General features: G+C 34.1%; 1 long non-coding RNA gene across 1 annotated transcript; it reads left to right on the top strand.

The window, feature by feature from the left end:
• Window positions 1-22,575: 22,575 nt before the first annotated feature.
• On the top strand, window positions 22,576-142,080 carry LOC131997362 (uncharacterized). Its single transcript, XR_009398217.1, has 4 exons — window positions 22,576-23,401; window positions 61,081-61,114; window positions 118,027-118,061; window positions 142,054-142,080. It is a non-coding gene; the product is annotated as an uncharacterized LOC131997362 (long non-coding RNA).
• The last annotated feature ends 2,099 nt before the right edge of the window (window positions 142,081-144,179 follow it).

The following is a 144,179-nucleotide window of genomic DNA, read 5'->3' as shown; positions in this document are numbered from 1 at the left end:
TAAAAGCTAATAAAAAAAGAACCTCCTTCTGAATTTTAGACCGATGGATTTCGTTAATGGACCACTATGGTCTGTTTTCATCTTCTTAATGTATGTAAGCGTTCCTTCACTGGATTGATATATCAAAGAGTGCGGTCACACTGGGATATCCTAAGCTGTGCATGTATTCGATCACTAGGGGGCACGTTAAGAGCTTTTAACTATATTCTTAAGTTCACTTTATATATCAAACTGGAGTAGGATTAACAATTTCCACTCAACTTTTGAGTAGTGCCACTATTTAGTGTACACATCTCGAAATGGTTTAGACAAAAAATAAAAGCATATTGCTTATAAAATTTTGCAAATATTTATAAAAAGTTAAAAAAAATAATAAACCACTACATTGAAGGAATACCAAAACGAAAAAAACTTTTTTTTCGCAAGTGAAATTGTTGTTATAAACCACATGGAAAAGTATATTAAAAAAATATTTGTGATACAACCTTACAACCTAAAGAATTTGATATATTTATTTTACCGATCTCCCTTCATTTGAAACATTTATAAGGCCTCTTAATTTTAAAATACAAAGGGTTATAAGAGAAGAACCACTTTTTGTCTACACCTATCGCCCTTTTGAAAATGTTATTATATGAAAACACAAATTTTACAAAAATCAAAACTAAATTGCAGAAATATTCTCAACAAGGCTAACACAAATTTAAAACAAACAAATATTTTCATATTATTAGAAAACTTTTTTTTTTCAAAAAATAAAATCAAGACACAAGAAAACCAAACATAAAATAACTGCCATGCAAAAATTATGAAATAGTCAAAAGCAAAACAACAACATCATACAAAATAGTGTAAAATATACCACAAGAAAACTTAAAGCCAGCAACTATAAATGAACAAAATTAAAAATGGAAAAAAAAACTTTTGTTGAGGCCCGTCCTTTTTTTCATTAAAACAAAAAAAAGAAAACCTTACAAAACAAAATATCCAATAAAAAAAAAACCAACAAACTACTATACTTATAAAAACCACAAGCAATATAAATACCTATAATATAAAACCAATAAACATACCTGCATATATATAGTACATATAGTTTAATTGTTAAGTTTACATTTAAATTTTAGTTAAATGATTAAGTCTTTAGAAGAAAAATACCATTTCAATTCAAATAGGCCACCTTAACCGAAACCGAAGCAAACAAACAAACAAACTAACAATAGTATTAATATCAAAGAAAACCAAAACCCCTCCCCTTTAAAAGAAAAAGACAATCGAAGTTTGAAGCGTTTTGCAGAAATCTCTATTATGTTTCAAATACAACTTAGTTAAGTTTAGTCAAAATCTAGTCCTGTTAAAATAGGTTGACACACTCAGAAGTGTTTAAGTTCAATTTATGCATACTAAATTTCACTAACTCACACTTAGGCATCATCACTACACCACCAAGCATATTTATTAGATAATTTCTTTATATGATATTTAGTTTAATTGTGATAATTAATAATAATAATGGTATATTAATATTAATTTATGATAGTTCAAACAAAAATTAGCAAGTAATTTCATTTTCTCACTAAGTAGCAAAAATTGTGTTTCCTAACAACCATTTTTCATTATTTTAGCCAAAATTGTGAAAATAAAGTTTGAAGAAGGAAAATAAATAAATTTTGTAAAATGCAAAAGTAAAGGTTTCAATATAATTAAGCAGTTTTAAGAAAACATTTTAGTTTTGATAATTCAAAATTCGGTTTTGTTTTCTATATGGACAGTGTAGAATGGGTGAGGATGATGACGCAAGAATTTAATTTCTTTAAAAGTTTGTTTACACTTTAATACCCAGCAAATCCTAATAAATATCCATATCAATCTCTGAAGACATTTCCACGATGTTAACTTCAAATAACTTTAAAGGCAAATATATCCATATTGCAATTCTTCCAGAAAGCATTAAGTATAAATTTGATGTCAAACATAAGAGGCCTCATTCTGGCTTATTGACCAATTCACTGCGTTAATACACAACTGTAATTCATTATATATGTATTTATTGTTGGTAAAACTCTAGGGGAATTGATAGATTGATAGATATTAATTACTCTAGAGTTTTTACAACAACAGATTTTATTTCGAATAACTTTAAATGCAAATATATCCATATTACATTTTTTCCGGAATGCATTAAATTGTAAACTTTTCTCGAAGACAAGAGTCCAGAAGGGGTTCTTGATTTTTGACCGATTAATTTTGACTATGATACATTTTATTATCTTTAAAATGTATGTCAGTGTTCGTCCACTGTTTTGATATGGGAAAACATTGCAACATGGTGAGACACCTAAAGCTGCAGTAAAACCCACATTAATGTAGCCCTCTAGGTACATCTGCAGCAATTTTTTTAACTATGATGACATCAAGGCTAGCCAGATTATTTACCAGCCATTCTATTTTTAACTCTCCAGTTCGTTTATAATACTGGGATAATATCACAATATTCGAATCAACTTCAGAGTTATGCCACTGTTTAAATAATCCAAAATGGTTTTTATGAAAAACCATATTGCTTAAAATCTTTGCAAATATTAAAAAAAAAATCGATTACGTAACAAAATTTGTGCTGTTGTAAAGAAATTTTTTAAATGATAAAATTGTTCAGATGTTTATATTCAAGTTATTTGTTCAATTCTGTGTTGTTTTGTTCGAGTTAATAATTCGCTATGTCCCATCCAGACAATTGACTATAAATTTTGATTGCACATTACTAACCTTCGCTTTCAATTGTGTGACCTACTGTCATACCTGGCCTACTAAGCCTCTCAAAAGTAATGCAACCCCCTCCGTCACTTTGCCTTAAATTTAGATGTTATAATCGTTGAAGGTCACCGTAGCGTTGTTGTCCAATGAGACGTTTGTCGGAAAATTTTCATCGTATTCCACCCTCAAATACCCTTCAGTGGAGTTTAATTATGGCATGGTCAGCATACATGCCCGTTTGGAGCATTTTGAGCGCGTGGGTCTCGCCTAGTACCATGATCATAATTTTTCGCTTACCCATTTTAAATCTGAAGCGCTTTCGTGAATAAGGGGTAGGGACCTGCCCCTTTAGATATGAAATACTGAAGTTTCCTACTAAAAAATATTGAACAGGCAATTTTGTGGTTCAATCTATATCTTGTAGATTTTCTCTCATTTTTTTCTGTCAGCTCTTTCTTTAACTTTGTCTTCCTCTCTCTCTTTCTCTCTTACTCTCTGCCCATTTATCTATTTTCGTAATCGCTTTCTCTCTGTCGCCCATCGCCCGAAGTCATTGACCACACTGAAGAACAAATTGCCACTTATCTAAGGTCATCGATCCAAAGAAACATTTGCTTCTTGTTTTTCAGATTCTATTTCCCTTTCCTGTACTGCAGTATTGCAATCTTCTCTATTCTAAAAGAGCCTTTCTTTATTCTCTCTCTTCTCTCAGGTAGTTCAAATTCCCTATACCCTCTTAAACCCTAAAAACTGTCTGGTATTTCTCTTTACCAAAGTTTTGGAGGCAAAATTATCAATTAATATTTTTTCCTCCTTGAACCAACCAGAGCTAAAATATTCGTGTGTTCCTTTTCACTTATTTGACCAATACTGCTTACTGCTGAACAACGCCTTTTATAGAGAAGTTTTTCCAGCTGCAGACAAATTTAACAAACCCAGTTGAAAACATTTTTCCTTACTTCGAACATTTTCGGCACAGATTCAACCAAGTTTTTCAACCAGATTTCAAGAGGCCATAATTTTAAAATCTCATCCCAACTACACTGTACATAGCTTTTGGCAATCCATATTTACTTTTTTCCTATATTTAAAAAAAAAATATTTTTTTTAGAATTTGATTAAACAACCTAAGCAATGAAACATGGTATTACATAATTGACAAATTAAATAAAATAAAATAATTCAATATGAGCGATATAATTCTTAGTATAAACTAATTAATGCCCCTTAAGTTGAATTGTATAAAGGAAAATATAAATAAAATGTAAATATATGTACATTGCAAATGCATATGTAATTATAACGCAGCATTAAGAGAAAGAGAGTCAAACAAATGTTTTGGGATATATTAGAAGGAATTTCCAAAAAAAATATTTTCGAAAGTTTAACGGTTATTAAAATATACAACTCCAATACTATGGGTTGATAAGCATGATCAATGTCATAACTTACTCTAGGGGATGAGCTCCAGGGTAGCCGGATCAAAAGTTTGTTTATAAATTTTTAATTTAAAATTTATCACATTCCTATAGGAGTTGAAATATTTGGTTAGAAAAAACCCATGTGGACATATATTAATAACTTGTTTAAAATTAAATTTTAGTTCTGAAGTTTCCTAGAAACATTTTAACGTTGGCCATATTCTGCTAAATATTCGCTATGGAGTGAAAGTGAAATTTTTGCATTTTATATATGTTAATTATTGTCTTTTCACTGTATAACTTAAAATGATTATATCTGCTTGAGTACACCACTTTTTTCGGCAGATTGCAGAATTACATTATGAATCTGAAAATCGTTTCAAGAAATATTTTAAAATTGTTCACAAATATACATAAAATGCTAAAAAAAATAATTCAATACATACTAGAAATTGGACTGGAAACATTTTTACATTGACCTAAATCTTGCTGAATATTCATTATGGGGCGATAAAAAGTTTAGTTTATGAGCTTCACGTCCGTTAATTATTGTTTTGTCAACAATTTAACTTAAAATTATCATATCTTCCTCATTGTTTGCCACATTACAGGATTCGACGAATAAGTTTAAGTCAAGCAATCAGCCGACATACAATTTTTTTTAATTTTGGCAGTACTTGACAATGAGGATGTCAACTTATTCTCTTTTTACATTCATTCTTTGACTTCGATTTCTGCTATTTCATGACATTTTCAATCGGCCCTATCCACTTTAAGTTTTGCAAGTGACCTAACCTTCTATTAAAACCTTAAAAAGGTTTATTTGACCATTCTATAATGGAAAACGGTCTATAACCAATTCAAAGCTACATTAGTTTTGTGAATACCGGTATAAATCTAGAGCGAAAAAAAGTTTTAATCTCAATTAACAATTCTAAATGGTACTATAAACTTTCAACATTGAACACATCTTGCTAAATATTTGCTACGGAGCGATAGGAAGCTAAACTATTGAAATTTTCATACGTTAATAATTATCTTTCACCAAATAACTTAAAATGGTGATACCTCCCGGAATATTTCGCATTTTCAGCAAAAGTTCAAGGATTTGAAAATTTTTCCAATATACCTTTGAACATCGAGCACATCTTGGAAAATATATGTGTGAAAAAAGAAGTACAAATTTCCGATACACACCTTATTGATTCACAATTTTATGAGAAATATTAGCTTAAAAATGCAAATCAACTTTATGTTGCAATAATATTTTTATATAAACTTATGCTGCAACTATAAGTCATTTCAATTTAAAATTAATGGAAAAGAAGTCCTAATAAAATTTTTAAGATATTTGTACGTTTGCGGGCAAAATTCTCGAATGAACTGCATTTTAAATAAGGCTCCCAGATATGTAAAACAGTGAAATGAAACAGAAGTTTGAGTTTTATTGAGGAAGGCAGCAGCTTACCAGTTCCGATGTTTAGGCACAAGTAAGTTCAAAATACAAAGCATCAGGCGGGCATGCTGATTTAGTATATACAACAATTTATTTATTTGAATTCAGCAAAGAAAATGACAACATGTTAACTTCGATTGAGTAAAAGCTTTCTCTATGTGACAGAGAAAGGGTTTAAGGTGACCGCTTTGTTAGATTAATAGTACCTACGAATTAATTTCATAAAATATTTCAACTAATTCACATATTAGTTTCTAAAGTTCAATCATGTGCGGAACGGAGTTCAACAATATTCATGAATTATGTTTTATTAACAATATTTTTGATTGTTTTTCTTCAGAGACCTTCAAAGTTATTTAAATGTATTTTTATAATTACGAAATCTGAACCAATTTCTCTGTAGCACAATTTTATAATTCAAAATATTTGATATAATTTTTCTTGTAGCCCAACTATTTGTTTGACCATCTGTCTCTTGCTATCTAAACTTAATAATTAGCATTAAGTGAATGATTCAAAATAAAAACTCATAAACCCAAAATTGCATATAAAACAATTAATTTGCATTTAATTTATCAAAAAAATTAACAAAAAAAAACTGGCAAAAACTATTTAAAAAAAACCAACAATTTTTCACAAGAAAGCCTTAAAACTTATTAAAAAACTGATAAATTTAACAAGAATAAAATTAAAAATAAATAAATTTAGTGCAATTATAAAAACGAATTGTTATGAGTAAAAGAAAAACAAAAACACACAGCTAACAAAAAAACCAAAAAAAAACACAAAAAACATTTAGGAATTGTTAAATTAAAATAAAATTAAACTTAGTATAAAACAGAAACACTAAAAACAATACGAAACAAAAAAAAAAAAAAACACCCTTAAAAGAAAAACCAAAAAATTGTAAATATATACGACTAAAATAATATAAATTAAGAACAAATAAAACACGCCTACAATTGCTTAAAAAGCGCGTATAAATAACAAAAAATAAATAAAACCAAGTTAACTGTCTTTTAACTAAAATATGCAAAATTCGAAAAAACAACAACAAAATATTAAATAATAAAAGCTTTTATATGCTATGGTAATTACAACAAAAACCAAACAAACCAACAAACTTTTAACTGGAAATCAAGGAGAAAATAATACACAATAATATACACACAAATAATCTAAAGCTTAACTATAGATTTAATAAAACTAAATTAATCAACAAACAGAAACTAAGCTCTACAAAACAAGCCCATACTCACTCGAGAGTTCTGAGGACTAAAATCATTTTCTCTTATGATATTCAAACAAAAATTTTAGAAATTATTTTAAAGTTAGCAAAAACAAGAAAGCGCATAAATTCAAATGGTTTTAGCCCCTGGAAATCCACAGAACCCTAAAACTCATACAACTCAAGTTTAAAAACTAAAAACAGATATACAACAACATAATGCAATAACAATGGCGACAACAAAAAGAACCAAATCATCTTACACAAAAAAAAACCAAGTTTTAAACAAATATTTTACAATAAAACCAAGAACACATCAACTATGGTTACAACAAACTAACAACAAAGCTGTCTACAAATACTACATACCAAACAAAAAAATAACCATAAACACTAGTTTTTGAGTACACCTTCATTTAAGATTCAGAAAAATTAAAAAAAAAAAAAATAATAATAAAAAAAAATTTTAATATACATAGCAGTTTTTATTCCTTCAGGGAAAGAACTCTAGAAAAAAATATTTTAAACACATATACCCGCAAAAACAAATAAACCCTAAATCTATTGAACCCTCAAACCCAAACCACTGTAATTATCACTTTTAATCTGCCACAAATGCCCCGCCTATTTTATTCTTATCTCCTCGCCTCGAAAAACGCTTACTCCACCCATTTTCCACCCTCACTCCACCGATTCTCCCACTAAAAAGGCATATTGATTCATTATAGGCAACTCTAGGCATAAACAAACTTCATTTTACCACAACAAAATCACTCAAATGTATTGCAATAACAAAATATTACAAAACCAAGTAAAAAAACCAAAAATAAAGAACAACAACAAAATTTATGCTAAACAAAATCATAGTAACAAAATACATATTGTAAATTATTAAAAACAACCGAAAAAAAACAACAAAACTACACTTTATGAGTAACATTAATTAAATTATTGAAAAGAGAAATGATGAAGAGAAAAATGAGGAAAATATGAAATAAAAAAAACTGTTTTCTAAATATAAAAAAAAATGCCAGAGTTTTATTTAAGGAAATGGTAATAGGGAACGTAATACCCAATTTAAAATCCAGATGAACATTTCCCGAATCTTAGAAACACACTGCTATAGGTTCTACTAAAGATGTATACAAATAAACTTATTTGAAGGGCATTACGGAATGACATATTCATATTCTACTCCCAAATACCTTTCATTTGAGTACCGCATTCTTTCATCTTGTCTACGTGTCCGTGTGGGAGGTCGTTTTTGAAGTGCGACAGCCCACCTGAGACTTGCCCTCAAATATTGTTGTAAGTTTTATATTCTACTCCAAAATATTCTTCATTTAAGTTCAATGTTTCGGATTGGGTGCTACAAATCATCAACACGACGCTACACATCATCAACACGACAATTACAAAGCAGACACAGAGGGATGCGCGAGCAACTACAGACTGTTGGTACAAGGAGTGAATAAAGTCCAATAAGAAAAACTACAAAACGGTAGCAAAGCAGACAACGACTGTTGAAGACGATCGCATAACTATACTGTAGTTGTTGTATATCATGTCTTGAAAATGCATTTCATTGAAATACGAAATATCGATGCATAAACAATAAAGAAAAGACAAAAACAAAAAAGGGCCTCGAGCTTGAATTAAAAACAACAATATTACCAAATTTTTTATACCCTACACCACTACTGTGGTACAGGGTATTATAACTTAGTGAATTAGTTTGTAACACCCAAAAGGAAGAGAGATAGACCCATTGATAAGTATACCGATCGACTCAGAATTACTTTCTGATTCGATTTAGCTATGTCCATCTGTCTGTCCATGTTAATTTGTGTACAAACTACAGGTCGCAATTTTCGTCCGATCGTCTTCAAGTTTGGTATGGGCATCAGAGATGGCCTGTCAGAAACAGTGACGTATATGACATACATTTCCGACGTATATTACATACGTCGTAAACCTAGCCAAAAAACTAGGTTTCTGACAGAAAAAAAAAAATTCGAACGAAAATATGTCGAATTTTTGATCTGATTAACTAAAAATTTTAGCATAAGTATTAACACTCCATGTACCGTTTCACTTGACACTTCCTCAGATGTCATGCATTTTTAACATATGTCGTTTACAACAGCTTTCCAAAAGCAAATTAAAACGGGAGAAGCAAATAATTTTGCAAAAGGATACAAAATAATTGCAATTTCTAAATATAATTGATGAAAACTAATAATTTATTGATTTTTTGCTTCACAAAAAAATCCTTAAACGTCACTTTATAAATTGACTTGAAATTTGCGTATATTTCCAATTTATTGTGTGAAAAATGCAAATGCAAAAATTAAAAAAAAACTTAATATTTCTTTTATTGCGAAATTTTTTTACATATAAACTCTTCTATATACAACAAATAAGTGACAATAATATTTGTTAAAAATCAAACTTTTACACTGAGTTATTAAGGTTTATGACGTTTGCGACTTTTTCTACGTTTTATACAAGTATACGACGTTTTCGACTTTTACAACTTTTTGACAGTCGGAAACCTAAAAAATCGTCTTACGGACCATCTCTGATGGGCATGTATTTCGGCCTAGAGACGAAGCCTATGAAATTGGAAAAAAATCGGTTCAGATTTGGATATAGCTCACATATATATGTTAGTCCGATTTGCAGTAATACTGCAATAAAATGGTCATTTATTAACTCATTCTCTCTCTCTCTATATATATATATATATATATATATATATATATATATATATGTATATATATATATAAAACCTTTTTAATAGAGAAAGTGTTTCGATAGCCTCAAATGATTATTCGTATACCGGACCAATAATTATTCTCTTGTACCTCTCCTGTTAGAGAAAAAGGGTGAAAATATAAGCATTTGGAGCAGTGATGGACAAACCTACTTACACAATTGCACATTACTGTGTTCGTACACAAGAAACTAATCCCAAAAGTCCATAGGCTTTCAAATAAATGCAATTGTGAGCTCGTGACTGGTATGGACACATTCTAACTCACATTTTTTTCTTTTTTTTACTGACCAAAGAGCAATCAGTGTGTTTGGCAGCTCGGTCGAGAGCGGATGCGCGTAAACTCGAAAAATTATAATTTTTTAGTAAGGCCTTAGGAACGAAAATGCTGGTATATTCAATGACAAAAATCATTAAAAAAAATGGACAAATGGCTGCTGGGTACAAGCAAACATATAGAGAATTTCTAAGGCACATACATTGTTTGGTAATAATTACGCTAAAAAAAAAAGTATCCATCCCAAAATTGGTATTTAAATGTGCCTATAGCAGTGGCGGGCAAATACACACACACACTATTCCACATATTTGTGCCCATGGGCTTCTAAATATTACGCTCACTTGCCCTCGTGCGCAACTCAGGTCTATAGGAATACTGCAGATCATAATACAAGACTATAATAGAGTTGTGCCAAAATTGAAGACTTTCAATATAATTGTGTAAGTCGAAATAAACCCAAATAAACTCTGAAAAAGTTTGAATAACTAAATGATATCTGTTTATCATTGGTAAAAAATTGATTATAATTGTCATAAATTCTTGCAAGAATTTCTCGCAAAAAAAAAACCTGAACTTTTGCCGAAAAACAAAGTCTAATTTTTTTCACAAAAGTAGTACTTGGCGGAAATTTCCTTTATGTGAAACGAATTATTTTTTTGCGTCTAGGTGAAGCAAAATGTAAGGAGTTTAATGTAGTTTTTTGAAAAATGTTGTTCAAGGAATTTTTGAGCAAAAAGTTTACACAAGATATACTAGACTGTTTTTAGTTTTGCCAAAAAATCATGACCCGTAATATAAAGATTGAGTTTCTCAAATTTAATTCAATCTTTGAGAGCAAACATTTAAATTAGCATACAAAGTAATATAATATTCGTCTGTATCTTATTTGTAAGCGTAATTATAGTGAAATGTGTGAGTTCTAGGCAAAAATAAACCAAACCCAAAATAATATAACCGTATATTCAAGTAGGAGAAGACTATCGGGGCGAAGAGGTTAGCATGTCCGCCCATGACACCGAACGCCGGGTTCAAATCCCGGCGTGAACATCAAAAAAATTTCAGCGATGGTTATTCCCTTACTTAAACCGGCCACATTTGTAGGGTATCCTGGTATCGGACTCGGCATAATAAAGGAGATCCCTTATCATTGAGCATAAACTTTAATCGGACTGCAATTATTGATATGAGAGAAGTATCACCTGTTGCTTAATGAAATGTTCATGGGAAATTTAGTATTAGCATTTAAGTAGGAGCCAAATGTCCAATTGCAATATTAAAATAGAATGAAAACGTGCTTTGGTTAGCTACGACCAACGGACAAAAACTAAGAAAATTACTAAGAAAGTACACGAAATTTCCGAATATTCGATGCCATATTAAAATTTTTTAAAATTAGATTTTCTGTTATTCTATTATGCTCCAAGCATTCAAATCAAACAGAAAAATGGGAGAAACTGGAAGTTAAAACGAAATTTATTAATGAAATTTAAGAAGCATGTTCATGAAGAGTCGTTTTTTATAATAATGCCCTTATCCCAACTACTGTTAAATTATTTTCAAGTAAGGAAATTTCGCTATAATGGTTTTAACTTTTATTTCCTTGAGTTTTAACACAATTGTTACGCAGTTGTTGCCAACCTTAAAAAATAATAAACAACTTTTTAAAGAGAAATACTTAAAAGGACGCAAAGTCTTGCAGATGCCAGCTGTGGCTGTACTTAATTGTCGCAATTTTTATACAAAAATTACTAAAGAGTGATTTAGCTTTTATCTGTTTGGCAATACTGGTTTAAACAAATCACGATCACTTCGTGTTTTATTTCACTGCCAAACATCTTCAGTTTGGTCTATAATTTAACCATGAATAGTCTTACAAACGAACAACGCTTGCAAACTATTGAATGTTATTATCAAAATGCATGCTCGGTTAAGAAAGATTATCGCGCGCTTCTTCTATTTTACGACGAAGCTCATTTTTGGCACAATAGGTACGTTAATAAGCAGAATTGGGGTGAAGATTAGCCAGAAGCATTGCAAGAGCTACCAATGCATTCAGAAAAAGTCACAGTTTGGTGCGGTTTATGGACTGGTGGCATCATTGGACCGTACTTCCTTAAAAGATGATGCGAATCGTAACGTAACTGTGCATGGTGAGCGCTAACGTGAGATTATATTCAACCTTTTTTTGCCCAAAATGCAAGAGCTTGAATTGCATGATATGTAGTTTAAACAAGACGGTGCCACATGCCACACAGCGCGCGTAACGATGGAGTTATAGAGAGGCGAGTTCGGTTAACATTTTAGTTCGTGTTCGAGACCGGTCAATTGGCCGCCTAGATCGTGCGATTTAACGCCTTTATACTATTTTTTGTGGGGCTATTTTAAAGCTCATGACTATGCAGACAAACCTGCTTCAATTGAAGCATTGGAAGACAACCGGCCAAAATGTTGGAAAAAGTATGCCGAAATGTTGGAAAAGTATGCAGAAATGTCGGAAAAAGTATGCCGAAATTAGACTAAACGGATGGACCATTTGAGGTGCACTCACGGTCAACATTTGCATGAAATAATCTTCAAACATTAAATTATATGGACCGTACCGATACAAATAAAGATTTCATGAATTTTATGTGTTATTTTAACTTTCCTATAGCTTTTAAAAATCACCTATTAGCAACATAGGTGAAACTCAATTAATACCTCTTAGAAGGCAAGTGATTACAAATTAACCACTAGACAGCTCTGGATTCAAAACTCCTTTTTTCAGTTTTCAATAAAAACAATTAAGAATACGAAGTTTTCTTACATAAATACTTGTATGAAACACAAGAACCAAAGGAAAAAATATATCTGTATCAGTAATTATCTGCTAAATAAAATCTAAGCATTTTAGATATGTATATAATTATGGTCAAACATGGTTCAACTGATATGAACCATCAATTAGCTGATTTTATTTTGCACGCCTGAAAATTAAACATTGCTAAAAAACCCTTATTTATATAAAAATAGGGATCTCAAACCCCGATTTGATGTATGGCTTTTCAAGCTTATAGTGCGTCAATAAAAGTGATTATAAAACTTTGTATGTGGTTATAAACTCATAATGCAATAATCGAACTTTAGGAATATTTTCATCGATATGAAAAAAGAGTTGCTATTGTTTTGCACGACACTGTATATTTTAAAGGATTCTAAATTTTACTAACCTGTATTGCCAATTTCTTTCTTTACTTGATTTTATTCAAACACTTATGCTCCAATTAAATCAAAGTTGCGTTATCTATCATTATCGAATGCCTTAGATGTATTTTGTTGTTAATAATGTCACATTCAATTTTTATATTAAAACAACTCCGCTCTGTTCGTGTATTCCCAAAAGGCACAACAAGCGTTAATACTTAAAATCTCCGCCACTCAATGTTTCAACGTCAAAAACGCAGTTCAATTGTTTTTGTTATTGCTGATAAAACACACGCACCGCACCACTTTCCGATAACACCACATTTTCGATAGCCAATAACAAGACGAATTGCTCTGCCGGCAGAGCTTGCAACGTACAAACATTCATATATACACGCAAACGATAACGTTGCAATTTAAGACACATGATTTTTTTCCGTCCTGGAGCGAATATTCCGTTAAGTGCTTGTTTATTCTGATTTTCTAACATGTCACTTCACTTTTTTATGTTTTTTAAGTGTACCCCTAGCATTTTGATTTAACTAACAACATATTACAACTTATTACAAACAACATTTAAATCCGACACGAACGCATCACACTTGTGGCATTGCATTTTTTATGACCGGCACACATAAAGGCGTAAAACCAACAATAGCTTGTAAAACATAAAACCGTAACACTTATGCGCGAAAACTTCTCATAAAAAGACGATGAGAAATAGTTTTTTAGCACGTTAAATATTCCGATAGTATTTAATATTTTACACATTTGTTTTTAATAACTTCTATCATTTGTTTTTTCCTTTTTGTTTTTGCCTACTTCCAAAATTTTAACTCCGCACGCACCGACTACTCAAAGAAAACTAATGAAATTTACCTGCCAAAAGCAAATTCTTGTACTACATACAGCCACAAGGTTATTGTTGTAGTAACAGAATGCAAAAACAATGCACACAACTCTTCTTTAAGCAAATAGCAAAGATTAAAAGAGAAAATATAATGGTGTTAGTTATGTTGAAATAACGAGGAGATTAAGAGAACATTTTAGCTTTTCCTAATGGCAGAGGGGTAAGAGATCAGGCTGTGAGAGAGTAGTTTCGAGAGAAAATCATATTTATCTAACCCGTTTTTATTTTGCGAAAAAACAAAAAACAACTATGTTTCTCAGTTAAAATATACCTAAAAGGATTATCTAAATGTGTTAAAATATACAGTTTTTAAAGAAGAGGAGATAATTGATCAGGAAAAATTATTGTTATAAGTACATATTTTATGCATACGTGTTTTAAGTTTAGGCGGGGTAAAATAATTTGATTTGGGATAGGTTTTTCTAATTTTTTCAAATCCCAATCTCACAAAGCGCTCTTATTATGAAAAAAAATTTACTAAATGGATATAAGTGGAATGTAATTTCTCTCAAATTTAGTCAGGAAATGACAAGCTTATATGTTTTTTTTTAAATTATTTTAATTTTCTTTAAAGCAAGCAGATCGGCTTATAAAATTAAAAAAAAACAAATTTGCAGCAAAAAAAAAAAGAAATTAAATAAATATACACATATTGAAAGCTAAGACTGCCTAAACCCTATATGCTTGCACAAAGAGGATTAAAATAAGAGAGCAATTTTTGTGCTCTCAAAACAAACTTTACAGCAAATAATAACAAGCTAATGGGTGTCGTTTAATCATTTTAATTTTCTTCAAAGCAAGCAGCTCTGCCGACAAAATTAAAAAAATCAAATTTACGTATTGAAAGTTAAGACTGTAGGTGCATCTATTTGCGTGCATAGAGCCATAGTTTCCTGGACGGGAAAGGAAATAATTGACATTTAGAAAAGCAAACGGCGCGAACAACATGACATTTAGGGCAGAATTCTGCTTGCGGCATGTTCTTAATAATAATACAACTGTCATTTATCTATATTCACAAGCGCCACCAACCAGCCTATATGCGAACTTCAAATTCTTTATCTATATATAATCTATCTGTGAATGTTATTATGAGGCAAACAACTGGTTCGCTATGATTAATTTCCAAAATTTTAAACGGATTAAGAAATTCAAACAAATAACCCTTACCAATTTTTGTAACTAAATGAATGAATTTGAAACAGGGAATAGGTATAGGGGTTCCAGCAATATGGAAGCCGAGAGTAAGAGAAGCTTTTGACATATATTTTGCGTGCCCCATGCCCAACGGTTATATAGTCAGATCATGGCAATATAGAGCTTAATGTATAATATGAATCTGGCATTAAAATGTGTTTCCAACAGCCTTGAAGGCAGTTCATCACCAAAAATTTCCAAAAGTTTTTACCCAGCGCACAGTGTTGCCAAATCGAAAAAATCTTATAAATAATTCTAGAACTTTTGGATAGAGATATGCAGATGAAACTTTACATAGTCAGTGTTGAATTGTTTTCCAACTCTATCTTTCAATAAAGGAAAAATCAAGCGAACGGCCTATAAATGACTGTTTGGCGAGCAAAATTTGACTAACTCGAGGTGACCAACTTTCAAGCCACTGGACTCACTAGGATCCCAAGTTTTGCATACTTATAGGAAACAACATTGATTATGTGAAGTATCCTGCCATGTTAAAACTTCTCTACCAAATGGTGTCGCTATGCGTTCGGACTCGGCCTTCGTTGATATGATATTTCTCTCTTCTGTTCTTTTATGGTATATTCTTGGGAAAATGTATACACATATGCATATGTATATTAAATAACAATATTGGGTAATGAATGCGTCTGTTATGAACCCAATACTTTAAATCGGGGGATCGATATATATGGCAGCTACATATATCAAATATAGACCAATTTTACCTACATTAAATTTAATCGAAAATATATTATATTTATGAGTACAATATATATTATTTATGAGTACAAATATTAATTCGGGAGATTTGTTTTATGGGGGCTAAATACATATATGGTCCGATCTGAACCATACTCGGCTCGGCACAGATATTGAAGGTCTTACACAACTCACTTTGCCAAATTTAATGGTGGTGGGTATAATATGAAAATATTTCTATATATGAAGAAAAAAAGTTGGCTGAAAATTTAAGATTTTTCCTTATTCATAGGATTTTAAAAATTAAGACGAGTTAAAGGACCAACACTTTAAAATAAAAATAGTATTTTTAAATTGAATTCCTTATTTACTAACGGACACGACTATCCGTTTCAAAATTCGATCGCTGGTTGATTCTTATCTAACTTCACAGAAGACTGTCGAATTATTATTTTTGAAAAATTGTTTTTTTAAACTTATCAACTTAACCTTAAAAAAAAACTAAAAATTTAAGAATGCTCCTGTTTGTAAAGCTATTTTGCGTCTTTAACTAAGGTACACTGATGTCTTGTCTCAAAGCCAAGTTCCTAACTTCCAACGATATATGACCATCATTTAAGATTTTAGGTTTAAAAACAAGACGCAAATTTAAGGATCTATTAAACTTCCATTTAAATATTCTTAATATCAAAGAAAATATGTTTACCAAAGCAAATGTCTCATTAAAAGGTGGGCAAATTTATCATCTTTGAATTAAGTTTGCTTATTTTTTGCTCAAATCTTTAAAATGAGGACAATTATTGTTAGGTTTAAGAGTTATAAAATAAAATTACTGTTAATTGCGGTATGGAACTGTAATGAATTACAGCCATTAATAAAAAAAAAAATGTACATACCTTTTTTTCCATTTGCATTTTGAGTCTCAATCTTCTGTGCACCACTGTAATATTTAAGTTTCACCAGGAACAGGCATCATCAAAATCAGCAAAAACGTTTATCGATATTACTAATAGCACCAAATCTCTGAACAAAATCATTCTCACTAACATTTTTGTTTTTATGCATAACATTCATAGGTCATCGTCGAAAAATCAATTCATGCCACCAAGTTTGATTAAATATCCAATAACCAAATCTCTTAATTCCTTGCACATGCAAGCACCGTTATTTACATTAATAACCATTGACTTAACACTGTTATTGTTGTTGTGCTTTGTGTCCACTTTTACTGTATGAGGAACTTTCGGAGCAATTATGAAATGTTTTTGCATTTTAAGCACACACACGGCGAAAAAAAACTACGGTAGTCTATTATCGAACAGAACGTGAGCTGCTCTGCCGGCAGAGCTCTCGAATTAACCAATCACAATCTTTTAAAAGAATATTGGGGGGTTTTGCGAAAGAGTTTAACATCATTATCTGTTTAAATTCTCCCACACTTAGCCTTTCTTGCATATGTAACATTAATATTTTTTATTTGGAAAAATTTATTCATACCATGAGCTTCATAAAATCTTCAAAAAACTAATTTTGTAGGCTCCTAATGCCTTGCTCTTGCTTGCACAGTCTTTACTATAGTTTAACACTGTTATTGTTGTTGCTGTATTATGCGTTGACTTCAAACCGAAATAGCTACGAATTGTTTTTGCATTTCAATCACACACACGACGAAAGAGAGCCGCTATAGTCCAATACCGTATACAACGCGCACTGCTCTGCCGGCAGAGCTCCCGTAATAACCGAAGACAATTTTTAAAGGAATATCGAGTTTAATTCACATTGTTCTGACAATATTAAACTAAATTCACTTCCATTTTTCCAATGCTTCAATTTTATAACAGTAAACACACTTTGTATTCTTACACTTCTATTTGCTAATCGTATGTTATTCCAAGTTGATGCGGTCTTTGACCAACTATGCACACACACGCGCACCCATACAGAATCAAATACGGCATTTAGCTCAGCACTGAGGAGCTACTTCGATTATTCCGTTACAAGTTAACGAGGAAGATTTAAAATATTTTTAGGTTTGCACTGTTTTGGCATTTTATTTGTTAATATTTTACAATAAAAAGGCGTTTGCATTGTTATTTTACCGTTTTTTCTACGATTTCACAGCTTCCCGTTCTTAACGCACCGATCGCCCACGAATGACTAACCAATGTTAGGCAATTGATGAGTATGGTGTGTGCAAATGCAACAACAAACAAATTATTAGCATAGGACTGTGTGAACAGGAGAGTAACTCAAAGAGTAATAAGAAAGGGTGTAAGTAAAATACTCTTGAGTGGTTGGGGAGGGGGAACGGGGGCAAAGAGCTTAACATTCCTTAAGAGGTTCATTGACCAAAGAAAAGATTTCTCATTGTTTTTGAAGACTTTGGGGTTTGTGGTGAAGTATGTATGTAACTCTTTAATATGCATCTCTCCCCTCACCACCTCCCTCAACTGAAATGTTAGTGGGTAATAATAGGTGCATTTTCTGAAAGATAACCAAATTTACATTTATTTGGCTAAGGGAGAATGATTAAAAAAATTAAAATGAACCCAAATGTCTATAAATTGGGTGCTGGTAGGAGCAAAGCCGTCTTTTATTTCAAAGTAGTCGAAGAAGAATAATTTCAAAATCTTTTAAATGTCTTTAGTTTTAATTTATGATTTTCTTTGACAAAATTAATGTTTTATATAGATAATTTTTTTTTAGTTTAGAGTTCAATTTTATTTTTTTGTACATTTGGTAAATGTGTTTTTTTTATTAAATTTAAAATAACTAATTTAGCCTTCTGGTCCCTCAGAGAGGCTAGCATACTCCTTGCAGAGGGACTAGCATACTCCTTGCAATCATAAGCTTGGCTGGCTGTTCTAGTTAAGTCGGGAAGAGTGATTGAAAAAAAGGCTTCGATTATTAAAGCCATGATTAACTTTAGAAGGAAATAAATTAGAAAGAAAACTAAAAATAATCTTTGTCCTAACAGGCAAAAAAATATAATATTTATTTTTCACACTAATAATCGAATTTTTAATTTTTTCCAGTCCAAATTTGGTCTTTCGTGGGGCAAATGGCACGTTTCCCCCGTACGGGAACACTAAATAGACTATATTGTTATTTTAAACTTCTTTGTTTGTCAATTTAGATATGGCATTCAAACTTGTCATAGGGTGTAGGTTCTCAAGGCCAACACAATGACTGCGTTAAGGTTTGGTTTTGAGTGTCGCGTTGCAAAAATGCAACTCTGTACACAAATTCCATAAAAGCAAGGCGGAAATTTTAATAAATGTTCAACTTTGATGGTTGAATGCGAGCGTCATTCTGTGTTGCCACATGTGAAGTAGTGTTTTGGGTCGACAAAGTAAAAATTTGTTTAACTTTTGCGAGTGGCTTTTTGAACACTTGTTTGCAGAGGTGCATTTTTCAACGCGACGCTCCTCAACGCGCTGATAATGTTTAGGCCTTTCTGCGTTTCAGTGTGCGTTGATTCGATTTTATAAATGAATGAAAAACAAGTAAAAGCGTGCTTAGTCCTTATACAAACTAAATTTACTTGTAGGATGTAATTTTTTTCTACATACAAAACTTCTATCAAAATTAAAGCTTCTAGTAACCGAGCAAGGATAATCGAGAGACCGGTATATATGGAAGAAATATCTGGTTATAGACTGATTTGAACCGTACTAGGCACAGTTGTTGGAAGTCGTTACAAAACACTGAATCACTGAATGAACAACCAAATCGGGCAAAAATTGCGGGTTGTAAGGGCTGAAGAATTCAAATCGGGAGATCGGTTTATATGGGAGCTATATCAGGTTAAAGACCGATTTAAACTGTACTTGGCACAGTTGTTGGAAGTCACAACAGAACTTAATGTGCAAAATTGGACAAATATTGCGGGTTGTTATTCTATATATGTACGTACATTACGTCATAGTTTCCTTCACGGGAAAAGAAATAATGGATATTTAGAAAAGGCAAACGACGCAAACAGCATGCAATTGAGATCAGAATTGTGCTTGGGGCATGAGACCTATTAACCTTATTTATCTATGTTCACAAGCGCCACCAACCAGTCTTGGTGCGAACTTCAAATTCTTTATCTATACTTGTAGAATTTATCTATGACAAACTGCATTGGTAACACATGCCATACATGTGGCAACTCAGATTGTGATTGATAATAAATTAAAGCATATTTTTAGGATCATACAATCAAATATACTCCATAGACGCAAACAGTATCCCATTGAGAGCAGAATTCTGCTTCGGTCATGAGAGTTATGCACCTCATTTATCTATATTCACAAGTGCCACCAACCAGTCTTGGTGCGAACTTCAAACTCTTTATCTATACTTGTATAATTTATCAATGACAAGCTGCATTGGTAGCACATTTCCATACATTTGGCAACTCAGTTTGAGATTGATAAAAAAATAAAAGCATACTTTTAGGATAACACCATTAAATACACTCTCTAGAATGTGGTGACTGTAGTGAAATTGAAACTCGATTTTGCACAAGTGAATATGACAAGTTTAGACCTAAGCGCATATTCACATATTCTAAAATTCACATATTCAAATAAATGGTTATCGAAGAAGAAGAGAGAAATGTGAAGAAGGCAAAAATAAGTATGCACCATGGCATAGGTACACTCAAAAAAAAGCGACCCCATAGTTCAGTAAAAAATAACTTTTTTTTTAATAAAATTGAATTTCAGGTCAAAACAGCGAAATCATAAAAACTTTTGGTTAGTTTAACGATAATTTGATCTCATTCATTTTTCTTCATTCTGTACATATGTTAAGCAATCGCGTATGACAGTTTTAGCTCATGATATTAATTGTTGGAATAAAGAGTTTAAAATTTTTCCTTTAAATAAATTATAATATACAAATATTTTACAAAATATGTTTTTCTAAAGGGTGATATTTTAGCCATTATCTTTTTGGCATCATTTGTTTCGTGTTTGTTTCACTGTCAAACATCTTCAGTTTGATCAATGATTTAACCATGAATCGTCGACAAACGAACAACGCTTGCAAATTATTGAATTTTATTATCAAAATGCGTGCTCCGATAAGAGAGTTCATCGCGCTCATTTTTCATTCCAGTTCGAAGCTCATTTTTGGTTCAATGGGTACGTAAATAAGCAGAAATGTCGATTTTGAAGTTAAGAGCAGCCAGAAGCATAGCAAGTAGAGGTGTGCGCGAGAGTGTTTTTCACTGACGCACGCTCACGAGCCATACAAATTATTCACGCGCAACTTTTTATGTTCACGCACGACTTTGAGAAAAATCACGAAAAATGTAATCATGGTTGACAAGAAAAATAGGCGAAAAAGTAGTAATCCGCAAAAAAAAAAATATATATATATAAATATATATAAATATATATATATATATATATATAAATATATATATATATATATATATATATATATATATATATATATATATATATATTTATTTATATATATATATATATATATATATATATATATATATATATATATAAATTATTTTTGTTTTACTGGTGTTTTGTTATAGCTTACAACAAATGTGCTAAAAATAGTTTAAATCGGTCTATAACGAGATATAGCTGTCATATAAACCGATCTGGAGTCTTGACTTCTTGAGCCTTTAAAGGGCGCAATACAATATTTAATTTCTTAGTTTAAGGCATCACTTTATTTGTATATTGACATACAAATATATCATGCTTAATATGTTGTTTGCTATTAAGTACTTATTCGATTTAGATAAGTTCGCTGCTTCTCACTTTATCAATTTGTGCAGCAAATACTTCGTATTCAAGTATGAATTCCTCCTGTACCATGTCAATGAACTGAGAAATACGTATAATCATTAAGTTTGTTCGCATCAGTGCTGCCAGGTCTTTTTCGTGTAAAATCGTCAAAATTGGGGAAAAAATCGTCAAATTTTTGTTGAAAAAACGCCATCAATTCGTCACACCAAAAATTTCCAAATAGAAACAAAAACAAATCCTACATTGATTTCAGCTGGACAAGTAAATCCAATAACAAAATGAAATAACCAAAAAAGTAGCGCGAAAACAGAAGTATATCATTTTTTGTTTTACTTTAATTATTTTACTTTTATAGCTTTTAGATATTATTTTGTTATTAATGTATTTTATTTTGCATTATTTAATTTCATTATGTGTTTTTTTTTTAACTTATTTTGGTTTGTTATATTTCGTTTCGCTTTATGTTATATTGTTTTTTTTTTATTCTATTTTAATATATATGTTTTATTTTATTTATTTTTTCAAAATATTTGTGTTTATTTATTGTGTCCTCATATCGTTTTTTATATTATTTTATTGTTTTTTTAGGTAATTTTTTATTGGTTGTAATATATTTTTTATTGGGTGTAATATACACCAACTCATATTTTCATGCCACTCCAAGCCATTGTGCACAACATACTCAAGAAATCATATGCTCACAACGCACCTTTCATCTTGCCTGCAGTTTGTTGGTGTAAATAATCAACATGCTTTGCTTCAAGATGGAGAGAATGCTCTTGATCAGAGAGTAAATTGAGTGAGAGCAAGAGTAAACAGAACAACCATCTTCCGCCGTCAAGGAACACAACGACGGCACTGAAAATCAGTTTACAATATACAAGCGCAGTGTTAGCACGTTGGAAATTGGCGCGGCGGATATTAGTTGTTGTTGTTTTACGTAAAAATCCAGTCATACGCATTGTGGAAAGGAAGATGGCATTTTGCAATAAAATAAATAAACTATAAGGAAGTGCTTAAAATACTACATGCAAATAAACTAGCAAAGCGGTAGTGCAAGTGATTGATTCTTGGGAAAAAATAGTGAAGAATTGATATAGGTGTTAAACGAAAGCAGAAATAGAATTAGAAAATAAAATATAAACCGAATGCTATTTGAAATCTTTTAAAAGTTAACTAAGTTCAAATTTTTGAAGATTTCCGTGGGTGTCTGTTTTATAAAAAAGTTTAAACAAATTGTTTTCATACAATTAATTAAAACATTAAAATGTTTTAAAACTAAATTTGTGTTAAAAACGTGATCGACCGTCTTGCTTCTGTCAATCTCTTGTGTTTCTGGCATTTGGCTTGTTTTTGTTTTTGATTTGTTTTTATTATTCTTGTTTGTTTCTTGTTCGATCATTCGTCGCCGTCTAAACGGTTGTTGTTCATATTCGACGATTTTATTTACATATTTGTTTATTTATATTACGGAATTTGTTTATAATAAAAATTCCCCAACATCAGCAAGTGAGGAGAAAAAAAATACATAGGAAAAAAAAAACTCGCGCTCCCCCTTGTGCGTATGCTCACATCAATTCTCACTTGCCATAGTTAGCAAGCTAGCGGGCGCGCGCATTGCTTGTGCCATTCAGTGAATATTGAATAGATTTTATGAATGAATAAAGAATAACTGTGGCGGTGACGACAAACAACAACGAACGAGCGACCGGCTAGCAGAAATATTGTTTTGGTATGTAAATTTTACGTTTTTTGTTTTCTTATTATTATGATATTGTTATTATTTTGTTGTACGCTTTGGCTCCAAACAGTTATTTATTAAATGAACTTTTAAAGAAAGACCTGGTAAAAGCAGCAACGAAATGTCAAATCACAACATCTGTTAATGCGACATCTTGTTGGAAGGGAGAAAGAACATAGAACGAAAACATCTGATGAGAGAGTTAAAGAGGAAGAGAGAGAAAGAGAGTATGGGTTATGTAGAAGAAAGAGTTAAGAATTTTGTGAAAGATCTGTTGAGAGGGAGAACAACTGTAATCTGTTGGGAAGAAATTACATGGGAAAGGCAACGTGTTGTTATAAAAGAAAGAAGGCAGCAAAAGACTTAATAATTAATAGCCTTCTTATACTTAACACCTTAGGGTGGGGAGTACCTATACTAGGAGATAATATAAAGAGAAAAATTACAATTCCTGATTAAAATGCTGTGAACGTGTAAAGGATTAATACAAACCTTAAATTAAATAATCAAACAGGTTTTATACTAACTTTTAGAAGCACCGGAGTTCCGGTTTCATAAAAATTTTATCTCAATAGAACATCCAAAATGTTCTAGTGTAATGGTTTTTTGCCAATATTTTTTTGCCGCAAAAAATTATTTTCTCAACTTTTTTTTTTTGTATTGACTTGTAAACATAACAAGCATTGTTTAAAAAATAATACCACAACTAGGCTATTACTTGAATACCAACTAGTAGTACTACCAGCTTAAGTAAAGTTATTCAATACAGCTGGTGCTGGTTTACACGCTTCTTTAACTCAATGGATTTATATGGATTTAGTCTACGTGTTGTTTCCGCTTCAAGTAGTCTCGGAATCTCAGAATTGTTGTGACAAGCCAGTCCTCTTACATAATCCTCAGCAATTTGCTGTATTTTTTCTCGTACCGTATTTTCAACCGATCGTCTTGAAATTTGATACAGGTATGTTTTTCGGCCTTGAGACGAAGCCTATTAAAATTGGTAAAAACAAGTAAAAAGGCGTTAAGTTCGGCCGGGCCGAACTTTGGATACCCACCACCTTGGGTATATATGTAAACCTCCTTTCATCAAAATTCGGTGAAAATTTCATACCTTAAGTCCCATATCAGTTATATCAAATACTAATAAGTACACTAGCAATAGACACGGATGTCGAAAAGCCTAACATAAGACACCTTGTCAAATTTCAGTGAAATCGGATTATAAATGCGCCTTTTATGGGGCCAAGACTTTAAATCGAGATATCGGTCTACATGGCAGCTATATCCAAATCTGGACCGATTTGGGCAAAGTTGCATAAAAGTTTCGAAGAGCCTAACACAAAGCACTGTCCCAAATTTCGGACAATAAATGACTCTTTTATGGGCCCAAAACCTTAGATCGAGAGATCGGTCTATATGACAGCTATATTGAAATCTGGAACGATCTGGGCCAAATTGAAGAAGGACGTCGAAGAGCTTAACCAAACTCACTGTCTCAAATTTCAGCGACATCGGACAATAAATGCGTTTTTATGGCCCCAAAACCTAAAATCTTGATATCGGTCTATATGGCAGCTATATCCAACTCTGGACCGATACGATATTGCAGAAGTATGTCAAGGGGCTTCACTTAACTCACTGTCCTAAATTTCGGCGACATCGGATAATAAATGAGCATTTTATGGGCCCAAAACAATAAATCAAGAAATCGGTCTATATGGCAGCTTTATCAAAATCTGAACCGATCTGGATCAAATTGAAGAAACATGTCGAAGGGCCTAACACAACTCACTGTCCCAAATTTCAGCAAAATCGGACAGTAAATGTGGCTTTTATGGACCTAACACTATAAATCGGAGGATCGGTCTATATGGCAGCTATATCCAAATCTGGACCGATCTGAGCCAAATTAACGAAGGATGTGGATGGGCCTAACACAATTCACTGTCCAGAATTTCATCAAAATCGGATAATAAATGTGGCTTTTGTGGGCCTAAGACCCTAAACCGGAGGATCGGTCTATATGGCAGCTATATCCAAATCTGAACCGATCTGGACCAAATTAAAGAAACATGTCAAAGGGCCTAAGACAACTCACTGTCCCAAATTTCAGCGAAATCGGACCATAAATGTGGCTTTTATGGGCCTTAGACCCTAAATCGGAGGATCGGTCTATATGGCAGCTATATCCAAATCTAGACCGATCTGAGCCAAATTGACAAAGGATGTCGAAGGGCCTAACACAACTCACTGTCCCAAATTTCAACAAAATCGGATAATAAATGTGGCTTTTATGGGCCTAAGACCCTAAATCGGCGGATCGGTCTATATGGGGGCTATATCAAGATATAGTCCGATATAGCCCATCTTCGAACTTAACCTGCTTATGGACAAAAAAAGAATCTGTGCAAAATTTCAGCTCAATATCTCTATTTTTAAAGACTGTAGCGTGATTTCAACAGACAGACGGACAGACGGACGGACATGGCTAGATGGTCTTAGATTTTTACGCTGATCAAGAATATATATACTTTATAGGGTCGGAAATGGATATTTCGATGTGTTGCAAACGGAATAACAAAATGAATATACCCCCATCCTTCGGTGGTGGGTATAAAAACTGTTCAAATATGTTCATCCGATTTGCAGTAATAGTGTAATAAAATAGTCATTTGTAAGCAGATTCTCTCGAATTTAGCACAAAGGATTTTCTTATGACTCTCGACGTTACTGGTGAATTTAATAGAAATCGGTTCAGATTTGGCTATAGCTGTAATGCATATTTTCGTCCGATTTTCACTCCTTGAGCCACTACAAGCGCATTTATTAACCAATCTTTGCAAAATTTTCCACAACGTATTCATCTACGTTTACCACAATATCTAAGAAGTTTGCTCAAAATCGGGTCCGATTTAAATATAGCTCCCATACAGTTCTCATTTGTTAACGGATTCTCTCGAAATTTGGCACGAAGGGTTTTCTTATGAATCTTAGTATTACTGGTGATTTCTAATTTTATTCCCTGTGGCATTCTGAATTTACCTTACAGCGGTCGAAACTCGAAGATTTGAATGAGTAACAGCAATTTTGTCTAGCGAGTTTTTTGAAATTTTTAATGGGCTTTACACAAAAAATGCTAAAAAATCAAAATTCTAATTTCCTGAAAAGTTTGTTTTTAATTTCATTTCCTGTTACATTCTGAATTCAGGGATGTCTTACAGCGGTCGAAACTCGAGGATTTGAGTGAGTTGCAGCAATTTTGTCTCTAGCGAGTTTAGATTTAGATATAGCTGCCATACAGGTATATAGCACGATTTTCACTTCTAGAGCCATTTTAAGCGCATTTAAAGGACAATGTAGCCAACATTTTGCACAACACTATTCTCGACAACTACCACTCTATCTAAGAAATTTGCTTGAAATCAGTTCAGATTTATATATAGCTCCCATATATATGTTCGTCAGATTTTGAGATATATCGCAATAAAGTGCTCATTTGTCCACCGATTCTCTCGAAATTTGGCACGAAGTGTTTCTTTATGACTCTTAGTATTACGCGTGAATTTCATAGAAATCGGTTTAGATTTAGATATAGCTGCCTTATATCGCCCGATTTTCACTTTTAGAACCTCTGCAAGCTAATTTATTGACCATTCTTAACAAAATTTTTTATAATGCTTTCCTCGACAACTACCACAACATCTCGAAAGCTTGCTCGAAATAGGTTCATATTTAGATATAGCTCCCATATATATCTAAATCTGATAAAACCGAATAGCAGTATTAACAAGTAAAAGCGTGCTATGTTCGGCCCGGCCGAATCTTGGAATCCCACTACCATGGATTATGCTAAAAATGTATACAAAATAAATTTAGTTGAAGTGCATAATATTCTACATACCAAACTTCTGTCAAACCAGCTAAACCTTCTAGGAACCAAACAAGGATGATCGAGATCGGTTAACATGGGAGCTATATCAGGTAATAGATTGATTTTTACCGTATTTGACACAGTTGTTGGAAGTCATAACGGAACACCACATTCAAAATTTCAGCCAAATCAGACAAAAATTGCTGCTTGTAAGGGTTCAAGAAGTCAAATCGGAAGATCGAATGAAATGGAAGCTATATCAGGTTATAGACCGATTCGAACCGCACTTAATACAAATGTTGGAAGTCGTAACAGAAAACCGCATTAAAAATTTCAGCCAAATCGGACAAAAATTGCGGCTTCCACCCATACAGTCGACTGCTGTTTACTTTCATACTCATACGCGTAAATCAACGATTCATAACCTGTCACGATATCACAGACGTGTTTCGAAGCACCGCGATTGTATTTTTGGAGCAATACTTTCGACCAATCGACGCGAGCATTTTTTTTTTTTAAGATTGACAAATTGTGTGGGATTCAAAGCGAACAAATTCTTTTGACGATAAAATGTTTATGCAATATTGGATATATGCTGGTCCCACTAATGCCTAAGGTTGTCTCAATCTCACCATAGGTCACATGATGATCTTACAATATCAGTTGGCGCACAGCATCAATGGTTTTTGAAACGACAACTGATTTTAAACGACATTCACGAAATTCGTCTTGAAGTGAACTACGACCTCGGTTAAATTCACCATACCATCGATAAACACTGGTCCTTGATGGAGCTTCATAGCCAAAAATTGAATTAAGTTCGTCGATGCATTGTTGTTGAGTTAATCTACGTCGAAAGATGTAAAAAATAATCGCACGAAAATGTTCACGATTAGATTCCATTTTTTGGGCGAGATGAATCTTTTCTTTTTTACTGTAAAAAATGCAAATAGCGCTCGTATGTCAAAACGTTCTGAGTACGTATAACCTCAAAAATTGCAACCGTTACGATAGACCTGTCAGTAGGCTGATTGTAACACATGGGTTGTCCAATCCCGAAATATAAAAGGCAACCCTCGTACTATTTTTGTGGTAAAATACTGTCAAGATGTCTTCTATGGAAACATTTTTCCCCTTTATTTCCATAGAAATTTGATCAAAATTTTATTTCTTCAAAAAGTTATATCAAAATGTTTCTTCTTAAATTTTAAGTTTTTTTCTGCCTGTTAAGATCACAAAATTAGTTTTTAATTTTCTCTGACTTTAAGGGCGAATATGATTTTCCACGGAACAATGTTTTCAAAATTTCATTTCTTTAGGCAAATTTTTATCTTATTTAGTGCTCTTTTGTGTATGTGTGTGTTCAAACTTCCCTTTCAGATTTGAAATTTTTTTCAAACAAATAGAAATTACATCATTTATTATCCGAACATATGTAGGCAATGATATGCCCCTTGAAAAACATTAATTGTTGTTTAATAAAATTTAAAAATTTAGTCACGTCTCTATTAAATAATTCATATGAGTAAATTTGAATTTAAACACCTTCTCTGATTTAATCAAAAACATTTTTTCTTGAATGCCAATTAAATACACCAAGTGAATCGAATGGATTGGAAAAACAGACAGCTTAAAACATATGTACGAGTATGTAAGACCCTTTCCCTTCTTCTGCATAAATAAATGATAACTGTGGGAATTTAAGGAAAATGAAAGGAATTGTTAAAATTCAAATATTAATTGAATAATATATGTCATTAGGTCAGTGCGGTACAATTTGGGTTATAACGGTCAAATTACTAACAACGAAATCCCGAATGGTATAATTGTTTAAAAGGAAAATATATCAGGTACTAGGGATGGATCTTAATTCGGATGGCAAGTTTTTCCCAATGAAAAACAACAAAATTTCAATGAAAGGATCCTGCCCCCATACCACCATTTTCGAAAACGCCAGATCTCGGAGATGGGTGCGAAGTTATGCATGTTTCCGTATTTTTGTCTTCAACTACCTTGGGGGGACGCCCTATCTCAAAACCCACCCGAACGGACATGTTTACCGACTGTGACAATATGGGTATCAAATGAAAGGTCTTTAAGAGTAGAGTACGTACTTGGCATTGAAATGTCACCCTTAGTAGTGGGGGGCGTCTTCCACCCCCCAAAAACACCACTCAACAGGACACTTTTACCTCTTTGGGCAATATGGGTATTAAATGAAAGGCATTAAAAAGTAGAGTAAATATCAGACATAAAATTGTATTCCTTGGTGTCTGAGGGGCTCCCCACTCCCAAAAACTTTCCATTGCACCGATTTAAGCGAAATTTTGCATGCCACCGTATTTTTGTGGTCAACTTACCTGGGGGGACGCCCCATCTCAAAACCCACCCGAACGGTCATGTTTACCGACTGGGACAATATGGGTATCAAATGAAAGGTCTTTAAGAATAGAGTACGTACTTGGCATTGAAATGCCACCGTTAGTGGGGGGCATCCCCCACCCCCAAAAACATCACCCAATAGGACAGTTTTACCTCTTTGGTCAATATGGTTATCAAATGAGAGGAGGGGGGTTTCCCACCCCCCAAAAACACCACCCAACGGGACACTTTTACCGCTTTGGACAATATGAGTATCAAATGAAAGGTTTTAATACCTAGTAGAGTTCATATCTAACATAAAAATGTATTCCTTGGTGTTTGAGGGACTCCCCACTACCCAAAACTCTCCATTAGGACATATTTACCTATTGGGACAGTAATAAGAAAACCAAGATGTCATGTAGAATGATCGAGACTATATTGTATTCAAATGAAAGGAGAGCAATAGCTCTCCCCCATTCTAACCAATAAGGGGCTCAAATAATAGGTATTTGATGTTAGAATGGGAATTTGATATCCAATTTTGAGGCCAAGTGTTTGGGGGTAGTCTCACCCCATAAAACTCCATCTATACCAATTGTACTTGCGGCTCAAATAAAAGGAATTTAACAGTGGAGCACGATGCTGATATTTTTTCAGAGTTAAGTGTGTGGGTGGCCGTCCCACCCAACATACCCCTCAAACTGGACATATTTGTGGATTATGGCAAAAGGAGGCTCAAATCTGATATCTTATGATTTTATGGGCATGTGTTTCATCGACGACTCATCTCATAAACTCCCCCTGAACCACACACATATATCAATATGTAACTCAAATTTGGTTTTTGGGAGTAGAGTTTGAACCTGATATACATTTCAGGGCAAAGGGTTTGGCTACTCCAATCCACCACCAAAAACCAAGAGAATGAATGATATCTAACATCCAAATTTTAATGGGCGGACCCTCGCCTTACCTTTTTCTATGAACGCCATATCTTGGAGATGGGTAGGGCGATTTACGCGAAATGTATTTTGTTTATAATAATTAAAAAACTGAAATTTGGTATACTTATATAAGGTGGGAAGTCTAAGGCGGCTGCCCCACCTCCAAAGCCAGCCAAATAGAAATTTAAACCAATAATGACAATATTATGCTCAAATGAAAGGTATTGGAGACAAGACGACGAATCTGATTCATGGGGGCCCACCTTACCCCCAAAAAACCCCCATACTGGACATATTTACTCGCTATAGCAATATAAGTCTCAAATAAAAGAGCACCAGTATTATATTCACATTCCACACCCCAAAAACAAGATTTTTTTTTTTGGGGTTGAGATAAAATAAGAAAGTGAAAGAAAGCGCAGCGGAGCGGGCCATGTCCAGCTAGTTTTCATGTATAATTTATATATTGTCAATTTGTTTGTATATGTATAGTACTTTGTATTATCAGTGTCTCTGTGACCAAGTTTTAAGGGCAGAATAACAACTTCTTACTCCTTGCTTCACTTTTCAAGCCTTTGATTCTGCTTAAAGATTTTTTGGAAGAATTTCTCATTTTCTGTAAACAAATGAAACCTTCTCTGCTAGAATTTTCGTTCTGTATTACTTAATAACCTATTCAACCTCCCGCTAATCTCTTCCTTAGCATCATAATCCTCTTCAAGATCAGTAATCTTATTTTTTTTTTATTAAAAAAAACTTCTTGTTTACCATTTCCAAACTATTGATCATCACTTGATAAGCTAATGAATTTTTCACGATTTGAGCTACTTTCTCCTCATCATATTATAAAATTCAAATTATCTTTTTGTATAGCAAATTGTTGCTTGCGAACAATTTTTCACAAAGTTTCTTTCTTTTTCATCTTTCATGCTGCACTATAAAAATCTAGATAATTTGGTTTATTTGGATGCAGCTCATGGTGGCAACTATCAATGGAGTATCTGTTGTAAAGTAAAGCATGTTATTGCACTTTATCACCCTCACGTTGGCCCACTATGAAATTACCAATTCTTTTACCAGTAAAATAATTTCATTTTATTATTACCTTTAGTTTTGTGTAGCCATGGAGTCCATCAATCCTCTGCAAACTTTCTGTGATATATTTTTTAAAGGCAAAAAGAAAAAAGTTTTTCACCTTCCTAGCCAGCATCCATGTTGAGATGGCTCTTCTGGCCCCATTTGGAATTCAGAAAATTGTATGCAAATAATGGTAACACTGCACTTTGGCATGTTAAGTTGCAGCGTACAAGAGTAGTGAGTGCATTGCTAGCCATTGCCCCTCAGTTGCAAGCGAACAAAACTGGGTGAAGTTTAATGGAATGCATTGCCAAAGTTGCTTCTGCTGATCCATTGTAAATGAAGTCATGACGTCGTTTATTAATACCACCCTAGCTAGCTGCAGACGTTTTCTAACAGACAAATGATGAAAGTACTGTTGCCGCCCGACTGCTGCTGCTGCAGCTTCTGTTGATGCCTGCATAATGGAAATCATGTGAAAATTGTTTTTCATTGCCCAAGTTTCGGTCTGCTTTTCTGAGTTTGCCAGCAATTTACAATTCATAGCTTTTTCACCCGTTGCCATTCAAATGGGGCTTTGCAACATCAAATGACTGGCTGGCTGTTGGGCTATCTAACTGGCAGCATAGCATCTCTAATGCGTATTTCAAGCGCTTTTCTAGGAAAATGTGTTAAAATATTTATTCTAGATTTGAGACAGACAGATAACAGAGTTTGCAAATCTTTGACACAAAAAAATCAAGGGTAATGGAAAATATAGGGGAAAATTAATGCCCTCAATAGAGAGGGAAAGAAAATACAAAAACGTTTAGAGACGTTTTTCATTTTTCAGTTGAGTATACTGCTTTAGAAGTCAAAAGGTGAATAAAACGCTGTGATTTTGTGAAAATTTTGTGAAAATTTTATAAAATTAGTCAAACGTAACGTAGCATTAACGCAACGTTAACGCAAAGTAACGTAAACGACGTGACTAAAGTACGCATTTCCTCTAAAAGCAATAATTTTATTTTGCTTATTATTTTATTACGGAGGCCATCGTAGCGCAGAGTGTAACATGTCCGCCTATGACGCTGAACGCCTGGGTTCGAATCCGGGGGAGATCATCAGAAAAAAATTTTGAGCGGTGGTTTTCCCCTCCTAATACTGGCAACATTTGTGAGGCACTATGCCATGTAAGGCACTATGCCAAAGAGGTGTCGCACTGCGGCACGCCGTTTGGACTAGGCTATAAAAAGAAGGCCCCTTATCATTGAGCTTAAACGTGAATCGGAATGCACTCATTGCTTTGTGAGAAGTTTGCCTGTTCCTTAGTGCAATTTTCATGGGCAAAATTTGCATTTGTATGCTTATTTCGAACTTGATCGCTGAGAAACTAATGATGCAAAATGCAACAGACATGCAAATGAGAATGGATCAATACAAATGAAAACATTTGTATTTTCAAAATTTGTACCATTAAATTTTTCGAGAATAATTTCCAAAAATTTATTTTTTTTTTTGATTTTTTTTTTTTTTTAGGAGAAATTTCAACAAAATATAATTTTAGTTGGAAATTTTGTCATTTTTATAGGAAATTTAGTCAAATTTTCAATTTATAGAAAATTTTGTCAAGATTTTGGTTCTTTTGCAAAATTTATCAAAATTTAATTTTTACAGGAAACTATGTCACAAATTCATTTTTATATTAAATTTTGTCAAATTTAATTTTTAAAAATTGATTTGTATGTAAGATTTTGTCAAAATATAATTTTTTAGGAAATTTTGTCAATTTTAATTTTTATAGTCAAAATTTTATTTTTATTGGAAGTTTTGTCAAAATTTCTTTTTTATGGGAAATTTCGTCAAAATTTCATTTTAAGGGAAGGGAAATTTCTTTGTCAAAGTTTAATTTTAATAAGAAACTAGCTGTCATTAGCTCCATGCGAAAAATAAGTTTCTTACTTACTACCATATGTATCTCCCCACTACAATTTGTTTATCTTTTACCAAATTCCTTTTGTTGAACCCCATATAGCAATGATTGACAAATATTCAAATTTTGGGAGGTGTTTTGAGGGATATGCAACCATACCATATTCATAATCTAATTCCGAAAACCTTTTATTTGAGTCCCACATTGTCATGGTGGTCTAATATGCCCACTTGGGACGATTTTGGTTTTGGGGCGGCCCCCTTGATAATTACACCCAATTTGTAATTTTCAATAATCATATTCCTATTCTATTCTCGAATACCTTTCACTGAAGTCCCATATGGTCCCGATCGGTCCACTTTAGATTTTGGTCCAGGGACGACTCCTTAGATTCTTGGATCCAATTTTTAATATCATATTCATACTCTACTCTCAAATACCTTTCATTGGAGTCCTATTTTGTTCCGATCGGTCTCCTTTTATTTTGCGTGGTACTCTTGGGGCTACGCCCTAATTACTTGGATCCAATTTTTGACACAATATTTGTATTCTACTCCCGAAAAATTTTCATTTGAGTGCCATATTGTCCCGATCGGTCCACATTGATTTTTGGTGGTATTGTTGGGGTGGTTTTGGGCTTCGGACGGCTCGCTAGGTACTTGGACCCAATTTTAAATATCACATTCATACTCTGCTCCCAAATATATTTTATTTAAATCCCATATTGTCCCGATCGGTCCACTATACTACTTTTGGGGTGGTTCTTGTTACTTGGATCCAATTTTTAATACCATATTCGTATTTAACTCCCAAATACCTTTCATTTGAGTCCCATATTGTCCAAATCGGTAAATATGTCCTGCTGGGGGGATTTTGTGTAGTGGGGAGGCCTCCAGGCACCAAGGAATACATTTTTATGTCAGATTTGTACTCTACTTTTAAATAACTTTCATTTGGAATCCATATTGCCCAGAGCGATAAAAGTGTCCTGTTGGGTGGTGTTTTGGGGATGGGGCGCCCACCAGCACTTTGCCCTGAAAATAGGTATCAAATTCGTTCTCTACTCCCAAATAACGTTGATTTGAGCTCCATATTGTCATAGTCGGAAGTGAAGTTCAGTTCTTGGGGTTTGAGGGCACGCCCTAAAGTTCCCCCAAACCCATGGCTCCATAATTGGATATTAAATTCGTTTTCTACTCTCAAATACCTTTCATTTGAGTCCCATATTGTCATAGTGGGTTAATTAGCCTAGTTGAAGTATTTTTAGAAGGAAAAGTGACATCAAGACTTAAACGCAAATATTAATGTAGTATTGCTAATCTACTCCCAAAAAACTTTCATTTGAGTCCCGTGTAGCCATGATCGACTAATATGCCCATTTGCTGGTATCTGAGGGTGGGGCGACCTCCATTACTTGGACCTATTATTTTATGCTATACTATTATTTTATGCTATATTTGTAATCTTCTTAAGAATACCTCTCGTTCTTCCCTGAAATTTTGTCAAAATTTCAATGCCATAGGACTGATTTTTTAAATTTTGATTTTTATAGCAGGTTTTGTCGAATATTTCATTTTGCAGAAAATTTTGTCAAAATTTGGTTTTTGTAGGAGCTTTGATCAATAATGTTATAAGATATTTGATTTTGATATCAAATTGTATCGACATTCTATTTTTATAGGAACTTTTGTGAAACTTATTTTTTATAAAAAATTTTCTCAAATTGCAATTTTCGTAAAAATTTTGTAACTGAAGAAAATTTTGCTAGGTGTGGAACATTTTTCAAAATTGCAGGAAATTTTTCAAATTTTCATTTTTATATTAAATTTCTTCAAAATTTAATTTTTAGGGAAGTTTTGTCAAAATTTTAAAAAAATTTTAATTTTTGACGTAAATTTTCTCAAAATTTTATTTTTGTTGCTGGAGAAAACTGTAAAATTCTCTTGTGTAGGAACATTTTTCAAAATTTAATTTTTATCAGAATCAAATTTTTATGGGATATTTTGCCAAAATCAAATTTTTATGAGATATTTTGTCAATTTTTCTTTTGGTAAAAAAATTTGGACAGCATTTTTTTGTTATACGCAATTAGGTTGTTATGTTATAGGATTTCTTTTTTGAATAATGCTGCTCATTATCTTGTAGACTATGATTATTAAATATTTCATAAAATAAATTAAACTCCACTTGAATTTCATAATACTGAACTGCTCCTTTTTTTGGTTACTTGCAACAAATGCACAATCACTTCAACATCATTATTCAGCTGTTGTCTTGCAACGACCTCCACAGAGAATCAACAACACCAGCACCAACATCATTGACCAAGCCAAGAAAGATGTTTTGCCCACAATCGAACAGGCCCAGTAGAAAAAAAAACAAACAAACAACAACCTGACAATTAAGGAAAATATCAGTTCGGCCACCAACTGTGTGGAAGGGGAGGGAATGGGAGTAGGAGCACAAGTTAACAACATTTCGTTGCGCCACAAACCCGATAACTTCTTCCAATTCCTCTTCTCGCTATATTTGTTTTTGGAATTGTTTGTAAAGACAAGAGATTTGGAGCTGAAGCTGGACTTCTTCGTCTTCTCCACCATGGTCCATGGCTGAACAAAAATGAGGCTTAGAAACCACAATGACAGCTTTAGGCGGCTGGTCAGCCTGCATAGCTTGGGCCAATCGGCCAGAATATTTCTGCTTTGGCCTAAAACAAAAACCAGGACTCGGTGGACAACATTTTTGCGTTGATCTAACCAAAAATGGTTAAGTCAGTGCAAAACCAGTGGCAGTGGCCAGAATGCCTGACTGCCTGTATGCCTGCCCACCTTGCCACTATTGTGATCACTTTGCTCTCGTGCTTGTTTGTATAGACGATAGTCGTTGTTATGGTGGGGGGCTTACAAAAAAGGCTACCGCCATCGATGATGATTGTTGGGTTTTTGATACCGTTATGTCTCGATTTGATTGAAAATTCAATAAACCGAAGAACAATGATGGCGTAGAAGAAAAGGAATTCCAAAAAAGTGGAGGATGACAATCATCAAAAGCGTAAAATGAATGAGAACAATAGGCTGTCGTTTTGTAGATCGATAACTTAAAACTTTAGACAAACAACAAAAAAAAAACAAAAAACCGAAATATTTTAAAAAATTAAATAAAATAATTTTCTCTTGAAATAAAATAGTTCCCAGAAATTTCAAAACATGTTTGAAGAATTATTTGTTTCTGAATTGTCTATAGAATTTTTTTTAAATTTTCTTTTTAAAGAACATTTTGAAATTTTTCTATAGAAAGATTATTGTAGAAATTTTTTTATAGAAAGAAAATTCTGAAAAATGTTTTATAAAATGGAAGTTTGAGGATATTTTCTATAGAAAGAAAATTTTGGAAAATTTTCAAAATTTTTGAAATTTTTTCTTTAGAAAGAAAATTTTGGAATATTTTCTAGATTTTGCGATTTTTTTATAGAAAGAAAATTTTGGAAAATTTTCTGTAAAACAAAAAAAATTGGAAACTTTTATAAAGAAAAAAATGTTGAAAATTTTCTTTGTTTAGAAAATTTTCCAAAATTTTTTTCTAGATTTTTTCTATAGAGCAAACGTTTTGAAAATTTTTTATAAAAAGAAAACGTTAAAAAAAAATTTTATAGAAATAATATTTTGCAATATTTTCTACGGAAAGAAAATTTTTGAAATTTTTTTTTGGAACAAATTTTGAAAACCTTCTATATAAAGAAAATTGTGGAATATTTTCTACAGAAAGAAAATTTTTGAAAAATTTCTATAGAAAGAAAATTTTCGAAAATTTTCTATAAAAATATAATTTTCGAAAATTTTCTATAGAAAGAAAATTTTGGAAATTTTTCTATAGAAAGAAAATTTTGGAAATTTCGGAAAATTTTCTAAAGAAAGCAAATTTTCTATAGAACAAAATTTTGAAAAATTTTCTATAGAGAGAAAATTTTGGAAAGTTCTCTATAGAAACAAAATTTTGGAAATTTTTCTATGGAAAGAAAATTTTGAAAAATTTTCTATAGAAGAATAATTTTGTGAAATTTTCTATTGAAAGAAAATTTTGGAAAATTTTCTGTAGAAGCAAAATTTTGAAAAAAAATTTTCCCAAAAAAAATAAAATTTTGAAAAAAATTTTAAAAAGAAAGAAAATTTTGGGATGTTTTTTTAAAAAAAGAGAAAATTTTGAAAAATTTTCGATAGAAAGAAAATTTTTCAATAGAGAGAAAATTTTTAGAAAGTGTTCTTCAGAAAGAAAATTTGAGAGTTTTTTTTTTCAAATTATGACAAAACTTTTAAGTAACGGAACGTTAAGAGAAATTTATTATTGATAAAATTTTCTGTAGGAGTTTTTGTGATTAGGTTAGGTTAGATTATGTTCAAAAGAGGGTGCAGATATTTATCCGCCCCTTGCCACTATGGACATACACCTAAACCAGTAATAGGCTTGTTGTGAGCTCTAAATACTTAAAAAAGTGCTACTTACAACATCCTTAATTCCATACCACTTTCCTAATTTGGTTTTTTCTGGTATCATGTTGGTACCGGTGTTGGTTTAGCCGTGAAAGCCCAAATGCCCTACACACTTGCCGCACCGATTTCGCATAAGTGAGCTGGTAGTCCTATGTGTCCCTTATGATACCAAAAGCTATACCGACCTTCTTCTTACTTCCTTTCAGTAATAGCTTCGTCCTCTCAACGTCAGGATCACCCCATAAGGCTTTCGCCGTCCTACCGGCTATTTCGCTGCACCTGCCCTTAAATCGGATTGCGTCGACCCGAAAGGCTTCGGGTTAACTATGTTTATCGACGGCAGTTTTCTGGCCTTCACTGCCAAATCGTCTGTTATTTCATTCCCCCTTATTCCGTTAAGGACCGGCACCGAAACGATGCGGATTGTGCCATCCTCAGAGAAGGCTTTAATATCATTCTTACACTGCAAGACTATACGTGACCTTACCATTTTACTGTCCTTAAAGATGTTCACACTCGACGTCCTCGCGTTAACACCACTCCACCTCAAGCATTTCGTGATCGCCCATATCTCCGCCTGCAGGACTGTACTATTGTCAGATAGTCTAAAACAGATCTAAGTTCCTGGATTCTCAATATAGACCCCCAGGCCCACTCTGTCCTCTGTCATGATCTTCCAGTCGGTAATACTAGGGTTTTTGTAATTAAATTTTATGGCTTATTTTCTAATGTGCATTGCCTTTCTGTATTCCTTGCATTTGAAACCATCAAATTAACAAATTTTAGCACTTGTATAATTTTTATCTTAATTTTCTTACATCCATTATCTGGTCTGCTTGTTTCTCCTTTTGTTTTCCCTGTGTTATTTTTTTATTTATTTCAAGTTGAGCATATAATTTTTCTTTTTGTGGCCGTGTCTTTCGCTCCACTGAACATTTTATCAAATTATCATAGCATTTACAACTATAACACTTGGTGGTCCCACTTAACACTTCGCCACATAGTTCTTAAGTCTGGCCACCATTACATGTGGTGTCCAAGTAAAAGATGAATGAATACATGAATGAATGAAGAGTGGTATATAGAGGTGGTGGGTTGAAATGAACAAATGTCTTGGCCAAGACAATAGGACTTCCGTAGTTCTTCATAATAGGGTTGATATAGACCATCATAAACACCATGAAAGACAAAGATCAAAACGAAAAAGAAGCAAAAGGAAAACAAAAGTAGAGCTTAATAGACCATTTGATCAAAAACTAAATATTTATTTAGATATTGTCTGTCTGTCTGGCTGTCTATAGGCCTCCACCTTCCATGGATCTCTCCCGTTGGCCACACTTTTGATTTTTTCTTACTTTTTTGCCTCATTTTTGAAGACATGAAATGCTGCTGCAATTCCATTGAGTTACCGATACCAATGGCTTGGTGGTAGTCATAATTAAAGACCCACGTTATATCCCAACAACTTTAAGAAATCTTTTCAGACATTTCTTTCTACAGTCAGTCAGTCTTATGATAAAGCTCGTTTTCTTGTTCAACTACATAAACTTCAATTTTGAGTGTTTTTGTTTTTGGGTTTTAAATCTTTTTTCACAAAAAAGCGTTAATGAACACGCAAGTTTTGAAATTATACGAATGTGGCCAACGGCCACTGGACTAAAGGAGATCAACAATAAAAACAACTTGAGAAGAAAAAGCCGAAATTACAGGCAATGGCTATGGAGAAGATAGGAGGGGCGGTAAAACAGACAGGCGGACGGACGGACAGTACACCATAAAATAACTGAAAAGCCTAGAAATAAAGCAAATGAAATCAAATCAAATGATAATGATACCGGCATTAATCACACAATTGCCAAACTAAGAAAATGGAGTGAATGTCTCAACAGCACAATAGTTAGAGTTGTAGTTAACAAACCTACATCACCTACTTCAAAAGCTATACAAGTTGTTTTTCTTTAAAACTTCTCATAATACCTAATCTCTATCTTTCAGTTTTCTTTTTTTAAGAATAAACGTTTAACTTTTCTTTTGATAACCGTGTTTATATATATTTTTTTTATTTATTCTAAGATTTTTCTTTGTTTTCTTTGCTGGCAATTGACATTTATTTGTTAATTTAAACAAATAAAATTGTAAATAAGAATTTTAAAAGCAACCGCTTTACCTTGCTTCAACTTCTTCTCTGGGTTATCAATATTTACCACAACAACTGTTATCAGGATTAAGAGAAAACAATTGAGTGAGGCATAGTTGGGCAATTGGGCAAGATGAAATCTTAATAAGAGGTGGATGACCTTATAATTTATAATAACCAAATGTTGTTGACGCGTAAATATGTTCTCTCATTCTTTTGAAAAAAATGTTTAAATTTTTTATCTTGTTTTTAAAGTGAGATATATTTTGTCAATTTGGAATGAGGGAGTCTTCATAAGAGCTAGATGACCTCATAATTAAAAAAAAATTATTGTAAAATATTTTTCTTTAAAATTTCTTCAAATTTTTTTAAATTTTAAAATTTTTTTTATGCATAACAATTTTTTAAACATTTTCCAATTTTTTAATTTTGAAGGCTTTTTAATTTGTTTTTCAAGAGTTCTGTTTTTAAATCTTAATTTATTTAAAAAAAATTTAATTTTTTTTATATATTATTTTTCAACCCAAGGAAAACCAAACACAAAAAAATTTAAATAATACAATACAAATGAAAAATATACTTTTTTTAATTTTTTTTTTAATAATTTTATTTTTTTTTTTTGATTTTCTTTTCAAAGATTTTTTTTTTAATTTTTTTAATATTTTCTTTAATACTTCATTTTTTTTTTGTTTTAAACATTTTTTTTTTGTAAAAATTGTTCAAAAAATTTTTGTTCCATTGTATTAAAATAATATTTTTTTTCAATACTGTAAACAAAAAAAAATTGGAGCAAATTATGTAAAACAAAAAATATTTGAGAACATGCATTTAAAAAAAAAATATTTATAAAAATGTTAAAAAAAATAAATAAAAAAAATTATTAAAAAAATACTTAAAAAACATAAAAAACTAAATATAAAAATATTAAATAAAAAATCATGTTTAACAAAATTAAATTTTAAATAAATTTTTTTTATTAATTAAAACAACAACAAACAATTTTTAAATATATTTTATAATTATTAAATTTACCAAAAAATAATAAAAACAATTTTTTTTTTAATTTTTTTGGAAAATGTGTTGCTGTTTCAAAAAAATACCACAAATAAATGCTAAAAACAATATATTTAAATTGAAAAAAGCTAAAAAATCATATTTAAAGAAAATATTAAAATCAAATTATTGAAAAAAAATTAAATTTGCCTGTTTGCACGTTTTTATTTTGATCTCTAAAATCTTTTCGTGATTTTTTAAATATATTCCAGTTCGAGATCATATTCAATGATTTCTATTCAAAGAATAGCATAGTAAAGAACTTATAAAGGATGAGCAAGTGTGTGTTATTATTCAAAAAAAAACTTTGACTGGCTTGGTGCATCATGATTTCTGATACGCCATGTATCCTCATCAACACCTTTGTCAAATCGATGAAGGTATCTACATACCAAACAACTATTAAGTGCGGTGTGACAAAGGTGTTGATGAAGATACATAGAGTATCAGAAATCGCGATCCATCATACCAGCCAAAGTGTTTGGACAACAGTACACACATGCCTAGGTTAAGTTGAGTGGGTTTCCCACCAAAGGTGAGTTCACTCGGAGGCCAGTCTGGCCCATTGTGGTATCATAGAAAGAAAGGGAAGAGAAAGAAGATGTGAGACCTCGGACTAGAGGTTATACACGAATAAAAACACAGACGGGAAGAACGGGGAACCCGAGCGGATCGAGAAGAAACGCCCATCCTTGCGTGGTCAAGCACGTATAAACCTACGTCGGAGCATATGGCACCCTCCCTCGGAACCATCCCGTTCCTTCAACAAATCTCAGGAGATCTACCACAGGTATGTTCGCAAGTTCAGCCAGATAACAGAAGAAACGGCTCCGCAGAAAGGAGAGCCTACGTCCCTGCAGGCCCGCACATGAACACAGCAAGTGCTCAAGAGTCTTCTCTTCATTCTCATCGAGGCAACTACTACAGAAGTCATTGTGCGGTATTCCTAGATGCGCCTTCATGCGGCCTATGTCACAGTGTCCGGTTATGACCCCTGTCATAGACCTCTTATCGAAAGCCAGCAACTCTCTCTTCCTCCTTCGGTCGATGATCGGCTATAGGGCCTTTGCTGTCAGGCATACCTCGCCACCGATGCCGCCCTGGCCATCCCCTCTACTTTGTTCAGTAGCTCGAAAAATGGCACGTAGGCAAAACCGGGGACTGGTTCCCCCGTCGCAGACGAACCCCTCCTGGCGCGCTCGTCCGTCCTCTCATTCCCTGGAATTCCCTCATGCCCAGGAACCCATGTCAGCGTCACATCGTGGGCTCGGTATCCAGGGACTCCAAACAATCAGCCACGCATTTTATCCTCACCATCCTCGACCCTAAAGCCTTGAGCAGCGCCATACTGCGCACATAAATTCTAAGTTTCGAGGTAGGTTAATCGCTTACCAGAAGGTAAGGCCCCTGCAATGGCACAGACCTCTGACTGCAAGACCGTACACTGCCAGTCTCAGAGACATACTGATATTAAGTGCATCAGAGTAGACCCCAAACCAGTCCCTGGCTCCATCATGTAGCCATCGGTGTAGATCGTGGTCTCATCCTCCTCAAGTACAGCATCGCTCTCCATTCATCCCTCTCAGGAAATCGAATCGCGAATGGCATAACTCCAGTCGGAAATGGTGCCAGGTAGTCGGAGATCCTTCTCAGTCTACCCTCCGCATCACACATGCCTTACTTTTATAAGTTCTTTACTATGATATCCATTGAATAGAAAGCATTGAATATTATAGGCTCTTCGATATTCGTGTTCAATATGGTTCAGATCGGTCTATATTTGGATATAGCTGTCCTTAGACCCATAAAAGGTGAATTTTTTTTACCCATGAACTTGGCATAATAATTTGTGTTAGACCCTTACATAGACTTCCTGAATATGGTGGAGATTGGATTATATTTAGACATAGCTGCTATGAGTTCATAAATGACAAAAGTTGGTTAATATATATACCAAAGGTGGTGGGTATCCAAAGTTCGGCCCGGCCAAACTTAATGCCTTTTTATTTGTTTTGTTTTCTTTCATTTCCCTGTGCCCTCTTATAATATTCCTGCTCTAAAAAATACATTAAAAATCCTGGAGTTTTAAGTAACTTCGGCAATGATTATACAGTTTTTTTTTGTTGCTACATTTCCTCACCGAATCATCATACTTAAATAACACATTTTATGTTGTTGTGTTTATAGAGTTGTTGCCTTGGTTGTTGTTGCTATTGTTTTATGGCAAGTTGCACTAGTTTTATATGTGCAACCATTAATGGTAATAAAAAACACATGTTCTCTTCTAGTTGATATTCTTCTCTTTCTTAGCACCAAGAAAATACATACAAAAATACATACTCACTCACATGCATCCCAGGCTATACTACAAATCCCTAGATTACAAGCGACCCTTTTTCTTACCTGCTAACAACAGCAAAAAGAGAAAGACCAAGCGCAAGATGGACTGTCCATCTACACACTGAATGATGAAGTCAAAGATGTTGTAAGAGGTCTAAGATTACCTTACCTGTGGAAATGCAGCAAACCAGAAGATGAGACAGGAATTTGGTATTTTCACAGCAGCAGCAATAATAACAACAACAATAAAACACCCAATCTCATTATGCATAGACAGACTTGTATGGTGAAGCACCAGAAGTTGAAAGAATTTGAAATGTTTTTATTTCAAACAGTCAAAAGGAAATGAAACTGCCTTTGACTGTTATTACACTTCAAGGTAGGGGAAAGACCGACAAACGGACAGACAAATCTATGAATGATATGTGTGTTTATGGTTGAATGTACTGCCGGCCGGCTGAGCAACCTAACAGCAGGAGTGGTTTATCTGGTTTTTGTTTTTAATACCCTACAATACTACAGTGAGGAAGGGCAAATAACTTAATGGTATTTTTGATGACACCTTTAAGAAATGAAAATAAATGAAATCAATATTTCTCTTAAGACATAATTTCAGGGAAATTTTCTCTGAAGACAAAATTTTCAAACAAACCTAATTTTTTAGGACAACATTTCTACGAAATTTTCTTTCAAGACAAAATTTCCGCGAAATTTTCTCTAAAGACAAAATTTCCACGAAATTTTCTTTAAAGACTTAATTTCTGCGAAATTTTCTCTAAAGACTAAATTTTCGCAAAATTTTCTCTAAAGACAAAATTTCTACGAAATTTTCTTTAAAGACAAATTTTCCACGAAATTTTCGCTACAAACTAAATTTCCGCGAAATTTTCTCTAAAGACAAAATTTCCGCGAAATTTTCTCTAAAGACAAAATTTCCACGAAATTTTCTCTAAAGACAAAATTTCCATGAAATTTTTCTAAAGACAAAATTTCCACGAAATTTTCTCTAAAGACAAAATTTCCGCAAAATTTTCTCTAAGGACAAAATTTCCTCTAAATACAAAATTTCCACAAAATTTTCTCTAAAGACAAAATATTCACAAAATTTTCTCTAAAGACAAAATTTCCACAAAATTTTCTCTAAAGACAAAATTTCCACAAAATTTTCTCTAAAGACAAAATTTCCACAAAATTTTCTGTAAAGACAAAATGTCCACAAAATTTTCTCTAAAGACAAAATTTCCACAAAAATTTCTCTAAAGACAAAATTTCCACAACATTTTCTCTAGATACAAAATTTCCACAAAATTTTCTCTAAAGACAAAATGTCCACGTAATTTTCTCTGAAAAAAAGTTCTACGAAATTTCTCTTAAGATAAAATTTTTGTACAATTTTTCTTAAAAACGAAATTTCCAAAAAATTATGTATAAAGCAAACATTTTAGTGTAATTTTCCCTAAAGACAAAAGTTCAGCAAAATGTTCCCCACAAATTTGTATGAAATTTTCCTTAAAGACAAAATTTTCATGGAATTTTCTCTAACGACAATATTTCCACAAATGTTTCTCTAAGTACAGCACTTCAATGAATTTGTTCTCTTAAGACAAAATATCAATGAAATTTTCTTAAAATTTTCAATATTCGTAACTTGTATATAGAGTAGGGCATTTAAAGATCGCTTTGTCCCAATATTGTTTTGTTTTTTTCATTTTTGTTCTTTTTTATTTGTTCTTAGCCAATACGAATGCCTCTGATGCTGTGATGTTGCATCGTCTCGGGCTGCCATTGTCATATTTGTTGTTGGGGAACGAAAAGGTTCCCTTAAAATGAGTGGACAAAAATGACAATTGTCCAAAAAAACAGAAAAATGGAAAACTGTCGACAAAAAACAACTCACATAACCACCCGTGGAAAAAAGGTCGTTAGTGATGACATACCAGCAACACCATTGTCCTGTGTTTCGAAACCTCTGCTAGAACTAACTACCTGTGAAAAATATTGAATAAGGCATAGTTTTTGTTCAAAAGGAAATATTTCAAATATTTTTTGCTTTCAAAGAAAACGAAAGGTCATTTTCTTTTGTCGTTACTCATTTTCTTTTATTTTAAGAGAGAGAGAGCGAGAGCAAGTATTTCTGATGAATCATTTGTAGGGCTTATGAGTAGCAGCAGTTTTTTTCCATAAAAGGCCAAGGTCTTGAGACAAGTCAAAATAGGCGTAAAATGTCGTTTAACTACAAATTTGTCGTCATGCTGGACATATAAGTAATTAAGAAATTTTTCTTCGAAAATCCAGGATTATAATAAGTGCTTGAAGAGGATAACAACAAAAAAAGAAAACAATTGAAAAATGAAAAACATGAAAAGTAAACAGAAGTTGGTGGAAACATCTCATGAGAAAAATGTGAAATGTCATCAATATTTCGTTTCTATCAGAAACTTTATTGAAATTACTTTTCAATGGACATTGTTGTTGGTATGTTAGGCAATTTCTATAAGAATTCTTTATTATACGAACTTTTGTTAAAATATCTAAGGAAATAAAGTAAACATTTTTTGTTGGCTATAGAAAATATTGTTATAATATTATGGCTGTAGAAAACTTCACAACGACAAAATTTTTTTGCTACTAAAATTTGGTCAACATTTCGTTTTTATAGAAGTGTTTGACAAATTAGTCAAAATCTATCGAGAGTTTGTTTCCATAGAAAGTTTTTTCTGTTTATGTAAACGTGTGTAACTTAAAATGCTTGTAACTCCCTAAAATGTTTTGTATTATTTTGAAAAAGGACATTTGCTCAAAAATTTAATTTTGTAAATTCTAGCAGAATATCTTCGCTATAAATGTTGCCCAGATTTCATTGTCACGAGAAATTTCTTTGCTACAGGAAATCTTGTCAAAAAATTTTGGCGAATGGAAACTTTGTCAAAACTTCATTGCAAGATTCGGGAGCATGGAAAAAAGTTTCACAGACGTTTGTTACTCTGCAGAAGACCCAGCACACAAGGATTAGCATTTTTGTGTGCTTACTGTAGGTACTACCATGAAGCGCAATTAGGTCTTGCCTTTAATTCAACTCTAGTTTTAAGCTTATTCCTCGGAATACAAACATGAGCTCTTGTATGGAAGCAAGCAAGGAAGTCTTTTCGTACGACATTTAAAGAACGACAAAATATGTAACGATGGCAATATGGCAATATTAACAAGTACAAAGTATTATGTTCAGTCGGATATATATATCAACCAACTTTTATCATAATCCGCTTAAAAAATGCATCATTTATGTACCCATACTAGCTATATCCAAGTACAGACTGATCTTGACCATACTCAGTACGAGTTTCGAGGGCCTAATACAACTCAATGTGCTAAATTTCAGATAATTGGATAATATCTTCGCATTTTATGGGTTCCAGAACTTAAATCGGGATATCGGTATTCATAACAGCTATAACCAAATATAGATCGATGTGGACCATATTGAACGCGGATGTCCAAGAGCCCACCCGATAATCGGGTTAAGTTCATGGGCCCATGAACTTAAATCGTGAGTTCGGTAAATATGGCAGCTATATCCAAAAGCAGACCGACCTCGATCATACTCAGTACGAATTTCGAGAGCCTAACACAGCTCATTGTGCTAAATTTCTGTTAAATCCGATAAAATATGAGCCTTTTAAGGGCCCAAGACTTCAAAAGGTCTATATCCAAATATAGACCGATGTGGGCCATATTGAACACGGATGTCGAAGAGGTCATGAACTTAAATCAGGATCTTGACCATACTCATTACGAATGTCGAGGGCCTAACACAACTAATTGTACTTAATTTCAGCGAAATTGGATAATAAATGCAATTTATATGGGGCCAAGACTTCAAATCCGCAAATCACTCGCCACGTTGCAGCATAAAAATAAGAAAAATCAATGTATATAATGTTTGGTGAGACTTTGAATACTCTTTAAACTAGAAGAAGCGTAAATTCAATTTCTGTGAACATATTTTCAATATATTTGTAATAAATAATTCACGTGTAAGTAAGCGAGTTAAATTGTTTAACGAAATGTTTATAATATACCAATGTGGATTAATTTAACCCTCAACAAGGTGATCGATTGTCTAACGAATGAGAATGGACCTATAACATACAGCCCAAGAGTGTATTCTTCAATTGAGTGTAACTCTAAAAAGAATATGGTATCAAGCTATGAAAATAAGGAATAAATGACATATCAACCCGTTGGGATGGTGATAAGAGACTCCGATCCAAGCTTCGAAAGTTCCAGAACGTAGAATTTTCCGTGGTCGGGTAGGAAATCCCATTCGCTGAGACGCGACAATTACTATTCCGAAATCTATCGATGGGTGGAAGAAGCTTTCCCCATGGAATTTCCAGCTCCGATTGTCGCAGTAGAGCCCTATGGAGAGGTTTGTCGTCAACAAAATTAAAATATTTTTAATTTTTCAAGTTTTTTCCTGTTAGGGCGAAGATGATTAAATTTTACAATTATTGTTTGTTCTTCTTTCGAGATTAGATCAATGATCACAGATGCAAATGGAAAAGGAAAGCCAAAGATAGCAACACACACCAACCACTTGATTTGAATCGTAATTTGAATCGTACTAATAGCGAAAACGCATCTATGATACAATTACCACATTAACCAAGCTCGACAACACTGCTTATTAGCTATACTTTTCCCAATGCATGTATTTGTGTGTAATGACAAACATTCATTCTGTGACAAATTACACATCTTCCGTACTACACATGATTTTGCGCATCTGTTCGAAGTTGTATTGATGGCTTCGAACGCTAACATAACGGCAATGTTTTTCCGTGTGCATAGGTTCGAATCCTGACCGGGCTCTGCCGAACTCCCGGACTTTGGAACAGCTTTCCTAATTGGCAAAGCATTAAAATTCTTCTCGAAGATGTTTGCTCAATTTTGTCTCCATAGTTTTTGCAACTCTGTCTGATGATTACAATACTAATAATTGAGTAATTATCGTCAATACGATAAATTGCCTGAGTAAACTTCTTACACCGGTATTCACAAAACTTAATGTAGATTCGAAATAAATTTATTTGAATGATTTCTTTTATAGAATTGTCAAATAATCCTATTTTAAGGCTTTATTAAGTTTGGGAAGACGGCTGTTAATGTTTAACAGAAAACTCTTCTTCACAATTGATCTTAAGCGCACAACTTCAACCGATGCGGGACTTTTCTACGGCTCATCCGCGATCAAAAAGCTCTTCCAGAAGATTTGCGAAAGATTATTTGGTAATCCAAAATAATTGCTGGGATTTTAAACATTCAGTGGCTGTTTGCAAAAGGATTGTGGACTTTTGGACGATGTATTTTGATTTTAGCTTATTGTTCGGAGCAGTCAAAGTTTATCACCCTCCGTTACTGAGTTTTGAAAAAGGAAAAAAATAAGAGGTTTCTTATCACTTTTAACTTAAAGTGCTTGTAACTCGTTAATATATCTGAAACGATTGGGATAATATCTAATTCAAAGGTGGACAGTTTCTGAAAATTTATGAAGAGTCATATCCATAGAGTAAGTTACCTTCAACCTCGCCATTTGCTTTCAATTTAATGGTAGACTTTCAAAGGGAAGAAACTATAAGTCAAAATTCTTTTCTACTTCGCAATCTCCAAACCTTTCTAAGCATTTATTATTTATGATATAACATCAATAGATTTGTTATTAAGTTTGGATGTTATTCCAAACTTAATAACAAATCCATTGATTCTATATCATATCAAACTAAAACTGAAATACTTAACATTTAAAATATTTTTCTTACTAAATTGTTTCCTTCCATATTTGGTCCATTGCAATTAAGCTGTAAACCTTTTAAAAGCTTTTTAATTGTTATTGCTTAATTTTTTTACTGTAGCATTTCTATCAAAAGTGCTCTTTGTCCACAATGGTAACACAAATTTCTCACACATTCTTTGAAATCCGCTCCACATTTGCATTCATTAAATTCCCATTTGTGGTCTCTGGCACTTTGGTCTCGATTGAACCCAATTATAATTCACTCGCCAGGCCATGGATATTAAAAGAAGTAGTTTGAATGTTCAAAAAGATACATAAAAAACTCCTCCAAATACTATAAAGTCACGTTTTTCGTTTATTTTTATCTGCTTCACATCAAAGTGTTTGGCCATTTTTGGGGAGTATTGAGTACCCCAAACAAGATGAAATTCGCATTTTATTTGTAAAACGCCTTTCTTAACAGGTCTCTTGAAATTTCCATATCATTTTTTTCGAAATAGTTTTTATCGACAAAAAAGTGAGTGTGGGTAAAGCCTGGGCTAAATACCACCCGTTGTTGTTAAGCATTTCATGTAAAGTTTGCTTGCTGGCTGCTTGGCTAATTTTGATGGTGTAGGCTAAGACTCAAAAAAATGGCAAAAAGAATACAAAAAGTTTACATTTTGTTAACTCTTTTCGAAGATTGTTTGACGATTATCATCTACCGCCACTTAAACGCTACACATATGGTTTCGTGGTCCATGCTCTGGCTGGAAGCGTAGTTGACTGCTCCGTTTCATTCATGTCTTAGCAAAAAGCCAGCAAAGTTAACTACCATGCCATACGGTCCGTCTTTGTATTTATCCGTTGGCAATTCATTGGTCTTGGGTTATGAGGAGTTAAGTGTTATGAGCCAAGCGGCAGACGAGTGGGTCGAAGAATCCGCCGTCGTAGTTATATGGTTTAATGTTACGTTTTTCTAACGTTTTCGGTTTTCTTAACTGCAGAGTAAGTTGTGATTTTTTGTTTCAACCAAGACCTGATGGCCCATGGCTGGTTATTTTGTGCGGTGCGCTTTTTACTGCCTCTATCTCTCTCAAAGGCGGTTTTGTTTCTTTGTGACGGCATGCCTACCAACAAAATCCATCTGTAGAAGCAGCAGAAAACTAAGATTTATGATTTGACTATTTGCTTAATAACACGTTATGGAGCGTTAATAAATGATGAATTTAAATAATTACGAAGAATTTTCTCCGTCTTGTTTGTTAATGCCGTTCGCTCCAACGTATTTTGTATTAATTGTGGTATTAATTGTATTTCCGTTAAGCGAAATGGCATTGCCTTGCCATCGTTGTTTGGCTGACTGGCCTAGGGGAAAATACATAGGAAAGGCGAAAAACAGCTTAAAGTTCGTGTCAAGGTAATTAAAAATTCTAAGCGAAATTCCCAAGAAAGAAATGTTGAAAAATAGAAAAACCATCAGCAATGCCAACAGAGATTTACAACAGCCCAGTTGCGAAAAATAGGTGGGAATAGTTTGATGTAAGCAAGTTAACTTAAAATGTTCTCATTAATCAGTATTTCTAAGGCAATGACAAATTATTACAAGCTTGTCATTACAAGCTGTGGAAGAGTGAAAGAATGTTTCAAGCTCGAGAAGCTTGATGACAGGTAAGATAGTTTGGGTTACCAGACGCTACGAGGTGGCACTAAAAGTGTTTTGGTACAATCACCAGAAGTTTGATGCTGCCTTGAATACCTTAATACAACCAAGAGTGGTTTGATACAACCAAAAATAGTTTATATCAACCAGAAAAGATCGCAAAGTCTTCCAGTGTGTTTCAGATATGTTGAAGTTGTTGCTAATAATAAGAAACGTACAAGGTGTTACAAGCATTTTAAGTTAGAAAGGAAAAGCAGCGCCACATACAAATTATTTCGCAGGGATTACAAACACTTAGTGGTGAATTTTCCAAAAAATTATAGACTTTTGGCCGATAGTGCTGATCGGTCGAAAATTCATCACTGCTTTTGGTTGTGTTTTAACAAATGTAAAATGTTTGTAACTCTCTAAGGCGCTGCTTTTCGTTTCTAACTTAAAATGCTTGTAACATCTTGCACATTTCTTATTATTAGCAAGCACATGAAATATATCTGAAAAATATTGGGGATTCGATTCGAGCCGAAATAGTTAAAAGAGTGTTGTGATACCAAAGGTAGTTTCATACAACCAAAAGTAGTTTGAAACAACCAAAAATTGTTTGAATAGACAAAAGAAGTTTGATAAAACCAAAAGTAGTTTGATACAACCAAAAGTAGTGTGATACAACTAAAAGCAGTTTGTTGCAACAAAATGTAGTTTGAATCTACCAGAAATGGTCTGACGGACTATACTTGGCACGCCTACTGGGTGGTACCCAGTCGGGTAGTAACTGCGACTTCTACAGTCCCAATAATTTAGTTATTAGAAGATGGGTTTATATGGCAGCTATATCAGGTTACGAACCGATTAAGACCATACTTGGTGCAGTTGTTGGTTATTAAAACAAAACACATTGTGCAAAATTATACAGGCTCAAGAAGTCAGGATCCGAGATCGGCTTCTATGGCAGCTTTTCCAGATTATGAACCGACTTAGGCCATTGTCAACACAGTTATTGAAAGTCAAAAGAAACTATCTCATTCTAAGTTTCAACCAAATCAGATAAGAAATTTGCCATCTAGAAGCTCAAGAATTCTTGAAGTAAGAACCGAGATCGGTTTAATGGCAGCTATATCAGGTTATGAACCTAATCAAGTAGTCAAAAGCCGAGATCGGTTTATATGGCCGCTATATCAGGTTATGAATTGATTTGGACTTTTCTTGACTTAGCTACTGGAATGCAGCACAGAACACCTCATACGAATTTCGGGTAAATCGGATAAAAACTTGTTTATATGACAGCTATATCAGGTTATGAACCGAAAGGTCGCTCTTTATGGGGCCTGTATCAAGATAGAGTCCCATATAGCCCATCTTCGAACTTTAACTGCCGATGCACTAAAAAAAGAATCTGTGCATAGTTTCAGCTCAATATATTTTTTAAAGACTGTAGAGTTTGGAGGTCACCGTAGCGCAGAGGTTAGCCCATCTATGGCTCTGAGCACCTGGGTTCCAATCCTGGCGACAATATTAGAAAAAAAATGTCAACGGTGATTATTCCCTCCTTATGCTGACAACATTTATAAGATACTGTGCCATGCATAGAAACCTTGTAAAAACCTCTCCCCAAAAAAGTGTCGCACCACGGCACGCTATTCAGAGTCGGCTTTAAAAAGGAGGGCCCTTGTCATTGAGGTTCAACTTGAAACAGATATGTGAAAAGTTTGTCCTTTTCCCTTATAGGAATGTTAATGGTCAAATTTGCATTTGCAGAATGAATTCTGCAGATGGACGGACGGATTATAGTTTCAGTTTTATTTCTATGTTATGATGTATTTCTTATGCTATGAATAAAACAAAAAATAACTTATGGGAGTTGTTGTTTTTGCACATTTAAATACCTAATTTGGGATGTATTTTTCTTTATCGCATAAATATAAGCCAACAATGTATGTGTCTTTGAAATTCTTGTTGTGTTTGCTTGTACCTGGTAACCATTTCTATTTTGCTCTAATGATTTTTGTTATTGGACATACCAGATCATACCATTTTTACTTTCAGGGCTGCTCAACATACAGACTGCTCTTTGCTCAGTCCAAAAAATAAGCATACATTTTGTGTGAGAAAATGTGTCTAGGTGTGAGGACCACACAATTGTAATTATGTGCAAGTCAATGGGCTTGCTTGGGATTTTTTTAAGTACGTGATAGAACCAAAAGTGTTACGGTGCAACCAAAAGGGGTTTGATGCAACCGAATATAGTTTGATACAACCAAAGGTAGTTTGACGGCAACAAAAGTAGTTTGATGCAATAGGCTGATGAGAGCTGATAGTTTGAAATATTACCAATTCACCATTTTGTCCGTAAAAATTACTCAAAGAGGAGGTTGAATATACCCTGAGGTGGTAAAATTGCAATTTTATCATAATCTATATCTCCCATCTCCTCTGTCACATCCCAAAAAATTCACTCTCATAGATAAAGCTCATATATCTACAATTTCCTATGCTTGTCTTTCATTACTCTCAAACCATTAAAATCTCACCGAAAATATAATTAACATCGCCCAGTGCATGACTTGGTTGGTAATTATCAACGATTTCTCATTTTCCAAACTAAATCCAACTTGTCTCCAATTTCCTGTGTGAAAAGCAATGCAGAATGCAGGTCGGGGAAGCGGCTACTTCAGATATATTTTTATATAATGGATGGCTGATTTAACGACAGGCCATACCGCCAGCTAGAGCTGCTTGACTATGTGTTTGGCTGGGTAATTGTAATGGCCCTCTTTCGCATAGCAGGCACTTATGTATGCATCGTAGATCGTGTAATTAACTGTAATGTGTGAGGATTAAAACTATTTGCCAATTACATACGCATTTTGCTACGTCTGAATGCCGATTCAATTTGTTTTGCTATTTTCCCGGTTGTAGTTTAATTTTTTGGTTTTTGTTCTCGCTTACATTGGCTGAATATATATTTGTTTTTAATTAAGTAGACCAGAATAAATGGAGATGAACAGGTGAAACTACATCCATGCATGCAAGCAAGTGCAACTAAAATATGCAAATAGGAATGGAATGTGTTTAGAAGAAGGAGAAATCAAAAAGAAAAGACGAACGTATACGAAACTAGAAAAAATTGCAAACGGCTGCTTTAATGGACTTTGAAAAATATTCTTTTAAGGCTGTCGGATTAGTTGGTGCTCTTGGATATGTTCAATGAAAATAGAAGAGACCACACAAAGTAAAAGCTATGGAGAAATCTTGAAACTGTTTAGTGGGTATATATAAAACTGCCGTTTTTTTTGCGGAAAAGGAGAAGAAGCCGTAGGCACAAAGGTGTTGGAAAGAGGAGGCATCGCTATGGCAGCAATGTCCTAAATGTGCTAAATACCAAAAGAAGTGGGGCCAAAGAGTTATTCTAGGAGTTATTAAAGAGCTTGCAAACTTTTGAGACTACCAATTTTTTTTATTAACGTTCAACTGGTAGTATTATCGGATTGACAGAAAGTCGGTTCCCATGTCGTTTCTAGCTAAGGAAATATGCGACAAGTAAACTTCTTTTATGAAAAACTTTGGACTTTGTTCACGATGAAAGTACATGTGTTTTGCGATAAATGCTTGCAATAATTTGTGACATAAAGTTTTTTTACCCGACAATACCTCTCTTGGTTGTTGTTTTCGCACATTGAAATACTTACTTTGGAATGGATATTTCTTTACCCAGTAAATATTACCAAACAAAGTATGTGTCTAAAAAATTCTTGCTATATTTCCTCGTATCTGGCAGTCATTTGTCCGTTGCTTTCATGATTTTTTCATTTGGCATACCAGCATTTTTATCCACACCAACATAGGATGGGGGTATGCTAATCTAATCGTTACATTTGTAACACCTCCAAATATTGATCTGCGACCCCATTAAGTATATATATTCGGGATCATTTCGGCATTCTGAGGCGATCTAGCCATGTCCGCCCATCTGTCGAAATCACGATAGTGGTCGAACGCGTAAAGATATCCGCTTGAAATTTTGTACACATACTTTTAATTGGTAAATGCCATTGAAGATTGCAAATGGGTTATATCGGGTCAGATTTGGACATAGTCCCCATATAAACCGATCCCCCGATTTAAATTCTTGAGCCTCAATTTTCATCCAATTTGGCTGAACTTTGAAACAAGGACTTGTGTTATGACTTTCAACATCCAAGCCCAGTATGATCCTAGTCGGTCTAAAGACTGATATAGCCCCCATAGAAACCGATCCCTCGATTTGACTTCTTGAGCCACTAGGAGACTCAATTTTCCTCCGATGTGTCTGAAATTTGGAACAAAGACTTGTGTAATGACTTCCAATATCCATGTCAAGTACGATCCTAGTCGGTCAATAAATTGTTATAGCCCCCATATAAACCGATCCCCGGATTTGACTTCTTGATCCCTTAGAAGCCTCAATTTCCTTCCGATTTTGCTGAAATTTGGAATAAAGATTTGTGTTTTGACTTTCAACTTCTATGTCCAGTACGATCTTAGTCGGCCATAAACTTATATAGCCCCCATATAAACCGAACCCCGGTCTCATCATCTATCTCGCGGAAAGAGTCCAGCAACTTTGTAGCCATGGCCCTACGTATCTCGGTTAATATTCTCTCTAAGTGCTTTCCACCGGTCTTTCTTACTATTCTGTATGACGTTTCGAAGCTTTTTCTTTGGCTCTTTATAGTCTTCGTGTTTCGATGCTGCTTAAGCTCTTCTGTTAGTTCTTTTATATTTTTCTCAATATTTAAGACAGTTTCGCCTTATTGTGTCGATTTTCTCGTTCCACCAGTAGACAGCTGTTTTCTTTCTTCCTGGAGAATTGATTTTCGGCATGGTCTTGTTGCTGGTTTTGGTTATGTCTACAGAGGTCTTCAGCTTATTCAAATTCCACTTACGGGTGCTCTTTTGTGCCCTGCGTTCAGTGATATACTGGTGGTTGTGTGCTGTAAGACTCTCCAGTTTATGATTCTCTTAAAGTTTTATACATTGGTCTGTTGCTTAAATTTAGTTTAATCAAACTTCTACTGATTTGATCAAACTTCTTCTGGTTTGATCCAACTTCTTTTGGTTTGATCAAACTTTCTCCTATGGTTGAACAGTTTGCTTTCCGTTTTATCAAACTTTGATCTCATACAGTCTGATCAAACCGGGCACAAACGAAGCAGAATTTCTAGTGTTTTTTTTTGTATTGCCAGAAAGGAAATCAAACTTTGATCTTATATAGCTTTAACTTGCTTTAACTTTTTTCTATGTAGATCAAACTTCTTCTAGTTTGATCAAACTTTGTTTAGCTTTATCACACTTCTATTTGTTTGATCTTACTTTCTCCTATAGTTTTATTAGACTGCTTTCTCTTTGATATTTAAACATCTTTAATTTTCGTCAAACTTCTTCAAGTTAATTAAATTTAATCTAGATTGATAACACATCTTTTAGTTTGATTACACTTCTTCTAGTTTGATCAAACTTCTTTTAGTATGATCGAACTTTCTCCTATGGATTGTTCATACTTCTTCTAGTTTGATCGAACTTTCTCCTATGGTTTGATTATACTTCTTCTAGCTTGATCGAACTTTCTTCTGTAGTTTGATCAGACTGCTTACCTTGTTATCAAACTAATTTGATCAACCTCTTTGATTAAAGTTCTTCAAACCTTATGTATATATTTTCCAGTTTATAGCTTCTACTTGTTTTTATTGGCATCAAACCACTATTGTCTAGAGATTTCCAGTGTTGTAACTTCTAAGTCCGCCTCAAAGTTTTCCATGTTTTCTTAGAAGTTTTTTAGCAAAGCTAATTACCTCATGCCCCCTAGAATTCCATAACTCAATTATTTATTATTTCTCATTTAAAAATTCTTAATCTACGCTTAGCGTCTAGTTTGCTGAAAACCCTTGTTTTGTTTCGTTTCGTTTGGTTTTTTTCTGCATCTAGACAAGATCAAAAGATTAACATTAACCAGTTGTGGTTGGATTTGGATTTCATTCATAAAATGATTGCGGTGTACGACATGTTCATATACTCGACAATAATTGACTTCACTTTTAGCCTTGGCAAAAATGTTAATTACTGTGTGAGATGGCATAATGATGTTGTCTGTCAATAATAAATAACATTACTCTTGGCCAGGTTCACCAGCGGTCATTTGGGGCCGGCTCTTGAGCACATGGATAGAAATGACCGCAATGACCATTGGTTGGGGATTTAAAACAGATAAAAAAACAAGCAGACAGGTAAAACTTGTGAGTAGGTAAAAAATTTAAACCATTAAAACTTCAAGTGAAGTTGGCAGTAATGATTAAGGGCATAACTGGTGGCAAATGGCAATATTTTGATGGCTAATTTGTTAGATTTTCTTTTCTTGTTGTACTTAACAAAGCATCTATTATTATTTTAATATAATTTTAATTTAAGAATATGACCCTAGCCAAGCAGGAGTTGAATTGTTCTTCAAACTCTTTTTTCTTTAAGGTAAATTCTATACAAGCTATTGCTCAACATTCATATATTTCAAATTTAATTGAGTTCTCATATTGAGGGTTTGGGCTTTGCTGCGTTTTTTTTTTGTTTTGCTGGTCATCGCTGCTGTCAAATCACAGTGGGTTAGAAATTGTAAAGATGTCTTGTATGTGGTATTAACAAAAACAAAAAAAAACTACAAATGCCTTTTCATGTATTTTAATCCTCTTTCTTTTTTGTTATTTTTTCTTCTTCTTCCTCTTATTGTATAGATTACTTTGTTCCAGCATATGTTAAGACTTTAGACAAAAGTCGTTGATGAAAAGATCAAATATATGGCTGCACAGCATGTGCCAAATTTGTACAGCTCGCTCAACTGTATGAGGCTTTGTTGGTGGTTTTTAGTTTTCGGAATTATGTATTTGATTTTTGATATTTTCATCATTAATTTGTTATGATGCGGTGCTTGAGCTGGTTTCTTACAACTCACTTACTCATTCATTCAAAACAAAAAAAAAGAAGAAGGTGACTGGTAACATTATTTGAACTTGAATGTGGGCAAACGATAGCTCAAGAATACCCTGAAACAAATGAAGAGATCATTGAAGTCATCTTAATTGAAAAAAATTGTGTTGATAATTAATTAAATGCTATATCTGGTAAGGTAAGGTGATATTTTTTAAAGAAAAGTTTATACCTAAGAAGCCTCATATTGATTGGAAAATGAGAACTAAAAAGCTTTCAAAATAACTTAAACTTTTGGACCATTGTGGAGTATGGTATGGAACAAAAGAATATTCATAAAATATTTTAAAAATTGATTCCTTTAATTTATAAGCAGCTCGCTGAAGCCTAAGTTCAAGAACATAGGGGTTCTTTTCTTCTTAATCGAAATCATTGTTTAATTTTATTTCAATCATGAGCAAAACATTTATTCCAACACTTGTCGTACCTTCTTATACCATGTTGGAAGGATGATATATTTTAAGACCTTCAAATTGATCAATCGTCATCTGTGTCGTTTTGTTCTGTTTTGAAGACCTTACGTCGTTCTTCTGATTGTTTTACTGTTCATGACATTACATGATTGTCTTTGCATTCATGGATTTACTTTGCTCTGGCCTTTCATTTTGGGGGTGGAACGGGGCCTTTGACACTTGGCCCCTTATATTTATAACAGATTCATGTCTCTAGTCTTTAATACCTTTCAATTAAGACTCATATTGCACTGATGGAGGCGGGGCGCTTCCCTTAAATATTTGATCAAACCAATTGCGGTATGATGCAACCACATAGGTTTAATCAAACTGTTGTAATACTTAAAGCTGAGTAATTCTACACAACACTTTTTGTTATTTTTCTTGAGAATTTCCCCACGCAAGTTCTGAGAATTATTTTAAACTTTTGACACCAAAGCTTTAAAATATTTCCAATTTTATTTACTTATTAGCGGTCCCGCTCCGCTGCGCATTCCTAAACATTATATGGAGCAAAATTTGACTTAGAATATTTATTTTCGACAATTAAAAATGCTTTTAGTGAAATACCATGAAAATAGTATATCGCTTGACAAACAGTTTAACAATATAAGTGCTTTTATCTGAATCCTATATGATCTTTAATGGACTGTGGAGTTTGGATGTAAGGTGTACTCCATTCTTAAAATACTTTATTTCAGCCCGATATTCTCATGATGTCGGATTAAGGTGTTTTCGGCTTTCAGGCCAAAAACTTAGCCCTGAAAAAAATCAGCCTCGTGCTCCCCTTTCAAATACCATTTATTTAAACCCCATATTGCCATTGGTTTTGAGAGGAGTTAACAGGATGAGGCGACCCCCCAACACATGGCCCCAAAATTGGATAACAAATTCGTTTTCTAATCTCAAATACCTTTCATTTGAGCCACATATTGGCATGGTCGAAAAATGTTTACCCTTTGGGGGGTGTTTTGGGGAAGGGTTGATGCCTTAAATACATGATCCTACATTTGGATATCAAATTCGTATTCTACTCCCAAATACCTTTATTTGAGCCACATATTGCGATTGTCAGTAAAAAATTGCTGTTTATGGGGTATTTTGGAAAAGGGGTAGACCATCAGAAAATTGGTCCCGAAAGTGGGTATCAATTCGTGCTCCAGCCCCCAACTCCTTTCATTTAAGCTCCACATTGACATGATGGGTAAATATGCCCTATTTTGGGGGCCCTGAAAATATATCAACAACGTGCTCTATTCTCATATATTTGAAACCCATATTGCCATTGGCCTCAAAATTGAATATCAAATTCGTTTTCTAATCTCAAATACCATTCACTTAAAGCCCTTATTGAAAAAACCAGCAAATATGTCAGGTTTGGGGTATGGGCTCTAAAAACTATGAATATCGAGCTCCACAGTCTTCAAGACCCAAATTGTCTTGGCGAGCAAATACGTCCTATTTGGGGGTTGTTATGGTGGTGGGACGTCCCCTAGGCAGTTGGTCCAGAATGTTGATTTCAGATTCATGGTCTACTCCCATGTACCCTTTATTTGAGCTCCTTTTTTCCGTAGTCGGCAAACATGTCCGATTTTGGGCATTATGCGGCCACTCAGTGACTTGGTTTTAAAAGTATATATCATATTCGTATTCTATTCTAAAATACCTCTTATTTGAGCCCCGTACTGGAATGGTCAGCAAATACTTCCTATTTGGGTGGTATTATGGGGGTAGGGTGGCCCCATAGACACTTTTTCCGAACATTGTTATCAGTTTCTCGCTTTACTTCCAAAGACCTTTCATTTGAGCCCCATATTGCTATGGCCGTAAAATTGTCTTCTTTAGAGTATGTTCTCGGGGATGAGCGGCCCCCCAAACACTTGGTCCCACATCTGAATATCAGATTCATATTCTTAACTCAAATACCTTTTATTTAAGCCCCATATTGCCATGGTCAGTCAATAAGTACTGTTTGGGGAAGGGGTGGACTCCCAGAAACGTGGTCCCAAATTTGGATATCAGATTCGTATTTTACTCGCAAATACCTTGCATTTGTAAATATGTCCGATTTAGGGGTGTTTTGGGTCTTGGGGTGGTCCCCCTAGCACTTGGTCCGACAGTTGGATATCAGATACGTTTTCTTATCCTAAATACCTTTCATTTGAGTCCCATATTGTCGTGATTGGTGTATGTATATGTTTGGTAGGTTTTAGGGTGGGGCAGCCCCCCCTAGGTACCCCACCCCAAATTTATGTACCAAATTTTTATTTCTAGGGTACTATGTGGAGCACACAAAATTTCGCTTAAATCGCACCACCCAACTCCCAGATCTGACGTTTCTGAAAATACGGGTAAGGGGGAGGGTCCGCTCCCCCTTCAGATATCACAAAATGTAGTACCCTATTTTCACCACGGGATCATTATCAGTGAAAATTTAAAGAAATCGTTTCAGCCGTTTCTGAGTCTATAAGGAACACACAAACAAACAAACCTACAAACAAACACAAATTGATTTTTATAAGGTTCTTTCTAAGCCTCACTTTAATTAACTACAAATTAAATATTAATAATTTTCTTATTCTTTTGCAGATACCAGATTTCCTTGGCAAACAAAAACTCTAAGGTATGTTCCAAATTAAGCTGGGTCACAGAAACTGTGTTAATTGCTTTCAGCTTTAAAATTAATTGTCGTTTGTTTTATGTGTATTTTTAATTAATGTGACAACTTGAGACCGTCATAGCTTCCTAAGCAATTTGTCAAAGTGCTTCACATAAATCAGTTAAATTTTCCACAAATATCTTAATATTTTCTCCCTCGCCATACGAACCATGGGACCATGGCTTTTGTCAACCTTATCTGAAATCTTTGTGCTAAATTATTATTGAATTAAAGTCTTTTTAACAAAACGAGGTGACAACTAACTTAGTTGCAGAGGCGTATATAATCCCCTTCGACAAGAAAAAAAACATCCGTAAAACACAGACCTTAACAAAGCGCAACTAATTAAATGGTGATAAGACCATCTTAGCGCTGAGGCAAACTTGAAACAAACCTACAAAAAAATGTAACAAAATACAAAATGACTTGGAACTTACCTAAGGAAAAAATAACTACCTGCTTGTGTGCTTTAGGCACAAGTTGTACCAAAAAAAAGCAAGATAGGGCCAGTTAAGTATTGTAGCTCTATTTGGGTCTTAGGTTTTGCTTTTGGGGGAAAAAAGCCCAAGCTAAGACAAAAAAAAATGTTTTAAGATCATCTAACGCCCATTTAAAACACCAACTCAAGGAATTCACTGAAATTCATTCACAGGGCGGACGAGCGGTCATTCATACCTCTGTGTGGAAAAGTAACAAAAAAAAAACGCACAGGAAGTAAATAATTTGTGGCATGAAATCCAAATATTTTTGTACAAATGTTCCAGCAACAAATAAACGCAATCCTCTAAAAGAAAAAAAAACCCCTTAAACATTTTGATGGTGAAACGCATTTTGGTGTACACGCCTCAAAAAACAAGAACTCCGCACAAAAATTTCCAGCCAACTACAATAAGTAAAAAAAGGTGGCCAATCATTTAAGCCCGCAACAGCAAAATCAACAAAACCCAACTCTAAATTGAGGCAATCTGTCGAATTTTCTACTTTTGTTTTGTTGTTTTGAAAGCTGTTATCCGCTTTAAAAGGGATACCATCAATTATTTCTCACTTAATAATAGATTTCATTGGTTTGTGAAATAGCCGAGACATCAAAGTGGCCAAAAGCCCTACAACTGAATATCTCCAACTGGACAACAAACTTCTGAAGCTGCTTAATTAGCTTAGATTTGTTAAGGTGGGAAAATGTTATTAAATATTAGAGCTTAATGGCTAATAAGAATAGGTTTTTGGAAAAAATAGTTATTATTAGAAGGATCATAAGAGACTCTAGTAGAGCGAGAAACAATTGTAAGCGGAGTTAATAATGGGTTTTAGAGGAAATTGTAGGTTGTTTAACCTAAAGCAAATTATTCCTAAGAAAAAAAAAAAAAAACTTTTTTTTTTGGGAAAAATGGTTTTTTTTAAGTAGCTAAATTTTTTAAAAAGCAATGACGATATGAAAAGCATCTTTTTTCTTAAAAGAGCTATATTTATGGAAAACAAGAAAAAACGTACTAAGTTCGGCCGGGCCGAATCTTATATACCCTCCCCCATAGATGGCATTTGCGGAGTTCTTTTCCCGATATCTCTTTTTAGGCAAACAAAGAATAAAAGAAAATAATTGCTATAATATTGGAGCTATATTAAGTTATGGTCCGATTCGGACCATAATTGAATTGAATGTTGGAGACCATAGTCGAAGTCATTGTGTAAAATTTCAGCCAATTCGAGTAACAATTGCGCCCTTTAGGGGCTCAAGCAATAAAATAGAGAGATCAGTTTATAAGGGAGCTGTATCAGGCTATAGATCGATTCGGGCCATATTTGACATATATGTTGAAGGTCATGTTGCACAAAATTTTAGCCAAATTGGATAATAATTACGCCCTCTGGAGGCTCAAGAGGTCAAGATCCCAGATCGGTTTAAATAGCAGCTATATCAGGTTATGGATCGATTTGAACCATATTTGGCACAGTTGTTAGAAGTCATAAGAAAACACGTCATGCAAAAATTCAGCCAAATCGGATAAGAATTGCGCCCTCTAGTGGCTCAAGAAGTCAAGACCCCGAATTGGTTTATAAGTCAGCTATATTAGGTTATGGACCGATTTAAATCATACTTAGCACAGTTGTTGAAAGTCCTAACCTAATACGTCGTGCAAAGTCAAATCGGATAAGAGTTGTGGCCTCTAGCGGCTCAAGTAGTCAAGATCCCAGATCGGTTTTTATGCAGTTATATTAAAACGTGGACCGGTATGGCCCATTTGCAATCCCAAAAGAAGTATTTGTGCAAAATTTCAAGCGACTAGCCCTACTCCTTCGAAAGTTAGCGTGCTTTCGACGGACGGATGGACGGACGGACAGACAGATGGACGGACGGACAGACAGATAGACGGACGGACAGACAGATGGACGGACGGACGAACAGACAGATGGACGGACGGACATGGCTAGATCGATTTAAAATGTCATGACGATCAAGAATATTTATACTTTATGGGGTCTTAGACGAATATTTCGAGGAATTACAAACAGTGGCTAGCTTTACTCCTTCGAAAGTTAGCGTACTTTCGACAGACAGATGGACGGACGGACATGGCTAGATCGATTTTAAATGTCTTGACGATCTAGAATATATATACTTTATGGGGTCTTAGACGAATATTTCGTGGAGTTACAAAAAGAATGACGAAATTAGTACACCACCATGCTATGTTGGAGTCGGCGGGACCGACTATATAATACCCTACACCACCAAGTCTACGTACTACTTGTAATACATAGAAATTTTATCCAAATCTAGTTAGACCTTAGTTTTGCATACCTATTGAAACCTTGTACGATTTTCTTACGATGATACGAAAATTGTGGCTTCTACAGTATTAAAAATCGAAATGCATAAAAGATATAAAAAGAGGGTTCTGCTTTGATGAAATTTTTTGCATGCAGTGCAACGTCTGATGACTTGGCAATTGCGGTTAGGGAAAAGTTTCCCAGCACTCTAAGAGATATACTTCAGGAAGCTCTACGTGCAACAGCAAAGTGGGCTACCGAAAGTGGTCTAGGTATAAATCCGTGCAAGACAGAAGTAGTTCTTTTCAGCAGGAGATACAAGTTGCCTACAGTGGAACCTGTCTCCTTGGGAAAGCGCAAAATACCTGGGTGTTTTGCAAGACAGGAAACTGAACTTCAAATCCAACTTTTGGAAAGGGCAAGAAAAGCCAACCTTGCGCTATACAACCTATTCAGACCATATTTGCCACACATGTTGGAGGTCATTGGAAAAGTTCAGCTAATTCAGGCAATAACTGCGCCCTCGGGGGGCTCAGGAAGTATAATCGGTTATCTGGGAGCTATATTCAAATAACAACCAATATGGCCCATTTGTAATCCCCAACGACCCATATCAATAAGAAGATCTGTGTAAAAATTAAAGCGGACATCTTCGTTTGTTCGAACGCTATCGTGATTTCGACAGACGGACAGACGGATATGGCTAGATCGACTCTGAATGTCGAGGTGTTTCAAACGGAATGACTAGACTAGTATCCCGCCATCCAATGGCGGTGGTTTAAAAATGTACTTTTTCATATAAAGCTATTTTTTTTTGTAATAAACATATCAGCTTTTTGTACACTACTAATATATCAAACTCTCAACCTCATTGGAATCCGCTCGCCCATAATGCCCCATAATTTTGTCCATTAACAAAGTGGCGCATGCGTAACTTGCATTCAAGTGTAACCATCATTACAACATCAGAGAGTGGAGGCCCAACATACAAAGCCATTAAAGACGCCACCATAAACCATAACAAATCGAGGGTAAGCATTTCCCTTTCGAAAATCCCAAAGTATTTTTTTTTAATTTTACAACAAACAGAACAATTTCGTAATTTTATTGAGAGAGGGGTCGCACATTAAGAAAAAAAAAAAAAAAAAAACAAAAACAGAGTCAGGAATTCAACTACTATCGAAAATCATTCAACCTTTTGACAAGTCTTAGGAGAACAGGCATCAAAGTATGTTGCTTGATTTTTGTTTTGTTTTTTGTTTTGTATGAAACACTCCCACAGTTATTCCATAATTGCTATTTTACTAAACCAATTCCAAATTTAATTGTTATTGTTCGTTTTTCGATGAATGAAAATCTAATTGAATTAAAAGGGGGCAGAAAAATTCACATGACATGTGTCTCATAACACTCCAATGACAATGACAAACAATTTAATTTAGGCGGCGCAATGACAGTGGCACAGACGCACGGACGGTAAAGAAAAAAAAAAACTAAAATGGAAACATGTTGCAGTGCCTGTAGGTTACTATTTTTCCATTTAAAAATATTTTGTAAAGTTTTTAGTTTTTTTTTTTTTAACTAATTGAAAATGTTTTTTATTGAAGACTATTTAACATATGTTCAAATTTAGCCCATTTACAAGTAGCTATTTTTAAATAATTTTTTTTTTTTTTGCCTAATGTCGTTTGTGCTTTTCTCGAAATTTGTTAATTTGTTCAGATTAAACGCTCTGTTTGTTCTGCGCTCAAGCGTTTAACTCTCTCCCCTCTGTCGCTCAACGAGCACTTGAAAATGCATTTGGTGGGTAATTGTTTAATTTATGTTTGTAACCCATTTTTTATGGGGATAAGCGGTTTTCGCAGTTCACTTCACTTGAAGTTTTATAGACTTCATCAATTGCAATGTGTAGCGAACACAGAAGAAGTAGGAAAAACTAAGGCCTAAAACACCATAAAAGAAACTTTAACGATAGGGTAAGACGTTTTAATTGTTATTTTTATAACATTTCCAATCAAGTTTAGGAAAAACAGAATATTGAAGCAAGAAGTGAATGAAAATTAAAACTTATGGGAGAGAAGGAATTGATGGGAAGTACAACTAATTAAGTTGAGAACATAGGCTTAATTCTTGAATACTACACTGAAAAAAATGCAATCGTAATTTCAAAGATTCGAAGCTAGGATTAGCAAACTTAATTTAAAGATTAATGATTTTCCAAATTTTTAAGTTGAAAAATATTCATCACCCCGTGAAGAGTATTTTTTTCATATTAAGAATTTTTTTTAAATGGTTGGTTAATAAATCCTTAGCTTTGTGTATTGTTATTAAAGACAACAAGTTAAAGCTAGACAAGTTCGGCTGAGCCGAATCTTGGGAACCCACCACCATGGATTCTGCTAAAATATGGGAGCTATATCTGGTAATTGACAGATTTGGACCGTACTCGGCATAGTTGTTGAGAGTTATAAAAGTACCTTATATGCAAAATTTTAGCCAAATCGGATAAAAATCGCGGCTTGTAAGGGCTCAAGAAGTCAAATCGGAGATCGGTTTATATGGGAACTATATCATGTTCTTGACCAATTTGAACCGTACTTGGCACACTGGTTGAGAGCCATAACAGAACACCCTATACGAAATTTTAACAATATCGGACAAAAAATGCAGCTTCCAGGGGCTCAAGAAGTCAAATCGGGAGATCGGTTTATATGGAAGCTATATCAGGTTCTTGACCGATTTGGAGTTTACATAACACAGTTGTTGGAAGCCATAACAGAAAAATATGTGCAAAATTTCAACCAAATCGGATTAAAATTGAGGCTTCCAGGGGCTCAAGAAGTCAAATCGGGAGATCGGGTTATATGGGAGCTATATCATGTACTTGACCGATTTAGACCGCATCTGTGTCGAATATGGTTCAGATCGAACATCACATCCTTAACCCATCTGCATATTTAAGTTCTTGGCCCCATTGAAGACGCATTCATCACCTGACATCGCTGAAATTTGCCACAGTGAGCTTTTTTTAAGCGCTCCTTCCTCCGTTCCAGGTATGGTTCTGATTGGACTATAAATTGGTATATACATAGTCGCCATATACACCGAACTCTCGATGTATGGTCTTGGACTCAAAGAAGCCGCATTTATTACCCGATATCGATCTCCCAATTGAAGAACTTTACCCGATTTTCCTGAAATATGGAACAGTGTATTGTATATATTGGAGTCGTATGAACCCGAAGTGTATGAGCTGTATGACGAAGTTAAACGTATCAAAATACAACGGTTGCGTTGGCTAGGTAATGTTGTCAGAATGACAGAAGAAGACGATAGTACTCGCAAATTGGGACATCCAAGAGTCCGATACAAAATCAAGTGGTGAGGGACTCTTCGAAACTTGGTTTTGGAGATTATAAATGGTGATTTTTTACTTATTATCTTTTTGGCAACACTGGTTTAAACATCTCACGCACGTTTCGTGTTTTGTTTCACTGTCAATCATCTTCAGTTTGGTCTATAATTTGACCATGAATCGTCTTACAAATGAACAACGCTTGTAGGTTCGGTGAACATTTTATTTCACGTTCGGGACCGGTTAATTGGCCGTCTACATCGTGCGATTTAACTCCTTCAGACTACATTTTGTGGTTAAAGCTCATGTCTATACAGACAAGTTCGCTTAAATTGACGCATTAGAAGACAATATTAAAGCATATATTCGTGAGATACCGGCCGCAATGTTGGAAAGAGTATGCTTTTCTTTGCTAAGCTTTCCCTCTCACATAGAATTCGCCAAGACATCAAAGGACAAGACTTGTTGTTTTCTTACTTTTCTCACTGTTAGATAGATAACAATTGTGACTTTGTTCATTTACCGAAAGACATGATGTCTTCTTATCTTGCATCCTAACGTGGTTGTCAAATTATGTCTATGTTCATTCACAGCAAGAAATGTTTTAATCTGAATTTTCTCACTGTCGTGTTTGTTATAATCATGACCAAGTTCATTCACCATGAGAAGGAAAAAATATTCTCACTTGTTTCCCTGTGGTAAAAGTTATCATTATGTGTATGTTCATTCGCCGCTAGAAATTATGTCTTTTTACATTTCTGTCCGTCGTAAAACTTACCATTATGTCTATGTTTATTTCCAACTAAACATAAAGTCTTTGTACTGTTCTTACTTTTGCGAATATTAACTTTATGTCTATGTTCGTTCACTGCAAGAAAATATGTCTACTTACTGTTCTCCGTGTTGTGGAATTTACATTATGTCTGCGTTCATTCACAACAAGGCGTGATTTCTCCTCACTGTTCTCCTTGTTGTAAACGTTACCTTCAAGTCTATGTTTATTCATCGCAAAAAATGTATATGTATACGTTCATTCACCCCAAGCATTGATGTCTTCTAACTTTTTTTCTCTATATTGTATTCCCTGTCATGGATGTCAACTTATGTATATGTTCATTCACCGCAAGAAATGATGCCCACTTAAAGTTTTCCATGTCGTCAATGTTACTTTGTGTTCATTCACCGCAAGACTTGATGCCTTCGTACTGTTCTCCCTGTATTGTTATTATGTCTATATTCATTCACCTCAAGACATGATGCTTTCAGACTATTCTTCCTATCGATGTTCAATTAACACATGCGGCGATTGAATATATGTTTGAGCATCATATACAGTTAAGTTTGCCCGTTTCTGTGTTGCAATTACTACAGCATAACATGAGAATGTATTGGAGTCACACAAATCACCCTCTATTCAATTTCACCAAAGATTTGGCCTGAAATTTCTTTGTTTATATTTTTATGTTTAGTCCCACTATTCCAAGTGTTTAGTGATTATCTATACCATATACTCTTATCAAATCTTTTCTATCCTTCGCCAGGGCATGGAGCGTATATTAGGTTTAGTTGCATTGCAATTAGGTTATATTCGTTAATATTTCGATAAGCCTCTTGAATAAATCCTTCCTTCAAATTGTTTTCATAGCCATTAAAAGGCTAAATTATCTTAACTATGTAAGTAAGGAATTGCTTCAAGAAGGCACTTATAAGTTTAAGTCAAAATGACGTAAATTTCACTCAAATTGGTTCAGCTATCATCTTATCACTAACTAATTTTGTTTATGACGCGTTATTATAAGGCTTTTAATGCCTGGTAATAATTATGTACCTGAACTGGCAGCGTGATAAGGAACTTTATTAAAGCACCTGTATCCTTTATGGAGGGCACACAATCAGGGACGTAGGATTTTATTTTGGAGGAGGAGCTGATATTAGAACTGCAGAAAAATAATAAGTACCTATACGCGCTAATATTCGAAAAATATAAATATGGCGAGAGGGGTGGTGGGCACGAGCTGACAACCACCCCCTGGCTACTTCCCTGTATGCAATGTTCGACTCTGACGTTTATTCTGTGGTCCTTGCCAGTTTAATCCAGTCGAAATCACTCCGAAGTATTGATCTGCGAACCCATAGAGTATATAAGTATATTCTTGATCGTCTTAACATTCTAAATCAATTTATACAGAAAAAAATAATAATTGGTTTCAATCACAAAATTAATTGATCCAATTAACTTTTAAATTGAAACAGCTTCAGTCACAAAAATCGGACGAAAATTGCTCCCTCTAGAGGCTCAAGAAGTCAAGACCCAAGATAGGTTTAAATGGCAGCTATATCAAACCATGGACCGATATGGCCCATTTACAATCCCAAACGAAGAAGTATAAGAAGTATTTGTGCAAAATTTCATGCGGATAGCTTTACTCCTTGGAAAGTTAGAGTGCTTTCGACAGACAGACGGACGGACGTGGCTAGATCAACATAAAATGTCATGAAATGTCAAGAATATACAGCGGTCAAAAAAAGTATTCATCATTCAATGTTTTTTTTTAATAAGTCTACAAAAGACAATTGGAATAAAAACATATTAAACTAATGATGCAGTAGTGCTTGTGTGATATATACGTACACAATTTCATTGTTTTTAAAGAAAAAAATAGTATTTATTGGAACAAAAAGGGCCATTTTACAGCTGAACACAAAAAATTAAACAAAAAAAGTATTCATCATTGCAAAAAAACAAAAAAATAAATAACATAATTTAAAAAAATTAATACTTTGTTATTCGACCACCGCGTCTTATAACTTCTTTTAAACGGTTTGACATCGATTGGACTAATTTAGCGGTTATATTTTGGTCTATATTAGTCCATTCCTCCATTATCACCTGTTGCATTTGACTCTTGCTCGAAAAATTGCGCGTTCTCAATTTGCGTTCGAGATGTTCCCAAAGATGTTCAATTGGGTTCAAGTCGGGACTTTGAGGAGGAGTTTTAATGACTTTGGGGCAGTTATACAGCATCCACATCTTGGTATTTAAAGCAGAATGTTTGGGGTCATTATCTTGATAATATTGAAAGTTATTACCAAGCCCAAGTTTTACAGCACTATCTTTTAAATTCCTCTTTAAAATGTCAATGTAATACTTATGATCCATTACTCCATTAATAATTTCAAGATTTCCCGCTCCTGAAGCCGCCATACACTCCCAAACCATTAAACCACCTCCACCATGTTTTACAGTAGCAACTGTGTTTCGTTCTTCAAGCTCTGTATTTGGTTTTCTGTACACTATGACCTTTCCATCGCACCCAAAAAGATTAAACTTGCTCTCGTCTGCAAAAATGACTATTTTCCAAAATGATTCGGGCTGTTTTACATACATTTTTGCGAAGTTTAGCCTTTTCACTCGGTTTATTTTATTTATAAAGGGCTTCTTACGTGCAGTTCTTCCTCTGTAACTATGCCTTTTGAGTGTATTTCGAATTGTTTGTGTAGTAACTTCCTTCCCTAAATATTCCATAGTGTTTTTACGAAGAATGGTCGCATTTGTCTTCGGAGTTTTCTGAACTTGCCGCACTAGCCAACGCACATCTCCAACTGAAAGTGCTTTTGGTCGACCAGATCTTGGTTTATTGTCAACAGTTTTCGTTTCTTTCCACTTTCTGATGATGGATTGTATAGTAGATCGTGGTCTATTTAATATTTCACTGATAGTTTTTTGAGTTAAACCATTCCTGTGGTGTTTTATTATCAAAACTTTTACCTCATCAGAAACCTCGTTTTGCTTACGACCCATTTTGACAAAAACTATATTTTCAATGAAATTAAATATTTGCTGTCAAGGGCAAAGCCTCCTTTACTAAATAAAACAGAAAAGGGGGATTCCCAAATAATATTTGAATTTGACTTTGATGATAGCACATCAATGATGAATACTTTTTTTGTTCTGTTTTTGGTGTTATTATATAAAATTGCATTTTTTGCGCTAATTAAATTTATTTTTTGAATTTATTTTAAAACATATTACGAAAAATAAACTATTGCATAAAACTGCATTATTTGTTTACTTTAAATTTTCTTCAATTACCCAAAATAAATGAATTTATTATCAATTTTGCTAATGATGAATACTTTTTTTGACCGCTGTATATACTTTATGGGATCTTAGACGCATATTTCGAGGTGTTACAAACAGAATGATGAAATAAGTATACCCCCATCCTATGGTAGAGGGTATAAAAAGAAATAATCGATTCAATTACAAATTTAATTGAAAGACTCAATTATTTATTTGAAAAATATAAAATTTTTAATCACATTTTTTGTTAAAAAAATTTTCAGATTCAATTAAAAAATGATTGAATCAAATAATTTCTGAATTGAAAATTTTTAATCGAAAGGCAAAAGTCGGGCGGCGCCGACTATATAATACCCTACCCTACATTTATTTACCCTATTTATCAGAGCTACATCTCAATCTGATGATGATTGGACAACAAATACGACCTGCAATTTGGTTACAAGAATACATAGCCCCCATATAAATTGATTCCCAGATTTGACTTCTTGAGATTCTAAAAGCCTAAATTTTTATCAGATTTTTTTGAAATTTTACACGAAGTGTTTTGCTATACCTTCCAACATTTGTAGTAAGTATTATTGAAATCGATGTATAACCTAGCAAAGCTCCCATATAAACTTGTCTCCTGATATAACTCCCATATAAACCTGATATAACTTGCATCTCCCGATTTGACGTCTTGACTACCTGGAACCCGCAATTAATTTAGTTGAAATTTTGCACGTTGTGTTTTATTTTAAATTTCCACATCCGTGGTAAGTATGATCCAAATAGGTCTGTAACCTGATGTAGCTGCCATATAAGGCGATTCCCCGATTATTCTTCTACGGCTCCTAGATGTTTCATTTTTGTCTGACTTGGCCAATATTTTGATCGTAAAGTACTTCAAAAATGTTCATTTGTGGAAATTTTCCATGTTCCATGGTGGTGGGTTCCCATGATTCCTCCCGGCCAAATTTAGTACGTTTTTACTTGTCGACAGCAAAACCTTTGAAAATGTCGACTTTTTTGATTCAATGCAATACGTATGTGGTGTTAATAACTCTTTTTTTGGCTCTACAAGGCTTCGGTTTTATGGTTTAATCAATTAATTGAGTCAAAACAATTGCTGTAATCAAACATCATGGTAATAAATCACCAGAATAATGGCATGCGCATTTTTGTGTGAGCATTGGTCTAGGATTTTATCAAAACCTTTATCAAATTCGTATTGGATTTAAAACAAGTATGTTGGAGACGGAAACAGCGCAATGTTGTTTATAAATGGCCTAATAATTTTTGCCTTAATGCCAACTAGTCTGCAGAGGGGAAATCCATCTGTTAAACACGGAATTTTATTCGAATTTGCAGAGCTAATGGATATTCAAACTTGGATATTTTATGATTATCTCAGCGAAGGTGGATTATTGGATTTCCTAGCCATTAATGATGGGCAGAAAGAATGTCTGGGCGAAACATCTTATCTGGTTATTACCCAAAAGGTAGAGTGGCATTTAAGGGATTTCATCAAGGCCAATATTCTGAGTGTGGTCTATATCCAAGACAATGGCAGCAATAGTGAGGTTTTAAACCTGCTCAATTTATCAATGGATCGATGGCATCAGAAATATGTGCTTTTTATTACCAATCATACTTTGGAACCCTATGAGAAATGGTTGCCCCTATTTCATTGGTGTCACTACAATGGCTACTTCAATACCATGCTGATAGATTTTGAGGCCACCATGCTGTTGGATTATGATCATTTTATAACGCATCAAGTAAAAAATACCACCTTAAAGGATTTTTTGCATTATCGCGAATATTTCTCGGACACGAATGGTTATCGCATACGCTCTACTTTGGGCAATAATCCACCTAGAGCTACATTTTGGTACGATTCCCACGGAGAATTACAAATCAGTGGCTATTTTGCCTTGGCATTGACCTACTTTGCCAAATTGTATAACATTTCCCTGGTCTTTGATATCATATCTGAATTGGATTACTATGAGGAGACTATTTGTTTGGAGTTTATAAGAGCCGGCAAAACAGATGTCTGTGCCGATGGCGTTCCCATGGGTGAAGAATTTCCCGTAACACAGCCTTCAGAGATTACCTATAGCTATCTCATAGTGCCGTACGATCAACCCTTGGATAAGTTTTATTATTTTATACGGCCATTTGACCCCGAAGTATGGGCCATGTTAGTTGGCACATTGATGTACAATATTTTGCTGCTATGCCTTATAAATTATCTGCAGGGCCGCCCTCAAGATGTGGGTTTTAATGCTTTGAACTCTTTATTGACTTTGGCCAATCTGCCCTATGAAAAGCTGAAGTTGAAGGGATGGCGTGAAAAATTCTTGCATGTTATTTTGTCTTTGACCGGTTTCATGATCACCAATTGGTATCTTTCCATACTCTCCAGCTTTCTTACTAGCCGTTTGTATTCGACCTTTATATCCGATCTGGAGGATTTGGTTACCCACAATGTTTCCATAATGATAAATGAATTTGAATGGATATTCTTGAATTTATCTGAAGAATCGCCTTATATCAAGCAACAGTTGAAGGTGGTCGACAATGCCGAGTTGATTTATAACAGACGAAATCTAATACCCACCTATGCCTATTATAGCCAATATGACAAAACCGAATATTATCTCGGCCAGCAGAGGTATATGCAACGACCCCGCATGATGGAACTCGATCTGGAAATACATCCCGTTATGGGTGGCATACCGATGAGAAATAATTTTCCCTTTGAAGATAAAATGCACACCTTCTTTTTCAATTTAATGGAGAGTGGTCTTTATCAACCCATCTATGATCATGTCTTTGCAATTGATATAAGCAAGGGTAAATTAAAATATTTTGACAGTGAAAAAAACGAAGTGGAGCCTTTGGGTTTGGAATATTTTCACTTGCCTGCTGTCTTATTGGTGTTGGGTTATGGCTTGGCTTTTTTGAGTTTTGCTATGGAAATTTTGTTAAATGCATTTACTAAGAAATATGTGTAAAATGTTGAAGTGAAAACTAAATTAGAAGTATATTTGAGAATAAAGAAATCAAGTGGCACAGAAAAGTTTACATACCCCAGTGCAAAAACACGTTTTACAAAACGAGCGAAAAAGTTTCCCGCCAAATATCTTTCGTTGCGAAAATTGTCTAGCATGTTTGCCAGTCTAACAATAAGTTAAAATTTTTGGGATGAAATCTTATCCTAACTACGTTACTGTCAGCTCACGAAAACGCTATTTATGAAAAGGTATGTAGACATATCTGTGCCATTGTATATGTGAAAATCCAAAAATACGTTTCAAAACAATATTTTATTTTTCTAATACCCTCGTACATAGTATGGGGGTATACTAATATCGTCATTTTGTTTGGAACTCCCCGAAATATTTGTCTAAGACCCCAAAAAGCATGTATATTCTTGACCGTCATTACATTTTAAGTCGATCTAGCCATGTCCGTCCGTCCGTCTGTCTGCCGAAAGCGCGCTAACTTTCGAAGGAGTAAAGCTAGCTGCTTGCAATTTGGCACAAATACTTCTTATTAGTGTAAGTCGGGTGTGATTGTAAATGGGTAATATCTGCCCAAGTTTTGATATAGCTGCCATATAAACCGGTCCATAACCGTGATTTTTCGAACATCTTCCAGCTCGAGATCATATTCATTGCTTTCTATTGGTTGCCCAAAAAGTAATTGTCGGTAATATAGTAGTAATATAGTCGGCGTTGACAAATTTTTTCAACGGCTTGTGACTCTGTAATTGCATTCTTTCTTCTGTCAGTTATCAGCTGTTACTTTTAGCTTGCTTTAGAAAAAAAGTGCGCGAAATTTTGTTTACATTTGTTTGTTTGGCGTCAATTTTAATATGGGTGCCACATGTATTGAAAGAAATTCATTTAACAAACCGAATCAACGCTTGTGATCTGCACCTTAAACGCAATGAATTCGCTAACGAATCATAACTGGAGATGAAAAATGGATTGTTTGCAACAACGTTAGTCAAAAACGATCATGGTCCAAGCATGGTGAACCAGCTCAAACCACTTCAAAGCCTGATATTCACCAAAAGAAGGTTATGCTGTCTGTTTGGTGGGATTGGAAGGGTGTGGTATTTTTTGAGCTGCTTCCAAGGAACCAAACGATTAATTCGGATGTTTACTTTCAACAATTGGACAAATTGAATACAGCCATCAAGTAGAAGCGACCAGAATTGGTCAATCGTAAAGGTGTCATATTCCACCAGGACAACGCTAGACCGCACACATCATTGGTCACTCGCCAAAAACTGAGTGAGCTTGGCTGGGAACTTTTGATGCATCCACCATATAGCCCCAATCTTGTACCATCAGACTACCATTTATTTCGATCTTTGCAGAACTCCTTAAATGGTAAAACTTTCGGCAATGATGAGGTTATAAAATCCCACTTGGTTCAGTTTTTTGCAGATAAAGGCCAGAAGTTCTATGAGCGTGGACTACTAAATTTTCCAGGAAGATGGCAAAAGGTTATCGAACAAAATGGCAATTATATATTTGATTAAAGTTCATTCTTAGTTTTATTAAAAATGCATTTACTTTCTTTTAAAAAATCCGCATTTACTTTTTAGGCAACCCAATATTTTAGAAGCAAAGAACAGCAAAGAACTTTTAAAAGTTGAGCAAGCGTGTGTTGTCATACATTTTTCATAACATTTGGGCTGGCTAGTGTAGCATGATTTCTGTTACGCCATGTAACTTCATCAGCACTTTTGTCTAATCATTAATGCTAAGAACAACAAACACAAAAACATTGCCAAACTCTTTTTGTTGTTTAATTGTATTTTTTTTTATTTTTATTTTCTTTTTCATTTTGTTTCATTTTATTTAATTTTACTTTATTTTATTTTGTTTGTTTGTTTTTTTTTTTTTTTTTTATTTTATTTTATTTTATTTTATTTTATTTTATTTTATTTTATTTTATTTTATTTTATTTTATTTTATTTTATTTTATTTTATTTTATTTTATTTTATTTTATTTTATTTTATTTTATTTTATTTTATTTTATTTTATTTTATTTTATTTTATTTTATTTTATTTTATTTTATTTTATTTTATTTTATTTTATTTTGTTTTATTTTATTTTATTTTATTTTATTTTATTTTATTTTATTTTATTATATTTTATTTTATTTTATTTTATTTTATTTTATTTTATTTTATTTTATTTTATTTTATTTTATTTTATTTTATCTCATTTCATTTTATTTTATTTTGTTTTGTTTTGTTTTATTTTATTTTATTTTATTTTATTTTATTTTATTTTATTTTATTTTATTTTATTTTATTTTATTTTATTTTATTTTATTTTATTTTATTTTATTTTATTTTATTTTATTTCATTCTTATTCACATTTTTTAATTTATTTTATTTTGTGGAGGGTAAACCACTATTAGATGGGTGTATACTAATATCATCATTCCATTTGTCCGTCCGGCCTTGTGTCTATCTATGGAAAGAACGCTAGCTTTTGAAGGAGTAAAGCTAGGTGCTTGAAATTGTGCACAAATACTTCTTATTAGGTTGGTTCGGCTCGTAAATGGGCCGTATCGGTCTATATTTAGATATAGCTCCTATATAAACCAATCTCCGGATTTTAATTCTTGAACCTCTAGAGGGCGCTATTCTCATACTTTTAACAACTGTGCTAAGTGTGGTCCAAATCGGCCCATAACCTGATAACCTTAGATCTCAACTTCTTGAGCCAGTAGAGGGCTCAATTATTATCCGATTAGGGTGAAATATTGCACGAAGTGCGCAGTTTTGACCTGCAACAACTATGTTAAGTATGATCTAAATCAGTTCGTATCCTGATATAGCTCCCATATTTTTTTTCTTGAGCCCCTACAGGGTGAAATACTTATCCGAATTGGCTGAAATTTTTCACAATGACTTCTACTATGGTCTACAACATCCAAATCAAGTATGGTTCGATTCGGTTCATAACCTGATATAGGTTCAATAGCTTAGAAATTTTTATCCATTATACATTGTTTGCCTATCAAAAGATCACGGGCAAAGATCTTGACATATTCGATCCATAGTGTAGGGCATTTCCGATTAGGCCCGGCCGAACATTATAAGCTTTTGTTTGTTTTACTTTATTTTGTTATAACCACCACCGCAGGATAGAGCGTACATTCATTTAATCATTCCGGTTGCAACACATCGAAATATCATTTTCCGATCCTACAAAGTATATATTTTTCATATTCTAAGACAATCTAATGATGTCGAGGGTTTTTCATTTTTAACTTGCCTAAATATATCACCCATTGTCACCCTTATTCCAAAAAAAAATTGTGGAAACTTGTTGCTTTGTTTACACCATTAGTCAATTATTCCTCCTTTTGTATATTCCCGTTGGCATTAGCATAAGGCGTTGCTTTTATTTGGTTTAATGCCATGTATACTAATATACTAAAGCTATTTACATAAAAGCTGAGCCATTTAAGAACATAAAAGCCAATTTAGGCAAAGAATAACTATAAACGCCAGCAAGAGAAATGTATGTCCAATTTTGATCATATAGGCAAGGCAAGGAAAAATAATTTGATTATTGCTACAGATATTGTAAGACAATTGACTTAAAGTGTTATACTCACATATCATTTGCAGTCTTTTATTTTAGCTCTATCCTGTGCGAGTCAGATTTACTGTAAACATTTTAGTGCAAACTTGTACAGGATACTAATCGATAATAACAACCGATAAATTAAATAAAATTTGAGGCAACCGTGGCGCAAAAGTTAGCATGTCCGCCTAGGCTTGAACCCCGGCGTGATCATCAGAAAAATTTTCAGCGTTGTTTATCCACTTACTAATGCTGGCTTCATTTGTGAAGTATCCTGCCATGTTAAACCCTAAAGTTCAATTGGACTGCACTCATTGAGATGAGAGAAGCATGCCCTGTTCCTTAATGGAATGCCCATGGGAAATTTAGTATTTAGTAAATAGAATAAAGCACAGCAATTGTTTAAAAAAATCTCCTTTAGCTCCATGTTAAAGTTTTTGCTAGTTTTTCTAATTTTTTACTGAATTTCCTTAATAGAAAACCTATTTTAAGGCTTCTTAAATTTTTTGAATAAGACCATTAGTATTATTTTTCTATCTGTTTTTTTTTTTCTAAATTTAAAATTTCGTATAACAGTTGATTTTGTAAAACAGTTAAATTTGTATGTCACTTAAAGTTGTATAATAGTTAATTTTGAGTAAATGTAACTTTCATATAATAGCTTGTTTTGTATAAAAACTAAACTTTTATAACAGTTAAATTTGTATAACAATCGATTTTGTGTTACAGTTAATTTAGTATAACAATTAATTTTATACAAAAGTTAAATATGTGTAACGCTCAATTGTGCATAAAAGTTAAATATGTATAACAGATAATAGTGTATAACTGTAAAATATGTGCAACATTTAATTGCATATAACTAATTAATATGTATAACAGTTATTTGTGTACAGCAATTTATCATTGTTAATTTGGTTATAATAGTGACATTTGTATAACAGTTATTTTGTACAGCAGTTGTAGATCCACCACGAAGGGTTTTAACTTGGCTGAACGGCTTTTTACGCCTTATATTACTTTAATTGGTCATTACAGAGAATTTGTTCCTCTAGCCGAATGTAGAATTTATTTTCAAGCACTAAGACCTTCTTCTCCAATATCTGATACCCAGTTTCGAGATGTCTTTCTCCACTTGCTCACTCCATCGGAGTTATGGTCATCCCCTTTTGCGTGTTGTATTATGGTTGCCTTCAAAACAGCAAATACAACAACATGTTTTTACTCCACAAACCTTTTATTTAGCAAGGCGTTCAAACTTGTTGCTTTCTTTACACTATTAAACCAAATGTTCCTCCTCTAATGCTTTGCCTATGACATTAGCGCAGTGCATTGTGTTTATTTTTAGTCATATAACTTGCCTGACAATAACACATTAACATGGTGTTTCGCACGGTTAACATGATTCAATGTTTCAACAATTTAACAAACAATATATGCGTTTCAATTAACTACATGGTAAATTAATAATAATGTTTGTTGACATGCGTATAAGGCAAGCGTAAATGTTGGGAAAAATATTTTCTCAATTTAAAAAGCATTTTATACAGCAAAGTAGGCTTAAAACTCTAGTAAGAAATTGAATACTCTATGAAAATGTTAAAAAGTTTAACACTTCTTGTCTTAATGACAAGCATTGCGAAAAAAGTCCACTGTTTTAATGCGGCATATGTGGGACAATTTTCCACACAAATGGATATTGAAACTTGGATATTTTATGATAATCAAAACCGAGGAGGTTTGTTGGATTTACTATCAACTATTTCAGACAAAGAAAGTCTTGGCATGACTCCTTTTCTGATCATTACCCAAGAGGTTGAGTGGCATCTAAGAGATTTCATAAAGGCCAATATTCTAAGTGTTGTCTATGTCAAGGACAATGCCAGCAATGATGAAATTCTTAGCATAATGAATTCTTCGATGGATGGTTGGCATCAGAAATATGTGCTCTTCATTACCAAGGATACATTGAAGCCCTATGAGAAATGGTTGCCCCTATTCCATTGGTGTCACACCAATGACTACTTCAACACCATGCTGATGGACTTTGAGGCCACTACTCTATTGGAATATGATCATTTTGTAACGCATCAAGTTTTAAAAACCACCTTAAAGGATTTTTTATATTATCGCAAGTATTTCTCCGACACTCATGGTTATCCCATACGCTCCACTTTGGGCAATAATCCACCCAGAGCTTCATTTTGGTATAATGCACAGGGAGAGTTACAATTCGGTGGATATTTTGCTTTGGGTCTGTCCTACTTTGCCCAATTGTATAATTTCTCTCTGGTCTTTGACATCATATCTGAATTGGATTATTACGACGAAAGGATTTGCTTGAAGTCTATAAGAAGCAATGAAGCAGATGTTTGTGCTGATGGCCTGCCAATGGGTTTGGGATTTATGACCACACAACCTTCAGAGATCACCTATAGCTACCTTATAGTGCCCTATGATCAGCCGTTGGATAAATTTTATTACTTCATAAGGCCATTTAATGCCGATGTATGGTTGATGTTGGCAGGAAGTTTAATCTACAATGTTGCCCTATTATGCCTTATAAATTGGCTGCAGAAAGGCTCTCAAGATGTGGGCTTTAATGCCTTGAACACTTTATTGACTATGGCCAATCTGCCTTATCGGAAACTGAAATTAAAGGGATGGCGTGAGGAATTCGTGCATATAATTTTGTCTTTGACCGGTTTCATGATTGCCAATTGGTATCTTTCCATACTTTACAGCTTTTTCACAAGTCGTTTATATTCCACCTATATATCTGAACTGAAGGATTTGGTTACCCATAATGTTACCATAATGATAGATGAATTCGAATGGCTGTTGTTGAATCTTACTGCAGAGTCGCCATATATATTGCAACAGCTGAAAGTGGTAGATAATGCCGAGTTAATTCACAATAGACGCAATCTGGTGCCCACTTATGCTTATTATAGTCAATATGATAAGAACGCATACTATATGGATCAGCAGATATATATGCAACGTCCTGTTATGAAACAACTGGATCTGGATCTACACCCTGTAATGGGAGGCATACCTATGAGATCTAATTATCCTTTTGAAGATAAGTTGCATAGTCTCTTCAATCATCTAATGGAGAGTGGTATTTATGAGGGCATTATACGTGAGGTCTTTGCTGTTGATATAAGCCGAGGTAAATTGAAATATTTTGAAAGTGAAAAGAATGAAGTGGAATCTTTGGGCTTGGAATACTTTCACTTACCTGCTGCCTTATTGGTGGTTGGTTATGGTATGGCTTCAATGTGTTTTATTGTGGAAGTTTTGATAAATAAATGTAGCAAAAAACATAAAAGATATTAAGTAATAAAAGATTAATAATGAGTTACATAAAGTTTTATATTGTTTTAGTAAATGTTGCTTGGTGTTAAGATGAAGGTGCATAATGATCTTTTACAGTTTTTTTACGAAATGTATTATGTACAAGGAGTTTGCTATTCAGATATGCATATTGTGGTAGCGAAATAAAAATAAGTTCTTCAACAAATAGAGATTTTAACTGAAAAATCTATATTTAGTTAATAAAAAGCCACATTAACCTAAATTACTAGTCTCTGCTAGATTCTAAGACCCTAGACATATGAATATAATCCTCAATAATTACCTTAATAATTTGTGTCGTCGATCCAATAGCAACTCGATAATTATTTTTCTTTTCAATGATGACCTTAAGTTTTCTCTTTTTTTTAACCACAAAAGTCCACAACTATTTTCAATTAACTCTTTTTGCTTAAAGTCTCTTCCATTTGAAGTGGTATTTGTATTAGCCCCCCCCTATTTATTTAGTTAATTGCATTATTTGCTTAACTAATTAAAGTAGATTGGGTTTAAACTAGTTAAATAGTATTTTGTTGTTGTTAATATACTCTGTGGTTTTTATGAATAGTGAAAATAAAAGAGAGAAAGATTAGATAAAATAGATAAAAGTATCATAAAATGTTGCGGTTAATTAAAGTTTAGAAAAGAAAACAAAAATGTAAAAAGAATTTAATGAAGAGGATTTATTACAGTAGCTGAAATGGAAGGAGGGCATATCAATAGCAACTAATTAAATAAAGTAATAATAATTGTAAGAAATGTAAAGATTTAGGCAGAATATTGTATTACCTTACCTTGAGATTCTCTACAGAATATAATTTGAAAGAAGATAGTCATATCACACACAGGAGGTAAGAAATCACACCAAATTTAAAGCTTTCAAAAACAATGCGGTAGATTTAATGTTTTACACCGAAAAGGATAATTCCATCCTTCATGCTTGTTATATCATAAAGGATTTTGATTTTCTTCAATAATCTACTCTACAATATGTTTGGCTGACTTAACTTATTCAACTATCTACAACGCACTTGTATTGCATATTAAAAGAAACTTCCAAATGTTACGTGAAATACCAAATTAATACACATAATAGTTTATGAATCTCTATCGAAGATTTAAAAGCAAATTCACTCTTCTACAAACATCATAAAGAGAAATATATGTCCTATTTCAATCTACTTGGTAAAAGAATGGACAACCATTTTTTTTGTGCATTCTTATAGAAAAACAAGTAAGAGCTAAGTTCGGCCGGGCCTAATCTTATATACCCTCCACCATGGATCGCATTTGTCGAGTTCTTTGCGCGATATCTCTTTTTGGGCAAACAGGGAAAAAAGGATAAGAATTGTTATGCTATTGGAGATATATCAAGTAATAGTCCGATTCGGTTCATAAATGAATTGAATGGTGAAGACCATAGTATTGTAGTAGTCATTGGGTAATATTTCAGTGCATTCGGATAAGAATTGCTCCTTTGAGGGGCTCAAGAAGCATAATCGGGAGATCGGTTCATATTGGAGCTGTATCAGGATATAGATCGATAAAGACCACATTGGACATGTATTTTGAAGGTCATTGAAGTAGCCGTTGTACAAAATTTCAGCAAAATCGGATAAGAATTGCGGCCTCTAAAGGCTTAAGAAGTCATGATCCCAGATCGGTTTATATGGCAGCTATATTAGAATATGGACCGATTTGAATCATAGTTGGCACAGTTGTTGGAAGTAATAATAAACAAGAAGTAAAGATCCAAGATCGGTTTATATGGTAGCTATATCAGTTTATAGGTCGATTTGAACCATACTTGGCACAGTTATTGGAAGTCATAACAAACAACTTTATACAAAATTTCAGCCAAATCGGATGAAAATTGCGCCCTCTAGTGGCTCAGGAAGTCTAGATCCCAGATCGGTTTATATGGCAGTTATATCAGGTTATCGACTGATTTGGACTATACTTAGCACAGTTTTTGGAAGCCATAACAAACAACTTTGTGCAAATTTTCAGCCAAATCAGATGAAAATTGCGCCCTCTAGCGGCTCAGAAAGTCAAGTTCCCAGATCGGTTTATATGGTAGCTATATCAAAACATGAACCGATATGCCCCATTTACAATCCCAACCGACCTACTCTAATAAGAAGTATTCGTGCACAATTTCAAGCGGCTAGCTTTACTCCTTCGAGAGTTATCGTGCTTTCGAAAGACGCACGGACATGGCTAGATCGACTTAAAATATCATAACGATCAAGAATATATACAGTTTATGGGGGCTTAGACGCATATTTCGAGGTGTTACAAACGGAGGGACGAAATTAGTACACCCCCATCCTATGATGGAGGGTTTAAAAAAGCTATATATTCGACAAATACGGAAATAAAATATTTCTATATGAAGCAACGATTTTTTTGCATGAAAACTTATTTTCCACATTTTAGTTTTGTATAACAGTTAATTTTCTGTAACATTTAATTTTGTATAACACTTAATTTTGCATAACAGTTAAATACGTAAAGAGTTTATTGTGTATAACAAAAATTGTATATAACAGTTAATCTATTATAAAAAAATTAAAGTGTTATACTTTGGTTGGTTTGTTCCTAGTAGACTTAAAAACGACTTAATCGATTTTCATTAAATTTTCCCAGATGCTAGAGTTTGGATCCCTGATGAAAATAGGGTAATTCATTTTGAGGTATTCGCAAGGGGTCTGGACATTCCCCCTAGACCCAATTTTCAAAAACGCTAAATCTCGCAGTTGGATGCATATTAAGCGAAATTTTGTATATGCCCTGATGTTAACCCAATAACACAAAATTGGTATAAAACTTTGGAGTCAAATAACAGTAGGGGACGCCCTACCCCTAAACCTAACCAATTGCATATGTTAACAGATTGGGGCAATATGGGTATCAAATGAAAGGTAATCGGAAGTAAAATACGAAACTTATATAGAAAGTTGGGATCAAGTCCTAGGTGGCCGCCCTACACCAAAAACCACCCCAAACGGATATGTAGGACGATAGGGACAATATGGGATGCGAAAGGTACTTGAGAGTAGAATACGAAACTTATATAAAAATTTGGGGTCCATTACCTGGCGGGTCTGCACCCCAAAATTATGCACCAAATGGACATGTACACCGAATGGGACAATATGGGACTAAAACAAAAAGTATTTAACAGGTGAATACGAAACTTATATAAAGAAATTTGGGTAAATTTCCGGGCCGATAGGGACAATATGGATCCGAAAGGTACTTGAGAGTAGAATACGAAACTTACATAAAAATTTGGGGTCTATTACCTGGCGGGTCTGCACCCCAAAATTATGCATCAAATGGACATGTACACCGAATGGGACAATATGGGACTAAAACGAAAAGTATTTAACAGGTGAATACGAAACTTATATAAAGAAATTTGAGTAAATTTCCGGGAGAATATAAATTATTTTAAAATTTAGACCATGTTTAAACGTGACCGCAAACACTTAAAGTTGTAGCGAAGCACACCGGGTAATCTAATAGTTATTTTCAGGACCAAGGCGCAATCATGACAAAATGGGACCAAAATGATTTTTTTTTTTTAAGTAAAGCGCACAACGAGGATATTACGGAATTAGGTGTATGTCCATAGTGGCATGAGGGGAATAAATATTGGCCCCTTCTCTTCAACCTACGTAACTTAAAGCTCGTATCTGATATCTACTTTGGAGGCCAAGTGTCTTGGCGGCCGACCCATCCGTAAAATGCCCTCAAACAAGACATTTTTATGAGGTTAGCTTGCCCGCCTATGACGCTGAACGCCTGGGTTCGAATCCTGGCGAGACCATCAGAAAAAATATTCAGCGGTGGTTTTCCCATCCTAATGCTGGCAACATTTGTGAGGTGCTATGCCATGTAAAACTTCTCTCCAAGGAGGTGTCGCACTGCGGCACGCCGTTCGGACTCGGCTATAAAAAGGAAGCCCCTTATCATTGAGCTTAAACTTGAACCGGACTGCACTCATTGATATGTTAGAAGTTTGCCCCCGTTCCTTAATGGAATGTTCATGGGCAAAATTTGCATTTGCATGGAAATATGGGGCTCATATTGAAAGTATTTGAGAGTAGAATACAAATCTGAAAGCCAATATAGTGGCCATGTGTATGATACCGGACTTATAACGGACATGGTGATCGAACATAACAATATGGGGTTCAAATGAAAGGTATACGGGAGTAGAATATGACTACACTACCAATACGGACATAAACCACGCCATTTGGTTTGTAGCACCTCAAAATAATGCCCCGCCACCCTAATGGAAGTCCTATAACCTTCATATTAGACACATTTTTTATAGAAATAGTTTAAGGCGACATCTAAGCCGTATACAAATTGTTAAACTCCCACTTAAACTCTTGTTGCCTTACTTTTTCCTTTTTAACCTCAGGTTTTTATTTTTCTTTTTTGAAAATCAAGTTTCACCACAATCAAAACCTTTTATTTACTCTTTTTCACCTCTTTCATCAACCCACATTCAAATGATCTTATCAATAACTATGTATGCACCTCGTTTTGAGCTTTTTTTTTTTTGAAAAAAATTTGATGTGCTAGAAAAAACTGGAAGAAAACACAAAAACAAAAATCACTAAACAAATTCTGATGTTTGGTCATCAATTCTCATTACCAGACTTGATTGGAGCGTGTTTGGCCATACCATGCCCGGTTACTAAATGGCGTCAGAGTGTCAGAGATATTACTGCCACTATCGCCACTGCCGCCAACGTTTATTGGACATTAGTTTATGCAACGCCAGTGTTGATGGTGACAACGCCACAAGTGATACAATGAACGACACACCCTCCCGGTCTTTGCTTTTGGGCCATGCAACTTGACCATTTATTTATGTTAATCGAAAATGAAACTGTTGGCAGTTGTGTTAGACCATTTTATTATAGGAAAATTTATTGGTCAAAAAATTCAAAAAAAAAAACTGTCTAAATGAATGAAAATTCCAGAGAAAAAAATAAAAAACGGCCGCAACTGTATAAAATAAATGGAAATGGATTAAAATTCATTATGTTTTGAAATGTTTTCTAAATGTTTTTCTAAACTATTTATTAGCAGGAAAAACAAATTCAATGAAGATTTATTTATTTTAACGAAATTGGCTAAAACTCATTATGGACTAAGACATTGAAATTCTTGGGGAAAATTAATTGAGATAGCATGCAATGACTGGATATTAAGCAGGGTGCTGCAGATTCATGGTATAGAAATGATAGTTGGCTTATAATACACACCCTACATAGTTTATACATTGTAAAGGGTGATTTTTTAGCTATTATATTTTCGGCAACACTGGTTTCAAAAGCTCCCGGCCGATTCGAGTTTTGTTTCATTGTCAAACATCTTCAGTTTGGTCTATAATTTAACCATGAATCGTCTTATAAACGAACCACGTTTGCATATTGTTGAATTATATTGTCAAAATGCGTGCTCTGTTAAGAAAGTTCATCGCGCTCGTCTTCCATTGAGTGACGAAGCTCATTTTTGTCTCAATGGGTATGTAAAAATGCAGAATGGTTGATTTTGGAGTGAAGATCAACCAGAAGTATTGCAGAAGCTACCAATGCATCCCGAAAAAGTCACAATTTGGTGCGGTTTATGGGCTGGTGGTATCATTGGACCGTACTTCTTCCAAAATGATGCGAATCGTAACGTAACTACCAACTTGTTTTTTGCCCAAAATGCAAGACGGTGCCACATGCCCATGGCCTTATTGAGAGACGAGTTCGGGACCGGTCGATTGGCCGCCTAGATCGTGTGATTTAACGTCTTTAGACTATTTTTTGTGGGGCTATATAAATGCCCACATATAGCGCTATCGCCTGATTTCACCTATTTTAAAGGCATTTGACGGTATTTTTCAATAAATGTTGCTGTAATTAGGCATTTTGAATTCTCAGAGAGTAATAAATATGCAAACCAAAAATTATCAAGATAGGTTTGTGTTTCGGCATAGCCCCACTATAGCGGTACCACCCGATTTGACCGATTTTGAGAGGTTTGATCATATTTTTCAACAAATGTTGCTGTAATTAGGCATTTTTGATTCTCAGAGGGTACTAAATATGCAAACCAAAAATTATTAAGATAGGTTCATGTTTTGGCATAGCCTCCCATACTACGATACTTCCCGATTTCATCTATTTTTTACGTTTTGACATATAGCGGTGTCGCCCGATTTCAACTATTTTAAAGGGATTTGACGGTATTTTTCAACAAATGTTGCTGTAATTTGACATTTTGGATTCTCAGAGAGTAATAAATATGCAAACCAAAAATTATCAAGATAGGTTCATGTTTTGGCGTAGCATCCATATAGCGGTACCGCCCGATTTGACCGATTTTGAGTGGTTTGATGATATTTTTCAACAAATGTTGCTATATTTACGTATTTTGGATTCTCAAAGGGTACTAAATATGCAAACCAAAAATTATCAATATAGGTTCATATTTTGGCATAGCTCCCTATACTGCGATTTCTTCTATTTTTTAAGGTTTTGGCCGTTTTTTCAACAAATGTCGCTGTCGTATTTTGACTTTTTAGAGGTTAAAAATGTGCAAATTAAAAATTTTCAAGATAGGTTCACCCAAATTCCAGTTCCAGAATACTTATGTTAGTCAATGTATATTAATACTATCACTGCACTTTCCACTTACTTCTCAGGTGATAATGAAAATCATTCCAAATTTTCTTCTTTTTTGTTCTTTAGAACTTTTTATTTTGACATCTTCACATTCCATTCAAATTTTCTTTATTTCCTTATTCTGTGGAAAATCATTCATGCATGACTTCATGGTGAAGATAATCTTGTTTATTATGAAATCTCATTTGGTTAATCTTGCTTCCTTTTATGAATATGAATGACAATAGGTTTGGAGTCCAATTTCCATTGAAATGAAACATTAATTTCTTTATTTCAAAGAAAAATTGTTGCATTTCTTCACATTACATTTATGATACCAAGACTCTACCTAATCAACATCATCATTGCCATCATCTTCATCATCATTGCACTCCTTCTTCCTGTATAACATTGTTCATGTGTGCGGAGGAATTATTATCATCACCATTACTATAGTTGTTGAAACCGGTAAAATTGATGTTTTTTTCTTTTTTGGCCTTAAGTAAATGACCCTTTTTCTTTTTTAATTGCCTTTTGAAATAACATCTATTTATACGTAGGTAAAAACAGATCATAACATAAAACTAAAACAAAAGCAATGCTAGCTGAATTCTTTATGCCCCATAGACAATTTGCCTACCTGAATGTTGGCTGGCTGCTCTAGTTTTCCAAACATGACTGGCATATCTAACATAACAAACGACTAAACCAGCGGAAAGGGCAAGTCACTTAAGGGAAAAATGTCTATTAAACGGTGGCTGAAAATAATGGAAATTTGTTGAAGTCTCCCTCTTTCTCGACGTCTTTTGTTTTATTTGTTCTTATTCTTTGCTGGTGAATGAATATGTTGGCATAAGTTCAATGTTGTAATGCTGATTTACCAATTGCCGAAAGATCCAGATCATAGATAGAGATCAGGTAGCCAGATGATGTCTGAGGAATTTAAATTGGGAAATCATACCTTTAATGGTTTTGGTTTCTTGTTGAGAGTTTTTGTATTGTAGTTATTCTTGGAAAAGTGACTGGAAATGAAAGGAAATACGTGGCAGTAGTGGGAGGAGAAAAAAAATCATAACCAAACACTGCTACATAAACTGGAAATAAAATTTTTTAACTCATTTAAGTCTGATCCACTATTCTCTTGTCCCGTGTCCGCAGTTAATGAGATGTTGTACGGCCTTTTTCACAAAACTTTGTGAAGCCTTAAAATTGGTTTATATGACAGTTCTATAAAGGAAATGTGTCAAATAAACTTATTTCAAATCTACATTAGGTTAGTTGAGGTTGAAAAGAGGTTGCACGAGTTCTTTGCGCAATATCTCTTTTTAAGCAAACAAAGAATAATGATTAAAAACTGTTATGCCATTGTAGCTATATCAAGTTATAGTCCGATTTGGATTATAAGGGAATTGAATGTTGAAGACCATAGTAGAAGTCATTGAATAATATTTCAGTCCATTCGGATAAGAAATGCGCCTTGTAGGGACTCCAGAAGCAAAATCGGGAGATCGGTTTATATGGGAGATGTGTCAAGCAATAGATCGATTTAGACCATATCATGGGAGAAGCCGTTGTACAAAATTTCAGCCAAATCGGATGAGAATTGCGCCCTCTAGAGGCTTAATAAGTCAAGATCCCAGATCGGTATATGGTAGCTATGTCAGGTTATGTACCAATTTGCGCCATACTTAGCACAGTTGTTGGAAGTCATAACAAAATGCTTCATGCAAAATTTCAGCCAAAACGGATGAAAATTGCGCCCCAGCGGCTTAAAAAGTCAAGACCCAAGGTCAGTTTATATGTCAGCTATACCAGGTTATTTACCGATTTCAACCACCACGATTTCAACCATACTTAGCACAGTTGTTGAAAGTGGTACCAAACCACGACGTGCAAAATTACAACCGAATCGGATGAGAATTGCGCCCTCTAGTGGCTCAAGAAATCATGACCCAAGATCGGTTTATATGGCAGCTATATCAAAACATGGACCGATTTGGCACATTTACAATCACAACCGGCTGACACTAATAAGAAGTATTTGTGCAAAATTTCAAGCGATTAGCATACGCTTTTGATCACTATCGTCATTTCGAAAGACGGACGGACGGACTAACGGAAATGGCTAGATCGACTCAGAATGTCGCGACGATCAAGAATATATACACTTCATGGGGTCTTAGATCAATGTTTCAAGGTGTTATAAACGAAATGACTAGATTAGTAAACACCCATTCTATGGTGGTGGGAAAAAAAAAATTTAATTTTTTGGTCATTAAAATATTTTTTTTTATAAAATTCTGTAAATTTTTTTCTTAGAGCTATAATTTTTTCCATATCTTCTAAAATATCATATTCCTCATCTCGTGCCACATTAAACCCATTTCCAAAATTCATTTATCTGCCACTTTATTAAGTCTCCCATGTGTCATTCTAAGGGATCATGTCAAGCTGCCCAAAGCCTTTAAATCAAATGTTAAATTAACCAAGTAATAGACATGACCAAAGCATTATAAATTCTTGTTTTTCTCTCTCGCTTTTGATGTTCTGCTCAATTTCTTGGCAAAGATTCTATAAAAATAGACGCCATACTAAACCACTCTTCCTGACACCTTGAAATGTCTTCTTCTTCTTCTTCTTCTTGTTCTTAATAAAAATACCTTTTTCTTTAAAATTGATTTTAATTTATTTCGAAATTTGGCGCCTAATTGAAATTCTTCTTCAACACACAAAATATTCCGCTTTGTTGATCAATGATCAGACATAGAGTACAAATTTCCTACCATAAGCCCAATGGCCATAGCCTTTATTTCTTTCTTCTTTGAGCAAATCATAGTGGAAACTGCCCAAGTTTCTGACTCGAATTTGTAATTAATGTCACATGTGTGTCTTGCTGGCTTGCTGTAGCTCCTGCTCCATCAAATGCAGCCTATAAAGTTTGAACGTAAATGGCATTGCTCCCCATGTCTTTAGTTTATGCCAAAACAAGAGTTTTACGAAATTGTCACCATAAATTTTGATGAGTTGAGATTTTAAATATGTTCTACTCTTCCTCATGATTTCAATAAGGGGGGAAATGGTTTGTTTTGGTTTTTTCGTTGAAAATAAAAACAAATTTATAAAAGGGTCAGAGAAGATCAGCCGTCAATTGTTTGTTTCTTTGTCGTTGTACACACAAAAAAAATTAGTTTGCTGATATTAAATTAAAATTTTTTTCGAAACAAAAGGAGAAAATGTTTGATATTTTAGCGAAAAATTATTGCTATCCCATTTTCAGAAGACTCTGCTGTTACAGGAAACTTTTTTCTAGTTTTTATTAAAAAATTTCTCTGAGGGTAGCTAGGATGTAAGGGGGGAAATGTTGTGTAAAATTAAAGATATTGAGACGAGATAGCGGAAATAAAAAATTCAAAATTTTGGGAAAATTCTATTTAAAAATGCTTCTGAAAACATTTTATCATAATTTTGTTTTTGGGAAACTTTTTAAGCCAATTTGATTTTTTTTAGAAAATTTTTTTCTATTTTTTTTACGAATGTTTGCAGAAATAGTTTTAAGTTAAAATTTTTGTGGGTGAAATTTAACGTTGCCAAAAGTATTAAAAAAATATTCTGTCAAAGTTTTATCTTTAAAGGATGAGCTATTACATTTAAAATCACATTATAACGTTTTTGTTGCGTCTCAAATCAATATTTCGATGTGTTACATACGGAATGACGAAATTAGTATTCCCCATCCTATGGTGGAGGGTATGAAAAAATATTGATGGCTGCATACTTTTAGGTGATCTAAAACACATTCTTAAACAAAAAGTTAATGGAGGAGTTGAACAGCTCTTAAAAATTAAAAAAAGTAAATAAGAGCGAGGGAATTGTTATGTACATAAAACCAACATTATTTTTTTGGAAATTGTTGCATATTTTTAGGTAACACGAAGCAAATACTTTTACAAGAATTTTAAATTAAGTTTATATTTAATGAGACTTTTTATAACAATGAGTGATATACATAATAAAGAAAACTTATGACTATAATGTTTTATCGTAATAACATAGAAAGTTAATTCAGCTTTAGCATAAATGGTTAAATGTATATGGATACATGACATTTGTATAATCGACGTCCTTGCTCCCTTGCTCCCATATATAAAAGAAAAGTCTTAATCTAAGGTTGTAACTTAAAGTTAAAATATTAAAATAAATAACTAGTACTAAAAAAAAATCAAAACAAAAATTAAAAAAGCAGTTTAAGATATAGCTACCCACGGTTATGGACCGATTTTAGACCATATTTGGCACGTATGTTTAAGGACATATAAGAAATCGTTGTAAAAATTTAAGGCACGTCGGGTAGGAATTGCGCTCCGATATATTTAATTTACCATACCAACCGACCCAGATCAATATTTCAATGTGTTACAAACTTAATGACGAAATTAGTATTCCCCGTCTTGTGGTGGAGGGTAAAAAAAATTTCTTTATTGATGGTTGCATACTTTTAGGTGATATGAAGCACATACGTCAATAAAAAGTAAAAAAGAGAGTTGAAAAAGTTCTATAAGTCTGAAAAACCATTTAAATAAGAGTGAGGGAGTAGTTGTGTACATAGAACAAAATAATGTACATAAAAAATTTTTTTTTGGAAATTGTTGCATACTTTTATGTGACATGAAGTAAATACTTAAACAAGTACAATTGAGAGTTAAAATGGTTCGAAAAAAATAAACCTTATCAAGTGAAATTTAGGAGATAGTTATTTTTGACCCAAATATTAAATTTACAAAATAATAGTAAAATTGGTTTATTGAAAATTTTTTTTATTATACATTTTTCTTCTTTAATTTTTTTAGAAATTTGGTTTTCCTTTTGCAATGAAAATTTGTTAAATATCAAAATTTCTCTCATGATTTTTTTTTTTAATTTTATAGTCTTTTTTTTCCATCTCTCCTTTTCACCTCGCCTCCCTTTGTAGGAGCAATCAATTAAGATTACCTACCCCCCTAGGGTTTTCTAAAAATATCAGCCATTACTCCTCCCATGATCTCATTTCTCTTTCATTGTGGCTCTTCTATAGGTTTATGATCTTTCGCTCTTTTTCCATTATTTTCCTGTATACCGACAAGAGAAATTATGTTAAGAAACGCATAAATTTTGCAATTAAATCCCTAATGAGACAAATTCAAACAGACACAATGGTGGGGAAAAATGCTAAAAATAAATAAAACACACGCCACATTAACGAAACAACAACGTTGACATATAATGAAAATACCTATATGTGGCAAAGGTCAAAGGTAAAAGAAGATAACAAACAAAATTAACAAAACAAAAAAAAAAAAATAAAAAAATAGATGGGGTCTTTTGGAAGTAAGTTATTCGTAGGGAAAGCTTTCTGAAAATCCATAAGAATGAAATTCCAAAGCAGTTCATTACTTTTGCTCTTATTTCAAGTATTCTCTGCCATACAATTTTCTTAACTTGTATGTCCTTGAAATTCCTAATGAGTATTTTTACTAGATAATCTTTTTGGCTTTTCAACTTATATCATTCTCTAACATGTTGTACTTTCAAACATATGTGATCTAAACCCAAGATTTACATAGTCACATACGATTTTTATGAGGGGAACCAAAGCCAAAAAGAAGTACACAGGCTGTGCGTTTGCATTAAAATCCAACATTTTCAGGGGGACCCTTAAAATAACTTTACAGCAAAGTAGTCGTCAACGAAGACGGCGACTACGACTGCCTGAGACATTTCATCAACAGTGGAAAAGTGATTTTTCTTATTTTTATCTTTTCATTTTACTATCTCCCAGCACTTCATCTTGTCTACAGCCGGGCTGTTGATGGCAAGGAGTGAGACTATGTTAAAGGCGAAGGGGTAACTATCTCATTGGCAACTCTTGCAACTTGTTGATTTGTTGGAAAACAAGGGGAAAAAGAAAACAAGCAAAACATTTACGGTGTGAATGTGAGAAAAATAGATTCTTGTTTTCTTTTGAAGATGTGAAAGAAACTTTATTTGCATTTCAATGAGAGCACATTCTTAAGAAAAACTAAAAATAGGGAGTAGAAATGATGGAGTGTCCCCCGTGTCTTAATGGAATGTTCATGGGAATATTGGTTAAGTAGTAGTAGAAATGATTCTATGAAATTAAAATACAACTTAATATAAAAATAAAAATTTATATTTTATCCAAATAAAGTTTCAATAAAATTATATTTATTATTGTTTGCATATTTTAAGGTGATATGAAGTATATACTTAACAACAAAGTTAAAACGGAGTTGAAATGGCTTTACAAAATAGAAATACAACTTAAATAGCAACAAGAAAATAGTTATTTCATACAGAATAAAAATAAACGAAATATGTTTAAAAATTGTTGCATATTTTTAGGTGATACATAGCAAATTCTTTAACAAAAAGTTCAATTGAGAGTTGAAATGGCCCTAGAGATGTAAATAAAACTATTCAACTAGACATTTAGAGATAGTTAATGCGTTAAAATCTTATATTTCAAAAATATATTTAAAAAGTTGCATACTTTTAGGGGTTACAAGGCAATTACTTTAAGAAATAGTTTAAATAGAATAAAAGTGAAAAGATGGAATTGAAAAACAAACAATTAATACGGAGAAGCTGATGTTGGTTGTAACTGTTAGATATACCGAATAAGTTAAAAACTGTTGCATATTTTTTGGCATAGTGAAGAACAGAGTTATGTTTTCCCTGCATTCATCCTGCTTCTTTTGTTAAGAAAATATTCATAATAATAAAGAAAGCTCTGAATTGAAACAGCTTAAATCCACTGTTTACAAAATTTTTATTTAGAAAGGTTTTTGTTTGCAAAAAAAAGTCACATGTTTGTGAAATTTAAATTTTTGTTTTAATCGATTTTTTTCTTGTTAGTTTTTTTAATAATTGTGACACTGGCAATTGACACCAAATCTTTCAACTCATTGACATCTTAATGTGATGTCTGCTTGATCAAAATAAAAAATACAAAATATTGTCAAAGGTTGTGGCATACTTTTAGGTAAAATAGAGTACTTTCTCAAACAAACAAAAAATATATATATATATACATATATATAAAATAAAAATATAGAGTTGGAATAGGCCACCGTAGCTCGGGGTTTAGCATGTCCGCCTATGACGCTGAACGCCTGGGTTCGAAAAGTGGCGGTCGTTTTCGCCTCCTAATGCTGGCAACTTTTGTGAGGTACTATGTCATGTAAAACTTCTCTCCAAAGAGGTGTCGCACTGCGGCACGCCGTTCGGAGTCGGCTATAAAAAGGAGGCCCCTTATCATTAAGCTTAAACTTGGATCGGACTGCACTCATTGATATGTGAGAAGTTTTCCCCTAATCCATAGTGAAATGTTCATGGGCAAAATTTGCATTTGAGAGTATAAATGATTCTTTGGTATTGAAAAACTTCTTAATATATAAATAATGATTGTCTGCTTGATATTGAAAAACTTCTTAATATATAAATAATGATGCTTGATCCAAACAAAAAAATGTGCAAACCATGTTAAAAAACTATTGCATACTTTTTGGAGATATGAACCACTTTCTTAAAAACTTAAAATAGAGAGTAGAAATGGTTCTTGGGTTCTGAAATCTTAACGTGGTAAGGTTAAGTAAGGTTGAAAAGATGGTGCGGATATTAATCTGCATATTAAGGACATACACCTAAGCCAGTAATCGGCTTTTTGTGCGTTCTAAATACAAAAAAACTAACCTCGAAAAAGAAAATCTAAGTTAGGAGTTCCGTGCTACTTACAAAACCCTTAATTGATTTCCATGCTACGCCTCTAGTTTGAACGCGAAAGCCGGGCAATAACATAGGAAATGCTCCAACGTCTCATATTAAAAACTAGGAAAAATTAGGCATACAAATAAAAAGTTCAAAAATATGTTTATAAAGTGCTGCATATTTTTAGGTGAAAAATTGAATAAAAACTCAAGTAAAAACTTTTTTCTTTTTTATGTTTAATATGGCTTTTTTTTGCACCAGTAACACCAAATCTTTCAACTCATTGACATTTTAATATGATTGTCTGATTGATGCAAATAAAAATTTACAAAACATGTTTAACAACTGTTGCATACTTTTAGGTGATATGAACCAGTTTCTTAAAAAATAAAAATGGAGAGAAGAAATGGTTCTTGCTATTGAAAAACTTAATTAAAACATGGAAGAAATAAGGCATACAAATAAAAATTTTAAAAATATGTTTATAAAATGTTGCATATTTTAGGTGAATTTTTATTTAATCAAAAATTTAAAATGGTATTGAAATATCCCCAAAAAATTGAAAAATAACTCAAATAAAAGCTATTATATAGTCATAATATATACAAAATATGTTTAAAAATTTTTGCATACTTTTTGGTGATATAAAGCAAATTTTCAAACATAGTACTAAATTCAGAGTTAAAACGGCACTAAAAGGTTAAGACAAGCCAATTAAGAACTAGGAGATAATTATTTTAACGAATGAAATATACAAAAAATATTATTAAAAAAGTATTGCATAATTCTAGATTTTACAAAGTTTTACTTTAATAAAAAGTTAAAAAGAAGCCAGCGATGGTCCTAAGAAATTACAAAAAGTTTAAATTAAGAAGTATGAGATAATTTTTGCATGTAAATTTAATATATATTTAAAATATGTACAATTTTTTTTAGGCGTTATGAAGCACAGACATTCGTTTAACTTGCAGTAAACCTTCTGCTTTTGGTAAGTTTTTTCATTAACACCAAGGACAACTCTGAATTTTAACAAAAACTCCTCTCGAATCCATTGTATTGAGAAAATAAGTTTTTTGTTGTCTTAAAAAAGAATTTTCACATAGCTCACAATAATGGCCTCACCTTTTTCTGTTTTTTTTTTTTTTTGTTTAAAATTAATTTTTTCTTGTTAAAATTTTTTTGATAAATGGTGACACTGACAGTTCGCACCAAATCTTTCAAGTTATTGACAACTTAATGAGATTGTCGTTTTTAGTTTTTTTCTCTTCAAAATTATCTCAACAATATACGAACATCAAAGTATTTATTTAATGATAACCAACATTATTTTCAATTTCAAATATTTACTTCACATAAACAAAAAACAAAAATTGTTCAATAGCCTCTGCTCCAAAAGTGAAAACACCCTAAAATCGAATGACCAAGAAAATACAGCACAACTAAAGAAAACGAACTAAACGAAACGAAACAACGAAAATCAACAAAACAATCAATAAATTCCATACAACAGAAAAAGAGTCAAAATGCCGAAACACAGAAAATGATCTTCGTCAATCATCATTAGTCGGACAAAGAGTGTAACGCCTTTTGAAAATATTTGAAAAACTTAATTACCCCAAAAAACATTACACCCCTCAACAAACCAATGAAAAGAGAATGAATGGTAAAGAAGTTGGGCAATTATAGCTACAAATGAAGATAATATTTGAATTGTTCAAATAATTGGACAATGGGAATATATTTCGAATTTCACACACATCGATTGGGGTAATACAAAACTTTGTTTTGGGGGCTCAATAACATGCATAAAGAGTAAATAGTATGTGTTGTTTTTTTTAAGATAAAGTCTAAAGGAAATAAATGGTTTTCATTTCTTGGAAATTGAAAGCTTATTTCAATGAAGAAGACTTGTCAAAACTTGGATCACATTGAATTAGAAAGGAAGCCGGAACAAACACTTTGAAATATTTGAACACCTTGTCTCAACATATTGTCTATAAAATATTTTTTCCTAAAATAATATCATACAATCGAAAATTGTCCGGCTGCAAACCATAGGGTAATATGTTTCTATTGCAAATAGATAAACGGCACGCGGCTAACGGTGTAGGCTGCAAAAAATGCTTACAATTAAATTCAAAAAATATTTGCAAAAAATTCTAATAAATAAAAATCAATTTGTGTTTGTTTATCTTTTCCTTATAGACTAAAAAACGGCTGAGCCTGTTTTGATATTTTTGATATGTGAAGGGGGGTAGACCCTCCCCCTTACCCTCTTTCTCAGAAAGCCCAGATTTCGAAGATGAATGGTGCGATTTAAGTGAAAATTTGTGTGCTCTCTCATAGTACCCTAAAAATACAAATTTGATATCCACATTTCGGATGGGGCACCAGGGAGCCCGCCCCACCCTAAAACCTACCAAATATATATTTAGACCAATCACGACAATATGGGACTCAAATGAAAGGTATTTAGAATAAAAAAAAACATATCTGATATGCAACTGTCGGATTAAATTTTAGGGAGACCACCTCAAACCCCAAACACCCCTAAATCGGACTTGAATGTGGGACTCAAATGAAAGGTATTTGCGAGTAGAATACGAATCTGATATCCAAATTCGGAACCAAGTTTCTGAGGGTCCACCCCTTCCCCAAAATACCCCCAAACAGGTCTTATTCACTGACCATGGTAATATGGGGCTTAAATAAAAGGTATTACGAGTGCAGAATACGAATCTGATACGCAAATGTGGGCCAAGTGTTTGGGGGCGGCCTGCCCCTCCCAAAAAAAGCCCCCAAAGAGGACAAATTTACGACCATAGCAATATTGGTCTCAAATGATAGGTCTTTGGGAGTAAAACACGAATTTGATATCAATATTCGGGGAAAAGTGTTTATGAGGGCAACCCATCCCCATAGCACCACCCATATATTGGGTTGCCCAAAAAGTAATTGCGGATTTTTCATATAGTTGGCGTTGACAAATTTTTTTCACAGCTTGTGACTCTGTAATTGCATTCATTCTTCTGTCAGTTATCGGCTGTTAGTTTTAGCTTGCTTTAGAAAAAAAGTGTAAAAAAGTATATTTGATTAAAGTTCATTCTAAGTTTTATTAAAAATGCATTTACTCTCTTTTAAAAAATCCGCAATTACTTTTTGGGCAACCCAATACAACGTATTTGCTGACCAGTCCAATATGGTGCTGTACTAAGAGGTACTTTAGAGTAGAACACGAATCTGATATACATTTTCTGGGTCAAGTCATCCCCAAAACACTACCCAAACCAGTCATGTTTGCCGTCTATGGAAATATGGACCTCAAATGAAAGTTATTTGGAAGTAGACCATGAATTTGATATCAGGACCAACTGCCAAGGGGACGTCCCACCCCCATAACAACCCCCAAATAGAACGTAGTTGATCACCATGACAATTTGGGTCTTAAAGGGAGTGGATCTCGATATTGATAGTTTTTAAGGCCCATACCCCAAACCGGTAGGAGGCACCCTTTTGCAGTAGGGGGTTTAAATGAAAGTTATTTGAGATTACAAAACGAATTTGATATCTAATTTTAAGGCCTATGGCAGTATGGGGTTCAAATAAATTGTATTTGAGAGTAGTGCACAATGTTGATAGTTTTTCAGAGCTAAGTGTATGGGGGACGACTCCACTCCCCAAAACACCACCAACCCGACCATATTTACCGACCTTGACAAGGTGAGGCTCAAACTGGAAGGTACTGGTGAGAAGAGTACGAACTTGATACCCACTTTCGGGACCAATTTTCTGGGGGGGTACCCCTTCCCCAAAACACCCCAAAAACAGCAATTAGTTACTGACCATCGTAATATGGGGCTCAAATAAAGGTATTTGCGAGAAGAGCACGATGCTGATATTTTTTTTCAGCCCAAATTGTTTAGGGGACAACCTCACCCCCCCCCCCCCCCCCTCAAAAAAAAAAAAAAATCCCAAAATCGGACATCATGTCAATATCGAACTAAAATAACGATTTTTAGGAATGGAGTATGTCAAACACCCAAACGAATTCATAGACCAATAAAGATCATACGGAATTCACCAATTTTCTATACAAAATTTGCTCCAACAAATTTTCTGTTTTGTTTTAGCTGTGTTTAATGATTTTTTCTCCAGTAATTATCAGCATGCCTTTAAATCTTTAAGAACCAAATTATTCCCGATTTTGTTTCTTTATTTAAATTTTTTTTTAAAATTGCCTTTGATGCAGAAGGCTTTAAATTTGAGCTCATAAATCTCGCCAATATTTTGTTATTTTGCAGGTTCATACATCCATCAATCCTCTTCATCATTCTCCAGCTGTTTTAGCTTCCAGCGAATTTATTTCCTTTTACAATTTAAAATTTGAAATCTCAAATGCTTTTTAAGATATGCTAGGCCAAAATGTTGGAGTTGCATGTATAGAATATGAGACGTTGCTTTGGTTGTTTGCTCTTTTTTTGGTATAATTTGCAACATTTCCTGTTGAAAGCACAACACATTCAGCATATATTGGAGATGTTATTATGATGAATTAATTTGTGGTGATTATAAAATATTATGACATGAAGAACGGTTTCCTTTTCTGCTTCATAACAGCAGACAAATCAAAAAATTCAAACGGACAGCAAACAGCGAAGCCATAATTCAAAGCAGAAAATAGCAGATGTTGTGATTTCAGCAGTTGGATTTTTGAAACATTTTTAAATGCACAAATGATAACCACCAAACCAAAAACAACAACCAAATAACAGCATTATGCCAATGCGGTTTTTGGACCCTCCATACAATAAAAAAAACCAAAAAAAAAAAAAATGGCACAAAACTCAACATCACCAAAACAGGGGAGAGACCCAGATTTTGCCTTAAGAACCAGCATTTAGCCACACTCATTTGAAACATTCTTATGAACATAAATTATGTGCTGCTAGCTGTGCCCGGCTCGCCAGCGATTGAGCACCTCATTGCCTTGAAAATGGCGTCTAAAGGCATTTGGTTTTTTGTTTCTGCCCGCTATATGGCTACAAAAATTGAGATTTTTAAAATGTTGCACGTTTTTGCAAGGGTACATTTATCCAGCCCCTGGAGATGGAATTGGCGTTCGAAATTTTATGACTTGGTTTTTTGGTCTTTGTAGGAAGTAGGCAATAATGCTTTATTGTTTTAAAAGCTTTACAGTTGTGGTCGATGAAAACTTCTAACGGGTAAAAAAAAACAAAACAGACAATAAATTTTCAATAAATGTGCAATTTTGCGATAAGTAATCGATTTTTATTGCCTGTAAAAAAAATTTACAAAATGGTTGCTTTATTTATTATTTGTTAAAATGTTATAAATGAATTACTTCGAAAAAAAAAATAAAACAACGATTGAAAATAAAACGTGGGAATAATATTTGATCTATAAAAGTAAGTCAATATTTAAGTCAGAGAACAGATGGCAGAAATGAAAAATCAGAAGAAATAAAATGAATTGTCTAAATGAACTGAAGCAATTTTATATTGGGTTGCCCAAAAAGTAATTGCGGATTTTTCATATAGTCGGCGTTGAAAAATGTTTTCACAGCTTGTGACTCTGTAATTGCATTCTTTCTTCTGTCAGTTAACAGCTGTTACTTTTAGCTTGCTTTAGAAAAAAAGTGTAAAAAAGTATATTTGATTAAAGTTCATTCAAAGCTTTATTAAAAATGCATTTACTTTCTTTTAAAAAATCCGCAATTACTTTTTGGGCAAACCAATATAACGAGTAAGAGCTTGCTAAGTTCGGCCTGACCGAATCTTACATACCCTCCACCATGGATCACATTTATCGAGTTCTATGTGCGGTATCTCTTTTTAGGCAAACAAAGAATCTTGAATAAGAACTTTTATGCTATTGGAGCTATATTAAGTTATAGTCCGATTCGGACCATAAATGAATGCTGAACATTATAGAAGTCATTAAGTAATATTTCAGTTCATTCGGATAAGAATTGCGCCTTTTAGGGGCAGAAGAAGCAAAATCGGGAGATAGGTTTATATGGGAGCTTTATCAAGCTATTGATCGATTCAGACCATATAAGACACGTATATTAAAGGTCATGATAGAAGCCGTTGTACAAAATTTCTACCAAATGGGATGAGAAATGCGCCCTCTAGAGGCTCAAGAAATCAAGATCCCAGATCGGTTAATATGGCAGCTATAGCAGATTATGTACCGATTTGCGTCATACTTAGCACATTTATTGGAAGCCACAACAAAACACCTCATGCAAAATTTCAGCCAAATCGGATGAGAATTGCGCGCTCTATTGGCTCAAGAAGTCAAGATCCGAGATCGGTTTATATGACAGCTATACCAGATTATAAACCGATTTGAATAATACTTAACACAGTTGTTGATATTGATACCAAAACAATACGTGCAAAATTTCGTTCAAATCGGACTAGAATTGCGCCCTATAGGGGTTCAAGAATTCAAGACCCTAGATTGGTTTATATGGAGCTATATCAGAACATGGACCGTTTTGGCCCATTTACAATACCAACCGACCTACGCTAATAAGAGGTATTTGTACAAAATTCCAAGCGGCTAGCTTTACTCCTTCGAAAGTAAGCGTGATTTCGACAGACAAACGGACGGACAGACGGAAGGACATGGCGAGATCGACTTGAAATGAAATTACGATCAAAAATTTATATACTTTATGGGGTCTCAGATGCATATGTCGAGGTGTTACAAACAGAGTGACGAAATTAGTGTACCCCCATCCTATAGTGGAGGGTATAAAAAATTAACCATAACAGGGAAAAGCTGCAAATTCCCCTTGAACATCCCATTGAGTAACAGTAGGGAGACTTCTATCATTTCAGTAAATGCTGCTCGATTCAAGTTTTAGCTACAAATATGATAACGCACAGTGGGCCAAATGGCAAAAAAATTGGAAATAAGTCTACAACTTTTTATCTGTTGATTTTAGCCATACAAAATGTTCTAGACATTTGTAGAGGAGGACATAGGCTTTCAGAAAAGTGCTGTTGTTGGTCCATATCTTTAATACAGGGTGAGCTACAGGGTGTCAAAGTTGACCACTTTTGACTTCTCCAAGCTTCTGGGGGCCATAACTTTTGATCTACTCAACCGATTTACATGATTTAGGACTCTAGAGAAAGAGCTTGACAAGATCTAAAAAACTTATGCATAAAGTACCATGCCATCGTGTACTGTTAAGGAGTTATGAATTGTTTAATTTTAAAATATGAAAATTTGGCCTTGGTTTTTTTCAGTGTTTTTTTAATAACTCCGTCAATTTTAAAGCTATAAACTTCATACTTCACACAAATTATGCCAGCATATGTGTGCATAAAATACAAAAGGAATCACGTGAATATCTTTGGCGGTTTAAAAATGGCATCGTTTTCAATATGAAAAATATTTTTTTTGTCAAAAAATTGCAAAATTTTTCAAAAAAGATACTCCCATTTCCTTTAAGTTTTCGCAAACTTTGGCCGTCAAAGCATTATCATTTCTTTCCATTTTCACAAAGTCGAGGTATTAAGAAAAGTTTTAAGTGCTAATTTGGCTAATTTCGATATCAAACAACACCGTTATCTTAAGACCAAAATGGCCAATTTTTTTACTAAACTTCAAAAGTTTCTCACTGGAAAAAAAGTTCCACGGGGATTTTTTCGCTTTTTTTTAACTTAAATGAAAGCTTAAAATGTTCCCAACATTTTAAGGTATGTCTCGCCATATCCTAGCCATAAATGAGATCGTAGCGATCAAAATACTGAAAAAAGTCAATTTTCAAGTAGTGCTATATTCATTGCTAAAAAACAAGTATTACGTCACATTTTATTGCAAAGATGTTAAATAAACTTTTATTTGGTAACACTTCTTCTACAAAACACAAAAAGAATCATGGAAATATCTCTATTCTATTCCATTTTATGGAACCGGCAATAAAAAAGTCAATTTTTCAAAAAAGTCGAATTTCCCAAATTTTGTTTTTGTTGTCCTAATTGCACATGACACACTATAGCCATATTTACGCAACATACCTTATCGTAAAGGAAATTTTCATACCTTTCCAACGATGTATAAAACATTTCTCAACTCGGATTCTATCTACTCTAAAATTCATTTACACTTCATTAAACTCTATATAAAAATGTCTATTTGTGAAATGGAACCTTATATGGGGCCTACACTAAAACATTGATAGATTTGCCCAGGGTTTACAATACAAATGTGTTAGAATAAAAAAAGGTCTCCTGCCAAAGTTTAAAAAAATTGGAATAAAAATATGTGTTTTAGAGCGAAAACACTTCGCATCGGCGTGCGTTTGTATAGTACCTACATCTATTTTTAATGTAAGCTGATGATTTTTGAATAAAAAGTAACCTAGAAATATACCTGCATATATATATATATTTGTGTTAAGATTTGATGCAGACAAATGTTACCTGTTTCGCTATGTCGAATTCCCAGGAAATCCACCGTATCAATGAATGTGAAAAAACCTACCCATAAAAAATTCATTGTCATTTTTTTTAACCAAATTCGAGTCCAGGTAAATAATTATAGAAGAGTAAGTAAAAAGAGGCACTTTGGACCCCTTTTTACGATTGCGTCTGATACCTGAAATGGGTCATTAATTGTGAATATATTGCATAAATATTTGAACAAAATCCAAATTTTCTTCATTATATTTTGTAGAGGCGTAAAGGACATTTATAAGTTATGGAAGTCATACTGAAGTATTCCACTCTTTCGAAAATTGTATGGGACATCAAAAATGATTCCAAATCATACACGGAGTCATTTAAGGAACTTGTTTACACTTTGGACCACATATATGGAATAAGGCTAAATAAAGACGCTTTAGACAAACTTGAAAAATTCTACAAATCATTTGAGAGAAGGTTGCCAGAATGTTCATTCGCAAAAATCAAGTTTTTCAAAATGTATGAGAAGTGGCTGAAATCGGATCTACTTATTGAAATTAAACCGCTGATTCCCGGCCGGCCTAGCAAAGCATACGACGAAGTTACGGAGAAAACCAAAAAGAAAAAACAAGAGGAACTATTGGCGGCACATCCGCCAAATTTAATAAAAGATACGTTCAAAACAGCATTGTTAAAAACACAACCAAAAAATGTTGGACGAATTGTCGATGTTTTACCATTAGCATCTCCGAAAAGGGTAAAGAGAATGGTAGAAAGTATTCCAACTCCAAAATCGACTACAGAATTCACGGAGGAAGATGCACTGGCCCTGATTTTGAACCTAGGCCTCTCAAGAAACAAATACTCAACAATGAGGAAGGCTCTTCGTGAAAAAGGATGGGGTTGTTTACCCTCAAAACATAAATTGTACAACACCAGGACGAAAATGGTGCCATCAAATATATACGTGGACGAATTAAAAGCAAGAGTGAAACTTGCTGATCTTGTTGAAAATACAGCTGTTAGAATTATTTCTAATTTTACTGAAGAACAGTTGAACACATGTAATAATTCCGAAGTGGTTTTGATCAGCAAATGGGGTTGTGATGGATCATCTGGATTTTCCGAATATAAGCAACAAACAGAAATAGATACCAACTTCGCATCAATTTTCATGGCATCATTAGTACCATTGAGAATGAGATTGTACAAGGACCAATCTTCATCATCGAAAGAAAATGCATTTCAAGATATATGGATAAATAGAACACCTGGGTCAAAATATTTATGTCGCCCAATTCGGTTTGAGTATACAAAGGAAGACCGGAACACAACACGATCTTTGGTGAACGAAATAAAGGAAGAAATTGCTGCATTACCCATGATTGTTATAAACCAATTGGGAAGAAATATAAAAGTTTCGTTTCAACTACAACTCACTATGATCGATGGAAAGGTGGCAAACGCATTAACTGGCGTTATGTCCAATTGGAGATGCAATATTTGTGGCAAGAAGAATGGGCAATTCGAGGACAAGTCTGATGAAAATTTAGTAAACGAAAATGCGCTCAATTTCGGTATTTCGCCCCTGCACTGCAGAATTCGATTCATGGAGTATTGTTTGCATTTATCGTATGACCTTAAATATCGGACTAGCCCTGGAAACCGCGATGTCTCTGCTAGAAACAACCAAGATCTTCACAAAATGAGGCAGGAAGAGAAGAATCGAATCCAGTTGGAGTTTAAACAAAAGGGACTTATAATAGATAAACCTCTTTACGGATACGGAAGCACAAATGATGGCAACTCGGCAAGGCGGTTTTTTGAGGACCCCGTATCGACATCTAAAATAACCGGTCTTGATGAACACTTGCTAAGACGATTCAAAGTGATTTTGGCTGTAATCAATAGCAAAAAGATGATAAATTCAACCAAATTTGAAGCTTATAGTAATGACACAAAAAACATTTTATCTGATTTATATTCGTGGAAAGCTTTAACACCGACAGTACATAAAGTCTTACATCATGGCAAGGAAATTGTGGAATACAACATACTTCCGTTAGGAGAACTTACAGAAGAAGCTCAGGAATCCCGTAATAGAGATGTTAAACAGTTCCGGCTTTTCAATACCCGAAAGAGCACCAAATTTAACCAAAATTATGATTTACTTCAATATTTATTGTTATCGTCTGATCCGGTACTATACAGCATCAGAACTAAATGGCTACCAAAAATATGTGACGATATAGATAAGGACGATCCCGATGCCATTCAAATTAAAGAGCTTTTAAATTTTGATACCTTAGATTATTTGGTAGAGAATAAAATCAAATAATACAAAACTAAAATGCTTTTTTATTTTGGGAGTAGCTAATATACATATAAACGCACGCCGATGCGAAGTGTTTTCGCTCTAAAACACATATTTTTATTCCAATTTTTTTAAACTTTGGCAGGAGACCTTTTTTTATTCTAACACATTTGTATTGTAAACCCTGGGCAAATCTATCAATGTTTTAGTGTAGGCCCCATATAAGGTTCCATTTCACAAATAGACATTTTTATATAGAGTTTAATGAAGTGTAAATGAATTTTAGAGTAGATAGAATCCGAGTTGAGAAATGTTTTATACATCGTTGGAAAGGTATGAAAATTTCCTTTACGATAAGGTATGTTGCGTAAATATGGCTATAGTGTGTCATGTGCAATTAGGACAACAAAAACAAAATTTGGGAAATTCGACTTTTTTGAAAAATTGACTTTTTTATTGCCGGTTCCATAAAATGGAATAGAATAGAGATATTTCCATGATTCTTTTTGTGTTTTGTAGAAGAAGTGTTACCAAATAAAAGTTTATTTAACATCTTTGCAATAAAATGTGACGTAATACTTGTTTTTTAGCAATGAATATAGCACTACTTGAAAATTGACTTTTTTCAGTATTTTGATCGCTACGATCTCATTTATGGCTAGGATATGGCGAGACATACCTTAAAATGTTGGGAACATTTTAAGCTTTCATTTAAGTTCAAAAAAAGCGAAAAAATCCCCGTGGAACTTTTTTTCCAGTGAGAAACTTTTGAAGTTTAGTAAAAAAATTGGCCATTTTGGTCTTAAGATAACGGTGTTGTTTGATATCGAAATTAGCCAAATTAGCACTTAAAACTTTTCTTAATACCTCGACTTTGTGAAAATGGAAAGAAATGATAATGCTTTGACGGCCAAAGTTTGCGAAAACTTAAAGGAAATGGGAGTATCTTTTTTGAAAAATTTTGCAATTTTTTGACAAAAAAAATATTTTTCATATTGAAAACGATGCCATTTTTAAACCGCCAAAGATATTCACGTGATTCCTTTTGTATTTTATGCACACATATGCTGGCATAATTTGTGTGAAGTATGAAGTTTATAGCTTTAAAATTGACGGAGTTATTAAAAAAACACTGAAAAAAACCAAGGCCAAATTTTCATATTTTAAAATTAAACAATTCATAACTCCTTAACAGTACACGATGGCATGGTACTTTATGCATAAGTTTTTTAGATCTTGTCAAGCTCTTTCTCTAGAGTCCTAAATCATGTAAATCGGTTGAGTAGATCAAAAGTTATGGCCCCCAGAAGCTTGGAGAAGTCAAAAGTGGTCAACTTTGACACCCTGTAGCTCACCCTGTATTAAAGATATGGACCAACAACAGCACTTTTCTGAAAGCCTATGTCCTCCTCTACAAATGTCTAGAACATTTTGTATGGCTAAAATCAACAGATAAAAAGTTGTAGACTTATTTCCAATTTTTTTGCCATTTGGCCCACTGTGTAACGTGCCGCTGAGCGACAGCTTTTAAGAGAGAAAGTTGAAATGGCTAAGGAGATTGAACCAAACGAAGTCATGAAACTACTATGGCTATTTTTTGTAGAGTCACGCATGATGAAGAGTCCAATTGATGCTTCTTCTTGAGAAGAGAAAAAAGAAAATCCACACCTAAAACTATATGAAAAAAAAAATTGCAGGACTGGATCTCAAGTGTACTGCAACATGAGTGGGCATACTAAACAAGTCCTCATGTTGAACATCAAGTTACGTTTATACTATTCCAATTCAAAAAAGTTTTGGTTACAAAGCTTGCTTTAAAACTAGAGTCACTGATGTTGCAGATACCCATGGTAATCCAAATGATGTGGTAACACTACTCATTGAAATTATGTCAAGTTATGCTCTCCGGGTGAATATTCACCTTCTAATTTCAAACTAAGTTAATAGCAAAAAGTTTTCAAGTAAGTTTCTGGAAGACCTAGTGGTGCTCCAGGAATTTTCGGGAATTGCTTGTATATTATCACAAGCAAGCGTTAACTTGCAAATAAACAAAGCTCCCTATCCACTCTACAGATTTCTTTTTGAAGCCTAACAGCTTTCGCGACCTATATTTGCGATGCAAACAAAGCAGTTTCAAAATTGGGACAATTATAAATGAAGCTACCCACTATAACGAACGATCAACAATTCAACAAGGCGATTATGAGACACTGAGAAAAACAATGCATAAGAAAAGCATCAAAAAATGAACAGATGGAGCGAGAGATAGTCACCTCAACAGAATTTAAGCCCTGTGGCGTCTAAAAGACCAAATCTGTAAATCGAATTTGCCGCAGCAATTGTGTGTCCTGTTGCAAAAACCAAGCAAGCGAATCGCATAGGCAAAATATAGCATAAGCAAAAGATGTCATAAGCGAACGAATCACGTCAATGAGCGTATTTTGTAAGTTAATTAGAAAAGATAAGTGCAGAGTGTATTAGAAGGTAAAGAATCGCGTAGGCGAACGAATCTCGTAAGCGTCTTGATGGCGTTAGCTATCTGATGGAGTTAGCGAAAGAATCGTACAAGCTAACGAATCGTGTATGCTCAAGAATCGTTCAAGCGATTTATTAGCTTAAGTTAACGAATCGCTTAAGCGAACGAAACCAGTTTAGAAGTGAATTTCATTGGTAAAGCGGAGAAGCTTCCAGAGTGCATTAGAAGCGAAAGAACCACATATGCGAACTTATCGTGTGAAGGATATAACGAACAAATCCCGTAAGAGACCAAATCGCGTAAGCGAATGCATAGCGCAATCGAAGGAATCGCATAAGCGAATGAATCGGATAAGCGAACTTATCACCTAAGCAAACGATGACATAAGCGAAATAACGCGTACGCCAACAGTGGCATAAACGAACTAGTCGCGTAAGCAAATAAATCGCGTTAAGGATTGAATTTCGTAAGAAAAGTGGAGAAGCAAACGTAAGCGAATGGATCGCTAAAGCGAACGAATATCTCAAACGATCGAATCTCCTCAAAAAACAAATCACCTAAGCGAATGAATCACGTAAGCGAATAAATCACATAAGCGAACGAATCACGTTTGCGAACAAATCGCATAATCGAAATAATGGCGTAAGCGAACGATTCGTATAATTGAAGTAATCGCGTAAGCTAACAGATCGCGTAAGCTAACAGATCGCGTAAGCTAACAGATCGCGTAAGCTATTGAATAGCGTAGGAGCTTTTTTTAGGGCCAGGATGGGAAAATGCATTAAGCATCTGACGAGAACATCTCTCGCAGTATGACGAGCTCCATTCTTATCATCGGTACCGGCTATAATCCCAACCAGTGATATAAAAATCCACCTTGGAACCGCTATCTGGTCCTTATCCATGCCTTCTTTATTGTGTCTGCGGTCACTTCTCCGCATTCATAACCTACGCCGTTTTTCGTTCAGATCCAACTTCTTCTTGTGCAGTACTTTATCAAAAGCGAACGAATCGCGTAAGCACTTTTTTTTGAGGGTCAGGATTGGAAAATGCGTTATGCATCTGACGACAGCGTCTCTCGCTTCGAACGAATAATAAATCACTTGTTTTGAGGGTTAGGATGTAAAAATGCATTAAACATCTGACGAGAGCGTCTCTCGCGGTATGCGGAGCTCCATTCTAATCAACGGTACAGACTAAAACCGCAGCCAATGGTATTAATTCCATCTCGGAACCGTTTACGCATTACTACGAGAACGACGTTGGTGCTTATCCATATCTTCTTTATTGTGTCTGCGTTCACTTCTCCGCATTTATAACCTACGCCATTTCGTCCAGATCCAACTTCTTCCTATACAGTACTAATCGGGCGTATCTCATTACCACATCCCATCTCTTTTCGTTTTCCAACAGACAGTTGTCTGCGTCTTACGACCCAATGCTCGAAATCGAAGAATGTTTCCTCTACAGCGTCTGCAACTTCTTGCTCCTCACAAATGCAAGTGCAAGAAGAGCATTGCCCAATGCGTTTTTCCGATTTTCCAAATTTTTTTACTTTTTTTTTTAGGTGGATAGTGCTCAAAAATCCCTGCAAAAAATTCCGCTTGAGGTCTACAATATCTGGTCCTGTTTCGGGTATATTCGGCTTTTAATTTTTTTGTTTTGCAATTTTGGTTGAGACCTGCTTCGTATTTTGCAATTTACGAAGGCAGTTTGGAAATCAAAAAAATTTGAAAGAGTGTATTTTATTGATTAGTCTTTTTTATTGAAAATCGATAAAAATTTCTTGTTATGACCTCCCATTATCCGTTTTTGGTTTCTGCCTATGAATAGAAAGATTGCAAAGCACTTGACAAATTCAAACTTTGGTGGAGGGTATAAAAGATTCGGTCCAGCTGAACTTACTTGCCTTTTTTTTATAATCTCACCTCAGGATTCGAATCCAGGCTTCGTCGACAAAAACGAATACCTCTGCGCCACAGTGGCCTCCTAATCCATTGTTGACTCATAATTTCATCGCAATGAGTTGAGTATGGTTTCAAACATTTCGGCTGGTAATCCTTCGGCTTCTGCTGCCTTGTTTTAAGTGAATTATAGCTATTTAGACTGCTGATTTTGTTATATATATATAGATATGGGAGGCCACTGTGGCGCAAAGATTAGCACGTTCGGCTATGACGCTAAACGACTAAGTTCGAATCCTAGTGAGAACATTAAAACATAAAATTTTAAGCGATGGTTATCTCCTTCTAGCTTAGGATAGGTTTGAGTGGCAGTCTGTAATCATATTCACTCAGACATTTTCTTCCATTTCGTCCTTCCCCTCCAATGCTAGCGATATTTGTGAGGTATTAAGCCATATAAAGAATTCCCCTCAAGACGGTGTGGCAAGCCGTTGGGGCTTGCTGTAAAAAGCAAGTCGTTTATCATTGAGCCTTAAACGTGAATCGGACAGATTCTCTCCTAGAAGTGAGAAATGATTTACCCACAATTTCCTACACAGTGATCCTTAATTTGAAAGGTTAAATTTTTGAGTTGAAATTTTTAAAAGAAGTTTTCACTATGCTCGAATACTTCAATATTGGAATTTACGTTCTTCATAAAAGTTCTTAATTTCTTCCTTAGATTCTATGGCAGACACTTAACCTATCATATTGATTTACATCTACCAAATTCTCCCTATCCATTGGGTGTTGACAATGGTTAAATATGGTGTTTGTTGGAAACTCAGAATTTTATTTATGAGTATCAATAGGCCAAATAAGCATCAAATAACCATATCAATAACATTGTCATCAACACTCTGATGAGGAATACCCTCATACCCCCTTCCACAGAAAGAAGGTGTAGCCTTACGAAATAAAATCGAGAAGAAGAATAAAGCCTCACTCAGGATAAAGATTCGACAGTGATCTTTTGTAGTGTGGAACTCTAGAGCCTTGCAATGTGGAACTCTAACAAAGAATGCCAAGAAAAAAAAAAAAAAAACAAAAACAAAGTCATAAGAAGACACAATCCCCAAAGTTATGGATATGGGGGAAACAAAACAATTGTACCAAAGACCAAGAGCCTTAATAAACAAAGAGCAGCTACAAGGCAATGCTTATTGTTACGATAATGATGAGGAAAGACTACAATGATAGGGACAAGAACGCAAACGATCATCATCATTATTCGTCATCATCATCATCTTCATTATGGGTTGAAGTGCAATGAATAGCAGAAGTGCGTGGGCTGTTGACTGGATTGTTGGTAAATGAATTGGAGACCAACATGAAATTGTTCCAAGTCCCAGCTAAGAGGCAAAACAACCACCGCCTGTGCCTTTCTGTATGTCTGTCTATGTGTGTGTATGGATTATGACCACCAAGATTGTTTGGTGTTGGGCCACTAGGGCCCCCTTGATTGTTTGTTTGGGTTCATTGCATCTTGAGTCTAGGCTTTTGTTCCTTATGGCTTTTGGGAACCTTTTCTGGTTGTTGCAGGGAGGGGAAGTGATATTGCTGGATGGTTTCATTTTTTTTTTATGATTATTACTTGCATTTTCCTTTCCTTTGGCCCCTTTTACTTACATGACTTGTTTAAGTTTCGTCTTAGCCTGGGACTTTGTTATAATTTTCTTAGGTGATTTCAACCAAGTTTTTTTCGCTTCAGCTTTGTGTGTTTTGCTTCATTTTGCTGCCCGGCAAGGCTTTAATGGTTTCTTAACACACTGGCAGCAAAAGTTTTTCTGGTTTTTGTCATCTTGGCCAGCCATCAACTGAGTGAGTGAGAAAGGCTTAAAGACGTCATGCCACCCCAACAACAAAAAATATTCCCATGGTCTAAGGGCCCAATGACGACAGGAATCTGTGGCATGGTATAGAAGTTACAAAAAAAAAAAAACTTTTCTTGCTCCAACCTTTGTAGTAGTCTGGTGACGGGTAGAGCAAGAGATCTTAAAAGCGTTACTTAAGATAGTGTCAAGTAAGCATTTTTTCGCCATCATAAATAAAATTGTCATGCCATAGCAACAACAGCAGCATATGTTGGTTAATGAAATGTAAAAAAAAATCCCAAAACGCGTGGGTTGTTTAAAATTTCGAACTAGGCTTCAACAAACCTCTAAAGCTTATAGTAAAAATTTCCTAGCATTGCTTACTTCCCTTTCCCTACATACACATAGACAGACATTCCAATATGACTAAGGCAATTTTCCTTTTATCTCTGTTAGCTGTTTTCATGCCATTGTTGTCATCATTTACATTTGCGTGTTAAACTAAACCACAAACCACATAATTTTCATCAAAGTAGACAATACCAATGTAAGCAAACCAAAATGAGTCTGAAATTCTGATTCCCATTTGATATTAGAGCTTGCGAGGATGAAGTGTGCTGGTGAAATATCTTTGAAAATGTTGCAACATACTCCGTTAGGTAGGTTGGTTGGTTGCCATGATGTTGATTGCATTTCTTCCCTTGTGGAATTTGTGCACATTCTTCGTCTAGTTGCATTATTTTGTTGGTGTTGCACCATTTAAACGCCTTCTCAGCCGCCATCCTCAACATGCCCTCCTCATTGCTTATGGTAATAAGGAAGTTTGTAATTTGTGTGCTACTTGCCACAAAATTACCACCGTTAAATTGTTACAAATGTGGTCGGGCACATTGTGGCAAACGACAGAGACTGATTGAGAATGGCATAAGAAGAGCAAACCTTGACCACAAAGTATAGATTTGCGATTTAACAATATGGGATAATTGCATTTTTTAGAGAAAATGGGCAAAAACAGAAATGACTGAAATCACTAGTCTTAGTAAAGAAATGTGGTCCTTCGACCACAGAGTAACTGTTTTTAAGCTTTAAGCACTGATATTAACATTGGAAAAGAAAAATAAAAAAATCTATTTTAGATTATAAATTATTGCCAAATGTATGTGTATATATCGACACTTTTAAGCAAAAAGGAATTTTAAATAGTTTGAAATAAGTTTTGAAACATTTTTGGAAATATTGGGTTGCCCAAAAAGTAATTGCGGATTTTTTAAAAGAAAGTAAATGAATTTTTATTAAATCTTAGAATGAACTTTAATCAAATATACTTTTTTACACTTTTTTTCTAAAGCAAGCTAAAAGTAACAGCTGATAACTGACAGAAGAAAGAATGCAATTACAGAGTCACAAGCTGTGAAAAAATTTGTCAACGCCGACTATATGAAAAATCCGCAATTACTTTTTGGGCAACCCAATGTTTCCGAAATTTTTTTTTGAAATATTTTTTCGAAATATTTTTTCGAAATATTGTTGGAAATATTTTTGAAAATATTTTTATACCCACCACCATAGGATAGGGGTATACTAATCTTGACATGCCGTTTGTAACACTGCGAAATATTCGTCTAAGACCCCATAAAGTATATATATTCCGGCTAAGTCGATCTAGCCATGTCCGTTCGTTCGTCTGTCAAAATTACGATAGCGGTAGAACGCGTAGAGCTAGCCGCTTGAAATTTCGCACAGATACTTAATATTGATGCAAGCCGTTGGGCCATAGCGGTTCAGATTCAGATATAGCTCCCATATTTGACTTCTTGAGCCCCTGGAAACCGCAATTTGTGTCTGATTTGGTTGAAATTTTGTATGTGGGGTTCCATTATGATTTCCAACAGCTGTATTAAGTACGGCCCGAATCGGTTTATAACCTGATGTAGCTCCCATATAAACCGATCTCCTGATTTGACTTCTGGAGTTCTGACGATTCAATTTGGCCACTCCCCAATCCTTCAGTTGGGATTGTAAATCGGTCCATGTTTTGATATAACTGTCATATAAACCGATCTTGGGTCTTGACATCTTGAGCTTCTTATCCGATTTGGTTGAAATTTTGGAAGTGGTGTTTTGGCATCACTTCCAACAACTGTGCTAAGTATGGTCTAAATCGGTTGTTAACCTGATATAGCTGCCATATAAACCGATCTTGGGCCTTGACTTCTTGAGCTTCTAGAGGGCGTAATTCTTATCCGATTTGGCTGAAATTTCTCACGTTGTGTTGTGGTATGACTTCCAACAACTGTGTCAAGTATAGTCTAAGTCAGTCTATAATCCGATATAGCCGCTATATAAACCGATTTCCCGATAAGACTTCTTGAGCCCCTAGAGGGCGCAATTCCCATCCGATTTGGCTAACATTTAGCATGTGATGGTTTGGTATGACTTCCAACAATTATCCGTTCATATCGGTCCATAACCTGATATAGCTGTCATATGAACCGACCTTGGGTCTTGACTTCTAGAACTTCTAGAAGGCGCAATTCTTATCCGATTTGGCTGAAAATTTGCATGAAATATTGTGGTATGACTTCCAACAACTGTGTCAAGTATAGCCTCAATCAGTCCATAACCTGATATAGCCGCCATATAAACCGATTTCCCGATAAGACATCTTGAGCCCCTAGAGGGCGCAATTCCTATCCGATTTGGCTAGCATTTAGCATGTGATGGTTTGGTATGACTTCCAACAATTATGCTAAGTGTGGTTCAAATCGGTCCATAACCTGATATAGCTGTCATATAAACCGACCTATGGTCTTGACTTCTAGAAGACGCAATTCTGAAAATTTGCATGAAGTATTGTGGTATGACTTCCAACAACTGTGCCAAGTATAGTCTAAATCCATCCATAACCTGAAATAGCCGCCATATAAAACGATCTCCCGATTAAACTTCTTGGGCTTCTAGAGGGCGCAATTCTTATCCAATGTGGTTGAAATTTTGCATATGTCGTTTTGGTAGGACGTCTAACAACAGTGCCAAGTATGGTCTAAATCGGTATATAACCTGATATAGGTCCCATATAAACCGATATCTCAGTTTCACTTTTTGAGCCTCTGGAGGACGGAATTATTGCTCAATTTGCCTGAAAATTGGTGGAAGGTGTTTTTCTATGACTGGTATTTTTCTTTTTGAAAAAGTCTTTCAAAGAACCTGACAAATGCTATTCATGGTGGAGGGTATATAAGATTCGGCCCGTCCGAACAAAGCACGCTTTTACATGCTTAAAATATTTTTAATTATTTTTTTAAGATATTTTTTGAGTATTTTTTTTTAATATTTTTGCCATATATCTTTCCAATATTTTTATACCCATCAGCGAAGGATGGGGGTATATTGATTTTGCCATTCCATTTGCAACACATCGAAATGTCCATTTCCGACCCTATAAAGTATATATATTAGTGATTGTCGTAAAAACCTAAGACGATCTAGCTATGTCCGTCCGTCTGTCTGTTGAAATCACGCTACAGTCTTTAAAAATACAGATATTGAGCTGAAACTCAGCACAGATTCCTTTATTGTTCATAAGCAGGTTGAGTTCGAAGATGGGCTATATCGGACTATATTTTGATATAGCCCCTATATAGACCGATTCGCCGATTTATTATCCGATTTCGGGCCAGTGAGTTGTGTTAAGCCAGTCGCTATCCTTCTTCAATATGACCTAGATCGTTCCAGATTTTGATATTGCTGTCATATAAACCGATCTCTCGATTTAAGGTCTTGAGACCATAAAAAGCTCATTTATTGTAAGATTTCGACGAAATTTGGGACAGTAAGTTTTGTTAGGCTCTTCGACATCTTTCTGTAATTTGGCCCATATCGGTCTAGATTTGGATATAGCTGCCATATAGACCGATCTCTCGATTTAAGGTTTTGAGCCCAAAAAAGACGAGTTTATTGTCCGATTTCGCCGAAATTTGGTACAGTGAGTTGTGTTAGGCTCTTCGACATCTTTCTGCAATTTTGCCCAGATCGGTCCAGTATTGGATATAGCTGCCATATACACAGTTCTCTTGATTTAAGTTTTTGAGCCCATAACAGGTGCATTTATTGTCTGATGTCGCCGAAATTTGGAACAGAGAACTGTGGAACAGTTCGCCATCCTTCTTCAATTGAATATAGCTGCCATATAGACCGATCTCTCGATTTAAGGTCTTGGGCCCATAAAAGACGCATTTATTATCCGATTTCACCCAAATTTGGGATAGTGAGTTGTGTTAGACCCAATTTGGCACAATTTGAATATAGCTGCGATATTGACCTATCTCTCGATTTGAGGCCTTGGGCCTATAAAAGGCGCATTTATTATCCGATTAAGCCCAAACTTGGGACAGTGAGTTGAGTATGGCCCTTCGACATCGCTCTTCAATTTGTCACAGATCGGTCCAGATTTTAATATAGCTGCCATATTGGCCGATCTCTCGATTTGAAGTAATATAATCCGATTTCGCTGAAAGTTGACACAGTGATTTATGTTAGGCTTTTCGACATCCGTGTCGTATATGGTTCAGATCGGTGTATATTTGGATATATTGGGTTGCCCAAAAAGTAATTGCGGATTTTCCATATAGTCGGCGTTGACAAATTTTTTCATAGCTTGTGACTCTGTAATTGCATTCTTTCTTCTGTCAGTTATCAGCTGTTACTTTTAGCTTGCTTTAGAAAAAAGTGTAAAAAAAGTATATTTGATTAAAGTTCATTCTAAGTTTTATTAAAAATGCATTTACTTTCTTTTAAAAAATCCGCAATTACTTTTTGGGCAACCCAATAGCTACCAAAAACACCAATATTTTGTTCTACAAAATTGACCAGTAACTTGTACTTATAGACCACTCAATTTCAGTGCCGATTGTGGTCCAAATCGGACCATATTTCGATATAGCTGCAATGGTGTCATGTTTTATGCATTTTTCACCGGATTATGACAAAAGATGGTTTACATATATTTAATATCGTAGGTGGTGGGTATCAAAAGTTCGGTCCGGCCAACTTAATGAATTTTTCTCGTTTTTTTTACCTTTTGAATCCCTTTATATAAGTTTTGCCTCGAACTTCTTGATTTGTTACTTCCAGTTCATATCTCTTTGTGTGATATAATTATTATTTGTTTGGAGAGTTTTTATCTTTAACTTTGCAAAATTTTTAATTCTATCATCAATAAATGTTTTAACAAAATTCCTTTTTATTCCTTTCCCATTCCAGAAATAAAAGTATCCAACAATATAATCAAAAGGAAGGTAAGTGTTGATTTTCCAAAAAAGATAATTAATTCATTTTATTAAAAGTCCAAAAATGAAAAATATTTTAAATTTTTTTAAAATAATTCCCTTGATGGTCATAGCAACCATGACTTCGGACGGTTACCGTGATATTTAGACCAAAAAACATCTCTAATTAACTTTTGTTTAATTGCTGAAGACAACGTTCCCTAAAGTAGATTATTATTACTATATAATTTCTTGTAGCCTTTCACTTATCATTTGACATAGCATCACATTCATATTCTTTTAATGATGACTAATCTCTCCCTTCTTAGTTGACAATATCTTCTTATTATTCAATAATTTAAAGAACACTCAGCATTTCCCGTTTCCAACAAAAAAAAAAAAAAGCAAAGACACCTGCGGCTATTTTTTGCATTACTGTTATCCCCTTTGGCAGAGGAAGACTTAAAGTTTTCAATTACATTTTTCAGACTTGTTCTGAGAGTCTGATTTAAGTTTGCCTTAATTCCGTCACATATTTCCTTGAACTGTTCTGTGGTTGCTCACTTTAGTGAATGAGGAAATCACTTCTTTAAGAAACTTTACTTTCCAATTGAAGATGACGATGTTGATATTCCACATCCCCAATCAATGGGTATATCAAAAATGAAAGAGTGTGTTTCAACTCAAGCAAACCTTCTTTGCCAAGCATGAAGTGAGGAAACATGTGAGAATGCCATGGTCTCATAGAGTCTCCCAACCAAGCAATTGCAGGAAATATTAAATCAATGCTTAAGTTCTTGAGTTATTTTTTACAAGTCTTATGTTTCGCAGAATTAAACAGAAATATTTTCACATTCTTCTCTCTTTCTCCATTGACCACTTAAGGCAATCGTATTGTATAGACGGATGGAAAAAAGGGGCTTGCTTGGCTGGCCATGACAGCAAATGACCAAGTACGCCTAAGTATTCCATTACATTAATGGAACTTTGTACGCGCTAGGGCAAATTAAGTTGTTCAAATCAATTATCCGGAAAAAACTTGTGCAATAAATATTTACTTAGAAGTAGAAATGACAAATCAGGCAGAGGTAGAAATGATATGAAAAGCCTAACATTTAATACAGGATTAAATTGAGTGAAAGCAATCCCAAAAGAAATGAGAATGAAGAAGAATATTTAATCACATACTAAGGTCACCGTGTAGAAAACAAATTTGAGCAAGTAAAAGCAGAAAAGAAAAGAATTCCTATGATATTGGAGCTATATAAAGACCAATCGGACCATAATTGAATTAAATGGTGCAAACCATATCAGAAGTTATTCTGTAAAATTTCAGCCAATTCGACTACGAATTTCGCCCTTTGGGGGCTCAAGAAGTGAAATAGGGAGAACGGTTTATATGGTAGCTGTATCAGGCTATAGACCGATTCAGACCATATTTGACACGTATGTTGAAGGTCATGGGAGAAGCCGTTGTACAAAATTTCAGCCAAGTCGGATAATAATTGATCGGTTTATATGGCAGCTATATCAAAACATGGGCATATCTGAGCCATATTTGGTACAGTTGCTAGAAGTCATATCATATCATACGTCATGCAAACTGTCAGCCAAATCGGATGGGTATTGCGCCCTCTAGAGGCTCAAGAAGTCAAGAACCCAGATAGGTTCATGTGAGAGCTATATCAGGTTATAAATCGACTCGAACCATACTTAGCACAGTTGCTGGAAGTCATAACAAGACACCTCATGCAAAGTTTTAGCCAAATCGGATAAGAATTGCATTCTCTAGTGGCGGCTCAAGAAGTCAAGATCGGCTTATATGGCAGCTATATCAAAACATGGACCGATATGGCCCATTTAGAATCCCAACCAACTTTTACTAATAAAAAATATTTGTGCCAAAATGGCCGATCTGAGCCATAATTGCCTCAGTTGTTAGAAGTCATAACAAAATACGTCATGCTAAATTTCAGCCAAAACGGATAGGTATTGCGCCCTCTAGACGTTCAAGAAGTCAAGAACCCAGATAGGTTTATTTAACAGATATATCAGGATATATATAAGTCGATTAGCACAGTTGTTTGAAGTCATAACAAAACACCTCAAAATTTCAGCCAAATCGGATAAGAATTGCCCCCTCTAGTGGCTCAAGAAGTCAAGTTCCAAGATCGGTTTATATAGTAACCATATCAAAACATGGACCAATATAGCCCATTTACAATCCCAACCGACCTACACTAATAAAAATTATTTGTGCAAAATTTCAAGCGGCTAGCTTTACTCCTACGAAAGTTAGCGTGCTTTCGACAGACAGACGGACGGAAATGGCTAGATCGACTTAAAATGTCATGACGATCAGGAATATACATACTTCATGGGGTCTTAAACGAATATTTCAAGGATTTACAAACTGAATGACGAAATTAGTATACCCCCATCTTATGTTGGAGGGTATAAAAAAGTTGTGACAGTATTTTTGAAAGTTTCCTTAAAAAATCATCTTAGAAAAAAGGTTTTGCATAATGTTCGTACCTATAATTTTTTTATACCCACCACCATAGGATGGGGTGAAAATAGGGTACTACATTTTTGATATATGAAGGGGGGAGGACCCTCCCCCATACCACCATTTCGAAAACGTACCGATTTAAGCGAAATTTTGCATGCCATCTTATGGTACACGAAATTGATATAAAAATTTTTAGGGTCAACTAATCTGGGGGGACGCCCCATCTCAAAACCCACCCGAAAGGACATGTTTACCGACCGGGACAATATGGGTATCAAATGAAAGGTATTTAAGAGTAGAATACGTACTTGGCATTAAAATGACACATTTAGTGGTGGGGGGCGTCCCCCACCCCAAAAAAATCCAACCAACAGAACACTTTTACCTCTTTGGGCAATATGGGTATCAAATGAGAAGTATTTAAGAGTAGAGTACGTACTTGGCATCAAAATGTCATCTTAAGTGTCGGGGGATTCCCCACCACCCAACAGGACACTTTTACCGCTTTGGGCAATATGGGTATTAAATGAAAGGTATTAAAAAGTAGAGTAAACATCTGACAAAAATGTATTCCTTGGTGTCTGAGGGGCTCCCCACCCTCCAAAACCCGCCATCTGGACATATTTACCTATTGGGACAGTAATAACAAAACCAAGATGTCATGTAGGATGATCGAGACTATATTGTATTCAAGTGAAAGAAGGGCAATAGCTCTCCCCATCCTCACCAATGAGGGGCTTAAATAATAGGTATTTCATAGTAGAACGCGAATTTGATATCCAATTTTTGAGCCAAGTGTTTGGAGGAAGTCTCACCCCATAAAGCTCCAACTAAACCAATTGCACTTGCAATTCAAACAAAAGGAATTTAACAGTACAGCACAATACCGATTTTTTTAGGGCTAAGTGTGTGGGTGCTCGCCCACCCAACATACCCCTCAACATATTTGTGGATTATGGCAAAAAGGGGCTCAAATCTGATATCTGTTTTATGGCCAAGTTTTTCATTGACGACTCATCTCATAAATTCCCCCTGAACCACACACATATATCAATATGTAACTCAAATGTGGTTTTTGGTAGTAGAGTATGAATCATATACCCATCTTCACGACAAAGGGTTTGGCTACTCCAATCCACCGCCAAAACCAAGAGAATGAAGAGATCTAACATCCAAATTTTAATGGGATTTTTTTTCCTGATCGCGCCAGTATAGTGCTCAAATAAAAGAAGAGAGTGAAAGAAGGTGCAGCGTAGCGGGCCCCGGCCAGCTAGTAGCTCCCATATAACCCGATCTTCCGATTTGATTTCTTAAGCCGCTGGAAACCTCTATTTTCATCCGATTTGGCTGAGTACAAGTACAGTTCAAATCGGTAAAAAACCTGATATAGCCCTCATATAAACCGATCTCCCGATTTGTCTTCTTGAAGCCGCACTTTTTGTCGGATTTGGCTGAAATTTTGAACATAGTGTTCTGTTATGACTTTCAACAACTGTGCTAAGTACGATCCAAATTGGTCTATAACCTGATATAGCTCCCATATAAACCAATCTCCCGATTTCAATTCTTGATTCCCAGGAAGCCGCAATTTTTTTCCGATTTGGCTGAAATTTTGTACATAGTGTTCTGTTATGACTTCCCAAATCTATGCCTAGTACAGTTCAAATCGGTCTATAACATGATATAGCTCGCATACAAACCGATCTCCCAATTTGACTTGTTAAGCCCCTGGATACTGAAATTTTTGACCGATGTGGCTAAAATTTTGCACATAATATTCTGTTATGACTTCCAACATCTGTGTCAAGTACGGTCCAAATCGGTCAAAAAGCTGATATACCTCCCATGTAAATCATTCTTTCGATCATCCTTGTTCGGTTCTTAGAGCTTTAATTTTTGCTGGTTTGACAGAAGTTTGGTATGTAGATTAAAATTATGCCCCTCAACTAAATTAATTTTGCATACATTTTTAGCAGAATTCTTGGTGGTGGATTCCCAAGATTCGGCCCGGCCGAACTTAGCACGCTTTTACTTGTTTTAAATAAATAAAATATTGGAAAATATTTCTGCGAATTCCTGTTATTATGACACCGAAAAATACTTGTGCCGAAAATGTAGCTGCCTTCAAGGAATGAAAGTTTTCTCTTTTTTTCCCCATTTCCAGTTTTATCAATTGAATATTTGTTGACAAAGTAAAAATTCAGATTTAAAGTTCTACTATTTTGCTTCTTCAATTGTTTTTGGTATTTTGTAATATACAACAAGAACCCCTTTGACCCAAACATGTGTATGAACACATCATGCAATTCTTAAGAATTTTGTTTTAACAAACAGCATGTGCAAATGTGAGATTAGTACACTGAAGTACGAAAGTATTGGGTAAAAATATCAAATATAATTTTTACCCTTGAACTTTCCACTAAGGAACAGTGGCAAACTTCTCACATATCAATGAATGCAGTCCGATTCAAGTTTTAAGCTCAATGATAAGGGGCCTCCTTTTTATAGCCGAGTCCTATCGGCCGCAGTGCAACACCTCTTGCGAGAAAAGTTTTTACTTTGCATAGTGCCTCACAAATGTTGCCTGCATTAGGAGAAGAAAATCACCGCTGAAAGTTTTTTCTGATTGTCTTGCCAGTATTCGAATCTTGACGTTCAACGTCATAGGCGGACGTGCTAACCTCTGCACTACGGTGGCCTCCAAGGTTTAAGAATTTTAAATTGTTGGCCTTTTGCAGCGTTTTTATGTTTTCGTATTCTTCCGTTGTAAGTTTCATTATATTGCCTTTTCCTTTCCCTACATCCAATGTGTGCATACTTTTACACTCCACTGTGAAAACAATATGTTGTTTAACACATGTTGTATACACATAACATGCATTCAACGCCAATGTAGCCATTCTTCGTTGGAAAAGGGGGTAAGAGCTCGAGCTACTCCTTAAGCTCATAGTGCCCAGCGGAGAGGCATATAGCATTGTCCATCCAGGCAAGTGTCTGCCACATAAACCACAAGATTCTTCGATGAATGTTAAATGGCATAAAACCCAAAAGTCCCATAAGCAGCATTCATACAACACCGTGTGCGTGTCAAAACATAGAAACGTTTAATGCTTTTCTTCAGTACATACAACAACTATTTGCTAGTAAGAACATACATTTTTTATGTTTTGTTACCAGACTGACAGTGAGTTCGTTATGTTTGTCACAAAGCGACAGTTCAGTCAGACTGAATACTTATTAATAGCTTAAACCCAACACCTAGGAAAGAGGCTAAACTTTTATAAATGACGTCGTAAGGCAATTTGTTTAAAGTTCAGCATTTTTGCTGTCTTTTATGTCCTTTTCTTTATATTGAAATATCCAACCCATTGTGCACATATTAATTTACATCATGTTAGACTCTTAGGGAAGAGCATTTTGAATGCTTAAATAAAGCTGTCACTGTCACAAGTGTTGATTGAATCATTTACCATTTAAAAGGGAATTAAAAAAAAGGCAGTCCAATTTATGGAATTAAGCGAAGCAAAGGCTTTGCAAAGTTTCTTTTATATGTTTCTCATTGTCATAGTTCCTTCGAGGGCTATATTGGAATCAAAAAAAAAAAAAAAGGATTTCACGCCTTAAACAAATGCAGAGAATTCAAAGTGGCAAAAAATTAAGAATTTAAAAGTAAAACAAAACATTTTAGACAAAATAAAAACAAATTTTTTTATTTTAATAACTTATTTTTATTTATTACTAGCTGAACCGGGCCCGCTCCGCTGCGCCATCTTTTACTTTATATGGAACAAAATTATCCTTTGAATATTTAATTTCGACAATTAAAGAGCTTTTAATGAAATGCCATGCTACGAAAAAAGTACATCGCTTGACTAACAGTTTAACAATATAAGCGCCTTTATCTGAATCCCATATGATCTTTATTGGGCTACGAATTTAAGTTTGGATGTAAAGTGTACTCCATTCTTAAAATACACTACTTCAGCCCGATGTCCTCATAATGCCTGACACTTGGCCCTGATAAAACATCAGCATCGTGCTCTTCTCTCAAATACCATTTATTTAAACCCCATATTGGTTTAGGGGACTTTACAGGATGAGGCGTTCCCCAAACACATGGCCCCAAAATTGATTTTCAAATTTGTTTTCTAATCTCAAATACTTTTCATTTGAGCCACATATTGGCATGGTTGAAAAATTTTTTGGGATATCAAATTCGTATTCTACTCCCAAAAACCTTTATTTGAGCCCCATATTGCGATGGTCAGTAAAAAATTACTGTTTGTGGGGTATTTTGGGAAAGGGATAGATCCCCAGAAAATTGGTCCCGAAAGTGGGTATTAATTCTTGCTCTACCCCCTAATACCTTTCATTTAAGACCCACATTGACATGGTCGGTAAATATGCTCGATTTAGGGGTGTTTTAGGAAGTGGGGTGGTCTCCCAAACATTTAGCCCTGAAAATATATCAGAAACGTGCTCTATTCTCATATATCTATAAATCATTTATTTGAACCCCATATTGCCATTGGCCTCAAAATTGGATAACAAATTCGTTTTCTAATCTCAAATACCATTCATTTAAATCCCTTATTGCAAATGCCAGCAAATATGTCCGTTTTGGGGTGTGGTGCCTATAAACTATGAATACCGAGCTCCACTGTCTTGAAGACCCAAAATGTCTTGGTGAGCAACTACGTCCTATTTGGGGGGTTGTTATGGTGGTGGGACGTCCCCTTCAGTTGGTCCCGAATGTTGATATCAAATTCATGGTCTATTCCAAATACCTTTCATTTGTGCCACATTTTTCCATAGTCGGCAAGCATGACCGGTTTCGGGGATGTTTTGGGGGATGGGGCGGCCACTCAGTAACTTGGCTTTGAAAATGTATATGAGATTCGTGTTCTACTCTAAAAACCTCTTATTTGAGCCTCATATTGTAATGGTTAGCAAATACGCCCTTTTTGGGTGGTATTATGGAGGTGAGGTCGCACCATGGACACTTTTCCCAAATATTGATATCAGATTCGTGCTTTTCACCTAAAGACCTTTCATTTGAGCCCCATATTGTTACGGTCGTAAATTTTGTCCTCCTAATGGAAAACCACCCATTACATGGACTTAATTGTTTGCCATATTCGTAATCTTTCATTTAAGTCCCATATTCACATGAACGTCTAATATGTCTGTTTGAGGAATAATACCATATTCGTATTCTACTCTCCAATACCATTCGTTTGATACCCACATTGTTCCGATCGGTTCACTTTTGGGTGGTGTGTTTGGGGGTACCGGGGATAGTGCGCCCCCCCTTTCGATTTCGAAAAATTATAAAGCCTTTGTTTCCTTTTAGACCCATTTACGCAATCTGTGAAAATTTCGAGAAAATCCGTTCTGCTATTTTTGAGCTTATACGGAACAAACAAACAAACCTAGTCCCATATATTCGGGATTGGCTAATATGCCCATTTGGGGCGTTTTTGGGAGTTGGTATACTTCGACCTGATTTTGTGTGCCAGATTCGTAATATACTTCCGAAAACCTTTCATTTGAGCCCCATATTGATAGGATCGTTCAATTTGTCTGCTTGGAGGAATTTTGTGGTTAGGGAGACTTCCTAGGTACTTGGAGCATATTCGTATTCTACTTTTCAATACCTTTCATTTCATACCCATATTGTCCTTTTCGGTCCGCTTTAGATTTTGGGTGGTGTTTTTGGGGTAACGGGGGAGCGTCCTATTCATCCTTCTCTGGCCATATTCGTAATCTACTCCCCAGTGCCTATTGTAATGATCGTCCAATAAACCTATTTTCGGGAGTTTCGGAGTTGGGGAGGTCTGCCAGTTACTTGAAATTCTTACTCTACTCCTGAATACCTTTCATTTGAGTCCCATATTGTACCGATCGGTCCACTTTTATTTTTGGGTAGTACTTTTGGGGAAAGGGGAGGGTCCGCCCCCCTCCCGATATCAAAAATTGTATAGACTATGTTTCCTTCCAGACCAACCTACATAATCTGTGAAAGTTTCACGGAACAAACAAACAAACCAAGAAACAAACACAAATTAATTTTAATATATCAAAATATATTGCCCGATTATTTATTTGTTTGGTATTCAGTCTACCCCAATAAACACTAGGCATCCTTCGGGACTCTAAGCACTCTAGTTTTTTAACTATTATTACTTTTTTCCAACACAAAACGCTTATATGGTCACAAAAATTTTAGTTTGCAATCAAAACATGATGCAACTACTACTTTATACGTTGGTCTTACTACCCCTCTTGCTAGCTGAAGGGCCTGAGGATATTCTAAAGGCATTTCAAATGATAATGGACACAAGAACGATATTGGTTTTTAATCCCTATGAAACAGACGATTTTTGGCACCAAGCATACAATTTAAGCAGTCAAGCAAAGCTGGTGATAACCAATCAAAATGCCTCTGACTTAAGAGAGTTTTTGGGTGAAAGAGTTCTCAGTGTGGTATTTGTGCAAAATTTGGATCAACTCTATCTGGAGGAGATATTTAAGCCATCTTTGTTAAATCTACACCAAAGGGATGTTTTGTTCCTTACCAATGACACTTTAGAATCAGCAGATCAATGGCAATGGCTGTTTCAGTGGTGCTTTCTCCAAGGCTTTTGGAATGTCCTATTGAAGGGTATAAAGCAACAACCATATCTTACCATGGACTGTATCCCTGAAATGGTGGTTAAATTTACTTCCTTAGAGCACTACTTTCATCGCCGGCACCATCGTGTATCTAATCTTCAGGGCATACCCATAAAGGTTACCATTGGCAATTACCCTCCCCGGGTTTATGCCGACTTTGATGAAACTGGCGAACTGCAATTAGGTGGATTCTATGGCAATGCTGTCAAAATATTTGCTGCCCAATTTAATGTCACCCTGGATTATGTCTTCATGCCGAATATGTCTCATTACTCAGTGTTAAGCTGCGTCGAATTCATAGAGCAACAATGGGCCGACATCTGTGCTGATGCAGTGCTTTTTGGCATGGGCATTGAGACCACCCGGCCCATTTACATAGTCTTCTCCTACCTGCTGGTACCTTTCGACAAGCCCTTGGAGAATTATGAATATTTTCGCAAACCCTTTGACAATCTAACTTGGGGCATAATTGGTTTCACCTTCATTTGTCTTTCATCCTTAGTCATTGTGGTGGAATATAAGGAACATCGACGCCTTAGTCTGGTGGATAATTTTTTTAGAACCTTTGAAAGTTTCATTGGTGGCTCCAGCGATTTGGGTCATATATCGCAGAATTATCGCTATGCCTTGGAATTTTTGTTAATATTCTGTGGTTTCATGATAGGCAACATCTATCTGGCCTATCTGTCATCCATTTTGCTGACCAAGATTTATCGCAAAGAGATTCGTTCTATACACGATATAATTGCTCACAATATGAGCATATTGACCTCCACCTATCAGCAATACATTTTGGAGCTTACCGATGCCTCGCCCTTGGTAAGACAGCAGACGATTATAGTGTCCGAGGAAATGATAGATGCTAATCTAAGGCGATTGAATCCGGAATATGTCTACTTTGCTTTGGACATTGAAATGGATTTCTATTTGTATCAGCAGCAGTACATGACACGACCCCGCATGAAAAAGTTATCGGATTTTGTCATCACCAGCGATATGGGTGAGGTGCCCATGCGTTCGTATTGGCCTTTTCAGGATCTCTTTACGGATTTTATGGATAATTTATTCTGTAGTGGCATATCGGGATATCTATTTGAGGAAAGTACTTTGGAGGGTTTACGCTCTGGCCAGATAACCTATTTTCCCACCGAAGGTATGTCGGCGGTGCCTTTATCTTTGGAATATTTTATACTTTGTGGTCTTATATTGGCTGGAGGTTACATAATGTCATTATTGTGTTTCATCATAGAAAATTTGGTGTATCGTAAGATCAGTGCTAGAAACAGAAATAGAAAAATTTTGTTCATAAAAAAGTAAAAAAAAAAACAATGCCTACTGGGAAGGCAAAAAAAAACCTATAGATTTTAAATTCAACTGGCTTGAAATTCATATAATATAGTAAAAAAAGATAAAAAAACAAATGAAAATAAATTTGATATAGAAATTTGCGTATTGAAATTTGCAATTTTATTTAATCCAATATATGACCTTTTCTAAAAAACAATCACAGTTCGTTTTCTTCAAAAAATTTTATAACCTGCCCCAAAATTTTGTATAGAAAATTGTTGTCCCAAACGAATATTCGCCAGAAATTTTTTCACAATTTTTTTTATTAGGAAATTTTTTTTCCCAAACAAATTTTCGATAGAAAATGTTTTGTCCCAAACAAATTTTCCTCAGAAAATTATTGTCCCAAATAAATTTTCTACGGAAAATTATTGTCCCAAACTAATTTTCTAAACAAAATTGTTGTCCCAAACTAAATTTTTATGCAAAATTCTCATCCCAAACTAATTTTCTATAGAAAAATATTGTCCCAAACAAATTTTCTGTGCAACATTGTTGCCCCAAACTAATTTGCTATTGAAAATTGTTGTCCCAAACTCATTTTCTATAGAAAGTTGTAGTCCCAAACTTACTCAATATCGAAAACTGTTGTCCAACAACATTCTTTAGAAATTCATGTCCCAAACAAATTTTCAATAGAAAATTGTTGTCCCAAACTAATTTTCTATAGAAAATTGTTGTACCAAACGAATTTTTTGTAGAAAATTTTTGTCACAAACAAATTTTCTATAGAAATTTTCATTGGAAAATTAATGTCCCAAACTCTATGAAAAATTTTAGTCCCAAACTAATTTTTTATAAAAAGATATTGTCTCAACTAAATTTCCTAAACAAAATATTGTCCTTAACAAAATTTCTATGGATAATTGTAGTTCCAAATAAATTTTCTATAGATAGTTATTGTTCCAAACTAATTTTCTACAGAATACTGTTATCCAAAATTAATTTTTACAACATTTTTCTATAGAAATTGTTGTCCCAAACTAATTTTCTATAGAAAATTGTTGTACAAAACTAATTTTCATATAAAAAAGTTTTCACAAACAAAAACAATTGTTGTCCCAAATCCGGCACGGCTTAAATTTTTGTGGTATTCATTGCTGAGAAGCTTAGCTGCGAGCTACCGGGCGTTCACAGTTTGCGGATAGTGAAATACTCCATACGGAGTTACTGCAACGGGAGTCGCGGATAATCAGCGGTATCGAGCGGAGAGTTTCAATGAGAGGCCGGGTGGCATCGGCTCTTGCACAAATACTGACTGCCTCTGATGCTCGATATGACAAGGCAAGTTATGCGCGCCTTTAAATCACCAATGGCCTCCCCGTTCCCGCGGCGATCGTTCGTTTGGACCAGATTTTCATGAGGAGGTGATGATACTCGTCAATAACAATAACAACATTATTATCCCAAACATCATTTCCATAAAAAAATGTTGTGTCAAAATAATTTTCGAAAAAAAATTATTGTCCTAAACAAAATTTGTAAAAAATGTTATTGTCTCAAACTACTTTTCTATAGAAAATTGTTGTCCCAAACAAATTTCTTGCAAAAAATTATTGTCCATACTAATTGTTTACAGAAAGTTTTTGTTCCAAATAAAGTTTCTATAACAAAATGTTGTCCCAATCTAATTTTCAAAAAAAAAGGTTGTTATCTAAAACTAATTTTATATAGAAAATATCTGAGCCAAACTAATTTTCTATAAAACATAGTTGTAGAAAATTTGTCAGTTCTATTGAATTGTTGTCTCAAAAAATTTTCGATTGAAAATTATTGTCCCAAAATTTGTACAGAAAATTGTCTTTCGAAACTAATTTGTTGTTGTCCCAAACTAATTTTCTATCGAAAATTGATGTCCCATACTAACTTCCTATAGACAACTGATGTCCTAAACTAATTTTCTATAGAAAATTTTTGTCCCAAACTAATTTTCTATAGAAAATTGTTGTCCCAAGCTAGTTTTCCATAGAAAAATGTTGTCACAACTAATTTTTTTTTTATAGAAAACTGTTATTCAAACAAAACTGTACTTGCAAACAAATATATTTATAAAATATTGTTGTCTAAACAAAAAATTCTTAGAAATTTGTTATCTCAATCAAAATTCCCCCAAAAAATTTTAAGCCCAAAAAAGTTAAAGAAATTATAAGCAATTGAAGTTTTCTAAAATTTTTATTTGTCCCCAAAAAAAATCTATAGCAAATTGTTATCCCAAACAATTTTTTAAAAAAAATTTTTGTACCAAACAAATTTTCTGTAAAAAACTTTTGTCTCGAACGAATTTTTTATATAGAATTGCTATCTCCAACCTAATTTTCTGCTAAAAGTAGTTATCCAAAAAAAAAAATCTATCGAAATTTGTTGTTTCAAACAAATTTCCAAAGAAAATATTTGTACCAAACAAATTTTCTACGATAAATTGTTGTAGCAAACGAATTTTTTAAAGATAATTGTTACCTAAAACAACTTTTTCTACTAAAAGTAGTTGTCCCAAAAAAATTCTATAGAAATTTGCTGTCTCAAACAATTGTTCCATAGAAAATATTTGTACCAAAAAAATTTTCAATAGTAAATTGTTTTCCAAACGAAATTTTTTTAGAAAATTGTTGCCTCAAACTAAATTTCCTACCGAAAGTAATAGCCTCAAAAAAAAATCTACAGAAAGTAATTGTCCCAAACATATTTTCTATAAAAAACTGTTGTCCCAAACGAATTATTTATATATAATGCTATCTCAAACCTAATATTCTACAAAAAGTAGTTGTCCAACAAAAAAAATTTATCGAAATTTTTTGTTTCAAACAAATTTTGCAAATAAAATATTTGTGCCAAACAAATTTTCTATGGTAAACTGTTGTCCCAAACGAATTTTTTATAGAAAATTTTTGCCTCAAACAAAATTTTTTTTCTGAAAGTAGTTGTCTCAAGAAAAAAATCTAAAGAAAATTTTTGTCCCAAACATATTTTGTTTTCCTTAACTACTTTTGTTTGTTGTTGTTTTCCTAAACTACTTTTCTGTTGTTTTCCTAAACTACATTTCTAAAGTTTGACCCTGTTCTTAGTGGAAAGTTCATGGGCAACATTTACAAAATTTTACTTTTCTACAGGAAAGTTTTGAACGAATGAAAATAATTTCTAGAACAACTTCCTATACAAATTGTTGTCCCAAACTAATTTACTATAGAAAATTGTTGTCCCAAATTAATTTTCCATTAAAAATAGCTTTTTAAAACCTACAAAAATTATTGTCCCAAACATCATTCCCATGTGTTCCAAAAACACAAAAAAAAATGTGAATAGAAAATATTTGCCCCAAATAAAATTTGTAAAGAAAATTTTTGTCTCAAACTAATTTTCTACAGAAAATTGTTGTCCCAAAAAATTGTCTATAGAAAATTTTTATCCTTAAATAATGTTCCATATCATTATAAAAAAAAAAATTACATCTATTTTGATTGTTTTTCTAAGCATTAACATTTGTTTTTCATAGGCCTAATGCAAGTGATTCGTTTAAAATATGTAACGGTTACTTTATTATTCATATGGAACAAGTAAGCGAAAACTTACGTGCAGATAATTATCTACCAACCACCATAAGTACATTAAATCTGTTGCAACAACCAGGATTGTAGGGTTTCCATACCAAGCTTTGTCAGCAAAACAAAAACATAAAAATAATGGAATTGAAGTTGATTTGGGGCTTTGTTTCCACCGACTATTCCGTTGACTTTTGGGAAAGGAAAATTCAAAATTTTGAGTATTGAATTTAGGTAGCGATAATTTCGACAAGAACATAATATACAGCTAAGAGTATTGTTACATCGGAATGCGGTAAAAGTGTAACCATGTTAACTATTCAACATATCCCCATAACATTTTCTTTTTTGTCCAATAAGATTGTGTACCTGTCCCTAAAACAAATCTATATTGGAAATGTTTTCCTATTCGCTAACCCTAAAGTTAATCATGCCCTCAGAGGTTTCCATTTCAATGTTACTTCTTTCTCATTACTGACAATATAAGAAATAAAAATTGTTATCAATTCTCTTAGTTCATTGCCAGAAAATGAAGCTTTCACTTCTGTATTTACTTGCACTGCTGCCGAATATCAACATCAATATCGTGTACTCAGGGTATGTTCTGGATGAATTTGAAAAGGAATTGGATGTGTATACAATAGTAGTCTTTATCTCAAATACAAGTTCTGAAATTTGGCATGAAGAGCTAAATTTAAATAATCATCCAAAGTTAATAATAACCAACGAATCGGCCTCTGGTCTAAGAGCATCAATTGGAGAACGAGTGCTTAGCATTATACCCATAGATGACATAGAAGAATCATATTTGGAGCATATAGTTAAGCCTTCATTACTTAAATTACATCTAAAGGATCTTCTTCTGATTACCAAGGATTCCTTAATGTCAACAGTAGATAAATGGCAATGGCTATTTGAGTGGTTTTGGCATCAAGGTTTTTGGCATGTTTTGCTTATGCATAGAGACCAGCAATATCTTACCATGGATCCTATACCTGAAATGTCTATAAGGTCAATTTTGCTTGCTGAATATCTAAAGCAAAGACATCGACGCATTGACAATCTGCAGGGCTATCCCATACAAGTTACCGTGGGTAACAATCCGCCTCGTGTGAGCGCAGTTTTGGATGATGATGGAAATTTAGAGCTCAGTGGCCTCTATGGCAATGTGGTGAAGATATTTATCTCCAAATTCAATGCCACTTTGGATTATGTCTTTATGCCCAATATGTCCTCATACTCGGTTTTGAATTGCATGGAATATATTAGGGAAGAACGAGCTGATATCTGTGCTGATGCCATTCTATTTGGTTCAGACATTGAGACCACGAGACCTTTGTTTATTGTGTTTTCGCGCCTCGTAGTACCCTTCGATAAGCCCTTGGAAATGTATAAATATTTTCAAAAGCCCTTTAATACTCAAACATGGCTTTTGATTTTATTCACTTTCATCTGTACCCTAGCTTTAATAATAGTGGTGGAGTACTATCAACTACGAAGTTTCAGATTTTTGGATAATTTCTTTGCCAATTACGAGAGTTTTATATGTGCCTGCGCCAACTTGCCACATCTCTCTCAAAACTACCGCTATGCCTTGGAGGCCATATTGATATTTTGCGGCTTCATGATATCCAACATTTATTTGGCTTATCTATCCTCGATTTTATTGACCAAGATCTTTCGTCGGGAGATCACTTCGCTCGAAGATGTGGTCTCACATAATTTGACCATATTGACTTCAAATTTTCAGCAATACATTTTGGAAATATCCCAAGCTTCACCATTGGTAAGACAGCAAACGATTGTTGCCAACGAGGAATTCATTCTCAAGAACATGCGAGCTTTAAACCCAGACTATGTTTATTTTGGACTCGAAAATGAGTTGGACTTTTATTTGTATCAACAAAAGTTTATGACACGTCCGCGCATGAAAAAACTCAAGGACTTGGTGATTACCAGTGACATAGGTGATGCACCTATGCGTGCCTATTGGCCCTTACAGGATTTATTTACAGATTTTATGGACAATATGTTTTCGAACGGAGTATCGTTATATCTTTACACTGAATCTACTCAGGAAGGTTTACGCACCGGTAAAATTGCCTTCATACCCAATGAGAGTTTATCGGTGGAGCCCTTGACCTTGGAGTATTTTGTAATTTGTGGTATTGTGTTGACAGCAGGTTACACAATGGCCTTTATAAGTTTTTTCCTGGAGCTTGTGATTTATAATAAGAGGAAAAGGAAATAAATTTTTAAAAATCATTTAAAAATCATATAAACATTTAAAAATAAAACAGAAAAATTTCTTTTCTACAGAAAAAGTTGATCGAAATTTATGAGGCAAAAATTTTCTATAGAAATTTTGTTTGGGACAACAATTTTGTTTGGAAGTTTGGTTTGGGATAACAATTTACCATAGATATTATGTTTAGGACGGCAATTTTCTATGGGAAGGGCATTTGAGACAACAATTTTCACAGAAGATAAATTTGGGACTGCAACTTTCTAAAGTAGATAAATTTAGGACAACAAATTTCTACAGACAATTACTATAGTACAACAATTTTCCACAGAAAAGTTGTTTGGGACAACAATTTTCCGCAAAAAAATTATTTGGGACAACAATTTTCTATAAAAAAATTAGTTTGGGACAACAATTTTGAATAGAAAATTAGTTTGGGACAAAAATGTATACAGAAAATTAGTTTGAGACTAAAATTTTCTATGGAAATTTGGTTTGGGACTACAATTTTCTTTAGAATTTTAGTTTGAGACTGGAAATTTTTATGAAAAATTGACAACAACTTTTTATAGAACATTAGTTTGGGACAACTATTTTCTACAGAAAATTAGTCAATTTTATATATTAGAATAGAAAATTAGTTTGGGACAAAAATTCTATAAAAACTCAAAATTTTTTAAAGAAAACTAGTTTGGGTCAAAAAATTTTATCGAAAAATAGTTTCGGTTTAAAATTTTCTAAAGAGTTTTAAACAATAATTTTCTACAAGAACATTTTTTTGGGGCAACAATTTTCTATAAAAAAATTATTTTAGGCAACAATATTTTTTGTGGAAAATTAGTTGGTGACAACAATATTTTCTGAAAAATTCGATTGGAACTACAATTTTCTATATGAAATTAGTGTAGAAAAGAATTTTTTTGGACAACTATTTTCTATAGAATTTTTTTTTTTAATAACAATTTTCTAAAGAAATATAGTTTGGGACAATTTTTTTCTACAGAAAATAAGTTTGGCACAACATTTTCTTTAGAAATTTAGTTTGGGGCAACAATTTTATATAGAAAATTAGTTTGGGACAACAATTTTCTACAGAAAATTGGTTTCAGTCTAGAATGACTTTGGGGATACCAATTCTCTCTGGAAAATTTGGTTGGAACAACAAATTTCTTATAGAAAATAAGGGACAACAATTTTATATAGAAAATAAATTTAGGAAAAAAAAATTCTATAGAAAATAAATCTGGGACAACAATTTTCTTTAGAAAATTTGTTCGGGACAACAATTTTCCAAAGCAAATGAATTTGGGAAATAAGTTTGGGATAACACTACTTCTTATAAAAAATTAGTTTGGGTCACCAATTTTCTACAGAAATTTTGTGCATTGCAACAATTTTCAAAAGAAATTAAGTTTGTTACAACAATTTTCTATAATAATTTTTTTAGACCAACAATTTTCTATGGTTGGGACAAAAATTTTCTACAGAAATTATGTTTAGGACAACAATTTTTTATAGAAATTTCGTTTGGAACAACGTTTTTCTATAAAATCTTTGTTTGCGACAAAAGTCTTTAATTTTTATTTGGAATAAATATTTTTCTATAGACATTTTGCTGGGAACAATAATTTTCTATAGAAATTTTGTATGAGACAAACATTTTTTTTAGAAAAGACAAAGATTTTTTAAAGAATACTTTTTACATCCACATCGCTCAGAAATTTAATAATTAACAAGGGCTTTTAAATTGGTTTATTTTCCATTACTTTCCTTGTTAGACAAGGAAATGAAATTTTTATTCATATGCCTATTTAGAGCAGAAACTTTGGTCCCTTGTGTCGTTCTAAACAAGAACAGCTTCTACTGGATTAGTAAATGAAAAACTGTTCAGTTACGTGCTGATAATTGTCTTGGCGTCATAAGTACTTTTCATCTATTGCAACCAGCCATAATGATTTTAGGGTTTCCAAACATATCATCCCCAAACTAAACAAATCTAACGGCAATTTTCTTGACTGAAATAAGCTGGCGGTTGGCTCCAGAGCAACTTCAATGCATTTACTAAGGCCTGCAGAGACATTCTTTGAAACAAATGATTAGATAAACAAGCGAAAAATTTTTTTCGATGGAACTTCTTATGGTGTGAATGGTGAATCTATGGGACTTCGGTAGAAAGAAACAGATGTCAAATATCATATATCTATTGGGACGATATTTGTTAGCGAGAAGTCTGAACATTTATTGAAAAAGGTTATGTTTTGTTCCTTTAGTATCGCCATATTATTTTCAATTCACAATTGCTAACCCTAAACTCAAATTATGTCCTTAGAGGGTTAAGAAATCCTTTTAATGTTATGGCTTTCTCTTTAAATCTCATTGAAATGTAAAACCTAATTCTATCGCTTAGTATACAGGCAGAAAATGAAGTTCACACTTCTGTATTTCACCGCTTTGCTACAGAATATCAAACTCTTAAGGTCAGAAAGTATATTGGATGAATTTAAAAAGCAATTGGATGTTAATACCATTTTAGTTTTCATCTCCAATACAAGTTCTGAAATTTGGCAACAACAACTGAATTTAAATAATCATCCAAAGTTGATAATAACCAATGAAGTAGCTTCCGATCTTAGGGGATCAATTGGCGCACGAGTTCTAAGCTTAATACCCATAGATGTTGACATGGAAGAATCATATTTGGAGCAGATAGTTAAGCCTTCATTGCTTAAGTTACACCAAAAGGATGTTCTTTTCGTGACAACGGAATCATCTACGCCAGCACTGGATAAATGGCAATGGTTTTTTGAGTGGTGTTGGCATCAAGGTTTTTGGCATGTCTTGCTCATGAATCAGCACCAACAATATCTAACCATGGAACCCTTACCACAAATGTCTGTAAAGGCCATTTCACTTTCAGAGTATCTTCAACATAGACATAAACGTAATGCCAATCTTCAAGGCCACCATCTGAAAGTTACCGTGGGCAACAATCCGCCTCGTGTTAGCGCCGATTTTGATGAGAAGGGAAATGTGAAACTAAGTGGGCTCTTTGGCCATGCTGTCAAAATATTTGTCTCCAAATTTAATGCCACTTTGGAATATGTCTTTATGCCCAATATGTCCCATTACTCAGTTCTCAAGTGCATGGAATATATTGGCGAACAGCGAGCTGATATCTGTGCTGATGTTGTACTATTTGGTTCAGACATTGAGACAACAGGACCCGATTTTATAGCATATTCCGGTTTAATAGTACCGTTTGATAGACCTTTGGAAATGTATAAATATTTTCAAAAGCCCTTTAATATCCAAACATGGCTTTTGATTTTATTCACATTTATAAGCACCCTAACTCTAATAATAGCGGTGGAGTACTATCAACTTCAACGTTTTAGATTTGTTAACAATTTTTTCATCAACTATGAGAGTTTTATATGTTGCTCCGCCAATTTGGCCCATATCTCCCAAAATTATCGCTATGCCTTGGAGGCCATACTGATATTTTGTGGTTTCATGATATCCAACATCTATTTGGCTTATCTCTCCTCGATTTTATTGACCAAGATTTATCGCCAGGAGATCTCTTCACTCGACGATGTGGTCTCACATAATTTGACTATATTGACTTCAAATTTTCAGCAGTTTGTTTTGGAAGTATCCCAAGCTTCGCCATTGGTGAGACAGCAAACAATTCTTTCGAATGAGGAAATCATCCTTAAAAATATGCGAGATTTGAACCCGGAGTATGTTTACTTTGGCTTGGACATTGAATTGGATTATTATTTATATCAACAGAAGTTTATGTCACGCCCTCGCATGAAAAAACTCAAGGACTTGGTGATAACCAGTGACATTGGTGGTGTCCCAATGCGTGCCTATTGGCCTTTTCAGGATTTATTTGTAGATTTTATGATCCATATGTTGTCCAGTGGCTTATCGCTATACCTTTACAATGAATTTACTGAGGAAGGTATACGCACTGGAAAAATTGCTTTTATACCCAATGATAGTTTGTCGGTGGAGCCCTTGAATTTGGAATATTTTGTTATTTGCGGCCTTGTAATGTCGGCTGGCTACATTATGGCCTTTATAAGTTTTATTCTAGAACTTGTAATTTATAGAAAAAGAAAGAGGGAATAAAAATTAGAATATTTGTAATTAATGATACATGTATTTGAAAAATAGCCCACGTTGTTTAAAAAATGAAACTATTGCTTTTTAAATTACATATTCTGATGTATACTTAACAACATTTGTTATCTAATAAAGTTTCTTTTTATTACGCAATCTCTAATAATAAATAACGCTATCCGCAAAATTTGTCGTTTTAGTGAATATTTGACTAAAATCAAGTTGCTTATAAAACTTATAGTTAAAAATGTAAAAAATAAAAAACTCTACAATATATCAACGATTAAATCCTTATGAAAATTTCATTTCAATTTAATATTTCTTACAAAGCCGATAAATATCTTTTACCAAATACACCCCAAAAAATAACTTTTTTGGGGCGCCTTTTATGGCCCCAAAACTTTTAATCGAGAGATCGGTCTATATGGCAGCTATATTCAAATCTGAACCAATCTAGGCTAAATTGAAGAATGAAGTCGAAGGTCCTAACGCAACTCACTGTCCCAAATTTTGGCAACATCGGACAATAAATGCACCTCTTATGGGCCCAAGACTTTAAATCGAGAGATCGGTCTATATGTCAGCTATATCCGAATCTGGCCCGATCTGTGCCATATTGCAGAAGTATGTACAAGGGCTTAACACAACTCACTGTTCCAAATTTCGGCCTTTTATGGTCCCCAAACTTTAAATCGAGAGATCGGTCTATATGGCAGCTATATTCAAATCTGGACCGATCTGTGACATATTGCAGAAGTATGACGAAGCACCTTACGCAACTCACTGTCAAAATTTCGGTGACATCGGTCAATAAATGCGCCTTTTATGGCCCCCAAACTTTAAATCGAGTGATCGGTCTATATGGCAGCTATATTCAAATCTGGACCGATCTGTGCCATATTGCAGAAGTATTTCGAGTGGCTTAACACAACTTACTGTCCCAAGTTTCGGCAACATCGGACAATGAATGCGCCTTTAATGGGCGCAAAACCTCAATTCGAGAGATCGGTCCATATGGCAGCTATATCCAAATCTGGACCGATCTGGGCCAAACTGAAGAAGGATGTCGAAGGGCCTTATACAACTCACTGGAGCAAATTTCAGCAAAATCGGATAATAAATGTGGCTTTTATTTGCCTAAGACCCTAAATCGGAGGATCGGTCTATAAAGGGGCTATATCAAGATATTGTCCGATATAGCCCATCTTCGATCTTAACCTGCTTTTGGAAAAACAAAGAATCTGGGCAGATTTTCGGCTCAATATCTCTATTTTTAAAAACTGTGAAGCGTGATTTCAACAGACAGACGGACAGACATGGCTAGATCGTCTTAGATTTTTACTCTGATCATGAATATAAATACTTTATAGGGTCGGAAATGGATATTTCGATGTGTTGCAAACGGAATGACAAAAAGAATATACTCCCCCATCCTTCGGTGGTGGATATCGACTTAAATCGACTTAAATATTAAAATATTGGGTTGCCCAAAAAGTAATTGCGGATTTTTTAAAAGAAAGTAAATGCAATTTTAATAAAACTTAGAATGAACTTTAATCAAATATACTTTTTTTACACTTTTTTTCTAAAGCAAGCTAAAAGTAACAGCTGATAACTGACAGAAGAAAGAATGCAATTACAGAGTCACAAGCTGTGAAAAAATTTGTCAACGCCGACTATATGAAAAATCCGCAATTACTTTTTGGGCAACCCAATAGAATAATTGTTAAAATCGATTACAATTAAAATTGTAATCGATTTTCGATTTAATCCAACTTTTTATTGAATATTTCTTATATTTAAAAAAAGTAGGATGCAAATGATTAAATTTTCTATAAATATTCGATTAAGTTAATAATCGAAAATAAAAGAATTAAAAATCGATAAAAATTTAAAAAACGGATTTAATCGATATATATTTCTATTTCTATATTTTTAACTGAAGTTAAAAAATCAAAAAAATTAAAAAAATATATATATCGATTAAATCCGTTCATTCTATGTTTTAATCGATTTTTTTAATTTTGATGGACTTTTTTAGTTTTTATGGATTTTTTAATTTAAAGGATCTTTAATTTAAATCGATTTCTTTCGAATTTTTAAAACTTTTTTTATTTTTTTAACTTATTACAAAATGATGAATTTTTATCCAATTTTTTTATTTCTTATAATTTTAACTTAAAAAAGTCTTTGATAAAGAAGAAAAACGATTTAGAGTGTTTTTTTCTAACCTCTCTTCCTAAATCCCAGGAATGCAGATTTTTCCATTTTTGTATATTTTGCCTGGGATATTAGCATAAATCTTATGGTCTTTACCTGAATTTTTGTTTGTTAGCCTCCACACTCTGCTTTGTGTGGTGAGGCTGGTGCGGTCTCGCTTCTGACTTGAAATCTACTTTGGCATCCAATTTAAATCACATTAAATTATGCGTCCGTCTGTCGTGTGGCAGGCAGCAAAAGCAAACAGCCATTTAACCCAAACCCATTGTTAGTCCATATAAGGAATTTGCTACATTTAATACAATTTTTTCTTGGTCGTTTTTGTTTTTTGGTTCATTCATGTGGTATAAGTCAACATCTCCAGCAAAATGCTGGTGTGTTTAAGTTTAAACAATGTTTTTAACAAAAATTGTTCAAACTTTTCCGCCACTAGGCAAGGAGAAGCAACCATGGCTTTTAATGAAGGCGAAGAGACCAAAGGGGGTGTTGATGGTTGGGACTCCCTGGCTTTGGTGCAAGGCGCTTATTGTATGCCAAAAAAAAAAGTTAAACATAAGTTAAACAATGACCAGAGCAGGAAGCTGGGATAGTTGGAGCGATGAAGCAAGTCTTTGAGGAAAGCAGAGTTGCCACAAGCCAAAATCTTTTCGACAAAAAAAAATTAAATTTATAGCTCTCATTTTTAGTTCTAATAGAAGTAAAGATATGGCCTTTTGCGCTTCTGAACTTCGATTCCGGATAATATTGCTTTGGCTAGAACAGGTGTCCCACTTGTGTTGTCCCTCATGAACCTAAACTCAATTTTAGATCTAATAGAAGTCAAGTTATTGTCCCTCTGTTTGGAAAATATGTTTAGGTTGCAAATAACGGTATCTGCAGAAGCTATGAGAACGTAAGGAAATTAATTCATTCTTTAGATTCTCATTTCTTTAAAAACTTACTTGTATTATCTGCTCAACGTGGCAACTCTGGCTACAATTGTGTGTTTTGGGGTGCCGCGTTGACAACATTGTCGGCATAATTGTAAAACTTCAGAGACTTTTAGACAGAGTTCAGGCCAAAAACCATGGTATTTTTAGTGCAAAGCATTAAAGAGTTTGACGTTTATGTAGAGCCTGGAGCATATTTGGCAGGTAGTTGGGTTTGGAGGAATTTCAAATTTACATTCAAATGAGTTGTATAAATTTTGTCTGGTTGTTTTTTTGTTTAAACTTTTTTCCTAAACGATATTTTTGGCTTGAATTAAATATTTAGCTGGGAGTTTTTGACAGTAGGAATTTGGAGGTTAAAGTTTTTGTACAAAATAATAATAACAAATAAAATAAATTTTAAATGATTTGTTTATTCTCATTGCAGTTACAAATTTAATTTCTAAAACAAAAGGTAAGTTTCATAAATTTTTTTATTTGAATTCAAAATAAATCTATAATTAGTTCTATTAGTCTTCCTCATAAATAATGTTGACAAATAGTTCTTACGAAAACTTATCCTAATTGCCACACTAAATTTTTCGTAAAAAATTTTTGAAATATTTTAAACTAGCAACCACCCTTCTTGTTTCCTGCTGTCTAAGATATCTAGACAACCATTTTATAGATCATAAATGCTAAACCATAAGTTATTATTAATGCTAATACATATAATAATAAGTTGTAGAGCTTTCGACCAATTTGTATGGCATTGTGTGGTTGAAGAAGAAGAAGATCATAAAAACGCTTGTTTTGTGTTGGCCACTTTCGGAATTTATGAAAGTCATAAATGTGGCCATTTATGTCTTTTTATGGCTAGGAATGACAATTAACCCTACATCAACCTGAAATCGGATGTCTTTTTCTTATAATGTCTGATAATGGAATTTTGGAAGTGTAATGAAAAGATTTGAATTTTTTCAATAAGTAAGTTGCAAGGTTTGTGCTATAAATCGATTTTATATGTTTTAAAAAAAATTATTTTTTTTTTGTATTGAAATATTTTTGCCCAAAAACTAAAGGCCATTTAAGAGAAGAATATAAAAGTCTTAAGTGGTTAGAGCAAATTTCTACCAATAATGTTTATAAATTTCTACCAATAATGGCTCTCAATTGATATAGGAAGGGTAAAAAGGGTAAAAGTCGGGCAGTGCCGACTGTATAATATCCTACCCTATAAATACCACTATATCCAATTTTGATGGACTTCGGCGGATGTTTTTAGAAGGGTTATCAAACAATCCGTATCAAATTTTGAGCAAATATGTTTAAACTGTAATAACTACGGTTGATGAATGACAACATTATTGCAAATTACCCAAAATCTGACGAACATATATATGGGAGCTATATCTAAATCTGAACCGATTCTCAGATATTGTGGTAGTCATCGAGGAAAGCTTTGTGCAAAATTTTCGCAAGATTGATCAATAAATGCGCTTGCAGTGGGTCCTGGAGTGTAATTGGGCGATATACAGGTTTACATATATCTAAATCTGGGCCGATTTCTATAAAATTCATCAGTAATGTCGATAGTCATTACTGATGACACCGTAGCGCAGAGGTTAGCATGTCCTCCTATGACGCTGAACGCCTGGGTGCGAATCAGAAAAAATTTTCAGCGGTGGTTTTCCCCCTCCTAATGCTGGCAACATTTGTGAGGTACTATGCTATGTAAAACTTCTCTCCAAATAGGTGTCGCACCGCTGCACACCGTTCGGACTCGGCTATAAAAAGGAGAGAAAAATTTGCATTTGCATGTCGATAGTCATAAGAAAATCCTTCCGGCCAAATTCCGAGCTAATCGATTAACAAATGAGCACTTTATTGCAATATTTCAATGGGAGACATATCTAAATCTGAACCGATGTTGAGCAAACTACTCAGATATTGTGGTAGACGTCGAGGAAAACGTTGTGCAAATTTTTGACAAGATTAGTCAATAAATGAACTTGCCGTGAAGTTGAAATCTGGCGATATATATATATATATATAAGCTATATTTAAATCTGAACCGATTTCGATGAAAATCACCAGTGATGTCGGGAGTCAAGAGAAAATCTTTCCTATTAAAATTCGTGAGAATCGGTTAACAAATGACCATTTTATTGCATTATTACTGCAAATCGGACGAATATATATATGGGAGTTATATCCAAAGCTGAAACGATTTTTTCCAATTTCAATAGGATTCACCTTGTGGCCAAAAAATATACCTGTAGCAAATTTAAAGACGATCGGTTGATAACTGCGACCTGTAATTTGTACACAAATTAACATGGACAGACGGACAGACAGACAGCTAAATCCAATCAGAAAGCAATTCGGAGTCGATCGGTATATTTATCAATGGGTCTATCTATCTTCCTTCTGGATGTTACAAACAAATGCACAAAGTTATAATACCCTGTAAAAATTAATAATAATAATCAAGAAAGGGCGTGCTAAGTTCGGCCGGGCCGAATCTTATATACCCTCCACCATGGACAGCATTTGTCGAGTTCTTTGCGCGGT

This window comes from Stomoxys calcitrans, chromosome 4 (assembly GCF_963082655.1).
Source record: "Stomoxys calcitrans chromosome 4, idStoCalc2.1, whole genome shotgun sequence".
In the NCBI taxonomy this organism is placed as follows: domain Eukaryota; kingdom Metazoa; phylum Arthropoda; class Insecta; order Diptera; family Muscidae; genus Stomoxys; species Stomoxys calcitrans.
This window is presented reverse-complemented; position numbering and strand designations above follow the sequence as displayed.